We start from the raw sequence: 144,179 nt of genomic DNA, 5'->3' as shown, positions 1-144,179 counted from the left end.
TCTGAATTTGCCTTTTCTAGATACCACATATGTCCTTTGAGTTATCACATCAAAGATAAGATGATGTGATAACCACATGATATCATGTGGTTATCATGATAACCACATGATAAGAGGTTAATTATCCAGAATATATGAAGAACTCTTTTTTTTAATTGAAGTATAGTTGGTTTACAATGTTGTGTTCATTTCTGCTGCACAGTGAAGTGACTCAGTCATACATATATATACGTTCTTTTTTTAATATTCTTTTCCATTATGGTTTATCATAGGATATTGAATATAGTTCCCTGTGCTGTACAGTAGGACCTTGTTGTGTATCCATCCTGTATATAAAAGCTTACATCTGCTAACCCCAACCTCCCACTCCATCCCTTCCCAACCCCCTCCCCCTTGGCAACCACCAGTCTGTTCTCTATGCCTGTGATTCCGTTTCTGTTTCATAGATAGGTTCATTTGTGTCATATTTTAGATTCCACATACAAGTGATATCATGGTATTTGTCTTTCTCCTTCTGACTAACTTCACTTAGTATGATAATCTCTAGTTGCATTCATGTTGCTGCAAATGGCATTATTTCATTCTTTTTTATGGCTGGCTCTATGAAGTAGTATATGAAGTACTCTTATAACTCAACACAAAAAAACAAATTATTGGATTAAAAAAGGATCAAATGACTTGAATGGACATTTCTCTGAAGAATATATACAAATGGCCAGTAAGCATATGGAAAGTTATTCAACACCATTAGCCACTAGGGAAATGCAAATTAAAACCACAATAAGATATTTCTTCACACTCATTAGGATGGCTATTATTAAAAAAACAGAAAATAACAAGTGTTGGCAAGGATGTGGGGAAATTGGAACCCTGGTGCATTGCTAGTGGGAGTATAAAATGATGTAGCCACTGTGCGATATGGACCCCAAAGAACTCAAAACAGAGACTCAAACAGATATGAGTATGCCAGTATTCATAGCAGCACTATTCACAACAGCCAAAGTGTAGAAACAACACAGTGTCCTTAATAGATGACTGGATAATCATAATGTGGTATATCCATACACTAGAATATTATTCAGCTATAAAAAGGAATGAAGTTTTGATATTTGCTAAAACATGAATGGACCTTGGAAACATTATTCTAGGTAAAAAATAGTGTATGATTCCATTTATATGTGGTATCTAGAAAAGGCAAATTCAGAGAGACAGAAAGTTAAGGTTGCCAGGGAACCTGAGGGAAGGAGCTAAAGGGGAGTTATCACTTAATGGATACAGAGTTTCTGTTTGAGATGATGAAAAATTTCTGGGAATAGTGGTGATCATTACTGCACAACATTGTGAATGTTAATGACACTGAATTGTATACTCAAAAATGCTTAAAATAGTAAAATTTCCTGTTTTGTATAATTTAAAATTATAAAAAATAAAGAGGAAATGGTGTAAAGCACTTAGAACTATGCCTGGAACATAGTAAGTGCTCTGTAAATGGTAGCTATTAATATTTTGTGCCAGTCACTGGGGATGCAATTGTAAGAGAGTGAAGAGAAAAGACATACAGAGGAATGAAAATCAGACTGGCAGTGGAGTTTCCAGCAGCAATACTGGAGGCCAAAGACATTGAAATAACATCTTTAATGTGCTGAGAGTAAATTAGCCTTGTGTCACTAGCAAAATGATCTTTCAAGGATGGGGATGAAATAAAGATATTTTAAATGAAAACTGAGAGATTGCACCAACAGACCATGATGAAAGGAATTTCTAAAACTGTGTTTCAAGAAGGAGCAGTATGACCCCAGAGAGATCTGAGATGTGAGAAGGTGTGAAAACAGACAGAGCAGCTGGGAGTGTAGCTGAGGTCCACATGTGCTGCCCGAGTTTAGACTGAGCCTCACGACCTCTCTGGGCCTCATATCTTCATGGACAATGGATTCCTCAGCAAATTCCCTGCCTCTGTGCCTTCCTATCCTGAGGTCAACCTCTTCTGTGGCCCCAAGGTTAGAAACTGATAGGATGGCTTGTCGAATGGATACATGAATATTGGGTAGAAAGATGAGGGCACTCAAGGGAAGGTCTGTGTTATTCATTCCTTTTTTTTTTTATTAGTTATCCATTTTATACATATTAGTGTATATATGTCAATCCCAATCTCCCAATTCATCACACCACCCCCCACCCCGCCACTTTCCCCCATTGGTGTCTATACGTTTGTTCTCTACATCTGTGTCTCTATTTCTGCCCTGCAAACCGCTTCATCTGTACCATTTTTCTAGGTTCCACATATATGCATTAATATACAATATTTGTTTTTCACTTTCTGACTTACTTCACTCTGTATGACAGTCTCTAGATCCATCCACGTCTCTTCAAATGACCCAATTTCATTCCTTTTTATGGCTGAGTAATATTCCATTGTATATATGTACCACATCTGCTTGATCCATTCATCTGTAGATGGGCATTTAGGTTGCTTCCATGTCCTGGCTGTTGTAAATAGTGCTGCAATGAACATTGGGATGCATGTGCCCTTTTGAATTATGGTTTTCTCTGGGTATATGCCCAATAGTGGGATTGCTGGATCATATGGTAATTCTATTTTTAGTTTTTTAAGGAACCTCCATACTGTTCTCCATAGTGGCTGTATCAATTTACATTCCCACCAACAGTGCAAGAGGGTTCCCTTTTCTCCACACCCTCTCCAGCATTTGTTGTTTGTAGATTTTCTGATGATGCCCATTCTAACTGGTGTGAGGTGATACCTCATTGTAGTTTTGATTTGCATTTCTCTAATAATTAGTGATGTTGAGCAGCTTTTCATGTGCTTCTTGGCCATCTGTATGTTTTCTTTGGAGAAAAGTCTATTTAGGTCTTCTGCCCATTTTTGGATTGGGTTGTTTGTTTCTTTAATATTGAGCTGCATGAGCTGTTTATATATTTTGGAGATTAATCCTTTGTCCGTTGATTCATTTGCAAATATTTTCTCTGAGGGTTATCTTTTCATCTTATTTGTAGTTTCCTTTGCTGTGCAAAAACTTTTAAGTTTCATTAGGTCCCATTTGTTTATTTTTGTTTTTATTTCCATTACTCTAGGAGGTGGATCAAAAAAGATCTTGCTGTGATTGATGTCAAAGAGTGTTCTTCCTATGTTTTCCTCTAAGAGTTTTATAGTGTCTGGTCTTACATTTTAGGTCTCGAATCCATTTTGAGTTTATTTTTGTGTATGGTGTTAGGAAGTGTTCTAATTTCATTCTTTTACATGTAGCTGTCCAGTTTTCCCAGCACCACTTATTGAAGAGACTGTCTTTTCTCCATTGTATATCCTTGCCTCCTTTGTCATAGATTAGTTGACCATAGGTGTGTGGGTTTATCTCTGGGCTTTCTATCCTGTTCCATTGATCTATATTTCGGGTTTTCTGCCAGTACCATATTGTCTTGAATACTGTAGCTTTGTAGTATAGTCTGAAGTCAGGGAGTCTGATTCCTCCAGCTCCGTTTTTTTCCCTCAAGACTGCTTTGGCCATTTGGGGTCTTTTGTGTCTCCATACAAATTTTAAGATTTTTTGTTCTAGTTCTGTAAAAAATGCCATGGGTAATTTGATAGGGATTGCATTGAATCTGTAGATTGCTTTGGGTAGTATAGTCATTTTCACAATATTGATTCTTCCAGTCCAAGAACATGGTATATCTTTCCATCTGTTGGTATCATCTTTAATTTCTTTCATTAGTGTCTTATAGCTTTCTGCATACAGGTCTTTTGTCTCCTTAGGTAGGTTTATTCCTAGGTATTTTATTCTTTTTTGTCACAATGGTAAATGGGAGTGTTTCCTTAATTTCTCTTTCAGATTTTTCATCATTAGTGTATAGGAATGCAAGAGATTTCTGTGCATTAATTTTGTATCCTGCAACTTTGCCAAATTCATTGATTAGCTCTAGTAGTTTTCTGGTGGCATTTTTAGGATTCTCTATATATAGTATCATGTCATCTGCAAACAGTGACAGTTTTACTTCTTCTTTTCCAATTTGAATTCCTTTTATTTCTTTTTCTTCTCTGATTGCCATGGCTAGGACTTCCAAAACTATGTTGAATAGTAGTGGCAAGAGTGGACATCCTTGTCTTGTTCCTGATCTTAGGGGAAATGCTTTCACTTTTTCACCATTGAGAATGATGTTTGCTGTGGGTTTGTCATATATGGCCTTTATAATGTTGGGGTAGGTTCCCTCTATGCCCACTTTCTGGAGAGTTTTTATCATAAATGGGTGTTGAATTTTGTCAAAAGCTTTTTCTGCATCTATTGAGGTGATCATATGGTTTTACTTCTTCAGTTTGTTAATGTGATGTATCACATTGATTGATTTGCATATATTGAAGAATCCTTGCATTCCTGGGATAAACCCCACGTGATCATGGTGTATGATCCTTTTAATGTGTTTTTGGATTCTGTTTGCTAGTATTTTGTTGAGGATTTTTCGTCTATATTCATGAGTGATATTGGTCTGTAATTTTCTTTTTCTGTAGTATCTTTGTCTGCTTTTGGTATAAGGGTGATAGTGGCCTCATAGAATGAGTTTGGGAGTGTTCCTTCCTCTGCAATTTTTTGGAAGAGTTTGAGAAGGATAGATGTTAGCTCTTTTCTAAATATTTGATAGAATTCACCTGTGAAGCCATCTGGTCCTGGACTTTTCTTTGTTGGGAGATTTTTAATCACAGTTTCAATTTCATTACTTGTGATTGGTCTGTTCATATTTTCTATTTCTTCCTGGTTCAGTCTTGGAATGTTATACCTTTCTAAGAATTTGTCCATTTCTTCCAGGTTGTCCATTTTACTGGCAAAGAGTTGCTTGTAGTAGTCTCTTAGGATGCTTTGTATTTCTGCGGTGTCTGTTGTAACTGCTTTTTCATTTCTAATTTTATTGATTTGAGTCCTCTCCCTCTTTTTCTTGATGAGTCTGGCTAATGGTTTATCAATTTTGTTTATCTTCTCAAAGAACCAGCTTTTAGTTGTATTGATCTTTGCTATTGTTTTCTTCATTTCTATTTCATTTATTTCTGCTCTGATATTTATGATTTCTTTCCTTCTACTAACTTTGGGTTTTGTTTGTTCTTCTTTCTCTAGTTCCTTTAGGTGTAAGGTTAGATTGTTTATTTGAGATGTTTGTTGTTTCTTGAGGTAGGATTTTATTGCTATAAACTTCCCCCTTCGAACTGCTTTTGCTGTAACCCATAGTTTTTGGATCGTCCTGTTTTCATTGTCATTTGTTTCTAGGTATTTTTTGATTTCCTCAGTGATCACTTGGTTATTTAGTAATGTATTGTTTAGCCTCCATGTGTTTGTGTTTTTTACGGTTTTTTTTCCCTGTAATTGATTTCTAGTCTCATAGTGTTGTGGTCAGAAAAGATGATTTCAATTTTCTTAAATTTACTGAGGCTTGATTTGTGACCTGAGATGTGATCTATCCTGGAGAATGTTCTGTGTGCACTTGAGAAGAAAGTGTAATCTGCTGTTTTTGGATGGAATGTCCTATAAATATCAATTAAATCTATCTGGTCTATTGCATCATTTAAAGCTTGTGTTTCCTTATTTATTTTCATTTTGGATGATCTGTCCATTGGTGTAAGTGAGGTGTTAAAGTCCCCCACTATTATTGTGTTACTGTCGATTTCCTCTTTTATAGCTGTTAGCAGTTGCCTTATGTATTGAGGTGCTCCTATGTTGGGTGCATATATATTTATAATTGTTATATCTTCTTCTTGGATTGATCCCTTGATCAGTATGTAGTGTCCTTCCTTGTCTCTTGTAACATTCTTTATTTTAAAGTCTATTTTATCTGATATGAGTATAGCTACTCCAGCTTTCTTTTGATTTCCATTTTCATGGAATATCCTTTTCCATCCCCTCACTTTCAGTCTGTATGTGTCCCTAGGTCTGAAGTGGGTCTCTTGTAGACAGCATGTATATGGGTCTTGTTTTTGTATCCATTCAGAGAGCCTGTGTCTTTTGGTTGGAGCATTTAATCCATTCACGTTTAAGGTAATTATCAATATGTATGTTCCTATTACCATTTTCTTAATTGTTTTGGGTTTGTATTTATAGGTTCTTTTCTTCTCTTGTGTTTCCCACTTGGAGAAGTTCCTTTAGCATTTGTTGTAGAGCTGGTTTGGTGGTGCTGAATTCTCTTAGCTTTTGCTTGTCTGTAAAGCTTTTGATTTCTCCATCAAATCTGAATGAGATCCTTGCCAGGTAGAGTAATCTTGGTTGTAGCTTCCTCCTTTTCATCACTTTAAATATGTCCTGCCACTCCCTTCTGACTTGTAGAGTTTCTGCTGAGAAATCAGCTGTCCAGTTTATGGGAGTTCCCTTGTATGTTATTTGTCATTTTCCCCTTGCCGCTTTCAATAATTTTTCTTTGTCTTTAATTTTTGCCAGTTTGATTACTATGTGTCTTGGCATGTTTCTCCTTGGGTTTATCCTGTATGGGACTCTCTGCACTTCCTGGACTTGGGTGGCTATTTCCTTTCCCATGTTCGGGAAGTTTTTGACTATAATCTCTTGAAATATTTTCTCGGGTCCTTTCTCTGTCTCTTCTCCTTCTGGGACCCCTATAATGTGAATGTTGTTGCATTTATTGTTGTCCCAGAGGTCTCTTAGGCTGTCTTCATTTCTTTTCAGTCTTTTTTCTTTATTCTGTTCCACAGCAGTGAATTCCACCTTTCTGTCTTCCAGGTCACTTATCCGTTCTTCTGCCTCAGTTATTCTGCTACTGATTCCTTCTAGTGTGTTTTTCATTTCAGTTATTTTATTGTTCATATCTGTTTGTTTGTCCTTTAATTCTTCTAGGTCTTTGTTAAACATTTCTTGCATATTCTCGATCTTTGCCTCCATTCTTTTTCTGAGGTCCTGGATCATCTTCACTATCATTATTCTGAATTCTTTTTCTGGAAGGTTGCCTATCTCCACTTCATTTAGTTGTTTTTCTGGGGTTTTATCTTGTTCCTTCATCTGGTACATAGCCCTCTGCCTTTTCATCTTGTCTATCTTTCTGTGAATGTGGTTTTTGTTCCACAGGCAGCACGATTGTAGTTCTTCTTGCTTCTCGTTTTTCATTCCTTGAAAGAGAAAGGATGGAGCTGGTAAACAGGTCCTTGGACAATTAAGTTAAGAAAGTTCAGAAGCAAGACATCAAATGCTTCCAAGCCCTCAAAAAGAAGTATGTAGGAAAGAGAATATAAAGTAGGAATTCACCTGGGACTTTTAAAAGGGAGAGATCCATTCTCTTCACTCCTCTGGGCTTCCTTCTCAGGAGCAGGTAGATCCTGAGAAGATACATCTTGGGATGCAGAACAGTCGTGGTGGATGTGACACTGATATGATATTTCATGTACAGCCGAATCTCATTCTCCACTCCGAAACACAGAGGGAAAAGGCAGTCTGCTGTAGTCTTCCGAACCCCGCTTCTTAATTCTGTCCCCCACCCCGTAACCCATCCATTGTGCTGTGCTGTACAGTTCAGGGCTGTGGGGTTTTTTGTCTGCAGGTGCAAAGGTGAGCACAATCTCTTCTGTAAGTGGGGAGAGACCAGGGCCACTGCTAGGATATATGGAGCCTTTGTATGTATCGGAAAATGGTGCCCACTGTGCGTGGAAATGTATGCTTTCTCCAGGCTGATGAACCCAAGCCCTTATGTAAGGCTTGACAAGTAATGCTTCTCAAGTAATTCGAGCTTGAGGCCAACCTGCACAATTGTCTGTGGAGGCCCTGGGGAGGATAGACAACACACAAAATAAATAAAGAGACTTTATGATAGTTTGATGTATGGTAAAGAACCCAAGTGGGGTAAGGGTGTGTGTGGGGAGTCAAAGGAGGTCACTTTTAAAATACGGTGGTCCTGGGATGCTAAAAATAGTATTTAGTAAAGAGGTGAAGGAGATGAAGGACCAAGTCATGAAGATATTAGAGCAAGCATGTTCCAGGAAAAGGGAACAGCAAGTGCAAAGGTTCTGAGACAATAACAGGCCTGGAATATTAAAGGAGTGGCAGAGGGGCTGGAGTTGAGTGAGTAGTAGATGAAGTACGAGAGGGAATAAGGACATCCCTATTTGCCTAGGACAGTCCAGATTTACACTGTTGTGGTTCCAGAATAATTATTAGTAGGCTCCCCTTTCATGCTCAAAAGTGTCCTGAATTGGTCAAAGCAGTTACTGGGGTTGGGGGGCGGGGGGGGTCCCAGACCCTGTTCAGTCTACCAGGAAGTCCTTGATGAGTGTACTCTGAATGAGTTGAGGAGCCACTGGAGGGCTGTGAGTGGCTGGATGTGACAATTTTACCAGGACCATTCCAGCTGACTTCTTGGAGGTGAAAGAAGAGCTAGCAGGTGAGGATTTCCCCCAGGAGATCAGGGTTCTGTAGGCGGGGTACCTGGGCAGCCCAGCCTGGTTCTCGGGACTCCCTCCCAGATCTAGCACCTGGAGGCTCGCTCAAAACTCCAGCATGTGTGTGGTTGTTCAACCCACTTCAAAGCTGGTTCACTTCATGACAGCTGAAGCAAAAACAGCTGAAAAGAGTGGGTGTGACTTCAGCCTATTCTGTGTCTTTTAAGCAACCCCACACTGCAGGAGTGGTTGCTATATTTTGGATCATACTAACCCTCTTTTGTGATAAACTTTATGCCTAAGGATCAAAGGCTCACATTCTTGACAAGTTCAGGAAGATTGTAAGTGGCAGGGACCTTGAGCACTTAGCCAGGGTTTGAGTAGCCTCCTTTACTATGGTGGCTGTGACATTGATCAGATGAGTTTCAGGGCTTAGAGTACTGAGAAAGGATGGGTAAGTCCATATCAATAAGCCAGAGATAACCTGGGCTCAGGACAACATGGAGTTCCAAGAGGTCACTTCAGTTCCAGAGAAGAGTTTGGAATTACCACCAAGTTCTTGACTGTATTCCAGGTTACTTAGAAATGTGATGCCGAGGATCCTCGTACCAGCTTTCAGATGGCTATGGCTTGAGTGGGTGGCGAACTGAATACACGCTTAAGGACAGTGATTATACAGACAGACCCTGGGGTCAGACGTCTTGAGTTCAAATCTTGGCTTTGCTGCTTTTTGGCCTGTGACTTTGGGAGATACGTCTCATCTTTCTATGCCTCAGCTTCCTCACCTGCAAGATGGGGAAATAATAGCAGCCACCTCATAAGGTTATTGTGGGAATTAAGTGAGTTCAATGTCAAGTGCCTAGCACTGTGCCTGGCATGCATGCAAAGCCTGCTACATACGTTAGCTTTTACTAACATTTCTTCTGACAAATGCACTTTATATTTGAATCTCTCTTTTTCACGAGGCTGGTCCTTTTTGATCACAGTGATTGGCATGCTGTCATCTTTCTGGTTTCAGAAGCAGGTGAATTATTTCCTCTGAGGTTCTCTCTAAATCCATCAGCAAATGTTGTTGGTTTTAAACAAAGTGAAGCTTAGCATTTATCTCAAGTTGTCATTTTCACTTCAGATATGAAAAAAATCAAGCTAAACTTGGTCAATTTTCAAAGTAACACTGTTTTTTGTGGGTTTTTTTTTTTTTTTTTGGTTTAAATCTGATTAGGCAAGTGAAATTTAGAACTCTGGTAAACAAAAATGATGAAATCCATCATCCTCAGAAAAATAAGGCCAGAATTCTCTAGTAAAGAAGGTGACATCATTACAGCTTATTTTAATCACTTAAAAACTTTATTGAGCATTACGTGTATTTATTTACGAATCCAGTGTTACCTGAGTAGCTTTCATATTCTACTAATGGGTTACTTATAACACAAGAACGAGTACAACTCAAGGAAGAATATATTTGGATTCATTACTCATCATAAGTATAATTATTGTTTAACAATATTATGAAGGGCTGATGATGAGATGCAGGTGTTTAAACATGCAGTGCCAATAGATTTGACACGGTGTTCGGTTCTAGGCTTACACATTTTTAAAGGCTTCTATTCACCAGGGGGGACAACGAAGCCCCACACAATGGTAAGTGTGTTTGCTAAAAACATGAAGTGACTGGTTAATTTTTAGTCTTTAGATTTTAAAATGGATTTTTTGGGGGGCAGTGATAGGTATTTCTTAACTTGCTAGTCTATATGTTATAATACTTCCGAGTAGAAAATACAACAGGGCTATATTGATAAGTCCATGTAACTAGACCTTTCAAACCGTCTCTGGAAGATGATGGAAGACTGGAGGAAACTACATGCAGTTCAAGACTGGGCCAATAAGCTACAAAGTGGTGACCTGAAGCTTTAACAAGTATTTTTACCTAGAATTATTGGTACCTTAGGAAGGATGTAGCGCAACCTTCTAGCTTCCCAGATGAGAAGACTCAGGCTGGAGAAAATCATGATTTGCCCAAGAAAACATGGCTGATGGACCAGAATTTGTAGACTCGAACCCGAGTCTCCTCATGTTTTGTGACTGGACTCCTCCCAGTGTGCTATGTTGCCTCTGGTCAAATGCGGGACTCTCATTATTTCAGTTCTTGATTAATATATCCAGTCAGTGGACACTTTTGGAGTATCTGTTCTGTGCCTGTTCTAGGCCCCAGGATCTCTGAAATTCCCTGACTTGCTTCTGATGTAGCTGTTCTGCTCTTTGTTCTCCTTTGGGTTAACGCTTTCTTCATTACATTCTGTCAGTGTTAATATGTTTGTGGCTTGTCGTGAATCTTCAGCCCTTAGTCAGGAACAAGTGGGAAGAAAACAACGTTTACTAAATACTACTGTGCACTTTACATTTGTTACCTTTATGAAAAGCTTATAAGGTGGCATTGTACCCTAGACAAAGAGAAGCTAAATCATTTGATAAGGTTTCAATATCTCTTAAGTGACAAAGTGGGAGATTTATTCACCCACAGTTTAACACAGTGCTTGGCATTCAAACCACTTAAATTGTGTTGAATGAATGAATGAATGCTGGGCTTTAAACTCAGGGCTATGTGTTTCCAAAGATCTTTCTGCTATATTTAGTTACCCCTTTTAGTATGTCTCAGGGTCAGGAACACACTGGCTTTCTTCGGATCTCACCTAGTGTGTAAGCAATTGTTTAATAAGTACCTTTTGCTTAGGATGGCATATAAAGTCTCTAAGGCTTAGAGGGCTTACGTAGCTGTCATTGTAGGGTTTTTTAGGAACAAGAAAATATGTACCTGCAAAATTAATTAATTGTCATTGGAAGGTCAAGGCAGATAAGGATGCCCACAATGGTGCTATGAATACTATGCGAAATACTGGAGTCGTGAAGACACCCTCCAGGGTTTAAGACCCTCTTCTGCACTGTGGCTCTCAAATACTGCTGATGACTTTCCCTGTCCGCAAAAAGTTCACAGCACCCACGCTCTCCTCATTTAAAAGATTTAACATGCATGTGTGATTTTAGTCCAATAATAGCTTACTTTCCCCCGGGTTAGGCACCTTTTCGATACTATCTCGTCTAATCCTTCAACAGGTTTTTGAAATATTTCCCCATTTTACAGGTGAGGAAAGTTGATTTCAGGAGTGGCTAAGTAGAGGTTAAATCCTGTAACGCAAGCCCAGCTACTACATCATTTACCTTGATTGTGGTTTATTATCACACTCTCAGTTATTTGCTAACTTTTTCTTTCATTCATTCGTTCAGATTTTAAAAATGTGCATTTGTCATTATTATTGTATATTATATAAAGCTAAGCCAGAGAGACACAAATCCATGGTTGTCAAGAGCACATCCACACTTCCTCATGTGAAAGAGATGTGTTTACATGGCTTATTCATTGCAACATTCTTGTGATAGCAAAAAGCCAGAAACAACCTGTATATTTATCAGCAGAGACTGGTTACATGCATTCTTAATACTATAGAATCCTATGTCCTTTTAAAAAGAATGAGTCAGGATACTATATACTGATGAGCAGATATACCCGTGATGAATTTACAAGTAAAAGAAGCATATTGAAGACAGTGAGTATCATATTGTGACAAGGACAAAGTACATGTATGTATGCATAATCTTGACCCATCCACTGGCCTTGGAAGAGAAAAGTTCATTTGTTGCTTGGGTCTGCCTGTCACATCTGACCTTTTGTTGGGCTAAACCAGCAATGAGTATAGAAAAGAATGGAAGAATCCTAGGAAGACGAGTGATGTTAGGATGGACAGAAGCTACTAAGGGATAAAAGAATATACAGGAGAGGCAGGAAGAAGGGCGCAAAGACTAGGGCTAGCTTGGATTGAGTTTTGAGATGTTTTTGATAAGGAGAAGTAAGCAGGTGAGAAAGAGAAGGGAAGAGAGTAAGAGCGTGAGAGAGAGGTTCCCTTGCTGTGCTGTGACTCGGGAGACTGCGGAGAAGGGAAAAGAGGTGAAGAGGAATTTCAAAACATGTTGCCATTTGCCATGCAAGGCAATATTGGTATTTTTTTTTTTTTTTTGATGTAAAGATTTTACTTGCTTTCCAACCAGTTTTTGGATGTAGGGTTTGGGCTTGCTTTCTTGTGGCACCCACGCTGAAGTGGACCATGAGGAAGCAGCTTTATCTGGGTTGCATTGTGATCTCACTTGTGTAAAAAAAAAAAAAAGGGTGTGTGTATAATGGCACTATATATGCATCACAACTTTCTGGAAGCAACCCCAGAACATTTTTGTTATGTTACTTGCCTCTTGAGAGAGGTGAAATCAGCATGCTCTTCTATACTGTTTTAAGATTTTTAGAGTGAGCATTTATTATTTTTATAGTTTTATTAAAAAATAGATATATTTTAGTTATGCAGTTTGTCTTTCTCATAAATTGAATAGCGATATTTTTCTTAAGTGGAAGAACTGTCCCAAACAGCAGTTATGTTTCTTGCCTCAAAAGGCTTTAAAAATGAAAGATTATGGAGAAAACTGCTTTTAATGCCTAACAAGTTTAAATAATTACACTAAGCCCCTTGGAAAGGCAACAGTGCACAGACCAAAGGGCACATCAGAGTTAAGTCACTGCATGGTTTAATTCCTCACAATAAATCTAGGGAGTGTATCAGGGAGGGCCTTTCCTTTTCAAACTTCGTCTGAGTGAGTGTAGCAAGCTGGGTTTGGAAAACAGCAACTAAGGTATCCCCGTAGGTTAAGAGACAAAGACATTTGCCTGATGCCAAGGGTTGGGGAGACACTGGGGGTGTCTGTCTACCCCTTCGATTTCTACTGGGTGCTGCCTCCAAATGGGGAATTTCCTCCCCACAAAGCGAAGAATTGGTTTGATGCTGAATAGACCAGAAAACAAAAATGAAAATAAAACCAGATGAAATAAAACAAATGAGCAAAAATTCCCAAGCCAAACAAAACCCAGAAAAATGTTCCTACTGGGGGGTCTAAGGAATCAATACATATCACTGTTTTTTTTCTTTGCATGAATTTTGAACCAGTGAGAGAGAGAGAGGGATATTTGCTGAAAGAGGTCAAAGCACCAGGTCGGGTAGGAATATGATTTAAGTGTGTGGCAAAAATGGGCTTTCTCTTCTGACCTCCAGAATGACCGGCTTGCCTGAGCCACCGTGGCAGCACTTGGAAATGGCAGAATTTCCCTCTGGGATGGGGGACAGCAGATGTTTCCTGATAAGCTAACCTCATGTCTAAAGGCGCAGGGGAACCACTTGCTTTCTGTAGACCCCAAAGACAAAGGAGGAGAGTTCATTGAGCCAAAGATGCTCAGCTCTTTCCTCTACACTCTCCAGTCAGGCAAGGTGTTCCACCTCCAGAGGATGATGAGAAACCAGGAGTGATTTGCAGGCAGGGTTTTCTCTTCAGGACAAAACAAAATTGGAGAGTAGTTTTTGGAAAGAAGGTGAGGTTTTCTAGGGGAAGGACCGGGACTCTTAGTGTGGGAATTGGTGTCTTAGAATAAAGCCCTCTCGTTCTGACATTTGGAAGAGCTCCAGCTAGCCCACCCACACTGAAAGAGAAGCCAGTCAGTTCACATGCCTTGACCATGTCTACCAAGCTCACGGTTATTGAGGGGAAGCCTGAAACTTCTAATAAGAAAATAACATCTGCACAAAGAGAGAGGAAACCCATCTACTGGACTTTTAGGCATCATATCAAGGACTGCCAGATTTTAAGGAAAACCAGTTGCACAAAAGAACCAAGAAGATCCAACAGAAGAACTGGCATTAGAGGAAACAGGCATAATTCAGAAACCAGAAAAAAAATTTCACTCTAAAAAGATACCTAATTAGTGTCCTCTGGAAAATTCTGAGAAAATCCATAAAGTAAGAACATCTGTGTCCTTGAAAAATCAGCAAACAGAAAGAGTTCGTGGAATCAAATATATGCCTGCTGAAAGTAAATAATTTAATAGAAGATAGCAAGAAAAAGTTGTGGAAAATCTCCTAGAGTTTAAAGCAAAATGATAAAAACAAGAAAAATGCAAGAGGAAAGTTAAAGCATGGGGAATCAATCAAACAGTAATCCAAGCAAACATAAAAGATAATAACTACAGGTTAATTTGCCCTGAAGCACCAGTGCCTCCTTATTGGTACATCAGTGAAGCCTCTAGCAGGAGCCTGAAGGGACTGCCGTGCCTGGGCATTGATCTTGGTCCTCTGCTTCTTCCATCATTGAGTCAGAGTCAGCCTCTCATCTACTTTCCTATCCCATGCACCCATGCATAGCCACAGGATCCATTTTGGACAGCTCAATCCCCTCCCCGCCCCCCCACCCCCACCCCATAGTAGCTTTTATTTATTTACTTTTAATTTATTAGTTGTGGTAAAAATAAGTAACATAAAATTTACCATCCTAACCACTTCGAGTGATACAGTTCAGTAGTGTTACCTGTATTCGCATTGTTGTGTACCAGATCTCCAGGCTCACTCATCTTGCAAAAGTGAAACTCTGTACCCATTAACCAACGACTCCCAATTTCCCCCTCTCCCTGGTTCCTAGTAACCACCTTTCTACTTTTTGTTTCTATGAATTTGACTATTTTATATACCTCTTGTAAGTGGAATCATACAGTATCTGTCTTTTAGTGACTGGTTTATTTCACTTAGCATAATGTCTTCAGGGCTCATCCACATTGTAACATTTGACAGGATTTCCTTCTTTTTCAAGCCCGAATAATATTCCATTGTATGTATATACCACATTTTGTTTATCCATTCATTTGTTGATGGACATTCATGTTGCTCCCACATCTTGGCTATTATGAGTAGTGCTACTATGAACATGGGTGTGCAAATATCTCTTTGAGACCTTGATTTCAATTCTTTTGGATTTATATTCAGTAGTAGGATTGCTAAATCATATGGTAATTCTATTTTTAATTTTTTGAGGAGCTTCCATACTAATAGCAGTTGCATTTTGCAATCTCACCAATAGTTCACAGGGTTCTAATGTCTCCACGTCCTTACCAACACTTGTTATTTTCTGGTTTTTTGATTTGTAGCCATTCTAGTGGGCATGATGTGATATCTCATTGTGGCTTCGATTTGCATTTCTCTAATTATTAGTGATGTTGAGCATCTTTTCCTATGCTTGTTGGACATTTGTATATCATCTTTGGAGAACTATCTATTCAAGTCCCATGCTCAATTAAAAAAATGTTTTATTGTTGTTGAATTGTAAGAGTTCCTTATATATTCTGGATATTAACCTCTTATCAAATATAAGATTTGCAAATATTTTCTCCCATTCCATAGGTTGCCTTTTACTCTGTTGATTATCTCCTTTGATGCACAGAAGTTTTAAGTTTGATGTAGTCTTATTTGCCTATTTTTGCCTGTGCTTTGATGTCATATCCAAGAAATCATTGCCAAATCTAATGCCATGAAGCTTTCCCTCTCTGTTTTCTTCTAGAAGTTTTATAGTTTTGGGTCATATATTTAGTTCTTTAATTCATTTAAAGTGAATTTTGGTCTATGGTACAAGATAAGGATCCAACTTCATTCTATTGCATTCTTCATTCTTTTGTGAATATCCAGTTTTCCAACACCATTTTTTGAAAAGACTGTCCTTTCCCCGTTGAGTGATCTCTGAACCCTTGTTGAAGATCATTTGACTGTATATGTAAAGGTTTATTTCTAGGCTCTGTATTCTATTCCACTGGTCTACATGTCTGTACTTATGCCAGTAACACACTGTTTTGATTATTTATAGCTTTGTACTATGTCTTAAAACGACTAAGTATGAGACTTTGAACTTTATTCTACTTTTTTCAAGGTTATTTTGGCTATTCAAGGTCCCTTGAGACTCCATACAAATTTTAGAATGGATTTTTCTATTTCTGCCATTGGGATATTGATTTGGGATTATATTAAATCTGTAGATCACTTTGGGTAGTATTGACATCTTAACAATATTAAGTCTTCCATTCCATGAACATGGGATGCCATTCCATTTATTTATGTCTTCTTTAATTTCTTTCAGCAGTGTTTTGTGGTTTCCAGTATAAGTCTTTCACCTCTTTGGTTAGGTTTATTCCCAAGTGCTTTTATTCTTTTAGATGCTATTGTAAATGGAATTGCTTTCTTAATATCCTTCTCAGATTGTTGTTAGTATATAAAAATAGAACTGATTTTTGTGTGTTGATTTTGTATTCTGCAACATTGCTGAATTCATTTATGGGTTCTAACAGGATTTTTTTGTGTGGAATCTTTAGGGTTTTGTACACATAAGAAAATGTCATCTGAGGACAGAGATAATTTTCCTTCTTCCTTTTCAATTTGGATGCCTTTTATTTCTTTTTCTTGCCAAATTGCTCAGGCTAGGACTTTTAGTACTTTGCTGAATGGATATGGTGAGAGCAAGCATCCTTGTTTTGTTCCTGCTCTTAGAGAAAAAGCTTCCAGTCTTTCATCCTTGAGCATAATGTTAGCTGTGGTTTTCATATATGACCTTTATTTTGTTGAGACAATTTCTTTCTATTTCTAGTCTGTTGAGTGTTTTTTATCATGAAAGTTGATTGAATCTTGTCAGACATTTTTTCTTCATCAATTGAGATGATCATGTGAATTTTTTCTTTATTTTGTTAATGTGGCATATTACATTGATTTTCATATGTTGAATCATCCTTTCACTGCAGGAATAAATCCCACTTGGTTGTGTTGCATAATCCTTTTAATGTGCTGTTGAATTCTGTTTGCTAGTATTTTTTGAGGCTTTTTGCATCAGTATTTATTAGTGATATTGGTCTGTAATATCTTGTAGTGTCTTTGTCTGGCTTTGTTATCAGGGTAATGTTGATGGCTCACTTTGTTTTAATTGAAGTTGACATTCTGTTAGCAGAAAATATCTAATTTGGGTCTTCAGTTGCTCAATATTCAGTCTTAAAAATATGGGAAAACACTACAAAAAGTGTTAAGGGTTTCTCATCCACTTGCTACTCAACCATTATGTGCAATGCTGAACCACCAGCAGCACGGAACTCTGGGCTCCCTTTTCACATGTAGGTGGTTTCTCCCTGTGCCTCCTCCCTACTCCTTCATAGTTGACTGACCTTTGGCAAATTTAGTCACCTACTCTCAGCCATGATTTCTGCACCTGTAAAATGGGCACAGTGCACTTTATTTCATAGCACTGTAGTGAGGATTCAGTGATTTGGTGTAAACACCTATCTTAGGGCCATGGGGGTTTAGGTCCACTTCTGCTATATTTGTTCTTTTTCCTTAGTATATCTCATTAGGGTCAGAGGAAGGGCAGAGGTGCTATGGCCAGGGATTTGGGGGCAGGAGACCCACTGCTCATCTGTGCCTTTTTTCCTGCTGATTTGTGCCTGCTACTGACTTGATTATTTTGCCTCTGCTACTTCTGCCTTAGCGTCTCTGTAAACACCATAAACGGTCCTCATGAAATCCCAAAGTCTCAATAGTCTTAAGACGATTCTACAGTGCTCAAGAGAACATTTTGTTAACTAAAATGTAAAAACAGAAGTAGATGAAATCAGCCACGTAAATTGTGAAACCCAAGTTCCTGTTCTAGTTCTCTGGCCAAGATGGAAAAAAATCATTAATTTTTCATCAGGATAAAAAGTAGAAACAAAGAAAAGCCATGATTCTATCTTTTAACTTCCTGGTACAATAATCAATGAGTTGATGGCACCTGTCACTGAACAATTAGTTATGTTACTACTCACAACTCTCCAGTGTGTATAGATACATAGTGGTGACTCTCCACCTGGCTGTTCTTAATTCTCTATGAATATTGTCATTGAATTGTCATAAATACCTTATCAGATGGGAACTACTGTTATTCTTATATTACAGGTGAGAAAACCAAGGCAAAGAAAGGGAGTGCAAGTGATAGACCCAGGATCCAGCTTGGGCAGTCTGGCTCCAGGGTCTGTGCTGTGAACCACTGCATGTATTGCTTCTTTATCCCAATGAGCACTTCTCTTTATGATTGTTGTACTGTTGTCATTGTCACCTTTCCCCTTTTTTCCCCCCTCCCTCAAATAAACCTAACTTGCAAGAAAGAGCTTAGGAGCAGAGTCGGGAGTGAGGAGAATGTGCTAGGTTCAGACTCTAAGAGCTTTGCTTTTGACCTTTCACCCTCTGTTTCAAGCCTTTGCCAGTGGCATTGTCCTGTCAGTGTGCTCTTCACACTTCTCAAAGTTCGTTGACTCCCCATCCTCTCTCAAGGGCCATGGGAAATGGCCAAGGAAGGGAACATTGCTCCCATCTGACTTTCTTTCAACAGAGAGGTGGGTGATTTGCCCAAGGTTGGAGAGCTGGTATTGGTGCCTGAGCCAGCAGTGGAACTACTCTGATGGGTCCTGATATGCCATTTCCTTTGGCTTCAGGCTGGTGTCAGAGTGAGTATTGCTGTAAAACAAGCAGCCTGAGTATATATCACACAGAATAGATTCTGGGAACTCGAAGGGGAAAAATTATTTGAACTAGAGTTTAGAAGTTTGATATATGGTAAAACCAAATCTAATTATGAGGATGGATATAACCAACAGAAATTTTGTTTTGTTTTGTTTTTGGCTGCGTTGGGTCTTCGTTGCTGCGCGCGGGCTTTTCTCTAGTTGTGGCGAGCGGGGGCTACTCATCATTGTGGTGCGCGGTCTTCTCACTGAGGTGGCTTCTCTTGTTGCGGAGCGTGGGCTCTAGGTGCATGGGCTTCAGTAGTTGTGGCTCGCAGGCTCAGTAGTTGTGGCACGCGGGCTCAGTAGTTGTGGCTCACGGGCTCTAGAGCACAGGCTCAGTAGTTGTGGCGCGCAGGCTTAGTTGCTCTGCGGCATGTGGGATCTTCCCGGACCAGGGCTTGAACCCGTGTTCCCTGCATTGGCAGGCGGATTCTTAACCACTGCGCCACCAGGGAAGCCCAACAACAGAAAGTTTTATATAAAGTTTAGAGTAGTGGGAGCCAGCTGAGCAAGTTATTTAATCTGTCTGTGACTAATTTCCTTCTCTGTAAAATGAAGAGAATAAAGTAATGATTTCACAGGGTTACTAGGAAGATTTGAGGAGTTAAACATATCTAAATTGTTTAGAACACTGTAGTAGATACTCAGTAAAGTGTTAGTTACTGCTAGCATATAATGAGTAGTAGATAAATAATAAAAGTTATTCCTAAAAAAAAAAACAAACTACAGTTAAGGACAATCATGCTATCTTTCTCTCCCAAAAGCAGTTGCTTCTTTATATTTTGAAAGATCTCAGCATTCTTATTTTGGCAATTTTACAACTTGATTTTTTTTCATCCTCATAATTAGATCTGGTTTTATCAACCTTCTAATCCCTAGTTCCAATAATTTTTTTGCCTCTGGGTTCCCAGAATTTATTCTGTATGATACATAACTCAGGTTGCTTGTATCACAGCAGTACTCACTCTGACACCATCATCTTTTCCAAAAAGTGTTTTTCAACTTTCACCTTTTTTGGTGTTGTTTGGTAGGAAGCATTGCATTTATTATCAACAGCACAGGTTTAAGAAATCACACTTTATGAAAAAGAAATCTCTCTGCAGAAGCTTAACATCGGTTTGTTCAATGACCTCAGTAGGTAACTCTGAATCCCCTTTGGTAAATTTCCTATTAAAATTCTGGCTCTTCTACTTCTAATTTGGTAGAGACAACTTTCACCAGAGGAAATTGGGCAGAAAACCTTGCCAGCATATTTAACTTCTTGTCCTTTAAGAAATTATACTTTGATTTTAGAGGTTCAACTGCTAGAGAATGAAATTATCATGGTGGAACAAGCCATAGAAATAATAAATACAGTAATTCTTCTTTGCCTATTGTGTGCTTTTGCTATTCATAAATTTTAGGGCCTTAGATATTAGATACACTTACGTAAGGCCTCACAAACGGTAATTATCTTTGGCCAAAGAAGAAACCCAAACGAATGCAAAGCTGCAGTATCGCTTGGCTTCTGACATGAGCTGATAATCAGATTTTCTTGCTTAAATCCATGGTGCTCGAACAATGCTACCCACTGTCTGTGCTTCCCGATATTACCCTTAATTAGAAAGAACAGAAACACAAATCTGAATTATTTCAAAATCTGGTTTCCATGGTCAGTGGTTTGAAGGGCTTAATTTTATTATAAATAAACCTGGCTTTATTGGCTAATGAAATCTGAAATGCGAAGCCTGGGATAGAGGGAATGTAATACTCTGATGTTTACACATCAAAATAGTCAGTGTGGGCAAAGTGTTTTGTAATAAATCATCGGATAATTGAATTATGATTCCTTTGTCCAAGTACCATCTAAACTCCAACACTAAGGAGAACCTGGAAGGAACTTTATATTTTCTTGAGAAGCAGCGTTTGTAGGTTTAATAACATATGTTCCCATAGCTGTCAAGAAGGCATTGATCTTTTATTTATTTTCTCCCCTTTTGTAATTTTTTTTCCTTTGACACACTGGGGTACATAGTTACAAGTGTGTAATTGTCGGGCTCTGCACACATATACATCTCTCAATGCATTAATCTTAAATATTCACATTGGGGTTTTTTTGCCACTCAGAATGATGTGTGGGCTGGTGTCTGAGTGAGGCAGATGATAAGATGGGAGATTGGTTGTATTTTTATTTATAGTCTTGTAAAAAGAGGGCTAACAATAGGGGAGGATGCCTGACCTCATTTGAAGGACTAATTAATAAACTAAGTGGAGACAGTAACTTTGTTCCTCTCCTGGAAACAAGCTAATTCCTAGAACCCCTGTCACATATAAGGACGTCAGATGCTATTGACAAGTGTATATATTTATATATTCTGTTTTTTATATATTTTATATGTATTTATACATATATCCTGTTTTACATATTATATAATCTATATCTGTCTATCTATCTACCTATCTATCTGTCTCTTCTGATTTTATGTGGATGGCGGAGCCCTAAGTATCTATGTGTTTGTCAACTGTGGCCCTGATCCCTTTTATTCTCTGTATAACATTTTTTTCTAAGACCCTATCTTTTTTTCTTTGTGAATATTATCTTTTTCATTTTAACCCTTCACCAGTATTTTCTGCACCCATTCCCTCATCACCTTTGTGCTAGGCACTTTGCATTTACTTTCTCACTTAAACATTCATAGCAACAGGAATTATTCTTAAATCCTGTTTTCCAGATGAGGATATTGAAGCTTAGAATAGTTTTCCTAGGATGACAGATGCAGTAAATCGTGGAGGCAGGATTCCAAGTCAGGTATTATGGTCTCGAGTACTGTGTTAAACTGTCCCGCCAAAGGGTACGTCAGCTCCTTTCAGATTACTCCCTCTGTCTTCACAGAGGTTCTGTATCATTGGCTGGGGTAGATGCCCCTCTTTCTTAAGTCACCAGGGACCAGGCTGAATGTGTCTGGGGTTCAGGCTTCTGTGACTTAAGTGACTCATTAAGGAGATAGGTATTTGCCTTGGGTGTATGGTGCTCTTGGTAAGACCCTCAAGAAGATGCCATTTAGAAGAGCTGAATGGGTACTCCAGGACCATGAGATGGATGTCCACGGTGGGGAAAATCATCTAACCTGGACAATACAGACGAGTGAGCAGTGAGGGGTGGCTGGTTAAACATGGTAGACTTGACCGCATTTACCTCCTCTCCCTCTCCCCAGCCCCCTCTCAGCCTCCCAAATGGTATGCTGCAGTTGGGCTGCAGGTAAGCAGAGATATTAATCTATTTAGTTCTCTTGGTGCTGGTGCGGGGGCTGGGAGAGCTGGTAAAGGTCAGATAAGTCGCCCTTGGCCTTGAATAGCCTCATCCATTTACTCCAGTGTTTCCTACACATGCTATATGTTTTTTGTCTCTCGTGATTTTTAAAACAATTGGGAAGCACTGCTTTAAAACAAGTGCAGTCCTCCACAAGGATAAAAAACAAAGACATGGAAGCAACCTAAGTGTCCATCATCAGATGAATGGATAAAGAAGATGTGGCACATATATACAATGGAATATTACTCAGCCATAAAAAGAAACGAAATTGAGTTATTTGTAGTGAGGTGGATGGAGTTAGAGTCTGTCATACAGAGTGAAGTAAGTCAGAAAGAGAAAAACAAATACAGTATGCTAACACATATATATGGAATCTAAGGAAAAAAAAAAAAAAGGTCATGAAGAACCTAGTGGTAAGATGAGAATAAAGACACAGACCTACTAGAGAATGGACTTGAGGATGTGGGGAGGGGGAAGGGTAAGCTGTGACAAAGTGAGAGAGTGGCATGGACATATATACACTACCAAATGTAAAATAGATAGCTAGTGGGAAGCAGCTGCATAGCACAGAGAGATCAGCTTGGTGCTTTGTGACCACCTAGAGGGGTGGGATAGGGAGGGTGGGAGGGAGGGAGATGCAAGAGGGAAGAGATATGGGAACATATGTATATGTATAACTGATTCACTTTGTTATAAAGCAGAAACTAACACACCGTTGTAAAGCAATTATACTCCAAAAAAGATGTTAAAAAAAACCAAAAAAAAAACAAAGGGAAGAGACAATATCAAGCAAGCAATTTCAGCCATTTTTTGAAAGCTGTAAAGTTGTTTAAAAAGTGGTCGCAGAAGGAGTGATTTCCCAATGCAAGTCTACACAAGGGTCCTACAAGGAGAAGTGAGTCAATTCACTCTAACCCCAAGAAACCTGGAATAGAAGGTTTCACATCTCTTCTAAAGCAGGGAACAGGCACAGGGCTAAAACAAGGGGCTGGTGACAGTCTGGACACAGGGCTCCATTTTTCCTTGGCTCACCCTGTAGAGTCAGGACAGGGGTTCATTCTCCAGTAAATTTAAGTTAGGGAGACTCCCACCCAGGGACACTGGGCTCCGAGATGAAGTGGGATCTCCAAACAGGGGTTTCTTGAAATTTTAGGTAGTGCCCCTTTTTCCTGTTCTGTTGCCAGAGTGCCATCAGCCAGGCAGTTATTTCCCAGGCTTGTATTTGGAGGAGTCTTCTCTGGAGAAACCAGAGAAAAACCCTCACGTTCTGACATTGAGGAGCCTCTCATGGGAAGGGCAGGCTCACAGCCTTATGCCACAGTGAAACCCAGTAGTCAACAAGACTTCAAGTGAGTCCAGAGTTTGCAGTCAGCCTTTTAGTGCCTTACTCTTAAATATGAATGGCTAGCCAAGATTGCAAATAATTTTTGATGATGTTTTATTTTCAGGAGAATCTGTCTGCTGACGCAACTGTTGTTAAAACTGTTGAGTATTTTATGGAGGCTGAAATATTGGGATACATTTATGATAAATTATTTCGAAATGGAAATTTTAGTACATCCAGAGTTGATGATTTTTATAGAACAATTTTCCTAAAAATATTTGACTCTACATACAAATCCGTTCTGTGTACATCTGAATTACGTATTAAGTTTAAATGTATACAACGGTATTTTCATGTGCCCTCCGACATTTCTTGTAATTTGTGGAGATTTTACAAGAAACTGAAGGTGGCTTGATGATTTTCATGTAACTCACAACACTTGTAATGCCATGGAGATCATCCTAATCCAGCTCAAAAAAGGGAGGCTGGTTTCAGCTCCTTACTCTGTGACTCACTACATACATTGAGAAGACCAGAATACCTCTTTATTTTAGTTTGTAAGGGTTTGTAATAAGTATCATACCTTTCATTTTTGGAATGAGTAAATTACCTAGGATTTTTTGGCTCAGCTGGTTGGGAAATGGTGCCCACTAAAGGCAAAGTGGGCATCATCCTTATCAGTACCATCCTTATCAGAACTGGTCAGTTTTACCCAAAGCGAAATAAACCATTCCATGACCACAGACTGCAATTTGCATCCTCATATCACAAATACAGCTCTCTGGGAACCAGGCAGAACTGGCACAGTAGTACAGCTCACCCAACTCAAGCTGTCTCACCAGAAAAATAATTCAAAGCCAGCAGGGGCTTGCCTTGTGTTTGTAAGATGGCTGCGGCAGCCCCAGACTCTGCAATCCCTCACTGTCAAACCTTGATCCTGGATGCCCCAACGATATCTCACTATATCCCATTGGTTCTGAACTTCAGTCCCTACAGCCAATAGAATGTTAATGCGCTGATGTGTCAGACCTGAACATTTGCTTTATCCCTGCAGTTTGGGGAAATCACTCACTTATACCATATGGATCAGGATTTTGAGTCATGTGGATTCCCAAATAGTTGTTCCTGAAAGTAGAGTAGAGATACGTAGGGAAGGAAAAGTAGCAAATACCCTCCCCAGCGGTGGTGGTAATAGAGGCTGCAACACTTTGAGAAGTCAGCTTCGAGGAAGAGAAAGGGCTAAAGCTTTACACAGACCATTTGTCCCTACACCCAGTTTGTCATCAGCGCTGACCAGATCACAATTACTGTCCGCAGTTTATTTTGCTCTAATGCTGTATTGACACGTGGCTCAGTGGGGAGTGATTAAGAGCAGTGATTCAGATCACACAGGGCCTCATCCTGCTCCATCAAATGGTGGGTGATACTTCATGTCGAAGAAATAGTAGCTTTATTCAGTATTTATGTTTAGACCCTTGGGGTAATATTCTAAGTGGCCACTTTCAATCGCAATTCGAATTTCTGCTTGCTGAAACCCCATTCTTATTTCTGATTGCAAGTCTTCATGCTCAGTTAAAGAATGGTCTGGATTTCAGCAAAACCAAGTTTAAAACTTTCTGCCAAATACTAAGGCTGTTGAGGAAATCCAAACCTTTCCTTTTGGTCTGCGGTGGTCCATTTCTCATCATCCTAGGAGACAAGTACTCGGATAGTGGAGTTCTAATTTCTGTCCCCCTCTTCCCATGCCGTCTAATAACAGTGGCTGCTAGGTGCCCTAAAGCTGATGCTTCCCCTGCAAATTGCCAAGAGAGAAAGAAAACACACCTTCATTGGCTACTGTACTTAAAATGGTTCCTAAAACCAAGCAAGAAAACCACAGTGATCTTGGCAAGCAAACAATTGAAAGTGCAGGTGCTGGCAGTATGCAGAGCCCCAGAATCAACATGACTTGGGAGGAGAGGGGGTTGGAGAACAAAGAAAGGTGCTTTCATTCAGAGAAATTTATTTCTTTTAAATATTTGCTATCTGCAGTCGCTAGCACAGGAGGCCACTTGGCATTATTTCCCCACAAAGGGGAGGGCTGGGTGGTAACGAGCAGATGCTTGAGTGGCCTGTGGCGTGAGGTGCACCATCCGTCAAGAAGATCAATATTTACTGTTCTTGTATCTTTGTGGTGAAAGTTTGCTCTTCTTAAACAAAAAAAAAAAAAAGGTGGGGATTGTGCTTTAATACATAGAGCACGGGTTTGACTTCAGGCAGTAAATCAACCGAGAGCAGTGAGGACTTCACAGGCAGGACTACTTACCCCGGTTCCCTGCCCCGTCATGCCATGTTCCGTGTTTGAAGGAGTAAGATGCATCTGACTTATGACATTGCCAGCCTTTTCTCCATGCATCCTGTTTCATTCCAGTTAGATGATACCTGGATGAAAGATAGAATGTGAGTGTAATATTGTATTTCAGACACCTGTGTTATAAAAGATACATTGATCCAGTTCAGTTTGACTCAACATGTGTCTTATGTGGTAGGAACTGAGCTAGACTCCGGGGCAACCAAGATGGAGAAGGCAGGGGTTGCCTCTTTAGATTTTGGGTGCCTCAGTGTCCCCAGTTTGTTAAATTTAGATCCCAGAGAGAGCCCTGTGATATCAGGGGTGGCAGAAGGGATGAAGAGATGATGGGTCATGACCAGCCTCCTATACCATGGAAAAGATTTTATATTTTATTCTTTAGATCAACGTGTGTTCTGTGTCTTTAACGTATAAACAAATCCGCTGGGAATTTTGTTAAAATCCAGGTCCTGATTCAGTAGGTCTATCTAGGGCCAGCCAGAGAGTCCCCTTATCTAACAAGCCCCCAGGTGATGTTAATGATACTGGTCCATGGACATGCTTTGTATAACAAGAATCTACTTATTACGGATATCAAGCTCCTGTGAGGCTTCTTAATCATGCACATTCCTTGCCCACCCCACCTCCAGCTCTTTGAATCAAAATCTGCATTTTAACCTGTTGTCCAGGTGATTTTTATGCACAGTAAAGTTTGAGAATCATCGATTAAATGATGGGAAGCCATTGAACACTATTAAGAAAGTGAGTGCCGTGTTGACTAGTGTATTTATTACGTTAGGTTTTATAAAGAGAATGTGAAAAGAGAATTCCATGGAGGTGAACCGCCAGCAGGGGATGGATGGAGAAGCTAAGGCAGAAGGACTCTAGAGGAGGGAACTGGTCTGGAGGACCTGGAGAGGGTGGGGTTGACAGGATTCGGCCATGAGTGAATCTAGGGCCGAAGGGTGTGGGATGAGGCCAGAGTGAGTGACCTTCCAGGTTCTGGTTTGGGTGTCTGGAGTGCGGGTTGTATCAAGACTAAGGCAGGGAAGCATCTGGTGTGGGGTTAGGGATGCAGGCTTTGGAGGGAAGGAGTGCATTGAGACCTGCCTTCAGCACTGACTACTTATACAGTCTTGGTAAGTTAATTTTTCATCAGTAAAACGGGGATACTGGTTGTTGTGAGGTGGCATTAGCCCCATTTCGCAAAGGTGGAAACTGAGGACGAGAGAGGGTAGGTTGTCCTTAGTTCCTACAGATAGAGAGGAGTGGAGATTAGATTTCCACATGGGCCTTCACAAGTCTACAGCCCGTGCTCTGAACCATTACTTCCAAGGTTTGTCCAGGGAGGGGTACACAGTTTCCCCCTCACTTTACTTTCTCTCAGGGTCTCTCCTTCCCACTCCTGCTCCTGAGCTCCCCGTCACCCCTTACAGTTGTAGAAAGCCACTTCCTTTCATTTCTCTGAGCTCTTCAAAGGTGATTATCAAAAAGACGTCTCTTAAGATGAAGCAAATACAGAAAGAAAGAAAGCGCTGTCAGCAGAGAAGATGAAGTACAGGTTTCTGATCCTTTCTCAGCTGATCTCCCACCTGTGTCACTGGTGCAGCGGGCTTGGGTCATTCAGTCCCCAGCTCTCTTCCTGCCTTTTAAGAGATACATGTCCTCTTAAGCCTCAGGAACAGGTGGGGCTGGGTGAATGATAATGTCTGTGGGGAATGACAGGATGGAAACCTCACCCTTTAGGGAAGGTCCTGTCCTGCATGCAGGGGTGCTTTGGTCCCTTGTAGACCGAACAGATGAACACCATACTAAATACGTGATACTATGCGCACCAAACAATACTATACATACAGTAGTATCCAGTAGCTAAACAATAATATCTAAGCAGTAAGGGTTACACACAAAAACTAATGGACAGTTGGTACTGACTACATTTGATGAATTGTTTTTAAATAAAATCGATCAGATTGTCTTTATATATGACCTTATTTCATATTAATTCTTCAGTATCTTTTAATCTCTTTCTCCTCTTTATTTTTGGGTTTGGTTGTTTCAGACTGACAAAGCCCTACTTGAGAGACCCCTTCCCCAATCTTCTCATCCCCTCCCCTTCCCTATGCCCTGGGTCCCACCCTCTGACACACTGGCTGTGCTTGGAATGATCCTCACCCAAGAAATCACATGGCTACACCCGCTCTGCTTTAGAGTCTTTGCTTCAGTGTCACCCTGTTCAAGAAGATAGCTCTTACTTCTGTATATAAATCAGTACAGTATCCTCGACATTTTTCCATTGCCATCACCTTGTCTTATTTTTCTACTGAGCAATAGAAAAATCACCATCTCATATATTATAGATATGTTTATTTTTCTGTCACTGCTACTAGAATGTCAATTTCATGAGGACAGAGACTTCATCTATTGTATCTCCAGTTCCTAGAAGAATGTCCGGCATGTGGTATAATTCAATAAAAATTTGTTGAACAGATAAGTTAATTAGCCACTTTAAATATGGGAATGATGTACATGTATAGGTAACTGGAGTCGATTCAGTTGTCTTCAGGATCATTTCATTTAAAGAATAAAGAAACAAACAAACAAAAAAACCCTTTTAAAATATCACTCATTTAGGGAAGTGAGAATGGCAGGTAGCATGGATTATTTTGGAGCCACAGACCTCATTTTGTGTATTTTCCCCTCTACCTTTTAGCCCAGCCCTCATGGTGAAAGAACTGCCTTGCCCTGCTCCAGATTCACTGCTCACATGAAGAATTTCTCTGAATCTGTTAAACTTAGCAGTCTACATTTTCTGCATTTTCCAGATAAATTAAGAAATAATCCCAAGAAAGATCAGAGTTTCTAGAGAAACTCTGGAATATGTATGGGTAAAAGCATAAAGACTTTTTAAAAGAACACTTAAACTGTGTTTCAAAATAGCAACAAAAGAGAGAATCCATTGGTTTATGAAGTTGATAAATCCAAGGGGTGGACTAGCTCAAAGCATGGCTGGATTCAGGCTTCACCATTATTATGCTCTTCTTTCTTTCTTTTTTTTTTTTTTTCTTGTCTTAAAAAAAAATCTCCATGTTGACTTAATTCTCATTTGGGGCTTATTTTCAGAATGAAGAGCAATCATGGATCCCGGGGGCTATATGATTTTTATTTATTTTATTTTTAAAAATTTTAATTAATTAATTAATTTATTTTTGGCCATGCTGCGTGGCTTGCAGGATCTTAGCTCCCCTGAACCTGGACCCCCTGCAGTGGAAGTGCGGAGTCCTAACCACTGGGCTGCCAGGGCATTCCCTGCTATATGGTTTTTAGACCTTGTAATCTCCAAAGTTAAAAAAACCCTCCCTTGCTCTGCATTTGTAACAGTCTCCGCCTCCTATCCTATTGCTCTGGCCAAACCTGAATCTCATGTTCATTCCTGAAACAATCAGGATATCTGGGAGAACAAAGCATACCAGTCCGCTTTCACTACCCCTGCATTTAACCCTGACAGCTGCATTTAAATTACACAGAATATTTGTTTGTGTGTGTATGTGTGTAACTGTGTGTGTACGTGTATATGTGTGTGTGTGTGCATGTGGTGGTGGAGGATAGGAGGGATGGTTTCCCAAAACAAATTGATATAGAGCAAGCAAAAAGTATCATTTGTGTCAAGCCAAAATGATGTGTGATAGCAATAGTTATATTTTATACAAGGCTGGCACCATAGATTATGATGACAACCTCGGATAATTTCCCTGACCTGAAAGGGTAAATGAATGTCTAATTTTCTACCTAAGAGAAAATAAAGTTTTTAGGATAATTGGTAAAGCAGATAACCACTACCCTTTTGTTTGGATGATGTATTATTTTAGAATGTATTTATTTATTTACTTGTATTTTAATAAAGCTTGTCGCATATGTAGATATCAGAGCCATTGAAAGGTTATGTTGGTTTTATGATAGTTTCAAAGCCCTGGGGTAATGCAATTTTAATGCGGCTTTTTGAGAACCACATTGTGGTACCCACTCAAACTCTTCTTTCTTTACAAAAATTAAGAAATGAAGAGGGGGTAATACATTCACCTGATTCAAACCCCTAAAATATAAAGAGGTATACAGTGGAAAGTCTTGTTCCCACTTCTGCCCCAGTCTGCCTCATTACCCTTCTTCCCACAGGAAAGCACTTTTTCTGGTTTCTTGGGAATGCTTCCACATTTTCTCTGAGCAAATCCAAGTGTATATATGAACGAATATAAGTGTGCAGGTGAGCAGAAGCATTCCACACTTTGCTGTCTTCACTTAGTGCCATGACTTGGAGCTCTGACCATAGCATTAAGTGGAGAGCTTCCTCATTCATTTTTCTTACAAGTTCAGAGTAGTATATTTTATGGATATAGCTTAATTTATTTAGCCAGTTTCCTTTATTTATTTATTTAAAAAATTTTTCTGTGTGTTGAGAACTCTTCTTTTTTTTTTTTTGATGTGGACCATTTTTAAAGTCTTTATTGAATTTGTTACAATATTGCTTCCATTTTATGTTTTTTTTTAAATTAATTTATTTTATTTATTTATTTTTGGCTGCGTTGGGTCTTCATTGCTGCACGTGGGCTTTCTCTAGTTGCAGTGAGCGGGGGCTACTCTTCGTTGCGGTGCGCGGGCTTCTCATTGCTCTGGCTTCTTTTGTTGCAGAGCACGGGCTCTAGGCACGCAGGCTTCAGTAGTTGTGGCTTGCAGGCTCTAGAGTTCAGGCTCAGTAGTTGTGGCGCACAGGCTTAGTTGCTCTGCGGCATGTGGGATCTTCCTGGACCAGGGATCAAACCCGTGTCCCCTGCATTGGCAGGCGGATTCTTAACCACTGCGCCACCAGGGAAGCCCCCCATTTTATGTTTTCATTTTTTGGCCCCGAGGCATGTGGGTTCCTAGCTCCCCCACCAGGAATTGAACCTTCACCCCCTGCTTTGGAAGGCGAAGTCTTAACCACTGGACCGCCAGGGAAGTCCCAGCCAGTTTCCTTTAATGGATACTAGTGACTCCTCAAAAAGAATCAGTGAAGTAAGTAGAATTTCATGGTTTAGAGCTTTGATGGCTCCTACTAAAAATTGTTAAAAATTTTGACCCAGTTCACTTTTGTCAGTTTAATAGAGTAATTTAAGCTTAGTTCCAGTCAACTGATGTAATTCAATAAAAGTAAATGCCAACCTCTTAATTCTTTTCAAAATACAATGGAGGAACAGAGAAAATAATTGCCACTATCAGCATCTGAAAAATGTATGGCTTCAAGATTCAGTATATCAGGACCTTGAGAGGTGAGAGTGCGGGTTTAACTTTGAAAAGTCTCATGGTTTATTAGTACATGGATTGCTCTGATAGCTCTAAATTCCTTGTCATGTGGATATTTATCTTAAATTTGGGAACACAAAGCCCTTAGGCATGCTGGGATTGAGGGGGCGCGGATGTGCGGGGATGTGAAGGCAGCGGGGGCTGTCCAGAGATGAGGGGCTCACTTTCTGTAGGTAGGACAGAGGAGCAGCAGCATTTTGGTTCTGGGAGTCGTGTCTGGACAGGAACGGAGGGAGCCCTGTCAGTAGCAAGAAGTGGGGTGCCTAGGGTTAGACACTGGGAGAAGAGCCGGGCTAGTTTGGTAGTTTGGTTTGGTTGCTAAGCAACAGGAACACTTGCCTCTTTATTTATTTATTTATGGAGTGATGTAATTCACTTGTACCTAGCAGCAGTCAGAGACAGTGACTGAGGGGGCAAGACTGCTAATAGGGAAACCACTTTTGAGGCTATTACATCGAAGTAGAAAACAATTAAGGGCAGAAACATGGCAGGGAAGTTAGAGGAAGGGGGAAAGAGATATTTAAGAGGTGACATCCCTAAGATGTGGTTATGAGTTACAGGTGAGGACTGAGGGAGAGAGCCAAGTTGAAGAGAATTAATGGGTGCACTAAGTCAGGGGTCCCCGGGCTGTGGACTGCTACCAGTCCGCGGCCTGTTAGGAACCAGGCCGCACAGCAGGAGGTGAGTGGCGAGAGGGTGAAGCTTCATCTGCCGCTCCCCATCGCTCACATGACCGCCTGAACCATCCCTCCCCGCCACCACCCAAGTCCGTGGAAAAATTGTCTTCCACGAAACAAGTCCCCGGTTCCAAAAAGGTTGGGGACCGCTGCACTGTCATTCAGCAAAGGATGGTTGAGCACCCATTTAGTGACCGGCACTATGCTAGTCTCTGGAGACACAAAAGTGAACAAGACAGACAGGGTTCCTGCTCTCTTGGGATATCCCTTTTGAGGAAGGCGACAGTTAATAAGTAAAGAAATAAATAAACCAGATTATTATGGATTTTAATAAAACCTATGAAGAAAACATGTGGCTGGATTGCCATGTGCCCCTTCGTAGTCAGCTGCCCCTCTACCCCAGCCCCTGACAATCACTGGCCTGTATAGTTCTGCCTTTTCTAAAATGTCACATACTCAATTGTGATAGTGGTTACAAATCTGTATGTGTTTGAGAAAACTCATATAGCTGGACACTAAAAAGCTTGCATTTTATTCAGTATAAATTATACCTCAATAAACCCGACACTATAAAAGCTTATATCCAAAAATTTTTTAAATAAGAAAAAGACAAGAAAAATAATGGATTAATGAATGAGAGTAATCCCAGGGATGGCAGAGGGTTGGAGGCTATTTGATATGGAGGTTGGGGAAGATGCCTTTGTATATGTGTAGTTTGTGTGTTTAGACAAGAACAACGAGATCAGTGTGGCCAGAATATCATTAATAAATAAGAGAGTGGTGTGAATTGAGATTAAGAGGCAAGCAGGGTCTAGATTATGGAGAGCCTTCTAGGTCACAGCAGAGAGTTTTGGATTTTATTTTAAATGCAGTGGGAGGCCATCAGACGTTTTAGGTGGTGCTATACCATCTTCTGATTTACTTTTATGAAGGACCACTATGTTGTCGTTTGGATACTTAATTGTAGAGGGAACAAGTGAGGAAGCAGGGAGACCAGTTGAGAGACTACAGAAAAAGTCCAAGTGAAAGATGAAGAAGAACCAGATGATAGTAATGACAGTAAAGACGGAAATGAGTGGATGGAAGTTAGAAGTAAACTTTAGATGGATAAAACCAATATGCCTTGCTAATGGTTACTGTATGGGGATAAGGGAAAGATAGGAATCCAGGATAATTCTCGGTTTTTGGCTTGAACCAACTGGATGATGATACTGCCATTGAATGGATTGGGGAATTATTCAGAGAGGACTAGTTTCAGAGAGGAAAGTCAAGAGTAGAATAAGACTCTATTTCCCCAATAGACTCAGTCACAAAGCTTGGGAGCTTTTAAAGATCGCCATCTTGGTCAGGCTAGACCAGTTGCTCTCATCCTTGAAATGGCTTCTCCCAAATGCTGCCTCTTGACCCACTGTTTCTTGAATAAGTCTAGCAATCTCACATCCCTAGGATCTTTCTAGTTTCTATTCTTATGTCTTGACTGAGAAAAATACCACAAAGTTGCAAAAATGGCCACAATAATTCATTGCATCTTTGGAGATAACCCCTTAGAAATGTGTATTTGCAGTCCTCCTATCAAGAAGTAGAGTTTATTTCTCCACTCCTTGAAGCTGTGCTCGGCCACATGACTTGTTTTGGCCACTGGGACATTAGAAAATGTGATGTAAATAGAGAATGAAAAAGTGCTCGTGCATAGGGCTTGCCCTCTCTCACTGCAGGAAACTCTTCATGCTGTGAATGAGCCCAGGCTATCCTACTGGATGATGAGAAACATGAGACTGTCACCCCAGCTGACAGCAGACATGTGAGTGAGACCCCTCTAGACTAACTAGTCTGCCAGTTGTTAGACATGTGAGTGTGGTCATCTTAAAGTATCCAGCTCGAGCTGAGCTGGCTCCGTCCAGAAGAATTGCCCACGTGACCCACAGAACCATGGGAAATAATATATGTTTTTGCAAGCCGGTAAGTTTTGGAATTGTTTATTATACAGCAAAAGCTAACTGATCCATGACCCAAAATTTTAGGGGTGGTTAGCAATCTCAGACTTACTTCTGTCTAAGTTTAATCCATGGATAAGATCACCTGATCTTATCTGCAAATGGATTGTGGAATAAATACAGCACCTAGCCAAACTGGCCAGTGAAAGAGGTTAAAGCTGATTCACAAAAGAAGGAAACTTGCTGGAGTTTTTGGTCATGATTGACTCCATATTGCTCCATTGTCAGTGGAGGATCAGCTTTTGATTTTTCATTTCTGACTATAATCATGCGGTCAGGTGCCAGGCCCAGTATGATGGCAGTGGTCAAAGAAGGAGTTTTTGGAGTCTCGACTGGCCTCCTGAGCAACTGGGATCTTGCCTTCAGCAGACAGGTGGAATGTTCCTCTTGCAACATGCCTAACCCTTCAGTTAAAAGCAACAAATATACCTTTAGTTAAGCTAACAAGGAGGGATTAGTTTGCTATTTTTGCTTTAAATAAACCAAACTCAAGTGGCACGAGGAGAAGAGAAACTGGAATATTATAAAGGTAAACCAAATTTCTCATCAGCTGAGCAGAGGTTAGCAAAGGAGACCATCTGTGCGATGGACCTGAGCAGATACAGACATTGAAGTGGGTGTGTATATAGAGGTTTTATTTGTTTGTGACTTAGAATAGAGGTTTTAGAATAGAGGTTTGAGCTTGAGGAAAAGGTTATGGAGTCATTTGGGGTTGTAAGGAAGTCTTGGGAGTGGATGAGATGATCAAGAGAGGGGAAAAGAAATGAGGGTTGAGACTGGAACTCAAAGGAAAACTGTTTTTTTTAAATGGGTATATATATATATTTTTTTTTTTTTTTTTAAATATTTATTTATTTATTTAGTTGCACCGGGTCTTAGTTGTGACAGGTGGGCTCCTTAGTTGAAGCTCACGGGCTCCTTAGTTGTGGCATGCGAACTCATTGTGATGGCATGCATGTGGGATCTAGTTCAGTGACCAGTGATCGAACCCGGGCCCCCTGCATTGGGAGCGTGGAGTCTTATCCACTGCGCCATAAGGGAAGTCCCAGGAATATTACTTAAGGGGCATGAAAGGGAGGGAAACTGAGAAGGCACGTGAACTAGAAAGGTGATAAAGAGGCAGGAGCTGACAACTGTGGTGAGAAGTGCCCAGTCTGCAGGCAGATTTTTGAGTCTGAATTCCAAGCTAACCATCGACGAGTGGTGTGACCTTAGCCAAGCTACTCATCCTCTCTTCTCTTTCGTTTTCCTTAGTTAAAATGGGGACAATCACATGTCTAACTCCTAGAGTTCATTGTGGGGAATAAGTGTCACAAAATAAAGTTCTTGGAATGGTGCCTGTCCCCCATCGAATGGCCAATAGCCATTAGCATTACTGTTAGCAACATTCAAAGGAGGTCATGGGTTTTAAAAGGAGGGAGAGTCTAGTTGGCATAAAATAGTAAAGAAAGACAAAATAAGAAAGACAAACAAGAATGCTCATTTGATTTAACAACTAGGATGATTTGGTAACATTAGCAAAAGTAGTTTTTCAAGAGTCATGGAGCTCAAACTAGGCTGCTGAGACCCGAGGAGGTAAGAGGACGTGAGGCCCTGGCTCCATCATCTGCTGTGTGACTTCAGACAAGCTGCTTAACCTCTCTGGATCAGTCTCCTGAGCTGTAAAGCAAGAGAAGGAGGTGACTGGATGATCTAGTCTCTATTTTTAAATATCTTTCAATCAACCCATGAGAACCTGGAGGGTCAATCAGCAGAATGTTAGAGAAATGATTTTCTTTTTTTATTTTTTCAGATAGGAGGGTTGATGACCAGCCAAAATTTATGACCTCCCACTTCTCATTTTCCTTGGTGCTGCTCCTTTCAGAGCCAGAGACATATACCAGTACAGATGTAAATGCAGACAAGAATATGTGTATGTACACGTGCACACACACATGCACACGAGCAAACACGAGTCGAGCTGTCCAGAGACCCCTATGCCAAGACTGCACATAAGCAGATTGTGCCACAGACCGCAGATTCAACCACCACTTGCTAAACACCTACCATGTTCTGGGTGTTCTTCTAGGTATTGGGTGGGGGGCACACAGACAAATCTGTCAATGTGATTGTCCTTAAAGATACTGTAAGTTAATAGAGGGATTAGGAATTTATCAAAGGACGAGGTAGCTGGCTGGCAATGAGTTCTATGACACAGTTCAACAAATATTTATTAAATGCCAACTCTGCACCAAGCACTGCACTGAGGACTGGGGACAGCAGTAAGAAAAGTCAGGGGAGTGTACAATTATTTCTAACAGGAAGGCCTCATAAACTTTCAGCTTCTTTATGAACTGCAGTGACTGAGAGCAGCCCGCTGACCTTGGCATTCACCTTGGGAGGTCTCCCCCTGCTGACCTCAGTCTTTGCAGTAGGGTCAGGGATCATGGCCTGGAGAACTATGAGATGGACCTGGAAGGCGAGAGGGAGAGCTGGGATCTTGTTCTCCTGCACTGACCCAACTTCACTGGCAAGCCACAGTTCTCTCTTTCTAGAACTGAGAGTCAGCTGCTTCCCCGGTCCGTGAATGTGCCCTGGGAAGGTTTCCGTGATTGCTGCCCCTCACCACCATCCTGCTGGCACTGAGAGCAGCCTCAGCACAATCCACTGGCTGGAAGAGTCTCACCAAGGTCGCAGGCCCCAGTAGTATAGACCCCAGAGGCTTCCTGGAGAAGACTCACTTCTGCTCCTCCCAAGTACAGTTAGAAGAGATGAAATGGCTTCAAAACGTCTTAGTTTGCTCAGACATACCTCATGTCGGTTTTCACAGTTACCTTACAGCCAGCTGAAGGCGGGTGAAGCCTGATTGGGCCTTGCCTGGATGACTTTCTATTTCCCTGAGGCTTTCTTGCTCTTTTCTTTGCCATTTCCGAAGACTCTCATTCCTTTCACACTAAAACTTGTGAGAAAACTCTTGGATTCTGACAGGACTCTTTCAAGCTACTTACCCTCGTGAAGGAATGGTGGTTCCCATTGGAACCTTAAATGCTTCTGTGCTGTTCTCGCTACTTTCTTGCAAAGAGCTTGGGGTGGGATCTGCCGTCCACCCAGGCCTTGGTGAAAACCACTTTTCATGGGTTGACAGAAATCTGCACTGGGGGGCAGGGGGACAATTTCCAGTTGTTTGGCTTTTGGAGGGAAATGATGCAAACACAAACCCAGGGTTTAGTTCTTGGGAAATTCAGGAAGCGTCTCCCAGAAGCGGAGGGGAAGAAGGACATTTGTCAAAGTGCCTGTGCTCCCCCGTCCTCACATAAATGAACTCTCTCCTTTGTTCCTACTGGACTCTGGAGAATACAACTCTAGCACAAAGCCAAGGAGGCACTGGCAAGTGAAAGCAACAGTGTTTTCTAATCTCCCTGGATCAAAACCACGCAAGTTTGGATTCTGTAAAGAATCTTCCTTAGCGTGCTGGATTAATCAAATGGATTAATACGACACAGTTGTCTTTACTCAGTGTGCCTCCTACCTTTGTACTTGCCACCCTCCCGACCCCCCCTTTTTAAAGTCTCTGGAACTCTGAGGGAACAAAAGGACCAGCATTTTCTATGAGTGCCACGGCCATTGGTCCCTTGGCCTAGCCCCTCTGGAAGGTAGGCTCCCAGAATCTCTCAGTGTGCAAAGCTCTTGTTTGTACCCCTGTGCCTTGGGGAAAACTCATGGTGTCTTTTGGACCCTACATTCTGCATGCTTTGCTGTGAGTGAAAAGTAGCACATTGCTGCCCTTTACCACAGCAAAGACTAAATGAAAGCCAATTAGTACATGTTGAGGGGTATTAGATAAGGGCCTTGGTTAGATAGATACGCGTATGTTGGTCTCAACTCTTTTTGGCCTGTTTAACTTTCATAAGCCCTCACCTCCCTGTTTTCTGGGTTGAGATCAACCTGCCTATGTCTGATTCAACAACAGCCATAACAACAGCTAAGGTTCGTTGAACTTACCTGCCTGACATTGATTTAACACTTCACCTGAAGTATTCATTTCATCCTCATAGAACCCTTCTGGGGGCAGTGGTATTATCATTTCCATTTTCTGACAGAGGCGCTGGCATCAGGGGTGCTTAGTATCTGGACCGGGGCTTATGCCACTGCTAAGTAGAGGAGCTGAGACAGCTTAGTCCTGGCACTCTCCAGAGCCTGGGGTCCTAACCTTTGCTGCTGTTTCTTCTTCCTGGCCTAAAGCCAGCTTGTTTAAGTGTTCTTAACCTTTTTAAACCATGCCTTCAACAATAAGGTAGATACTTCTAGGCTGTGTTTTAAGTTTCTTAATGAACTGTGCCTTCTTCAAAGTGAGGAAATTAAATGGCAGTTTCCTTTCTCAGCCCACAGTGCATAGTTCTTATCATTCATAAGTTGGAAAACCCTGATTGAAACCTTGTAGGACAAAACAACATAGAGGGAGAAATGCATGAAGGACAAGGGAGTGGCTAGTGAGGGGAGAAAAAGCAAAGTCGTGAAATGCGCCAGCATGTACAGACACTTTGGCATCTTGTCCTTATCTGTCTGTCACTGTGATGGGGGGAAGGGACTCAGTTTTGCTTTTCGTCATCTCTCTCCTGCACGGCGTCCTCCTCGCTCACCTTCCCTCCAGGGTGAGCATCTTTTCTTTTGCCTCTGCCCACTTGGTCTCCTCTTCAGACTGACCAGCAAGGAAGATTCTGCCCTCCCTCGTGAGCTCCTTGGCCTTGATATCAGAGAAGGGTAATAGGGGAGCGAAGAACCAGTAAAAAATGAAGAACCCAAAAAGTATGCAGAGCAAGAGTAGAAGAAAAATAATAATGTCAACGGGGGCAAAGGGGAAAGGGTGAGGGAGGCTGTGGTGCCAACCGGGGTGAAGGAGAGCTCTGGGGGGCTTGTTGGGGGGCGGTACATGGGGAGAAATGGGGGACTATTGTTATATAGGAGAGAGTGGGAAGGGGAGAGGAAGAAGGAGAAGAGGGAGGGCGGGGGAGAAAAGGAGGAAGGGAGTTGGAGAAAGAGGCTTTCAAGGAATTTGTTGTGTGTATGAATCTAAACCCCATCACTAAGATATGTGGGACATGCCAGTTGTTTCTCTTTGGACATATATGGGATCTATTTATTCACTTTTTGTCCATAGTGATATTTGCAGAGTACCTACTCTGTGCAAACCTGTAGTGAACAAGACACGGTCCCTGCCCTTTAAAGCTTCCAGGGGAGGAAGCAGAAAAGAAACAAGAAACCACTAAACATATAACCACATCATTACAGATTGTGAAAAGAACTATAAAGGAAGTAAAGTTGGAGCAACTCCCTGCAAAAGCGACAGTTAAATCAGGATTGGAACATAAGAAGGACCTAGTTATACAAAGAGCTCTGGGAAGAAAAGTAGACACTTGCTAAGACACTTCCAAATGAAACTTCTGAAAACTCAAGATATTCTGTTAGTTACCCTTAAGTTGCTGGTGTAAATTTTAAAAAGGGAAGATTTAGTTTTTCCAAGGCAGGGAAAAAATATGATTGGAGAATTACATAGCGATAACTGGTTACATCAGTAGGATCCGGAAGGAAATATTTGGCACACTTACAGGGATCTCACAGAAAATAATTTAGTAAAGGGACAGTACACAGAGAGATGGGCAGGGTTTCGGTTCTGTAAGGTGAGGCACACAGGACTTGCGATAAGCATGATGGGAGGCCGTGAGTATTTCTAGGTGTTGTCACCAGCGCCTGGTGGAAGTCGGAGCTGTCTGCTAACAGGAGTTGCAACACAGAAGAACGTGCTTGAACAGTGGTGAGACAAGGAGGGAGAATTAGACTCCTTTCTCGTTCTCTCTTCCAATGCTTTAGTCTCTCAGTGCCTCCCATGATCCCGACCATCTGGGAGCCAAAGGGAGAGGAAGACCAGGTAACGCATTCAGTGGAGACAAGGCTTCTGGGCACAGATCTTGCCAGAAAAGAGGAGAGAGTAGGAGGGACAGTGGCAAACGGAGAATAACCAGGACCCTGTGTGTTGACTCAGGAGTGAGGCAGTCTGTTTTCACTATTAATCAGCTGTGGGACTTCAGGGAAGTCACCTGTATTCTTTGGGCTAAAATTTACTTCTTTGTTACATAAAGGCATGCAATTAGATACTCTTGAATATTATCTTTCAACTCTATGCAGTGTCCTCTGTAGAAGTTCTGTGTCGATGCTGCTGGTACATGCCATCTGGGTGTCAGTTATTCCAGAACTGAAGTATTTAAGGCTTAAATACTCCCAGACTACAGTAAATATTCTCTTACAACCCCCAAATTAATTGACCCTCTACTTTCTCCAGGTTCACCAATGTTCTCTGTCTCCTTTGTAGAACATTCTGACACCCACAGCATATTGCTCATGTGCTACTCTCCATTTTACCCATCCAATCCTATCACCATCGAGTACTGTTTGCCAAGTTGTCTGTTCTCTAACCTGTTGATGCCAGTTGTACATGTATTATGATTATATAACAATTAAATCTTATTTGAGGGCAAAGAGTTGTTTCTTTAAAAACTAAGTGCTTCAGAAATACAATAGTTTTAAGTTAGGCTTAAAATTATTAATAGTTGTTAAGAATTAGGAGGAAATTACTAAATCTAGAATGAATTTGCATTCAGATCATTTTGGAAGCATCTCACTGTACTTCAGGAGTTGGAAACCAGAAACTGCAGGTAGGTGACTGCAGACATGTATTGTGAATGCAACGTATGCAAGAAAGGGAAGTCGACACTCCATCAGCTCTTAGACCCATGCTCAAAGAAAAGGCCTTGGCCCTACATCAAAAGTTTGGTTAAAAATGTGCAGACGTATGTTTTACATTTTTTTTTTTAAAAAAAACTTAAGATAAAGGAAGAATATTTTGATTCCTTGCTTATTTTTTTTTTTTGATTAACTGACCATTTGTTGGACATAATCAAATTGCGTAAGAAGGCTTATACTATTCTTGATCTTTTGCATGTTTTTCTTCTGCAAGAATTAACGGCTGCTCAGCTTGCTTCATAACCCACTGAAAGCAGCACCTTGTGCGTCAAGACTCCATCGACTGTTAGGTAGTTAATAACTTCTGAGTCTGAGCTTTATCTTGTTACATTAAACCTAAACCATCTTCTTTGACACTAATGCGTTATGTCTTAAGATTGTGAATCTGTGCTTATCCAAGAAATGCTGGGTGGCCTCGAGGTACAAGTTACTTATTCCTCAAAAACTTCTACAAAATGGAATGACATTTGCTATTGAATGACTTGCTGTTATCACCTGAGTTGAAATCCTCTGGCTTCCTTGATGGACATGTGCTTTTAAAAAGAACTCTTTTGAGGAATAGTCCTTAATTTATTTTCAGTGTGTATGAGAACTAAAGTCCTTTGTTTGATACCTGGTAGCTCATTTGGAGACATATCATTGCTTTGTCATGCCATTTGTCACTTCAAATGTCAAATACACTCTGCTATCTCCCTTGGAAGTTAATAGATGTTAGAAGATCTCTAAGACCTGTCTTTCCGCAATGTAGACAATCTGAGACGATTGATGTAAAACTGGGTTTGATAGGGGACTGGAAGGGAGAGGGAGAATGTGAGAGAAGGATAGAGCTGTGGGTAGTTCAGAAATTACAGTTATTGCTATTTATGGTTTTCTAAGAAACCCCATGTTCTGCAAAATCATGTACAAAAATGGGAAAAATAATGTTGGGCTGATCACTCAAAGCATATGCAGCTTTGAAAAGTTACAAAAATAATAACAATCCTAACAAAAATAGTGATGCTGTTAAAAGGATGTGTTGAATTCTTGATAAAGAACTAGAGCAGTAAATACAACTTTTAAAAAACCTTTTAACTTTTGTTTATTGCATTCCCAAAATACAGCAAGTGACTTAAATGGCCAAAGAGTACAAAAAACATTTATTAAAAAAAAGCAAGTCTCCAGACCCACCAGCAAGGTAGTCCCTTTTAACAGCTTTTTGTGTTGTTTTTAACAGTTTATTTGTATGAAAAGCAAGCCTAATTTTTATCTTTTCTGTCCTTTTCTAATGCAAAAGAGAGCATATTGCACAAAGTGTCTGCATCTTGCATTTTTCGATTAATAATCTATCTTGAAGATCTTTCCACATCAGTACATACCCTTTTTATTGCTAAATATAGCTTTTAAAAAAATCTTAAGGTAGTTTAATGTAGAGAAATATAAGGAAGTGTTGAGGCTGCTAAGTTTTGTAGGCAAGGGCAAATGCATAAAGATTTGGGAGATTTGCACAATTAGCTTTGCCGGACCAAGCTGTTGGTCAGACTGAGTAAGAAGTGTGTGATGGTGAATCCTCTGTAACTTGCTGTGTTCAGCTATATCCTAATACAGCTTAAGTTGTATTCAGCTGCTCTTACCGGTGGTTCAAACATTAACACACTGGGAAAATTAGGTATGAAAAAATGTGAGTTTCAAACGACTGCATTATATTGACCTCATCCCTTATTTACCAATGACAAATGAGCTAATTTGCTTTACAGAAACACACATTGTAACAGGCCATATTTGAAGAATTCGAGTGATATTTAAATGTTTACCACAATCCATCTGCTTCATAGATTATGCTTTTCAGGGAGAAATTAATTTCTTATTCTACACGGTATTAATAGCAAAATAGTTATTACATTTTTTGGCCAACCTACATATTTGAGAATTCTTCACATAAAAGCAGGGGCTGTAAGCTACATCTGGTGGGTGGCAATTTATTCCAGTATTGGAAAGATTAGATAGAAGAAATAGTAGGTAACATTTATCGAACATTTAATGGTGTCATTAACTCTGCTCAGCGCTTTGATATGTTATTTCCTTTAAACAACACACATCTAGTCACACAACACACAACTGCAGAGCTAACTTTTCAAACCGGAGTTTGATTTCAAAACCTTCTCTCAACCAAACACTACACTACTACCTTCAGCAAATGTGGCACGTGATGGGCTCGACCATTCTGTACAGCCCCCAAAGACACTTAGCTTTTCAGAAGGATGTGATCAAGAAGACTTTATTCAAAATCCACAGTTTTCACACCTGGCAAGTCTTGCCCATCTTGAGATCAGTGATGAATTTATTTATCTTTTCTTTTAAAGGCAGGTACTAATCTCTTTGTAACTTTTCCTCCCACCATAACATGGGGATAATAATAGGGTCATTATCTTAGGGCTACCTTTAATATTTTCAAAAATATTCTTTGATCTGTATTTGTATGTTCAGAAAATTTATGAAAAAGATGTATTTTGACTCCTTCCTTTAGAAACAAGGAATTTAGCAAGCTATGCTTACTCACAGCGCCCTTAACTTCCCAATCTTTGTTTATGTAATTTAGAATTTGGGATGTAATTTTTAGTAAAAATTTAATTAATCATAAATCAATTGACTTTATTTAGCTCCTTTCATGTATTGGAATCACATTATTTACGACAATCATTTCAGGCCAATCTATGTTTAAATTTTTTCTGTGTTCACCACCAGCCTTTAATCTTTTTTTAAAAAATTAATTAATTAATTTTTGGCTCTGTTGGGTCTTTGTTGGTGTGCGCAGGCTTTCTCTAGTTGCGGCGAGCGGGGGCTACTCTTCGTTGCGGTGTGTGGGCTTCTATTTGCGGTGGCTTCTCTTGTTGCGGAGCACGGGCTCTAGGCACGGCGGGTTTCAGTAGTTGTGGCATGCGGGCTCAGTAGTTGTGGCTCACGGGCTCTAGAGTGCAGGCTCAGTAGTTGTGGCGCGCAGGCTTAGTTGCTCCGTGGCATGTGGGATCTTCCCGGACCAGGGATTGAACCCGTGTCCCCTGCATTGGCAGGCAGATTTTTAACCACTGCACCACCAGGACGTCCCCAGCCTTTAATCCTGATTAATCTTTCAGTTTATTAAGGACATTTTAAAGTAAAATTTTAAAGAAACACGTTCACTTGGTATATTTTCTGATCTCTTGCATATCTTAAGACAGCATTTTTCTATTGTCTTCCCATGTGAATGAAAACATAACTAGAAGTAAAATTATTTGGTGTTTGTAGACATTGGCTCATTGTCGTTGGTATTTAAAATTGTATAAAAAGTAGCAGATGCCAACTTTATTTATATACAGAGGTGGACATCCTTTCTTTTTCTACCTAAATACTTGCATGATTTTTCTTTATCCTTGAAAGGAAATCCAAAATTTGCTATTATAAACCTATGTAGCACCCTTTCAAATTAATTTTACTTAAAATACAGTGAATGCTTTGGTTTGAATTATCAGGATATTTTCATCCCGTATCATTTTTCTTAAATTATATATTTGCTATTGCTTGAATTTCAATTGTTCTCTCTCTGTTTTTATCTGGACACTCCTATATTTCTTAGATTTAATTTGTTTTTACTTGTCCGTATCCTCCCTATTTTCTATTCTCTGTTGGTTTTCGTTTCTTCGTCTATTTTTTTTCTTTTCTTTTCTTGAGAATGGGTGAACTTCTCAGGTTTGCCCAGCATATCAGGATTCTTTCAAATATGACTAAGAGAAGCCATGCCCAGTGTGGGGACCGTGCCTGCAAGTTAGTTTCCTTCATGTGAGCAAAGTAGCCTCACGTTCCAGAAGAAGAGCAGTCTATCTGTGTGTTGTCACCTTCACGAGGAAACTCTTCTCAGAAGTCCCCAGTAGACTTCCCCTCAGGTCTCATTGAGTTTACCTAAGTCACATGCCCTCCCCTAAACCAGTCGTGGTAAAAGGAATGCGGTTCTCATTCACAGGGATTTCCCCCTTAACTGAGAATTGGGCTACTTCTCTGAGCTGTGGATACTTTAACAAATGGTGGCTTCTGTTTGCAGAAAATATAGTTTCTATTTGTACCAACAGTGTCTGCCGCATCTTCCTTACTGTTGATTTGATTTTCTTGCAGTGTTGCTTATTTTGTTTACTCATACAAAGAAGATCTTGATATTGCTATCGGACATTTAATTTCCGTGGTATTGTTCCTTATCTCACCCTGCTCTGTTTCGTCTCTGCTTATTGGTCTTTGCTGGTCATCCTGTTGTTTTTAAATCCTCTAATGCTCTTGTCCTTTCATCTCATCCTGTTCTTTTGCAGGTGCCTTTTCGGTAAGGCTATGTCTTACATCCCGTTAAGGCTGCCAAACTCTGTTTTCTAAAAGTCCCAAAATATTTGTTTGCAGGAGGTTTTTCTGAGCTTTCAGGATGATGCATTCTCTTCCTCATTTTGCTCTCTGTAACTACATATCCATTTATATATAGCATTATATAAGTTCATATTTTTCGCCTTTGAGTGAGCAGTAGTGTCTTTTCCTTGGGGCTTTCTAGAAAACACAGCAGTCATTTGTCTCTCTTCATGATCTACTTGGAAGTTACTTGATCCTTTTCAGGACTGATGCTGGAAAGTAGGTTGATGGGTACAGGGCCAGACCTGCTCCCAGGGAATAACCTACATCCTAATCCCAACCCTAACCCTAACCCTAACCCTAACCCTAACCCTAACCCTACCCCACCTCCATCTGGTGCTGTTCTCCCCTGAGATGGTGCCTCCTCCCTCTCACTGCCTGACTACCTGGTGCTCACGGATCATAAGAGGGGTTAAAACTCCATCAAGCATTGTTACCATGAAGCTTTTCTCTGACCTGACACTGGACATGTAGGGTCTGTATCTTCTGGGATAGACTGTACAACTGCCACCCTCCTCTCTCCCTGTGCGTCCAGGCAGGGATCTAGGGCGGGGAGTGGAGTACATGCCTTGCCTCAAAAATCAGTGTGTGCAATACATAGAGGAGACTCTGCTTTTTAAAATTTTCTGTTTCTATTTTTGGCCACAAACCCTTATTCTCTGGGCCAGGAGATGGACAATTGGGTGGAGCAAAATGTCTACCTCCTATTTTCTGATCAGCTGGGACCCCTTTGTCAATTATCCATAGATTGCTATGGCACTGATGGCTGTTCTCATTCCATCTCATCTGGATATAAATGCCTCTTAGAATCCAGCCTAGGGTGTCTCTCAGGCTTAGAGTTTAACAAAAAGTGAGGAGAGGTCGCACCTGGCATGATGGCTAGACATTCACATTCTTCTTTTTTTTTTAAAAATTAATTAATTAATTAATTTTTTTTTTAAAGTTATACAATTTTTATTTATTTATTTATTTATTTATGGCTGTGTTGGGTCTTCGTTTCTGTGCGAGGGCTTTCTCTAGTTGCGGCAAGCGGGGGCCACTCTTCATCACGGTGCACGGGCCTCTCATTATCGCGGCCTCTCTTGTTGCGGAGCACAGGCTCCAGACGCGCAGGCTCAGTAATTGTGGCTCACGGGCCCAGTTGCTCCGCGGCATGTGGGATCTTCCCAGACCAGGGCTCGAACCCGTGTCCCCTGCATTGGCAGGCAGATTCTCAACCACTGCGCCACCAGGGAAGCCCTAATTAATTTATTTTTGACATTCACATTATTCTCTTAATAATGGATTTTCACATGGTATTATTGAGATTATGGAATTTTTGCCATGTAACTTTATTTATGGTTCACAGCATCCATGAAAGTGGTTAATTACAAAACATGTTGCAGACTGTCAGTGATGCTTGGATGTCAGCTCTGGGAGGGGCTGACTAAACCCTCATGTAACTAAGGAAAGTGATCACGGTCAAACTTTGGAGGATTGTCATGTGCTTCCTCTGTGTTTAAAAACAGCAGGACCTGTTTTCTGTGACTTTTCTTGTCACTTAACATTGGCGTAATCTAATTAATGGGGTATGATTCAGTTATTATGAAAAATTCATTACAGAAGCTATGGCCAGTGGCGTGAGAGTCCTCAGATCCTCATAGCTTGACAAAACTTATCACTGCTTCAAAGAGTTATCTAGACTTTCCCCACGTACATAGGTATTATCACAGAGTTTCAATCATGGAATAGGTACAATTTTATAATCTGCTTTAACTTACCACTGCATCATTCTCTGTATTGCTTCATGGTTCAGTTAAGCAAGGCTCAACAGTATTATACCCAGCTGACTTACTTGGATCGAATTAGTCATTTCTCCCTTGTGAGACATTTAGGTTGCTTTTGCTTATTTTTTTCCCAGTCACGAATAACTTTGAAATGCTTGCCTAGATAAAATTCAAGAACCACATTATAACGAACTATCATCACTCTTGCTGCGTATTTAATAGGGGTGGTGCCAGCAAAAATAGCCCTAATAAAGCATCCAAGATTTACCAAGTTGTGCACAGAGGCAAACATAATTCTGTAATTTTCTGATTAGCTAGCTTAATCTGCAAAGGTGATGATGTTAAAAGCGCTGCCAGGTCCTGCAGGGCACTGGGATGATAATCATAATAATCGTAATAACATCATCATCATATCAACAGTGATAATAGAGATAATAATAGCAACCGAAATTTACTGAGCCCTTACTATGTACCAGGCACTTTTCTAAATGCTTTATGTGTATTAACTCATTTAATTCTCACAGCAACTCTATGAGTAAGATACTATTATTATCTCCATTTTATAGAAGAGGAAACATTCCTAGAAAGGTTAATAATTCTTTGTTATTACAGAGCTGATATTTCTTGGATGCCTTATGCTCTACATGCATCCTTTATTTTATTCTCCCACAATCCTTATGAGGGGGTATAATTATTACTCTGATTTTACATGTGATGTATTTGAAGCCAAAGAGGACAAGGCAGGTGACTAAGGTCACAGGGCTTGCAAAGATCAGAGCACAGACTCAGACCCAACTCTGCCTGACCCCAAAGTGGCTAAAGTCTTAATATGAGCTATACAGTCATCATGGAACCAAAACTGAGTGAAGTTAAAGATTTACCTAGAGCTACCTTAAGAGCAGTAGCCAATCCTAGACTGGAATCCATTTCCTTTCTCCTAGCCCAGTGCCCTTTCCAATGCGCTGTTGTGGCTTTCTCTTTCTCTCTCTCTTTTTCTCTCTCTCCCTCTGGGTACCTGGTCCCCTTCTTACTCTACTATGTGCATCTCCCTCGCTCTTCTTTTTCTGTAAACCAGCTTCCTCTCTCTATTTGCCCTTGGACTATCATGGACCTCCCCAAATGTGCCCTCATCCCCTAGGCCCACCAGACTTTTCCAGCCATTTGATTTACTCCCTGTGTCTGGATTTCAGATTTCGGAGAATGGAGTGTCTGATTAGTACAGTTTGGCCCCAGGGTTTATCCAGTCACCTGTGTTGGGTGTGTGTGTGTGTGTGTGTGTGTGTGTGTGTGTGTGAGAGAGAGACATGGTACCAGGCTGTGGGTGGTTCCCTTTCTCTCTAAGTAGGGGATATAGACAGTAATGCAGGGGTTGTCATATTTATTATTGATTGGAATGAGATAGGCAAAAACCTGAGCTTTCCCAGTAGAGGAAAGGAACAGTGTGGTCCTTGCCACCTTCTAAAGCCTTGGATGATCAGCCCATGCACAGAATTCTTCAGAATTCTCAAGTAGAATTCTGCATGGAGAGATTCAGTGTCCATTGGCTACCCTTCTGGCATCATCATGGCCATTTCAGCAGCTGCTCCCTTTGTGCCATGAAAACACAGCTTCAAGAAGTTTGAATTAGATTAACTTTCATGTTTGTGGATGAGTGAGGAGGACTTCTTTATCTTGCTCCAAGATCCAGCTGCCCTCCCACTTTATTGTATAACAAAGATGAAAATGGCTGAAAACAACTTAATTTTACACAAATATAGGAAGGCTTTCAGATGCATGGCTTTTCCCTGTTTTGATCACATCAGCTGACATCTGGTAACATGCCTGAGCTTGGCTACTGCTGCTTGTCTGGGTTCAAAGATGACAAAGATAAAAATCTTTCCTTCTGGATATGTACATTTAGGACACATGGATACACTAATTGGTAGTGCTTATTATGGTGCCGATTCAGTAAATTTGTACCATTAAAACTAGCAGCCCTGGAGAAAAACATTGGACTTTCTCCTCATGTTGCAATTCAAGCATTACTAAAAATTCTGGCTTTTGAAATGCCATTAAAAGGCATGTCAGGAGGTATCCCTCGGCTGACTTTATTGCTTCTTTTAAGATTATTCAACTACGTAATTCCTTTTATAAATATTCTTTAGGAAATGGAGAACTGTGTCTACAGTCTAATTTTTTAAAAAATCTTTGATTTCAGCATGTTTCTCTTTTTAAAGCAATGCTTTAATTTCGCTGCCTTGAATTATGTTTTTCTCAGGGTAAAAAGAAGTCAAACTGAATTGATTTTTGTGATTCAAATGCCTATGTAGAAATAAATTAAAAGAAGATATTAAATATCTCAATTTTTGTGGGAAGACATGTAGGGGAATCACTTTGTGTGTGCTTGGGTATAGAAGAGTTTTGCTTTCATTTGTGAACATTAGAATTTAAAAATTTTGTTAAATCATACTGGCAGCAAACACTGATATTTTGAAAATGGATCATTCCATTTGGATTTGTACTAAAACTCTAATATGCGCATAGTTTCTTTTTATTTTTTTCGATGTCACAACATCTCTGACAGGTCCTTACAACCCTCTGTGTCCTGGATGCAGAGTGTTAAGTTGTAAACAGGGTAAACAGGCAAAGGGTTCTTAAACAGTACCCTTGGATTTGCCCCCTGAACTTGTCTGGTTATTTTCTTTCTGACATCTGGGAGGGTAGCAGAGACCTGGTGATAGGACAATGCGGTTTTCCTGTCAATGCTGATCCTCAGAAACCGACGTCATCTCTCTAATTTAATTCAGTCCAGTCGTCTGTGCGTGTTGTAGCTCCTGTCAAGGAGTTTTGTTTAAGAGTAGACTTGTTTTCATAGAAAGAGAGGGGGAAAATGCATATGTAATCTTTAAATTTGGATTTTTTTTTTTTACCTTAAAAGAGCAGGATGTTTTCTCCTTTACAAGCTCTCTGATTAACTTTGCTTAAAATTCTTAAGGAGTCCATATTATAAGGTCATTAAACTACACTTGGACAGATTTGAGGACTAGAGATTGTGTCTATAGAATACCTAGTACAGTGCCTGGCACACCATAGGAACTCAGTGCATATTCATTTTTCCCTGCCACCTCTCTTTATGTGAACATCTTTGTAATGGGATCCAATAAGGCATCATTCCTTGCCTAGATCTCTATTAGAGTAGAATAACATGTCACAGACTTAATGGGATGAGAGATAAAGTCTGTCACTGTCACTTGATATCTTTACAACACTTTTGGTCTTAGAAAGTTGGTTCTTCTGTTAAAAGGAAAAGGTTGAGGAGGCCCATCAAGTATTTTGAGTATCTGCTGAGTCTTTGAGGCTCATCATGTGCCAGAAGTATCCAACCCAGTACCTCTCTACCTTGGAGATCTGTAGAAATGCAGACATGCCTGCAAATTGATCAGCTTGGTGTAAATATTCCATCCAACCATCCATCCATCCATCCATCCATCCATCTATCCCTATCTTTCTTCTCCTTCTTCATCAACATCATCATCACCTATTTATTTATTTATTTGAAATATTGATTATACAGCATACCCAATGGATGCATTGTAGGTAGAGAATATTATAGAACAGGAAAAAACTGAGAGATGATGGGCCTATAACATCAAAGTACTTTCCCCCTAGTCTAAGGGATCTTTCTTTCATTTTAAAATGTAAAATAGACTTTAGCTAGGCAACTCTTTAATCAAGGCATAATGGGCATAAAATAAACTGCTCATATTTAAGGGCACAAATATAAGTTTTGGCATATACATACACACCTATGAAACCTTCACCACATTCACGATATTGAACATATCCATCACCTCCCAAAGTTTCCTCGTTTACCTTTGTAATCCCTCCATCCTGTCTCTCCATGCCTCCCATCCCTAGGCAACCACTCACTGGTTGGCTTTCTGTCACTGTAGGTTAGTTTGCATTTTCTAGAGTTTTATGAACATGGAATTATGCAGTATGCACTCTTTTTGGTGGGGAGGGTCTGGCTTCTTTCAGAATAATCCTTGTGAGATTCATCTATGCTGTTGCATATACCAATAGTTTGTTCCTTATCACTGCTCAGTAGTATTCCATTGTATGGATACATCACAGTTTGTTTATTCATTCACTTGTTGGGGGGCATCTGGGTTGTTCCCAGTTTGGGGCTATTATAAATAAAGTTGGTACAGACATTTGTGTACAAGTCTTCATATGGTCATATGTTTTCATTTCTCTTGGATAAATACCTAAGATGGAAATGGTTAGATCACCCCATAGTTTAGTTTTCTTCTTAACAACTTTAACTGTTTAAGAACCTGCCAAATTGTTTCCATTGTGGTGGGTCTGTTTAAGTTCCCATCGGCAGTGTCTGAGAGTTCCAGTTGCTCCACCATCTCGCCAACAGTTCAGTTGTTTTAATTAGCCATTCTGATAGGTGTGTAATGGTTTTAATTTGCATGTTAATGACTAATGTTGAGAATCTTTTTACATTCCAATTTGCTGTTGACATATCTTCTTTGGTGAAATGTCTGTTCACATCTTTTGCCAGGGTTCCACTTCCCTGTGCTGTGGCCAGGAAGCTCTTGGAAGGTGGTAAGCTAGACAATCTTAGTGATCACCTCATTCTCGCATCTCTCTAGGTTGACTGTCCTTTTTGATTTCCGTGTTACTTTTTTCCTAGCAAATTTTAAGGAGTCTTCCCCTCTTTCCAAGAAACACTGTTAAATGCATTTCATAATAGTCTTTATTTAAATTCTAAGTGAATTATTTGAGTGCAGATGATCTGTATATCACTAGAAGTTCTGAAATACTATGACCTTACTAGAGTATAAGTGGCACATAAATGAAATATAAATTCAAATTTATATTTGAATTTACCCATAATATATGTATTAAGATACATATGTCATCCTGCCTTAGAGACCCCAAATGCAAATACAGCTGACCCTTGAACTATTCAGGGTAAAGGGTGCCAACCCTTCCTCACAGTCTAAAATCCACGAATGACTTAGAGTCAGCCCTCTGTATCCATGGTTCCTTCATATCCGCAGTTCCTAATCCACAGATTCAACCAACCAAGAACCGTGTAGTACTGTAGTATTTACTCTAGAAAAAATATCTGTGTGTAAGCGGACCCATGCAGTCCAAACCTGTGCTGTTCAAGGGTCAGCTGTAACGTTTATGTCTTGAATTGTTTTTATCGTGAAGGTTAAGAAAAGAGAAGTCTTCTAAATCTAATCTATTTGTAGTTTAAAAATCAGTCAAATGATGAAACATGGGCATGTTTATGTTGAATATGAATGAATATCCCAATTGTTTTTATAAAAATGTGCTTTTCTATCTATCTTTCCCACAAAAGAGAGGTAGGCTTATCCCTTGAGGCTAGGTGGCTCTGTCTTGACAGACTTGGATTTAGCTAGTACATTGGAAGAAGTGCTGAAATCAGTCAGAATGCCCCCTGCCCTCCTCCTGTTGCACTGCCTCCCATTCCTACCCCTTTCTGCCAGTGCACACATTGCCAGCATTTGGGAAGCAAGAATCAGCTAGAGACGCCACAGAGCATCTCTCTTATTTGACAGATGTTGGGGATCCGGGAACTGTAGGCAACAGGATGAAGCTGTGGTCTGAAAATGGAAAAGGATAAAAGTGTTGGGGAAAAATCAAAACACTTTTGGAAGCCTGTACCTTGAGAAGGGGCTTTACAGAGAAATCTAGTCTGGGAGGAGAAGATTGTAAAGATTGAATACAACAGAGCCATTGCAAGGGACCAGGAAACACTTCTTCGGGCCTCCTTTGAAAAGCTTGCTGTACAGAAGCCAGATGCTGCTCTGAGCTTTCCCGGGATGACTTCTGTTTCAAGTGCATCAGTACAGCAGTAAAATGCAGACTCCAAAATGTCGAGTTCCAGGTGTTGGAGAAAGAACTGGTATAGATTTTCAAAAGGAACCTGGAAACATGGGTCTGTTTCTTTGCCCTGTGAGAGAGCTTTGGTTATTCTCTGCATAGACAAGATAGGGAGAGCTCTGGGAGAGAGTGAGTTCCCTGAGAGAGGATACACACAAGAAGAGACAGAACTTTATGCCTGCACTGCTTAATATGCTAGCCACCAGTCCCATGCAGCAACGCAAATGTAAATTAACTAAAATAAAATAAAATATTAAATTTAGTTCTTCAGTTGCACTAGCCACATTTCAAATATTTACTAGCTACATCTGGCTGGTGGCCACTGCCACAACACAAATATAGAACATTTCCATCTGTGCCCGAAAGCTCTTGTTCAGTGCTGTTTACGGGAATGCTTACATTTTAGAGAGGTGGATGGTTAGGGATGGAAGGAGAACCAGTAGGCAGAAAATCAGAAGATCAGAAATCTGGATGGAGAGCCAGAGAGGGCAACGTCTAAAGAGACAAGAAGAGTTATGAAAGTAGGGAATATACCAAGTAGGGAAATGCTGCCTAGTGGACAAGGTGGAAGAGGACACAGAGGTGGTCACTGGATTCGGTGATTAAGGTTGGGTGATGACCATCTGGAGAGCATTTTCAGTAGTGGAGGCAGAATTCGAATAGGAGGATTAAGGAGTAAGTTGGGGGTGAGAAAATGAAGGCAATCAGAGTAAACCATACCCTGTTTTTCCAAAAGTTTGGTTGTAAAGGGAAAGAGAAAGATAAGATAGCAATATTAGAGCTAAAAGATCTGAGTCATTTACAGGTATAGAAGAAGAGATAGAAATTCCCTTTAGAAACATGGACGATTAACACAATACGGTGTAGGGAGAAGTGACAGGGGACAAAATGAAGAGGCCAGGTCGAGGCTTGACTGAGACTTAACACAGAAAAGAGGACAGGAAAGGGTTGGGTGGGTGGAGACAGAGAGAAGAGGCACAGGAAGGGGTTCATGGTGGATGGCTTTGTCTTCTCAGTGGTGTCAGGGTCATGCTGGGAAGGGGTTCTGGGCTTGAGGAGATTGGAGAAGGTTCATATGTCTACCATGGCAAGTCCACAGAGGTGAAGACGTGAATGCTAGGGAATTAATGTGGTATCCCCTTCCAAATACAACGTAGGGTTTTAAATGGAGAACTTCTGGAGACAACATCTTAACCCCAAACCATGACTTCATGAAAGGATAAGAATTTCAGGGTAACCTAGTAAAGTCATAAACTGGGAAAGGAAGGGAGACTCTGTAGCACATCTCAGCTCACCTCCCATGGGTAGGGGTCTACGCCACCCTCCATAGACTTAACCCTGATTGTCACTTCCTGTTTGCCCAACCAGCTCATTTGAAGCAGGGCAGCTTTTTTCAGGGGGATATTTAGAGAATCGTTTTAACAAAGCAGTCACTTAACCATTGATTAGGGAGGCTGGGTAAGGTGAACATGGAAAGGAGGAGGAGAGCACTGGCTTAGATTGGTACCAGGGTGCCAGGGTGTGTGTGGCGTATGAGAGGTTACCCAGCAGGAGGGATATGGTCCCAAGTGATAAGCCATGTCTTATATTCAAGCTCCCTGCCCCTCCTAGTTTACTGTGGGCTCCTCCTCACAGTCTCAGACCCTTGTCCCCAGCCCTACAGCTGGGACTTATAAGCTGCCGGATGGGAGCAAACTTTTCAGTGGTGTACAGAGGGGCCAATGGCACTGGGACAGACCGTTCCTGCAAGCAGTTACTTCTTCATTTACAACAGTTGACTTTTCACTTTTGGCCTCTCGTTGAATATATGTCTTGACTATAGACCAGTCAGAACAGCAACTCTGCTTTAATATTGAAGTTTCCAGCTCATTTAACTGTAACTTTATAGGAAATCATTTTTGGTTATGCAGCAGAAGTACTTCCCTTAAGAACAATTTCTTGGTGAAGCACCCCCATCCTTCCCTCAAGGGCTATACCTTGGATCAGTTTTGATGCCCACCAGCAAGATGAAGGTAGGATGCCAGAGACTTGAGAATCCTTTGTTTGAGCAAGTTATTGTTATTCCCTTCAGAACAGGGAGCAAAAGGAAACTTGTTTCTAATACATTGTTTAAGCCAAGAAGAGAGTCACTTTAAGCTGTTTATTTTTCCCAGTGATGCATTTTTAGTGTTTTATTTTGAGCGGAAAAAGATTTCGCTCAGAATAAGACGGTAGATCCATAATCAACTCCTCCCATGTTTCAGGTTAGTGTTTATTAATGGTTCCTTCAAGTATGAAGCCCCAGGATTAAGTAGATTTGATACTTTGAGGATTTAGTCATTGATTGTAACTAAGAATAACCACATTTCATAGATGATAAATTATGCGTTAAGCACCATATTAGGCAGTTTGCACGACTTACTTTTTAATCCACAAAATGATGCAGAGGAAGTATTATCTTCTCCCTTTCTCTTCACCATTTATAAACACCTGAGGAAACTGAGGCTTAAAGGAACTAAGCGGGAACTAGTCAGTGGTGAAAGCTGGCACGAAGCTCGCGATGTATGGCTTCCAAACTGTACTGTTGCCCCTACATTTTCTGACCAAAAGTACACAGAAAACACCATAGCAGGTGCTCTTTGACCAAAAATGGAACATGTTTTTCCTACAATTGGAATTTTAGAGTAGAAAGACGAAAGACTATAATTATAGGCCAGTGGTAGTCAGAGGGATAATGCTAGTTAGATGAAATGGAACATGCCCCTAGGTGCTACGTTCAATATCAACTTCCAGTGCCTGCTGGCAGGGATTCTCAAACTATGATCTACCAAATGCTCGTGGTTCCTAGACTGCTTTTGTGTAATATTCAAGATGATTTAAAGTATTTACTCAACAAATTCATGTTGAGAATTGACACCCTGTAGCTCGAACCATCTAGTTGGTGCTGAGCTCTAGGTACTGAGGATATAGTGAAGAGCAAATAGAAGCCATCCACATCCTCAATGAGTTTATAGTCTAGAGGGTGACGTAGGTTATTATCCTAATTGACTACAAATATAAAAAGAAAATGACAGTTGTCATTTTATGGCACTGATTCACATTTTGCTTGTGAGATTTCTCTTGACTGTCTCATTAAATTATCACCGCTCTGCTGATTTATTCTGATGGAGCATTTCTTTATCAGCCACAAATAGGAGGGAGGATCTTGGGGGGACTTCTGCCATGGTATGGTGGTCTGCAAACTAAAGGTATTTGGGAACCACTGACCTATAGCAAGGCTCTGAGAATTGTATTAGAGAACATTTCAATTCCCCGTCTCTCTTCCTCAGGGTTCATATGTTTGTATGCAGAGAACATGGAGGCCAAGGTCAGAAAGCAGTTTGATTTAAAACCTATCAGGAGCACATCAGTGTTGCCTTACCCTAGAAATGCAAAAATGGATGCAAACTTAGGTATTTTTATCTCGTGCTGTATATGTGGAATAAATGTTTATTTTCTGACTCCACAAAGATCTTTCCCTCTTTTGAGAGAAATTATCTGCTGATTAAGGCTTCTACTTTGGGGATAGTGAACTTGAAATCTCAACTGGGTTCTTAAATCTTCATGCTAAGAGCATCAAGTGTATTTTCTGTTGGAATGAGGAAATAAGTGTTTATTTAAAGAGTCCAAAAAGTGCATCCTGCTTGAGACAGCACTAATGATACTCACTATAAATTTAAGCTCACCTCTTACTCATCAAGGGCAGAGAGCGTCCTGGTATTCGGCTTTGACGTACCATCTTCACATGGACTAAATTCATCATTGTGAGAAAAAGAAGATTAAAGCCATTTCATTAAAAGAAAGACATTTGATTGTGAAAACTGGGCATCTCCCATTGGGTTGCAGCCTTTCATAAAGAGAAAAAAAAAATTTACAGTTTTCTTTAAAATGCTCTGGACTCCCAGTCGTCACCTATTTGAAAGGAGGCAAAGCAAAAGGGACAGAGCTGGAAGCTGGAAAAGAAAAAAAAAAAAAACAACTCAACTTTTGTTAATGTATAGGCATTCAACTCCCACTGTTCATTAACACACATATTGCTAACGTTTGGCAATGAAGCGGACATTTTTCTTGAGTGGGGTCGAAAAACTAATTATTCACCATATGGTGGTTAGCGCAGCAACAATCGCTGAAGTCGTGGAAGCAAAGGGAGGTTGGCTGAGCGATTTCTTTGGGCAGTTTGCACAGCTCTGACTCTCTTGACATATGCCATTCATGTGGCCTCTGGAGAACAGATGGGCCAGGGCTGGGAACCGGGGAGAAATAGTGGCTGGGATCTGGTGGCAGCCCCTGTCTCTTTATCCTTCAGAATGACTTGGAGTCACATGGCATGCGAAAATAACAAGTAGGGGATTGTACTCGGAGGATTTCCCTGCCTTCTTTTATAAAGCCACAGCGTAATTTTGACTGCCTTTTCGTATTTTGTTTATTAAAGGGATCAGGGTTTTAGATGAAAGGGATTCCTTGGTTGTGGGTAGGGTCTGGCCTATGCCAATGACACTTGCTCATTGTCAGCAGGAAAAATGCTGGCAGTTTGATAAGGGATAAGAAAATAGAGGGTTTTTTAAATTAAAATTTAAATTACTCCTTATTTGTTCTCATCCCATTTGTAAATCTCACATAAGCAGGTTAAGATAAGAACTGGTTCAGATTCAGGATACTCAAACCTCCTGAAACGAGTTAGTGTGGGTTATTTTTTTCCCCCTTCAGAAGAGCCGATGCAGCAATGCTTGAGAGTAAGATGGACGCTGAATAGGCACAACTTGGGTGCTTTCTGGATCTTACATTGTCCGAAAGAAACAAGATAGAAGAAGGAGGAAAAAGTTACCAATTAGACATAAGCTGGGCATTAATATGCATAAAAACAGATTAAGCTGAAATTGTTCACTTAGCAACTTCAATTTTAATTAAGAAGCACTTGCAGTTAGGGCCTACAAGTTACAGCCCTGGGAAGGTACTTAGCTGCCATTCTTGCTTTGCAATTATAGCCCTGGAACTCGTACTAAATATGGGGCATTGTTCTTGGTCTTAATTCTGGAGATTGATTTCCAAAGCTGACTCCTCACAGGGAGAGACATCCTGAATGACAACTGCAGTGCTTTACATTTCGGAGCTTTTGAAAGCAAAATTGCTTGGTGATTTGAAATTAAAAGAATTACAGGACTTTTCTTCTTGTCTTTGTATATTTTGAAATTTTATCATTGAAAATTTGATCCTAGTACACCAAGACGATATTGAAAGAGGACCCTGAGAGTTTTTCATCTCATCTCAGATATGATGTTCTGAGTTTTTTAGAGCCAGACCACAGTTTACCTGCTAGTGCTGAAAACGGAAAAATGGTTTTAATTCTTCTTTAGGTTTCTTTTTTTGTTCCTGAAATTTATTTTTAACTTTTGGTAAGGTATTAGGCAGAAACCCATCACTCTGTTCTCAGATTTGTGTAGTTTTCCTTTATTCCCTATGTGGCAAGCATGATCGACATTTTATATTTTTATTCTTTCCCTCTGCAGTTCCTCTCTTTGTGTACTGAGTCTTTGGCCTATGTGTTAGGTAGTTTGGAGTGGCTTCCTAAATATTTGTTTGATTCTCAAAACAGAGAGGCAGACCTGTTAATCCAGAGTCAGCAGACTTTTTCTGTAAAGGTCAAGATAGTAAATATTTTAGGTTTTGCAGGGTATAGGTGGGCCAGATATGGTCTGGGACAGTAGATTGCTGACTTATGCAGTGTTGCTGAACAAGTGTTCTATTTATCTCAAGACAAGTGTTAACATATTTCTAGTCAGGTCATTTTTCATCTTAGCCTCTTTTGGTTCTGTTGAATCTGTCCTTCAGCTTCTCTGAAAAGCCAATGTTCTCTTGCCCCTTGCTGCTCAAAGTGGTCTGAGGACCAGCAGCCTGTGTATCACTCAGGAGCTTGTTAGAAATGCAGAATCACAGGCCCCACCCCAGACCTCCTAAAACAGAATCTGCATTTTAAAGAGGAAACACTGGGCTAAACTACAGAGCTTGCTCAGAGCTCAGAGATGTCAAATAACCACACAAGGTCACACAGCCAGTAAGAAACCAAGCCCATATTCCCCACCCCCCCCCCCACCTACTCCAGGTCTGTCTCATTCAGTGCTGAACTTATCTTTTAACCATGCTGGTATACTGCCAATAGGTCTAGAGCTCTAGAGCTTGACAATCTGCAGCAAGGATGTTGCCAAGTGAGAGTGAATTCTTCCAAGAAAGACCTTTTCAGCTGACCAAATGGAAACTCAGACTGGGTCATTCCTGACATCGAGTCCTATTGATGCTTCCCCATGAACCACAATCCTATTCTTTCCATCCATTTCCACTTTCAACTCTTACTGATTTAAACTTGTATCACCTCACACTTTATTCATTTAAAGGATATTCATTGGTGCAGCCACTATGGAAAACAGTATGGAGGTTCCTTAAAAAAACTAAAAATAGAGTTGTCATATGATCCAGCAATCCCACTCCTGGGCATATATTCAGACAAAACTATAATTTAAAAAGATACATGCACCCCTATGTTCATAGCAGCACTATTCATAATAGTCAAGACATGGAAACAACCTAAATGTCCATCCACAGATGAATGGATAAAGAAGATGTGGTACACATATACAATGGAATACTACTCAGCCATAAAAAAGAATGAAATAATGCCATTTGCAGCAATATGGATGGAACTAGAGATTATCATACTAAGTGAAGTAAGTCAGAAAGAGAAAGACAAATACCATATGATATCACTTATATGTGGAATCTAAAATATGACACAAGTGAATATGTTTACGGAACAGAAATAGACTGACAGACATAGAAGACAAACTTATGGTTACCAAAGAGGAAAGGGGGTGGGGGAGGAATAAATGAGGAGTTTGTGATTAGCAGATACAAACTGCTATATATAAAATAGATAAACAGCAAGGTCCTACTCAATAGCACAGGGAACTGTATTCAATATCCTGTAATAAATCCTAATGGAATATATATGTGTATAACTGAATCACTTTGCTGCACACCAGAAACTAACACATTTTAAATCAACTATATTTCAATAAATAAATAAATAAATAGATAGATATTTGTTGAGGACTGTATTTGTTTCCTAGGGCTGCCATAAAAAAATATCACAAACCAGTGGCTTAAGCAACAGAAATTTATTTTCTCACAGTTCTGGAAGCTAGAAGTCTGAAATCAGGCTGTCGGCAGGGCCACATTCTCTAAGGGAGGGTTCTCCCTTGCCCCTTCTGGTGTTTTTGGTGTTTGTCAGCAATTCTTGGTGTTCTTAGTTTGCATCTGCATCTTCCTAATCTCTGCTTCTGTCATCAAATGACCTCGCTATGTGTCGCTGGGTCTCTTCTCCCTTTCTTATAAGGACATTGGTCATAGTAAATTAAGGGCCCACCCAACTCCAATATGACCTCATCTTAATTTACATCTAAATTACATCCCTAAAGACTCTTTTCAAATAGGTTACATTTACAGGTACCAGCAGTTAGGACTTTAACATATCTTTTTCTGGGGACAAAATTCAACCTACAACAGGTGCCTAGCATGGGACGGACATTGCTGAGGAGACAGTGATAACCAGCTAGACACAGTCCTGCCTCTAAGGAGTCTCCATGGAATAGACAGAAAGGCAAGCACATACAGTATTTTCAGGTAGGGATGAGTGCTATTTAGAAAATCAAAGAGGATAATGATATGAAAACTCAGATGGCTTTATTTAGCTGGGGAAGTCTGTTAAGGACTTCTTTTTTCCCTCAGATTTATTGAGATATGATTTAATATATAAAAACTGTATATACTTATGAGGTACAAGATGATGTTTTGATACATGTATACATTGTGAAATGATTCCCAAATTCAAGCTAATTAACATATTCATCACTTCACATAGTTACCACACGTTTATTTATTTTTTTGTAGTGAGGACGCTTAAGACCTACTCCTGTAGCAAATTTCAGGTATACAATGCAATATTGTTAACTATAGTCACCATTAAGTCTCCATAATTTATTTATCTTATAACTAAAAGTCTGTACCCTTGGACCAACATCACCCCATTTCTCCCACCCCCCAGCCCCTGAAACCACTTTTCTACTCTCTGTTTCTGTGAGTTCAACTTTTTAGATTCCACATGTAAGTGAGATCACGCAGTATTTGTCTTTCTGTATCCGGCTTATTTCACTCAGTATAATGTTCTCCAGGCTTCCAGGTTCATCTATCTTGCTGCAAATGGCAGATTTCCTTCTTTTTTAAGGCTGAATAGTATTTATATCATTCATCTGTTGATGAACACTTAAGTTGTTTCCATATTTTAGCTATTGTGAACAATGCTGCACTAAACCTGGGTGTTAAGAAATAAAACCATGCACATCTACTAATGTAATCACATTACATTAGTGATTTCATCTTCTTTGGATATATACCCAGAAGTGGGATTGCTGGATCACATGGTAGTTCCATTTTTAATTTTTTGAGCATCATCCATATTGTTTTCCATAACAGCTATATCAATTTACATTACCACCAGCAATGTTTAAGGGTTCCCTTTTCTCTACATCGTTGCCAACACTTGTTATCTTTTGACTTTTTGATAATAGCCATACTACCAGGTGTGGGGTGATATCTCATTGTGGTTTTGATTTGCATTTTCCTGATGATTAGTGATATTGAGCACCTTTTCATATACCTGTTGGCCATTTATATGTCTTCTTTAGAAAAATGTCTATTCAGGTCCTCTACCCAGTTTTTTTTTTTTCTTAACCATATTTGCTTATTTATTTATTTATTTTATTATTTATTTTTATTTTATGGCTGTGTTGGGTCTTCGTTTCTGTGCGAGGGCTTTCTCTAGTTGCAGCAAGTGGGGGCCACTCTTCATCGCGGTGTGCGGGTCTCTCACTATCATGGCCTCTCTTGTTGCGGAGCACAGGCTCCAGATGCGCAGGCTCAGTAATTGTGGCTCACGGGCCTAGTTGCTCCGCGGCATGTGGGATCCTCCCAGACCAGGGCTTGAACCCGTGTCCCCTGCATTGGCAGGCAGATTCTCAACCACTACGCCACCAGGGAAGGCCCTCTACCCAGTTTTTAATCAGATTTTTTTTTTTTTTTTTTTGCTGTTGAGTCATATGAGTTCCTTATATATATTAGATATTAGCCACTTTTCAGATATATGGTTTGCAAATACATTTTATCATTCTGTAGGTTACATTTTCATTTTGTTGATTGTTTCCTTTGCTGTGCAGAGGTTTTTTGTTTGACGTAGTCCAACTTGTTTATTTTTGCTTCTGTTGCCTGTGCTTCTGATGTCATATCCAAAAAATAATTGCCAAGGCCAATGTCAAGGAGCTTTTCCTGTTTTCTTCTAGGAGTTTTATTGCTTCAGATCTTAACATTTAAGTCTAATCAATGTTGAGTTGGTTTTTGTATATGGTGTAAAATATGGGTTCAATTTCATTCTTTTGCATTTGGGAATCCAGTTTTCCCAACACTAGTTGTTGGAGAGACTTTCCTATCTCCATTGTGTATCCTGGTGCCTTTGTTGAAGGTAACTTGATTAGATGTGCATGGTTTTATTTCTTTCTGTGCTCTCAATTCTGTTTCATTGGCCTATATGTCTGTTTTATGCCAATACCATACTGTTTTGATTACTATAGCATTGTAATATAATTTGAAATTAGGAAATGTGATGCCTGCAGCTCTGTTCTTCTTGCTCAAGGTCACTTTAGCTATGCAGGGTCTTTGGTAGTTCCATACAAATTTTAGGATTTTTTTTCTATTTCTGTAAAAATTGCCATTGAACTTTTGATAGGGATTGCAGTGAATCTGAAGATCACTTTGGGTAATAAGGACATTTTGACAATATTAATTCTAAGTGATGAACATGGATATATCTTTTCATTTATTTGTGTCTTCTTTATTTTCTTTCATCAGTGTTTTAGTGTACAGATCTTTAACCTCCTTCGTTAAATTTATTCATAAGTATTTAATTTTTTAAATGCTTTTGTAAATGGGATTGTTTTCTTAATTTTTTTTTGGATAGTTCATTGTTAGTAAATAAGAACACAGTGGAATTTTGTATTTTGATCTTCTATCCTATAACTTTACTGAACTCATCTATTAGTTCTACCAGTTTTTTGGTGGAGCCTTTAGGATTGTTTATATAAGATCATATAATCTGCAAATGGAGACAATTTTACTTCTTTTCTGATTTGGATTCCTTTTATTTCTTTTTCTTGCCTAATTGTTGTGGCTAAAACTTCCAGTATATACTCTTGTCTTGTTCCTCATCTTAGAGGAAAAGCTGAAAGCCATTGTGTATGATGTTAGCTGTGGGTTTGTCATATATGGCCCCTGTTATATTGAGGTACATTCCTTCTATACCTAATTTATTGAAAATTTTTATCATGAAAGAATGTTGAAGTTTGTCAGATCTTTTTTTCTGCATCTACTGAGATGATCATATGATTTTTATCCCTCATTATGTTAATGTGGAATATCACATTTACTGATTTGTGCATGTTGAGCCATCCTTGCATCCCAGGGCTACATCCCATTTGATTATGGTTTATGATCCATTTAATGTGCTGTTGAATTCAGTTTGCTAGTATTTTTTGAGGATTTTTGCATCTGTGTTCATCAGGGATCTTGGCCTGTGATTTTCTTTTCCTGTAGTATCCTTGTCTGGTTTTGGTAACAGAGTAATGCTGGCTTCGTAAAATGAGTTTAGAAGTGTTTCCTCCTCCTCAATTTTTGGGAAGAGTTTGAGGAGGATTGGTATTAATTCTTCTTTAAATTTTTGGTAGAATTCGCCATCTAGTCTGGGGCTTTTCTTCGCTGGGAGATTTTTGATAGTTAAGGACTTTTAAATGGCTATGTCAGCAACCTCCCAGCGCTATTCTTAGTCTTCCATTTCATTGTCTAAGGAATTTTCTCCAAACACTGTTTTCACCACTCTGACTTACTGCCTCTGGAATACATTGGTATAGTGGGTGAGCCACAGAGGCCACCACTTACTTTACAACCTCGATGAAAGTCACTTTAGAAGAAAACTTCAGTGTTGTTATCAGTGAAATGGGATTATTGTGAGAGTTAATTGAGCTAGTTTTGTGGAAGGTACTAAGCTCAGAGCCCAGCACACAGGTCCTTGATAAGCAATTGCTCCAATGTGTGGGGTTTTTCATTTTCTTCTTTTACTCCTCCTTTCTTTATACTTCTTTTGCACAAATTGCTTTCATCATCATTCTCTTCATTTCTACATCTATGTATTTGCTAGAACTCCCCCCTCCCAATTTCTGTTAATTGAAATCCTCACCATTTTCCAGAGCCCATTTAAAAGACTATGCATCTCCCCACTGCACAGAGTGGGAAGGTTAGAACCCATCCCCATTCAAACTCTCTGTAGGCCTTCACCCCTCGAAGCCTACACTGCTATGCTATGTCCTAACCTGCCTCCCCTGGTTGGCAAGGACTATTTCTGCGTCCAACTCATTTATTTAATTCCATGTGTTGAAGCTGCTGACACATTCGCCACAGCCCCGGATAATTTAAACCTGCTTCCCCCCCGACCAGCATCCTTGTTTTCCAAGTCTCACTCCCATGCTGTGCTCCCCTCACAATCCCACATCATCTCTCTTGTTTCAGTCTTTCACAGTGCAGTTTCTTCTGTAATTTGACTGTTTCCTCTTCTTTACACCCATGAACTGAGCCACAGGCTCCTCCTATGTTCCCTTTTATCTCCCTGGACTTACCTTATCCTCACGCTTTCCGTGAGAGTGGCTGTCTTTCCGCCATACTGTAAACAAGAGCAGAGACTTGGCACAGTTCCTGCCACATAACAGTCACTCAAACATTTGATGAGAGAATGAAGAAATGATTGAATTTTTCCTTGCAGTTAAGGTAGCTGATGATTTTATCAGGGTTGGACGTGAAGTATTATATCTTTTACATTGAGAATTTGCTTGTTTTATTAAAAAAGAGCCACCAGTTAGCAGGTGTGAGCCTTAAATATCATTCTAGTTTCTTTATGTTTGGCTGTTCATACTTTTTTTCTAAGATAAATATTTATTTGATAATGGACTTGAATTTTATTAACCTCATCTCAGTTTTGCTGAGGGTTAGAACTGTATTTGAAACTGTGGGTTGGACATATGCTTATTCTGTTTTCCTAAGGAAGGCACAGTCTATGGCAGTGTTTTTACAGGCCAAATCTAGCCTTCAGGTATGCATGGTTTTCTCTGGAAAGTAGATTAAAAATAAATAAATAAATAAAAACAACCCCCCCCCCAAAAAAAAACACCAGAAAAAAATGTAAGTAGGTGGGTATTAAGGTTTTTTGTTTTTTCTTTCAGAACAAGAAACTTACATGTTTATGTTTGTGTTATCTACTTGGCTCTGTAGATATTTGAATTTGCAACACCTGGTCTACAGGTAGGGACATGATATTTGAACATGAATCGACATGTGAGAGCAAGAGCAATGTGTTCCATGATTTATAAGGAACTTTCTTACACATTGTACTTGAATCTCATGTCAAGTTCCTGAAATAGAGGGAAATAGTTATCCTTGTTTTATGGGTGATATTACTAAGGTTCAAAGCATTTGATTTCCATTCACCTGTCGTGAATGAGCTAGTATTCATCCCCAAATCTTCTGTCTCTACATTTAGTTGCACCTCTATAGTCATGGAAAGAGACAGTGGGTTATTGTTCAAAACATTTGCTGCCCTGGATTATGGGAGGATTTTACTTCTCTGCCGCATTGACATGAGGGTTGGCCATGTGACTTGTTTTGGCCAGTAAGGTATGAACAGAATTTTGTCACTTCTGAGCAGAAGCTTTGAGAGCCATGTCCTCTTTTCTTCTGCTATGATACAAGCAGTGTCCCACATATAGACTGCTCCTCTGCCTGAGGTCCAGGATGAAGATGATGTGGAGCAGAGCTAATGCCAACTTGCAGATGAACAGGGATTGAGAATGAGAATGATTCTTTGTTTTTGTTAACCACTAAGATTAGGGGGTTGTTTGTTATTGCAGTGTAAGCTAGTTTTAAACTGACTCATAAATATAGCTTGAAATCAGGTGCTAGATGATTTCCCATCAGCAGTATGGCCTAGAAGAGTGGTTCATATAATCATAATATCTACATGGGCTGGAGCAATCAGTCGTAAACCTAAGACAATAATGGATGACTTCTTTAATCATCTTAGCTTCCCTCCCCTTCTAGAATAAATGAGGTTCTATGATTCTACAGAGGTGCCATGCTGTAGCAGAAATGCAATGGACCAGAGACTTTTCTGGCTGTAACTATCTTGTGCCATTTTAACCTTCAGTAACCTGGTGTTTCTGAGCCAGATATCTCATCTGTAAAATGGGAATATTAATGTCTGCTGACTCTGCATCCCAGGACTACTGTGAGAGGCTCCTGTCTCATCAGTGCAGGCTTCCATGACAGCTGTTGTTACACTGTGCGGTGACAGTCTGTTTGCTTATCTTGCTTCTTCTGGACTGGAGCCTCTAGAAGGTAGAGGCTGTATTTATTGCTGTAAGACCAGTGTTTAGCATGATGCCTTGCACAGAGCAGATGGTAACAGGTGAGTTGTTCGGTGGAAATTGTAAGTCCTCTTTGAGAGTGAGTGATGCATGGGGGAAAGGCCTTTCCAGGAGGTGGTGGGTGTGTCTTGTTGCACTTTCACTGAAGCACACCCAGCCATGTCTGCCTTTGTGCACTTCATAGGAATGAGAGTGCTGGAGGTTTGGAGGGAGGTAGCTGCTAACCCTTCCCCATCCAACTGAGAGTAGGCACAAGAAGGCAGAATAGAATCAAACCTCAATTTCACCAACTAATGGTAAAGCTGGATGGGAGGGTGTGGCAGTTTTGCTTGGTGTGCTTACAGAATGAGCTTTGGAAGCACTAGGTGAGTCTGTCCTGCACAAGAGCAGGCATGTAAGAAAACAGGAGCATGACAGAATGCATACATTCTGTTTTCCTGCTTTGGGGAACAGTGATTCCTATAACTGATAATCTGGCCAGTCCTATCCCGGGGAGAGGAGTAAGCTTGGGGGTGGGAGAAAGGACTGATGAGACTGGACATTGAGTTCCTCCTACACTTAAATATAGACACATGGAAGCAAATAGATGAGGAATACATAGGCAGTCCTTGCAAACAAAGGAGTCCGGTAAGGAACACAGATAACTATAATTCAAGGTGATACAGGTGGTGAGAAATAAAGCCCAAGGGGGGTTAGAACAGAGAAAAAATGATGAAAAAGGATACAATTGGAAACAGAAGATGAGGATTTAGGAACAGTAGTGATAGTGGACAAATGACCGTCATCCTTCCCACCAAGTCATGCTTGTCCTGGCCAACTATCTGAAATAAATTCAGACCCATATTGTGCCTCTATTCTGTGGGCCTGAGCAGCCAACCACTTCAGGTTAAAGTTAATGGTTACAGATTATCCAGACTTTGACACCAAGGAATTTATTGACACTAATGGGTCTAATCCTATTAGAACTCCCTGTGCGTTCCTTGCAGCAATTCCTTTACCTCCAGTGGAACTACCTCCTCATCCTTGAATTTACAAAATAAGATAAGACCATCTGAAAACCATTAGTGACATTTAACACAGAGGCAGGGCTGTAAAATCAGGAGCCACATCCTCTGTATATAGCTCCATCTGCAATAGGATTGACTCATTAAATTCTTTTAAATGGAGTATTAAAAGTAACTGATATTCATCCCAATCCAACACTATAAATAAAATAGAGAATGCTTTGATATTGGTCTGAATGTGAAGGAAGATATTATAAAATCACATGAGAGTTATTTGTTATATTTCATAATTGCTTCCATAATTCGAAAGGTAGTACAACAACATTTTACCTCCCTTAAAGTTTATGGCATTTCAATTTTCTTAAACTTTTGGAGTTGTAAATCTCAGTCTGTTTTGAAGTTTGACATCTTTGCCTGCCAAAATGAGTCATTTCACTTGTCAGTTTCTTTTTATTGCCTCTGTCAAAAAAGCTGTCCAAAAGGAACAGGGATATTCTCATACAGCAATATTATAGAGTCATAAAAAAGTCTTCAAAGAATATTAATTGGCACAGGAAATGTCTAACAGTGGGGGGTTAGGTTAAAAACACAATATAAAATTATCTGTATTGCTATAGGTGTTATATATATATATATATATATATATAAATCTCCATGGATACACATATACATTACACATTTTACATATGTTACTACATATATATTACAATTATCTATTTGTCCCTTTGTAGAGAGAGAAAGGAGAAAGACCAGAATAAAAACAGCACAAAAATGCTAATAGTGGTTATATATTTTTTCCTTTTTTATGTCTTGCCAGATTCTATACAATGAATACGTATGCTCTTATGATTAGTAAACTGAAAGTCTTTGTGTTTTGTAGAGAGCAGTGGCATTATTTAGTTTCGTCTCTTTTGGAGTATCTTCATAACCGCTGAGAAAGCAAGGTGACAAACTAAAAGATGTTAAAAATTCTTACAAAGAAACCTATGGCCCCTGTATTGTGAAAGGGTGGTCACAAGAGCCCTCCACGTGTCCCCGCTGCGTTAAGTGCCACCTCCTGTGCTGCCTTAGCCCTGAATGCTTCTCTGCCTCACTGTACTCATCACATCATTTCACGGTCTCCTCTGCATATTTTTTCCTTCCTCACTAGGTCAGGATATTCTGAAGGGCACGGACCATGCTTTAGCTATCTTTGTATTCCTAGTTTGGGGCATGGTAGCTAGAGCATACTAAGTGCTCAGTAACTCTTTTCAATTCAGAAATGGTCAAGAAATACTGAGGAGGCCCATCTCCCCTCCTTCCAAGGTCCTGAAGTCCTAGCGTTGGAAGAGTCTTTGGCATTGACCTCCCCTCACCCAGAACAGGCTGCCTCTCTACGTTCTCTCAGTTCCGTCAGCGCCATGGCTTGCGGACTCCGGGGATGGGAAACCAGTGCTGTAGAGGGAACCCATTCCACCATGGTCCGTCTGTATTTATTGAAAAGCTGGTCTTTCTAAAGAATTGAAATATTTTCATCTCAAGAAATGTTTTCACTCAATGGAACTGAATAGTGGGGAAAGGATTGGGTTTGGGGGAGGGGGAGAGATGCAGCCTGCTATTGCTGAAGAAATAATGAAAGCATAGTTAGAAGAAGATGACTTTAATAAAAGCACATTGGCGTGTATGATGCTATCTATACAGCTGGCATAGATTGAATTTGGAATATAGCACTCTCTGGTATTTTTATCTGCTCAGCATCTGATATCCCTTTTTCTCTGGGGATATCACCCTCCTCCCCTACTTGCAGTTCCAATAACTTGGGTGGGGCTGACCCTACTCCCAATTTCCAGGAATGAATGAGTCCGTGATCTAAATGAGTCTCATCAGAGCATTTAGTTCTCCTGGGGACTGTGATACTGGTTTGGGGATTGGCATCTGACCCAAGGAGAGGCCATGACGTTGTATCCTTGTGATTTTGATAAAACTGTTGAGAAAGAGGACTGCTTGCCCCCTGATGAGATTGCTAACCCATTAGGATGTCGGCCTGGAGCACAGGTGACCGCTTTATCACCTTGAAAGAGGAGGCTGCCGGAGAATGGAGCCAATGCTGGAAAAGTAGTGGCAAGAGATGAATCTGAATCCTGAGGACATCATTTCTACACACCTGAATTCAGTCATTCCTGAGTCAAGATCCTTCTGGGTATTTTCTTTCAGTGCAAAGTAATAAGTTCATTTTTTTTTTTTTTTTTGCTTAAGCCCATTTGATTTGGATTCTTGTTATGTGCAATGAATGGAGTCCCATCTAATACAGAGGTCTGTTCTCATGCCTTCTGTGGGACTGAAGTCCTAGCGTTGGAAGAGTCTTTGGAATTGATCTACCCTCACCCAGAACAGACCACCTTTCTCAACATTCATTCAATTCTTTCAACAATGTGGCTTACATATTCCTGGGGATGGAAAACCAGTGCTGGGAGAGGTAAGCCATTCCACTATTGCCCACCTGTATTTATTGGAAAGGTGACTTCAACATCTGGTCTTCATCTGTCCTCTAGAGTAACAGATGCTAGAGGTCCTTTCCCTTCGGCTATTTGAATATCACTGCGAATCAGGTCCCTTTCTCAATCTAACTTATTTTCTCCAGACTAAATATCATCTCTCCCTTTAATACAGGGTTTTGCTCTAAGTGTGGTCTGCAGTGTTTTCAGATAGAGTGTAGGACCCTCAGTTTACCCTTCAGATCGTTTTTAGTAGCATAAGCACATCCCATGCAATATATTTGTTGTTTATCTGAAATTCAGGCTTAACTAGACATCCTAGAGTTTTATTTGCTAAATGGGACAACCTTATCCACAGAGCATCTGGATCAGAATCACCTGGGAGCTCCCCACCCCAGAGGTCCTGACATAAAAGGTGTATACTTGTTCACTGAAGCTTGAGAACCACTTCTTTAACTATTTCTCACACTCCTACTTGTCCTACTCCAGGCCTGCTCTTCTTGGATTATGTTCCACATTTTTGAAATGTTCAACAGTAAAGCAATCTTTTTTTTTTTTTTTTAATAGACTCCTCAATCCCAGCACTTTAATTTTTATTTATTTATTTATTTATTTATTTTTGGCTGTGTTGGGTCTTCGTTTCTGTGCGAGGGCTTTCTCTAGTTGCGGCAAGGGGGGGCCACTCTTCATCGCGGTGCGCGGGCCTCTCACTGTCGCGGCCTCTCTTGTTGCGGAGCACAGGCTCCAGATGCGCAGGCTCAGTAGTTGTGGCTCACGGGCCTAGTTGCTCCGCGGCATGTGGGATCCTCCCAGACCAGGGCTCGAACCCGTGTCCCCTGCATTGGCAGGCAGATTCTCAACCACTGCGCCACCAGGGAAGCCCCAGTAAAGCAATCTTAAGCAACATCAAGGCTCTGGGATATTTTGTGAAATGTATTGAGTGCTTTTTATATGCCAGACACTGGTCTAGGCAGTGAACAAGAATATGTAGGGCCCTGCCTTATGGGATATACATTCCAGTGGGAGAGCCAGGTAGTAAACAAGTAAACAAACAGATATGTCATTATTTCATTTCAGGCAGTGTAAATCCTGTGACGTTTTCTTCACGTCATATTTCTTCAAGTCAGGGTAGGGAAAGAGCAGTGAGATGGAGAGGTGCTATTTTAGATAAGGTGATCAAGGAAGGCCTCTCTGAGGAGGTGAGATTTGTGCAGAGTCTGAAGGAGGCAAGAGGTTGAGCCAATTCCAACATCTAGGGGAAATAACATTCTAAGCAGAGGTAAGAGCAAAGGCATGGAACCTGGGTGGGAACAAGCTCGGGGAGGTCAAGAGGCTGGAATGGAGTGAAAAAGGTGGCGTGTAGTAAGGTGGTAGGTAGGTATGGAGGTAGGAAGGGGGTAGACCATGTCAGGCCTTGTGACCGTGATAAGAGGTTTTAATTTTTCTGTAAGTGCAATGGGAAATCATTGGAAGAGTTTGAACGAGGAAGCCGCAGAATCTGACTTAATCTTTAAAAGGATCCGTCTAGTGGCTCCACGGAGAATAGACTGAAGAGCACAAGGATAGACACTGGACCCTGATGGTGAGGCTTTTGCAAAGTCTTTGTTCCTGCCTTTGACAATGTGTTCTTGTCTTGCTGATTTCCTCCCAGTCCTTTCAAGAGCACCGTAGTATAATGGTGGAAGAATATGAGCTCTGAAGCCCAACGGCCTTGGCCAACTCTGCCAATTACTATCTGTGGGATATTGGCCAAGATTCTTTTTTTTTTTTTTTTTAAATTAATTAATTAATTTAGTTTTGGCTTGTTGGGTCTTTGTTTCTGTGCGAGGGCTTTCTTTAGTTGTGGCAAGCGAGGGCCACTCTTCATCGCGGTGCGCAGGCCTCTCACTATCGCGGTCTCTCTTGTTGCGGAGCACAGGCTCCAGACGCGCAGGCTCAGTAATTGTGGCTCACGGGCCTAGTTGCTCCGCGGCATGTGGGATCTTCCCAGACCAGGGCTCGAACCCATGTCCCCTGCATTGGCAGGCAGATTCTCAACTGCTGCGCCACCAGGGAAGCCCATTGGCCAAGATTCTTAACTACCCAGGGCCTTGTTTTCTTAATTTGAAGAAAATGAGGGTAATAATTACACCTACTTCATCAGGTTGTTGAGGGAAATTAAATTAGTAAATACAAGCGAAATGCTTTGAACAGTTCCTGGCATATCACGAGTGCCCAATAAATGTTAGATACTATTATTATTCAGCAGAGCATGCTCTTTCTTGCCTTAGGACAATATTGTCCATTTCCCCTTATTCATTAGGCTAATTTCTGCTCATCCTTCATGCTTTAAGTTGTCACAGGAAACCTCCCCTATCACCTCTGCCCCACTTTATTGGACAAAACAAGTCACAAGGCGAGCCCCGATTAATGTAGGGAAACGCTCTATCTTGTGATGGGGCAAAGTTGCATTGCAAAAGAAGGGTGGAGAATTAGGGCCATTTTTGGAAGCTACCACCACAGATGCCAAGAGAACCATTGGCAAATGCTGCTAAAACACACCCTTTGGGTCATTTAAGTACCCCAAGGACGCTGTTCCAAGGCAGTTTCAGCATCATGTTGTGATCTTCGCCGGTGGTATTACAAGAACCAGCTTCCCTGCCGTCCAGAGCGCTGGCTGTTCTCTTGGCTGTATTTACTACCTTCTAAAGGAAGAGTGTTGCAAAAAGCAGTCTGGGCGGCTGAGAGTGTGGTGAGGAATGTGGGGGAGGACCTGTGCTCCAGCACACACTTTGAGCCACTTAATGATTTCTTAGTGGAGACAACCGCAGTTGGATGCCAACGCTTAGGGCCACGGGGCTTGAGGTCTGTGAACATCAGATGCTTTTAATGCCGCCCTTCTTGCTCTGCCACAGAGTATTGCTCAAAAAGGGAGTTCCCCACTCTGCCCATGAATAAGGCCTGCCTGCCAACACCAGTTCCAGCTGTGAACATGTAATCAGCTCTTCTATGGCCCCAAAAGGGGAGTCCCAGAGTCCTAAATTTAATTTTCATGCATATTTGTCATCTCCCTCTACTTTATGCAAACACAGTTTTGTCGCCAACACAGGCGCCAACTGTTTTGTTTGGATAATTGCTCCAAGTCAACCCCAAACTACAGGGAGTTTTCTTTTTCAGAAAACACGTTTTGGTTAATTTTCCGTTAACCAAATTATATCTTCCTTCAGCACCTCCTTCAGGGTCTCAGCGACGATTTTTGTAAACATTTTCTTCCTTTGGAGCAGTTCACCACCAGTGTCAGGTTTATTATCCTGCACGCTGGGTCGGTTGGAAGGAGCAAAGCAAACAGGAGCTCTGCAGCTCCACAGATCATCTGCGGCTGCTGTTTTTCTTCCAAATAATTCTCTATTCATCTTTTCACAATTGGCTGGTCCTGGAGTGGCTGCAATAACCCGAGTAGAGGTTTGTGACCATAATAGAGATGAGGGGAGAGAGGAAAATGAACTCTCGGAAAACAAAGGTCTTATTTTTATGGAAATGAATAGAAACTCTGAAATAAGGATGAGACATATGGAAAAGCATAAGATATGAACAGAACGTTTTAAAATAGAAGGTCCTCAGAAATGCTCCATATGTCCCAGCGGTATTTAAGGTAACAGAAAACAGTTCATGGTGCAGCTGCAAACGTTCGTTCCTGGGGTTCAGGACTCAGTTCACGAAACTGTACTTTCCACTTTGTCTTGAAGAAGGCTTCCTTTGTCTCACTCCTGGGGCTGATTCTTTTAGGGTTAGGGGGAGAGTTACATTAATAAGTTATTAATTAAGATCTTCAATTTTAATTAATTGTATTTCACTCATAATGAAGTGATACATTACTCATAAGTCATCATCATTTCTCCTCCTTCCCTACTTAAAAGTCAATAGCTAATGAAATAGTTATGAGTCAATAGTTATGAAAACTTCATGCAGTTTTAGAGCCTGTTTAGAGCTTATGGACTCTAAATATTACAGCATAGTAATATTGCAGGGCTTGTAATTGAAACATCAATCTAAAAATGATACAGGACATTAAAATGACATCTCCTAAAAGCACAGTTGACATACACCATTAATGCTAGTCAACAACTACTATCTAAAGAGTCAACCAGAAACATTACACAACTTATAGGGGATGTTCAGATTTTTGCCATAGTGTTATAAATGACTTGGGGAAATCAGTGAACATCAAAGAAATTTTGTTATTTAGAATTCTCCATAGATAGTATGCATCTCAATATGCTTTTTGCCCTGTAGAAAATGAAGATAATATTTGATTTACCAAATATGAAACTAAGCCACATTGAATGATCACATCAAAATCTGTCATATGCCAGACTTAGCAAAGGAGAGTGCTTCTTTTTAATATCCTGAGCCAGGGTATAACTCAGATCTTTGGATACCTGCTTTGTTTTTTCTAGATTTACATCTTAAACTTGAATTCTGAAAATGAAATAGAATCAAGAGGAAAGAGAGAGAGAGAAACATATAACCCCACACAAAATTAATGAATCTGTTTTAGTATGTTCAATAGCACCTCTGTATTTCTGACAGTAAGCATCAAAAATCTCCTTACTTATTCTCCCTTTTAAGTCTGTAATCTCCATCAGGACCTTTACCGTGCTATTGTATTGACCTTCGTTTCTTCATTTTATTTTGTCTGCACAGTCCCGATAACTAATTTCATTTTTCCTGTTGCTAAACTGTATTTTTTTTTTTTTGGCTGAATTGACTGGATGTTTGGCTTTGTGTAGACACAGCCTCACTGTAAGTTGGCCCCCTAATTCAATAATTCACCATGAAGACTGGTTTTCATCCTCAGTGTGTTGAACAGGCATCTAATCAACCATTAATTTCCTTTTTGTTGGATGAACATAATAACTATTTCTGTCTTTCTTTCTGATGGGAAACAGAGGCAGAGAGGCTTAGGGGCTGCCCTAAGTCAGAAAGGGAGGTTGTAGAATTCTGCTTCAGGAATCCCTATAGTATTCAGGATTGATGTGGTGAGATGAACCTAATTCTTATGAGTTTAGACATTTGTGGTGGAGAGACAAGTTTAAACTTGTAAAGAAGTGCAGTTTCAGTTAATATAATACAATAATAGTGGCTAGTTTTGACATCATGGAGATCAATCGGAATTACATTGGTCAGAAAGAGAGGCGTCTTATATATCTGAAATAAATGGAATTTGCAGTGAGTCAGGCCTCAGGGAAGTTCTGAACCAGGGAATATGAGCATCCTTAAGACCCTCCATCTTGTGCCTCTCCTTCTCTCTGCAGTGTCACCTTTATTTTCTCAGAGCGGATTCTTCAATGAAAACTAAAAACATGGCCTCCAATAACTTTCAGTTCATATGTCACAGCATCCCCTCCGGAAAGGAACTGAGATGTAGTTTCTTAGGTCCTAAGAACAAAAATCCATTGAAAGAGTCTGATTGTCCAAGCTTGGGTCAATTGCAGGAACCTGGACCCATCAATTGTGAACAGGAAGTAGGGTATCATCTTGAGCGATTTTCCCATTGTAGCTGAAGAAGGAAGAATCTAATAATCAGGAGGCTCTCATTCAAACCACTTAGAGTCATAGGACCATTGACTCCTGTGGTTGTCTAAGCAGACAGACTAAAACACAATTACTCTATATGTTTAATAAAGCATTGCCAACAGAGATTTTTCTTTTTGGAATTCGCTTAAGTACTTAAATGATTATTTTTATATGTTAATGCATTTATTTCGAAAATAGTCATTGAACACTCACAGAGTGCAACATGCTAGGCACTGGGTTGGATTCAGCAAAGTACAAATATACAGATTCTTCCCTCAGATAATTTACAAATTCTTTTGTTAAAAAATGCACACTCATCTAAGACTTTCAATTGCAATGTGGCTCGTGTCCAGTGGGAATGCAGGAAGAGCTAGAGGCTTTCAGGATTCAGGGAGAGGGCTGTGAGCGCGAGTAGCAGGAGAAGGCTTCATAAAAGGAGCGGTTCTTCCCCTGGGCCTTGAAGGCTAATACGCTGTAGACAGGTGGACAGCGTTCCAAGTGGAGGACATTCTAAGTGGAGTCAGCGTACAGAGGGGGAAGAAGGACTCAATGCCAAGACAAGTGGCTGAGTTGTCCCTGGTATGTTATGTATGCAGTTATCTTGCCTAGCAAACACCCTTGTCAAAGGTGGTTGAAAACTGACTTCCTCCTATCCCTTATCTGGTCATGGCTTGCTCTGAAATAATAGAATATGAATTGGTGGAGCTGCATGGTAGTTGCTTGGTGCCTTCTCTGTAGTACAATAAAGGCAAGTTGCTCCAGTGCTGAAGCCTTCCTTCATGTGCACAAGAATTTCTTTTCTTTAACAGAAACTTGTTATAAGTCAAGAGGTGATGAGTTCAGACCTTGATCCAGTTTTGTTTTGTTTTTTTAACATCTTTATTGGAGTATAATTGCTTTACAATGGTGTGTTAGTTTCTACTTTATAACAAAGTGAATCAGTTATACATATACATATGTTCCCATATCTCTTCCCTCTTGCATTATTGAAAGCTACTGTTTATGTACAGAGGTTTATGGAGCACCTACAAGGATGAAATTGACATATCCCACCTCTCTCCTCACGGAGTTTGGAGTAATTTAGAAGACAAGATGATTCAATAAGCAATTTCAAGTGTTGAGTGTTATGATAAAGCAAGTCCAAAAAACAGAAGGATCTAAGTAGTTCAGGGGTTTGGGAAAAAGAATGGAAGGAGTAGAAACTGGTCAGAGGCACAGGGGCTGTGGGAAATATGCCAGATAGAAAGAAATTGTCTAAATGTCAAGAGAGAGTTTGAGAGTATGAGGTATCCAAGGAACTAAACAGCGTTCTCTCTCTACTTTCTCGTTCCCTCTTTTATTCCCTTCCCAACCCCCTCCAGAACTACGACAGTAAGGTCAGAGTGAGGGAGCTGAGATACATGCTCATTCACTAATCATTCCATTGATTGTATTCTTTCTGATCTCTTAAATAAAAATAAATGTCAACTTTTACTTTAAAATGCTGTTGAATAACAAGACCCCCATATTTCTAATACTGAACACAGAACTGCTTCTGATCAAGATCATCAAGTAAGAAAGCTTGCTACCTGCTCTTAGGTTTAGTATTAAATGCATGTGCTACCATCTAGCTTCATTCAATTCTGCCATCATACTTTACTTTATGTAGCCTTTAGCCAAGATACAGTGTGGTCTACAGACCCAGGCCTTTGGGTTCTTTTACACCAATTGTATTAAACCTTATTGATAGAATTTTCATGAACTTGTTGGTCTTTACCATTAAGAAGACCATTCAAGACTCTGAGCTGTTAAAATATGATTTCTCTTTTCAGTGTGGAAAGTTACGCCTATTAGGAGGAGATGCCATTTGGTCTAATGATTACATGTTACTAAATTAATATTTTAATTGGGTTGCCTGGTTATTCTCACCCACCGTGGCCTCGAGGTATATTCCTTAAACATGATCTCTAGCCATAATGTCTGCTCCTGCTTCAAAGAAGTGAAAGGATATTTGTTAAAAGAGGAGATCATCACTCAAGATCATTGCCTCGTTGGTGTCAGCTGTCAGGCTAATACATTTATTTGGACAACAGTAGGTTCTGACAGAACTTATAAAGTTCTCTTTCTCGGTTGTGAAATATGATGGATGTGCCATACCGGTGACCTTTACACAAGGCCACATGTTAATATTCAGGACCTCCCTTTTGTTGGCCTCAAACAATGGCTGTCATTAAGAAAGCTTGGTTTGCCAATATGCCCTCTGTTAGGATGCTGGACCACTCCTGATTGGTCACTAGGAAGTATCATGTGCCTTTGATGGAAATGACATGGAAGATGTATGGTTGAAGTGCTGTGCTTAGCACCACTGCTGTGCAGGGGAGAAAACCACTATGACCCAAATAGCCCTGCACTCAAACAATGTCGCACCAACCAAAGACAACATATTGGGAAGAAAAATGCTTGTAAACTGCATGTGTTAGAAGATGTATTGGCCAGACGGCCATAGGGCAATCTTTGAACTATTGAAATCTTTAGAAATATTGTTTGGTTCTGAAACAATACTTACAAACCTAATTAATCAAGCATAGATGGTTTATTTTCAGGCTTTCCACAGTGTGTTGCTTTAAGGCAAGAATAGGGTCCGTTGGGTTCTTTTTGCTGTTTCACAGAGGCATGCAAAAAACTCAGCATGGGCATTCATGTTCATACAAGTTGAAGCTCTAAATTTCAAAATAATATCTACACAGATCTCTGGTGATCCCTTCAACAAAGGCCGGGGTTGGGGGTAGCCTGGATTCCTTTTTCAATTGTTTCCGATTCTGTGTGTGACTTTTTTTTCCACCCTTCTCCTAAATTTTATTCATCAGCATCATTTAAGAAAGATCATCATTCCTGTTGCATTCTCTAGCTTGAGGGGAAAACACTTTTGACTTTTTTCTTATAGAATAAATATAATGAAGTGTTGCTTTCCTGAATATGTACACTTGAATGATGTGATTTAAAATGTTTTCCAGTCTTAGTATCACATTTTAAAAGGGTGACTGAGAAACTACACATCCTCAAGGCAGAAAGGTGAGCAACTTGGAAACCATTTTGTGTAAGAAGGCTAAGTAAGGGGCCATCTGGAGTGATACTACAGGCAGGTAGTGGAAGCCCTTTGTGTCTCAAGCAAGCTGTGGTTGAAATAAGCTCATCATTCAGATGAAAGAATTGTCCAAGTACTTGGTTGCATGCAAAACAGTGCCTGGCCAGAGTTTTAGCAAGACATGAAATATTGCACTGGGTCATGGCAGTTGAATTGCGTGAGTACAATCCCCAAGGGTCAACTCCTGGTTATCTATTTAGAGGCAGATTATGGACTTTGTGGATTATCTAAGTGTTCCCCACTGTGTCCTCCAGGGCTGTGCCACTATTTACCAGCTGGTTAGAATATGAAGGACAGAAGAAAGGAAAGGGGTGGAAACTCAACCCATAATCACATAGCTTGTAAGCAATTCAGATTAAAGATGTGGTGGGAGGAGGGATGTTAAGCTCATTATTTATTGGGAAAATGAAAAAATTAAAACCACAATGGAGTACTATTTTACACCCACCAGAATGACAAAAATTGAAAAACTCAGTCAAGTAATAGTAAGTGTTGGCAAGGATGTGGAATAACAGGAAGCCTTATACACTGCTGGTGGGAGTGTCAGTTGGTAAAAACACTCTGGAAGACAATGGATATGTATAATATTGAAGACATGGATACCCTAGGACTTGGCTATTCCACTCCTAGAGAAACTAGAGTACATGCAACAGAGGATGTGTACAAGAATGTTCATAGCACCTTGTTTGTAATATTAAAAAACAAAACAAAAACGGATTTCATGCATACTCCCATCAATAAGAGAATGGATGAATAATTTATAGATATTCATGTAATGAAATTAGGTTGGTCTGTGGCTATTTGTTTCCTTTAAACAATGTGTATATGTCATCTATACTCTTAAAAGCATTGTATTAAGTTGTAACGTGTGAAATTGCCTACATTTGACAGTTTTTGTCCTACAAAACAGCAATTTCATATGGTAACATTAATGCTTCCAAAAATAAATAAGATAATTAAATAAAAAATGTTTTGCGCAATTAAAAAAAATAAATCTCAGAGACTCACAGGATTATTAGGGCTGGGGAATATTTTAGAGATCATTTAAATTCTTCCACAGATGAAGAAATCAAGGCCTTCAGATTCATTCAGTGAATCCACCAGAAACCAAATACAGTGGCTCTCAAATTATAGCTCATGTTTACAACAATTCACAGTCTAGTCCGGAAATTTAAAAACAAAACATGTCAATACACATCCATGTCCCTGGGCTGGAGACTTTCTGTGATTCAAATGCAACTGAGTAAGGCGGATGGTGTCATGGGGAAGAGGTGGTGTCATGGAAGGAGGGCGAAGTGCATCTGAACGCACTTGGGTTACCTTCTGGTGCCTGGTGAGACACCAACTCCATGTGTCCTTTTACTAGAAGAAGGGAGGTGGTTGAGTGATGTTGGAAGAAGGAACATCCCTCCCCCAGAGGCAGGGAAGAAGTCACCCTCATACTTAGCAGAGTACCTGAGCTGGGACAAGTTCCTGCCCCTCTTGTGACCACTTCATTCTCCCACATCCATGGCAGATATCAGTCATTTCCCCATGAACTGAGACACAGCCCTGGAACTCTTAAAAATTGATGTCCCAATGGGTACCGGTGTTCAAGAAGAAAGCTGTTTGCCATCCTTAGTAGGAGACAAGACATTAGAGCTGGAATGACTGATTATGGTGAACTGAGCAACGTGGACTAATCCCTGAGGAAAGAGAAGTGGTTATCCCCAGGCAAGTCTGCAAGTCTGGAGGGAGGGTGATGAGGTGGACATGGAGAAGGGTAAGCTATAATGCTGAAGAGCAGTCCTCTTGAATTCTTCTTCTTATTAAACTTATTAGACACTTATTAAAAAGTGTTCCCTGCTTGTTTCTCAGCCCCCCAGGTTCTTTCAAGATTTTCTTTTTGTGTTTTGTTTTCTGTAATTTTAATATGCTGTGCCTATATGTAGTAGGTCTTTTGTTTTTGTTTTTGTTTTGTTTGTTTTTGCACTTATCTTGCTGAATGTTCTCTGAGCTGCCTGAATTTGTGGTTTGGAAAGTTCTCAGCCATTGTTACTTCAAACATTTCTTCTGCCCATTTTCTCTTTTTTCTTCTACTGGTATTCCAATTATGATACGTATGTTATATCTTATAAAATTGTCCCAGAGTTCTTGTATGTTTTGTTCTTTTTTTCGCCATTTCTTTCTCTCTTTGCATTTCAGTTTAGGAGTTTTTATCGACCTGTCTTCATGCTTGCTGATTCTTTCCTTGGCCATGTTCAGTTTACTGATGAGCCCATCAAGGACATTCTTCATTTCTGTTACAGCGTTTTGTATTTCTAGCATTTTTGGATTGTATTTTACTTTTAGTAAAAATTGTATATATTTGAAGTGTACAACATGATGATTTGATACACATATACATAGTGAAATGATTACTATAGTCAAGCTGATTAACCTGTTATCTCCTCATGTAGTTTTTAACCATTTTTTGTGTGATGAGAGAACCTGAAATCTACTCTCTAGCAAATTTCCAGTGTTCAGTACAGTATTATTTACTGCAGTCTTCATGCTGGAAATTAGATCTCTAGATTTATTCATCTTCCATAACTGCAACTTTGTACCCTTTGACTTAACACCTTCCCATTTCCCCCACCTCCCTGTCCCTGGTAACTCCTATTCTACTCTCTGCTCCTATGTATTCAGCTTTTTTAGATTCCACATATAAGTGAAATTGTGGAGCATTTCTCTTTGATTCTTAGAGTTTCCATCTCTCTGCTTACCTTACTCAGCTGTTCTTTCATGTTGTCTACTTTCTCCATTAACGCTCTTAGCATATTAATCACAGTATTTGAAATTCCTTCTCTGATAATTCTGATGCCTGTGCCATAGCTGAGTTCTTATGCTTGCTTTGTCTCTTCAGATTGTGTTTTTTTTTGCCTTTTGACATGCCTCATAACTTTTTGTTGAAAGCCAAGCATGATACATCAGGTAATAGGAACTGAAGTAACCAGATCTTTGCTGTGGGTTTTTGTGTCAACCCGACTCGGTACTGAGATATGTTTAATGTTTGTTGTAGCTGTAAGTACGAGAGGCTTCAGGTTTCTCCAGTGTTCGCACTTTCGTCCCCTTTCCAGACTTTGGGCTTCCCTGACTGCTCCTCCTGAGAGAGAGTCTGTATCTTGCAGCTCTCTCAGCTGGAATCCACTGTTATTATACTGGACACCTGTTGGTGTACTGATAAGGTGTGGGGGAGGGGAAACAGTCTATAATCTTATGATTAATCTCAGTCTTTTAGTGGGTCTGTGTCTCTGGCTGTGACCTTAACAAGTGTTTTTTAACTTTTTTTTTTTTTTTTTTTTTTTTTACTGCTCCTTAGGTGAGATGAGAAGGCTAAAGGAACTGGAGTGGGAAAAATGCCCTTCCCTCAGCTGGGATAAGGATCTGATATGCTTTTGTTATGGAGGATGCTTTGGGCATATTTTACTATGATTGTTTTTCCCATGCCTGTATCAGAGCTTTGAAGGGGTCTTTTTCAGACTTTCACCTTGAGAAACTAGTGGAGTTCTTATAGACAAAATCCACTGAAGTGCAGGGACCACCTAAACCTGCTGTCCTCAGGAGTTTCTAACTCTCAAGCTAGTCTACACCCAGCCTCCAGCAATTCATCAAAATGATCATTTAAATGTTCCTACCAGTGTAGGAACCAGTGTATTGTTCCAAAGGGAAACATATCTTGGTTTGACTCTTTGGATTCATCTGTCTCTCCAGATTTTGGGGTGGCCTTTTGCCCTGCAAACTCAGTTCTCTGATGGGTCCAGGAAAAGTTGTTGTTTTTCACTTTGTTAAACTCTTTCTTGTTGTAAGGATAGGACTGTCAGTTTCCAAGCTGTTTCCATGCTGGAGCTAAAACTGGAAGTCCATTACATGTATTTCTGCCAACACCTTCCCCCAAAATGGGGATTATCATTATCTATCCATTTTACAGATGAAGAAAATCAAGCCCAGGCAGTCTGTGTCTCAACCACTATACAGAACTCCCAGGCACATCCAAGTTGCCATCGCTGTTCACTTAGCTGACTGCTAACTGCCTTCTAACTGGCTTCTGCTCTCATCCTCTTCTGCCCAATTTTCCTTAGAGAACTTTTTCAAGGGTAAGTCCCGCTGTCGCGACTCATCTGTGGGAAAATTTTAGTAGCTTTCCATCATACATTGTGCAACTTCTAGACCTCACCTGTCCCTTCTTTTTTGCTCACTTCCATTTAGCCATTGGGTGTAGCAATCTTAGGAATATATCTCAGTCCTTGTGAGGCTGGAATGCTATTCCCCCCTCCTGCATGACTGACCTTTTCAACCTTCGGGTCAGTCTCAAATTAAATATTACCTTCCTAGGTCTCCACCCATGTTTCTCTGTCTCGGTCCCTTGTTTTTTCCTTGATGTCACTCACTACAATTTGTAATCACTTAGTTGTGACTTGCTGTTGTCATCTTCTCCAGTTGATTGTAAGCTCTATGAGGGCAGGGACCACATTTGCCTTATTCTGTTGTATCCCCAGGGCCAAATACAGAGCAAGGCACATACTAGGCATTTGATAAATATGTTTTTGAATGAAGGAATGAATAAAATGAGGCAAACTCTGGATGGATGGAAAAGGTATTATTTTCCACTTGAGTCCTTATTGCCAAAAGAGGCCATTCAGGAGCTATAGAGGGAGAGAGAACAATAACAACAGCTAAGGCTAACTGAGTGCTTCCTGTGTGTCACATACTGCTCTAAACTCTTTGTTTATTAACAACTCATTTAATCTGCACCTCAGCCCTGGGTGGTAGTGGCAATCATTATTGCCATTTTGTGAATGGGGAAATTGAGGCACAGAGCACTTAAGTAGCTTGACTTAGGTAACACAGCCAGGAAGAGGTGAACCAGATTTGATCCAAGACGTCTGGGCTCAGGGCTTCATGCTTTCCAGACCCCCTCCCATGGACTCAGCCCCATTAGCTGAAAAACTCTCACTCCCCCACTAGGAGAAGTGGTGAGGCTGAGGTGGCAGACTCCAACTCTACTATGTGATCTAAGAATCCTTTAAAAGTGTGTCATTGGAGTTTTCAGTACTAATTGAAGACCTATTTAAAGTTTAAGTTTGATTTTGGATATGCAGGAGATGATATTAATTAGCTTTAGCCTCTATTTATGCCTACAGTTAAGGGCAAGATGAGCTCTGGGGAATTAATTGTCTCTGGGTTTCATTTCTCCTTCTAGGACAGGTGCCTCTAGTTTTTTTGTAACATGAACATGCTGGAGATAGAAGCCCAAGGGAGCAGAAGAGATAGGGCGGGGATACGAACACATAGAAGTTATATATTGAGAGAGCGCTGCCAGGAGCAGGTGTGATGGGGTGCGCCATCCTGCCCCCTGGTAGCCCAGAGGGGCTGAATATGCAGGGGTTACCATATTTGTCTTTTCCTAATGAATAGAAAATGAATAAATCTGCATCTGCCATGATTTATCATGAGCTATTTTGCAGCTCAAGAGAAAGATACATTGTTTTTGTGAAGTACATTCAGCTCTGGGGGTTATCTTATTGTGCCTTGAAATCTCCTGTCTGCCACAATATTATTTCAAAAGAAATTTGCAACAGATGGAAGACCTGTGCTGCAAAATAATAGGCAGAGTCGTCTACACATTGAAAGAACCTGCAAAACTTGAACGTCAGGAAGAATTTCTTAAGACGAGAAACACCCAAAAACAGGTAGTTGAGAAAAGTTGGCCTGTTGCCTCAGTAAGTGAGCACTGGGAGAGGTTGTCTGGAGGAGGGGTTAGAATGTGGGCTTTCCTGGGAGCTGATTTCAGTCACTGGGCCTCAGGCAGAGTACTCAGGCTAAGGTGCCCTGTCTTCTTCTGCACAGTAGAAGTCATGCTGGAAGCACTGATGGCGGGCTAAGGCAAGGCAAGGAGGGTGGTCAGCGCCCCCTACTTGCTAGCTGTTGTTGTGGACATTTGCACCCCTCCCTTCATCAAGCCCAGTTCGTGGTAATCACACGTTTCTTCTGGCACCGCTGGCATTAACTGGGCAGTAGAAAAACCAGACTCCTTCGAAATCTAAGACCTGAGTCCCAACCCCAGCTTCTCTGGTGCTTGACTCGTGGTGTGGACACATGCTTACTCTCTGACCTCAGGTCCCTCCTGAGTGAATAAGCTGAGGGGTCGTGGTCTGGCTCAAGCGGGTTTACTGGTGTGAAAGCAAATAAAATAAGGAATAGACCAGTTGTAAAGTGGCAGATATTGCTGGTATCTGAAATGAAGACTGTTCACAGAGAGAGAATGCTTGGAGGAGAAAGACATACCTGAGGTCATGGCTCTAGATTGTTCTTGAGTGTTTGGACTACGTACAATTTCTAACAGTACCTGACATCTCTGATGAGTGAGTTAGACCAGTGTCTCCCTAATTACACATCGTAATACCCGAGGGGCTTACAAACTACAGAGACTGGGGCCCCGGGACCACGTGCCTATATTTTTTCAAAGCCTGCCAGACATTGGTGAATGCGCAGTCAAGATTGGGAAACACTGAAGTAGACTCAAGAGCCTGGTAATGTAACAAAGAACACTGGACTTTCAATCATGAGCAATGGATTTGGGCTCAAGTTCTGCCACTGTCTTGGTGGGGAGATTGGAAAATTTGAAAAAAAAAAAAAGGCTGAAAGCCATTGGAGATTGGAAACAGCCCTTGCATTTCTAACAACAGTCTCAGTTTGATGCCCAAACTACTGGTTGTTCTATTCAATTCAGGCAACCTCGCAGCTGTATCATAGAGGAAACCTGAAATTCATGCAGGGGTCTGTGAAACTGGGAGGCTCTTGGGTTGCTGTGCTGAATTCCATTTTGCCAAAAATCAGCTGGTCAATTTAGCCTCAAGATGATGGGTTCTGTTGATCTGAGTAAGATTTTGTCATTGTTGCAGTACCTAGTATATGGTAGGAGCTTAAGGAATATTGGTTGAATAACTAAATAAACAAACATAGTCACCAGCTGTCTCAACATCATATAAGGTGACCTTGATAATTATTATCTATATAAAGTATTACCTTTCTTTCTATCTTTCTATCTAAATGTGCCTTTTATATGGCAATTACAAAGTTACTTATTTGCCTTTCTGATAAGCAATGAAATCTCTGATGCAGAGGTAGTGAGATTCAGGGCCTTGGAAGTATTTAAACAGAGATGGATGAAGAAGGTGGTGAGGGTCAGCCTCAGATGACCTTTAAGGTCTCTTTCAACCCATAACTTGTGGAATGTGAAGGTGTGTAAAGTGGCTTCAGCCCTTCCATCCTGTTCTTGATATCTGAACAACAGAATGAAGGCAGGTCAAATGCCATTGGTTCTAAGGTTGTAGATTTTCCTTTGGGATCAAGAGTCCCAGAGCTACTGTTTTGAAAGATTCTAGGAGTTTCTCTGCATTTGGGAAAGACTGATACATTTGTCTACCATTTCAGATTCTGGGATTTATGATGAAAAGCGGCAGGCAGTTAAGATTAAAATGAAAACCTCAGTCTTCCTAAAGTGCAGGAGGAAGACGAGACTTCTAGAACTCTGTAACCTGCTTATGCACAGAGCTTGCAAATACATCCCCATGACTCCAAGCAGAATACTTAGAAAATCATCTTCTGAGATGAAGATGGCATGAAAGGAGGTAAATGATAGTGTAACTTTTGTAGGGCTGGCCATAGGCCAGAGATGCAAACTGGTGGCCCATGGTGATTCAGAGAACAGATGTGTTTTGTGGCATCCATACCATATATTTTTTTAAATCGAGCGAGTTACCAACATTTAAAAATCAGAAGTTTTTACATATATTGAAAAAACATATGTCTGCTTCTCCTGAAAATCCAGAAAAATCTGTCTTCATGGGGCCCACATCCCCTCAGGGCAATAAAAGAACTGAGAAGTGGCTGGCCCCTTCTGATGGCTGCTCCTTCTTGGCCTCTTCTCTCATTTCTATTATCTGTGGGGTCCCTGGAGGCGTTTCTTTCGATTTCCCCTTCTGCAGGCAAAGCTGCGACTTAGGAGTAGTGCGTCCTGTTACCTAACATGGCCAGCATCTTTGCCACTTGACTGAATCTTGAACACAGGGAATATGAGTCTTGCTAAGAGTTGGTGCGTCCTGGCACGGTTTCTGCCACATAGTAGAACTCATAGTAGAAATCCACTTCGTTCCTCCCCCCGTTCCACACCTCCCCACCTCCTGGTTTTTCTTCTTTTCTATCCCCCAAGTCTGAACAATTTTTTTTTTAGTGAAAAAGGCTACTGTTAATAATTATTCTGGGATAACATGTGTGAGTTTGAACCATTGTGCGTATATTAGTTTCCGAGGACTGTCATAACAAAGAACCCCAAACTGGATGCTTAAAGCAAAATTATTATCTCACGGTTCTGGAGGCAGAAGTTGGAAATCCAAGTATCAGCAGGATACCAAGTATCAGCCAAGTATCAGCAGGCTTGGCACCTTCTGGAGGTTCTAAGGGAGAGTTCATGCCTTTCTCTTAGCTTCTGGCGGGTGCTGCAGTCCGTGAGGTACCTTGGTTTGTAGATACATCACTCCACTCTCTGCCTCTGTCATCACATGGCGTTCTTCCTGTGTGTCTGTGTCTGTTTTTTCTTCTTATAAGGACACTAGTCATATTGGACTAAGGCCTTACCCTAACAACCTCATCCTGACTTGACTGCAGTTACAAAGACCCTATTAGCAAATAAGGTCACATTCACAGCTACGGAAGGTTAGGGCTTCAACATATCTTCTTGGGGGACACAACTCAACCCATAAACTTCAAACTAGCTTTCTGACCTGAAAAGATGGAGATAATAATTCTATTTGTTAGATGAGGTTCCTGTGAGGACTAAATGACCAACGTGTCTGGGCCCTCACACAGCGCCTGCAATATAGCTTGAACTCAACAAAAGCATTTCCAGCCTTTTACCTCCCCTTCCACACCTTTTCCCTCCTCTTCTTCTCCTACTTGGGCACCTGGGTCCTTGGCTTCTCTGTCATTTTGTTTGCTCAGGATAGAAACATGAAACAAACAGAAAATCCATCCATTGCCTGATGTTATCCTTCCTGCCATTAATTCCATAGGTGATATTTAAGTGCCTTCCTTCAAAATAATGCATTTACCTTTTACAGTATTTCCAGAAAAGATTCAGACTCCAATGGCATATAGAAGACTGCTCTGTGCTTGCCAGTACAGCATCCCCAGGCCTCCTGCTGTAAGTATAGCTTCTTTCGACCAAGAAAGCCACGGAGAAGCAAGTCCCTCTCCAACATTGTCCAGTGAATGGGAAGGGACCCCACTGATCTTCACGGTCAGACAAGAAATGAATAGGGGAGCCAGAGAAGCACCCAGACAGGCCTGGGGCAGTTCATTTCTGGAACAGTGAATGACAAAAATGCCTATTCAGGTCCACTCAGTAAATCCTATGCACCTGGAGGCCACAGGCACACATATCAACAGGCACGTGAGATTTCAGAACCAGCCCCCTTGTAATTCCAAGGGAGATTCTGTCCCATCTGGTGAGTATCACTTTGTGGTTCCTAACTCTTTCTTCCTCTTTTCAATTGGCCACATTTTGTTTTTAACTTCAATAGAAACAGCAAAATTATTTGACTCAACGGTAAGTCCTATTCTAGAACGTTCTATAAGAACTGTAGTTGTCAGTCTTTAATGGAAGTCTGCTTGTTGCTTTGTATTGTATTGGAGGAGAGCACAGGTGTGAGCTGATGACAAGAGTTTAATGATTCAGGTACTGTACCTGATAATAATAATAATGACAAGTATTATCATCAGCATCCCAACCCCCATTTATGAAGCTCTCAGATACTGTGCTGAGCATTTTACATTATTTTATGAAATCCTCATATAACCCTCTTAGGCAGATAATGTTATTATCCCCATTTTACAAATAAGGAAGGTGTGAATTCATAGCACAGAATAATGTGTATAAAAATGAAGTATCTCAAAACTGCATAACAGGAGGAATGATTTAAAGGTAAGAAGATGGACCAGAAGAAATGAGCTTTGACATCAGGGAAACCTGAGCCCAGAACCAGAAATACTTGGGCTCAAATTTCTGCTTTCTACTGTTTCATTCAGTTCTGTCGCCATGATCAAGTCCCATAGATGTTCTTTGCGCCCGGTATTTTCTGTATACTGACAATTACTACCTTGAAGAGATGTTGTTGATATAAAATTCCCTGAACACAGCAGGGCTGACTAAATGGCAGCTGTGATGATGGTGGTGGTGTTTATGGTGCTGATATTCTGACTGCAGGAGAGGAAATGTCAGGAGACAATGCATACCTCCAAATATTCTAGGAAGTGTCCTGTAGAAGAAGAATTAGACTGATTTATGCAGCTTTTTTTTTTTTTTAGGTACCTTTTTGCGTAGATTTTGTTGCACATATTTATACACTTTGTTGGAATTGACCAATAGAAGAAAGAGAAATTTTGACACAGTCAAAAGGAGAACCTTCTTTGAACTAGAGGATAATGTCCTGCCTGGGCTGTAAATGGTAAAGTCGAGGCTGGGAGACTTTCTACCAAAGATGCTGAGTAAGAGATTCTTCTTTTCTGGAAGGATGGGCTTGATGATGGCATGTTGAGGATGCTGGCAGGTTAACACATTTTGAGTCTTATGTATAAGGCAATGTGCTAAAATCTGAACATACATCTTCAGTTATGGTCCACACGGCTACCTTCTGAGACAAGAACTGTTATCTTCCCATGGTTTAGATGAGGAATTGGAGGCCCATAGAGATTCTGTAACTTTAGGGATGGAGTCAGGATTCAAGCCTCCATTCTGACTCCAGGTCAGAGCATTCCTATATTAAGATTCCAAATATGACAATAATAGCTCATGGGTGCTGAGCACTTACTATGTACTAGATGCTTTACATTTTATTATGTTCTTCCGTCAGATACTTGCTTAGTTTGCTTTTACACTTCCTTCAGGTCTTTACTGAAATGTCACCTACATGGGTGGGCTTTCCTAACCTTTCTCACTTTATTTTCCTCCTTAAGATTTATTACCAGCTGACACTTATACGTTTCTTTGTTTGCTTATCTATTAGTCTGCTTTCTCTTCCACTCCCTCTCTTCCCAACTCGTATGCATGCTCCATAAGTGCAGGGATATTGCAGCTTTATACCTTTCTGTATTCCCAATGTCTAGAATACTGCCAGACACATAACAGGCACTCAGATATTAATGAATGAAAAAAACGAATGGACAAATTTAATCCCACTAGCAACCCTGTGAAGTAGGTAATACAATCCTCATGTTTCAGGTAAGGACAAAGAGGCTTAGGCCAGGTGATATGCTGGGATATAAATCTATGATGGTCTGCCCCCAAAGCCTGTTTATTCCCTTACACCAAAGTGTCCCTCTAAGACAGTTTGTTACAAAATGCATCATTACTGAATTACATTCAGGGAAGGAATTCCTATTCTTTGTCTCAAGACAGAGGACAGCATATTCTGTCTAGGTTGTATTCTGTTTCTCCAAATTCCAGAGTCACATCTATGATCTTAGGTGGAATTGTCTTGCAATGAATGGGTCATATGCCAGGGCTGTAAATCCAAATCACCAAACAGTTATTAAGCATCTAGTTTTCACAAAGCAATGTGTTTGGCTCTCTGAAAGCTTTTATTTACCTGGCCATATTGAAATGCCATTCTACCTCTATTTCCAGGAAATAATTCTCACGTTGGAGAAATCAGGCTCACTAAAAATTTTTCACAGTTTGACTTGGTTATGTTAAGTGTGTAGTGGGAGCTGCCCAGTACATACCAAACATAGAACAGTGTGCGATGAACTAAATTGAACCTAGTGTTATACCATTTGACACCCACTGTTTGGAAGGCAATGTGCATTTGAAATCTTCTACATATTTTTTGAGTTTGCCAGTGATCCCTTGGTTTGCTCCAAATATTTTAGACATCTGCATGCTATTCAAAGCCCTTTAAAAGTTTACAGAAAGTGATTTAAATCATCTAAGTTATCTTAATACACTACTGAAGAATTAGACTTTAATTTGCGTAGGTCAGTGGGCAGGATTTCTTACGTAAAAACGATTTTTTTTTTTGGGGGCCACACGGCGCGGGGCATGCAGGATCTTAATTCCTTGACCAAGGATCGAACCCGTGTCCCCTGCAGTGGAAGTGCAGAGTCTTAACCACTGGATTGCCAGGGAAGTACCCCCAAAACAATTTTATACATATGATATATATCAAGATTTTATTATATATATAAATACATACTTATATATAAATGCATGTGGAATATATATATATATATCTTTTGTATATATATCTCTTACATGAAACAATGATTTCATGATCGGGCAAAGAAAGAAAAAAAATCAAATCTATTATTAGAGTGTATGTATGTGTTGTGTAGAGCCAACATCAGATTAAAACACTGATTGTTTTAATTTTCACCCAGTTTGACATTTCTAATAAAACTCATGAAATAATTGCCTCTTGGATTTTTAAATTGTCAGTAGTATGTCTAAATGGGCCGCGGATCTGTTTGTTTTTCCATGATAGCTGAATAATTTCCATTCACAAATTTTCCCCAAATTTCAAATTTGAGGCTTTATTTTAGTCACCCATTCTTCTGTTTCCCTCTCTTTAGAAGTTTTGAACTGTTTGTCTTGAAATTAAAAGTTTTATGAGGATTCTGTAAAAGTTATTTTGGGGGGAGGAGGTGCTTTCAAACAATAGGAAAAGAATCGATAGCATTTTATTTTCTTAAAGAAATATGGGAAGCACGTGAGGATAATGTCAGGGGATTTAAAATGTTTTCTCAGCACGTTACAAACATCAATTTCTCAAACATCCAGTTATCAGGAGATTTTTTTTTTGAAGTCCCAGTGGGGCAGGTAAATTCCACACACTTGAGCACCACCCTGGCTTTTCCTTGCCTTCCATGTCTTACTCTGAGGCCGTACACTGCCGTCGGCCTCAACGGGAGAAGCCAGAACCCCTTTGCCTTGTCCAGGGTCTCCTGGAGTTTGTCAGAGCTTGAGCTGGAAGAGAGGATGGCACCCGCAGTAGGCGCACCGGCAAACCCAGATTCCCAAAGCTGGCTCCTGGGCGCGCCCGGGAATTCAGTGGGAAGGGGCACAGTTGCCATGGCACCAGAGATACTCCCCAAGCATCTTCATCCCCCCGAGAACAGGGGGCCCGGGGCAGACGCCTCTCTCCCCGGCAGTCTGGCAGGAGCGCCCCTTCCTGTGTTTGCCGGTGCTCCCACCCATCTCCCCTCCAAGAGGTTAATCAAGGTTTGCTCCTCTCCTCACTCCCGCCTACCCCCGCGTTTCCATACGGTTTGTTCACAGGCCCCTCCTAGGCCGGGGGTGAATGCTCACTTACACTGACCGCTGCGAGGGAATTGTTCGGTGAGTGCTGCCCATCTTCAAATCAATGCCTGCCCTGAACAACAGAAAGGGCCTCAGATGTACTGGTTTCCACAGAACCATTGTTAGGCTTCACAGAAGCAGTTTTGAACCTAATAAATAATGTCAAAAGTCTCTATCGCAGCCAAAACTGTTCCTTTTGAAGGATTTCTAATAGTATTTTTGTTCTGCGGTGTCTCCCAGTGTCACAAAGAATTTGTGCCTCACAATGGGGATGGGGTACATCGTGTGCCACTTTGCAATGTGCCGCCGTCAGGGATGGCCAGGACCCCACTTTGTTTTGCTCTCTCAGGTAAACGGTTTCACTTGCCAACTTGGGCTTTAGTTTAAGGATGTTTTCTAAGGGCCTTTTGAATCTCTAAACAGAGGTTTTGAAAACATAATTGAATGTCTGTAATTTAATAGTTAACATGAAATTTGATTACTCCCAATGTGCCTAGGGGAATTTTCTTCAGGCTGTATTAAGGTTTTTATGGCAGAAACCTGAAGCTGGATCCTCTTTGGAGGCCCTGAAACACATGGAACTAAGTTTAATGCAAAAGAGATGCTTAGGGAATGTTGTATCAAACTGGTGGCTTTAGGCAGTATTTTTGATTTTGGTTAACGTCAGTTAAACATGGCAGCTTTTCACTGTGAGGCGATGCAGAGACTGATATATCAAATGATTTTATGGGTTTAGTTATTTTTTTCTTTAATTAATTAATTAATTTATTTATGGCTGTGTTGGGTCTTCGTTTCTGTGCAAGGGCTTTCTCTAGTTGCGGCAAGCGGGGGCCACTCTTCATCGCGGTGCGCGGGCCTCTCACTATCGCGGCCTCTCTTGTTGCGGAGCACAGGCTCCAGACGCGCAGGCTCAGTAGCTGTGGCTCACGGGCCTAGTTGCTCCGCGGCATGTGGGATCCTCCCAGACCAGGGCTCGAACCCGTGTCCCCTGCATTGGCAGGCAGACTCTCAACCACTGCGCCACCAGGGAAGCCCTATTTTTTTCTTTTTAATATGCTATTTTTTTCAACATTCAGAGAGAAACACAAATCAATGTGACCAAGTCATTCATGTGCAGTTTTGCACTCAAGTTTCTTGCAATTTTCCCATAGGCTTGGATTCATAGAATTTGATACATGTAAAATCCCACTGCACTTTACCCTTCAGTTCGAGATTTATATATATATATATAATGCCTATATACTACTATGTGTATACTATATGTATACTATATGTAGTATGTCTATATTTAAGATGTTCTCCTGTCTAAAGTCCAAATGTTAAGTTTCAAAGTTTCAATCAAAACGAAATGTTATAACCGATAGTTGCTTAACATTTAGAAATCTGTTTAATCCTTTGAGGACGATTTGATTTTTTTTGAATATTATTCCCTAGGAGTAATGCACTTAAAAAATGTATCCCCAAACTTTAGCGCTTTTCTTGTTCCAGATTAATATGATTTTATAATAAATACGCTTTTATTTTTATTAATTTTTATTATTTATTAGCCTGATTTTAGATAAAAGAACGTACAGGTTATCAATGGTGGTTGCTATGGTTTCCTGAGGATATAATGGCATCTACTCACCAGAGTTCTTGTGACAACCATAAGTTCAACTTCATGTCATTTGGTTAGGGAGAAGTGGGTGGGCACACTCGTGGGTTTTATGTAAAATTTTGATTCTGGGATATGTTAATTATGAGTTAGCACAATTGATTTTATTTTTTTTTCAGGTCAAGAGATCATTGCTGTAAGTGATTATAAAACAACCAAAATTTTATAATGGTCAAATGCAGGAATAGAAAATGTTTTTGATATATAGTAAATGGATTTCCTCACCTGTGGAAATACAAAATAGTGAATTTACTAAAAAAATACAGTACAGAAGAAGCAATTCTGCTCAGATTTGAGAAAAGGGATACAAGCAAAAGATATAAAATATGTGATACATGATATTCTAAAGCAATTTCCCAAAGTGTGTTCCATGGAACACTAGAATTAGAAAGATGCTTTGTGAGATGGAGAAGCTGTAGATGAGTATATCTGGGAGATGTGGCCACAATGCTCCCACTTAGAAAGTCATGGTAATATGTTAAGGATCCCCAAAAATCCCATGGCAAAAAATCTGATAAACTCTGTTTAACCCAGTGTTTCCCAGTTTTATGTGATCAGGGAACACTGGTGTGTGTGTGTGTGTGTGTGTGTACACATATATGTATTTTAAAAATATAACGCCTATCAATACCTTGCAGTGCTAGTGTCCTGTGGAACACAGTTGAGAAAACATTGCTCAAAACTCTATTCTAAATATACTAGAATCCATGTAAACTGGTAGGGTTCAAGGTAAGGATTTCTTTTCAAAAAAGTGAAGTAAGAATCAGAGCTCAAGAAAGCAGCCCTTCATAAATACCTCCAGGAGCCCATTCTTCCTTGGAGGAATGTAATGAGCTATCTTAATTTTCCTCATTTTGGGTGCACATGGCTGGGAGTTTAGTTGGTCTAACCATGACCATAGCTTAGATAGTGATGGATGAAGAGCTTTTTTGGCTTTGACTGCCATAGTTATGGGCTACAGGTGTCCAAGTCTTTCTGAATGACACTAGAACTTAGACACAAATGCACCAAGGTAAACATAGTTAAATCTTTGCCAATGTCATTATTTCTGAAAATAGTGCTGATTTAAGCAGTTATAATTGGGTACGAATCAATTTTAGGAAATAAATAATACGTGTGTGTGCTTAAGGACTAGAACGAGGTCTTACGGTATAAAATAATTGTTGCTAAGGTTCTGAATTACAGTTTGCTTTTATTTCTTCAGGGATATGTGGTTTGACTTAAGGGAAATTTATTACCACGTACTACAACAGTTTTCTAAGGAAGATAATGTGTCATTTTAGGGAAGAAAATGTTTTTCTGAAAGTTGCACTGGAAAGTAGTGATAAATTTTAAAAATTAGTGCATTGAAGAAACGAAATATTTAAGAGAGTCTCTAGTGAATAATGTTTACAAGTGAGGAACTCTTTTATGATATGTAAAATAAGTAATAATTATGGCAGATAACATTTACTGAGTGTGTATTTTATGTTAGGGACTGTTCTAAACATTTAGAATATATTAATTCATTTAGTCCTCACAACGGCTTCATGAAGTAGTTACTGATATCATTATCGCTACTTCACAGATGAGAAAGCTTTTTTTTTAACAATTATATATACATATGTATATATTGAAGCTTATAATTATATGTACATAATTTACAAACTATATTGTTATATATTATACAATATTGTTTGTGTATAAAGCTGTGTTATTACGTGCTGTATCATTAGAGCTAATATATGTACATATGAATATGTGTGTATTCCACCTATACAGATATCATATATAAATCAGTTTTTATTCCATGCTATTGGTGCCTAAGTGAGGTCAGTATAGAAACTCTGCTTATGTCCCTCTCCTCCTTATAACAAAGTGGAGAGTAGGAGGTGATAACTGGGAGGTGATGACATATGATATGTGTGAACGCTTTGAAGAGCAGCATGGGATCGGAGATGATCATCACATCGTTCTTTTTGTTTGAAGCAACATCATCGCTGTCGATGAAGTCTCAGAAACTCAAGAAAGGGAAGGTGGTTTTGAGGTTTTACTAAAGACAGCAGCACTTTCCAAGGTTATTGGAGCTGACCCACATCAGCCTTGCGGAAGGGATGGAAGGTTGTGGAGGGAGAGCTAAGGTGCTGGGGCTGACCTGGACCTGAAGAGCCAAGAATTTGTTCCTGTAAACATGACCTGAACTTAGTGTCACTCCATCCTTTGGCTGCAGTTTCTTCACTGTTAAATTGGGATAACGGGTTTTGTTTACTGCAAAGGATACTTGGGGAACAAGTCTGCTATCAAATCAAAGCATTTGAAAAGCAAGATCACTATGCAAATGCAAATAATTATTTTGATATTAATATCAACAACAATTAGCATAAATATTACCATCAGTTATGCAGGGCTAATTTCAGGCTTTTAGATCCAGCTGCCTTACACTGACAGTGAATATTATTTCTGGTAACCAGGTGATCATGTCTCTCTGAGAAGGTTTTTTTTTTTTTTTTTTAATTAATTAATTTATTTATTTATTTTTGGCTGTGTTGGGTCTTCATTTCTGTGCGAGGGCTTTCTCTAGTTGCGGCAAGTGGGGGCCACTCTTCATCGCGGTGCGCGGGCCTCTCACTGTCACAGCCTCTCTTGTTGCGGAGCACAGGCTCCAGACGCGTAGGCTCAGTAGTTGTGGCTCACGGGCCTAGTTGCTCCGTGGCATGTGGGATCTTCCCAGACCAGGGCTCGAACCCGTGTCCCCTGCATTGGCAGGCGGATTCTCAACCACTGCGCCACCAGGGAAGCCCTCTGAGAAGTTTTATATACCATATTCTTTACCTTCATCACAGCATTATGAGGCAAGTAGTACAGCAGTATCCCATTTACTGACAAGGAAACAAACACAGAGAGACAAAGCAATTTGTTCAATGATTACCCCCAGCACACATGCTCACAGCCATTCTCTATTGAAAACAATGTAAACAGTTGATAACTCAACAAAATATTCCATTTGGAACCTCCAGTTTAGAAGAGTTCAGTTTAGAGTATAGAATGAGAGTTGGCAGTGTCTATCACATGTAATCTTTTATCCCAACTATCTATAAAAGTCTGAAACTACCCAGACAAGGTGGGGTGGGGGGGAGGAATAAAGCAATGTTGTAAATACCATTGTGATGTTGAGGATTCTAAGTCATGTAGAGACCCAGGAAAGAAATTGTTTTCAGGAGACTACTTTTCCTTAAGAAAAATGCTCCAGAATTCTTAAGGTGTATGGCCTCCCTATCGCACAGTCCAAGGTCTTTTCACCTGCATCAATACTTTCCCACAACAAATTTTTGCCATGTCTAGGCTCCTTCTCCGACTGTTCCCTCCGTATCCTGCAACTGGTGTTTTCCCTCCACTATGGGAATCAATCTGATTTTGTAAGTCAGTGATATTGGGATCAATATCCGAGGTAGTCATTGTGGGAGATTTGAGAAGTGTGATTCAACTCAACCAGCATGCACTGAGTATTCACCATGTGCCAGACACTGTGGGCACCAGCATGCATTGCGAATGTCAACTGAAAAGGACACAATCCTTCTCCTGGACAAGCTCAACCTAGTATAAAACTTAGTTCTTTCATTCATTCATTCATTCTATCAAATGTATTAAACACCCACTTATATGCCAGACACCTTCCACTGGGGATATAATGGTGAAGAGCCATTTTGGTCAAGTAAAACCTAACTTATGAGACATGAAATAATAACACAATAATGTTCAAGTCTATAATCCTTCCGCCATAATTCCAAAATCCAAAATCTCTGAAAACTGAAAGTTCTTTTCTAACTCATTTGGTGTTAGTATCACCCAAACTGAAGTGAGGCTATTTATAGCCTTTATTTAACTCAGTGTGAATATTCATGTATTTTGACGAAGATGTGTTAATATAATTGATTATGGGGTGTTACTTGGGATCCTGATGGGACAGTGTTATGTAATACATGATTTATGCACCATTACATAATATATAGCTTGTGCACAATAATATACAAAAAAAAATTAAGTTCCAAAACTTAATTGACCTGGAGAGTTTTGGCAAAAGGATTTTGAAGTTGTCTAGTGAATAAGTGCAGCAAAAACTTAGAGAAAGAAGTCAGTTTGGGTTGGAGTAATCATAGAAGGCCTCCCATAGCGGGATTTAAACTTGATTTTGGAGAGGTAGGATTTGAAAGGACAAAGTAATGGGTAGTGCAGGAAGTAGCAACCGGGGACAGATCAAACTTTGTGGAGCCTGAGCTTATATATTTTGAGGGGGCCTCTTTAAGGAAAAGAATACAAAATTATGAACATAGTTAGGTAGAGGGCCTTGGAAGGGTCTTTGCAAATAGGAACCCTGAAGCTTAAATTTCATTAGTTTCTTAGTAAATTCATCTTTGAGCAAGGCCAAAGGCATGGATAATTTATAAAGTGAAACATACCTGTAGATCTATAAATAGACACATATGTTGACACATGGAAGAAGAGAAGAGTTGGGTTCTTGTGGAGGATAGGAGTGAATCTACCATTTTTATCTTTTTGAATTGTTTGAGATTTTGAAAATTGACAACAGTTATCTTTTTTATCTAGGCATAATATGTGTGGCCTTTGGAAAATAGTCCAAAGATTTTTTTTAAAGAATGATTTCAATTGGAAGTGTATTTCACAATGAATGAACGTTCTCACTTTTCTCATGTTTGACTCTGTAGCTAGTCAGTTTCTAAAGCTTAAAGAAGATCTGACAATCATAAATAATTTAATGTACTTAAATATCAAACTCTTTAAGGAAGAGAAAAAGCTGCATTGTATTTTGAAATTTACCTTTTGAATAGACTACTGAGGAATAGATTGTCTTTAGATTTCAGGGAATAAGGTTGAATTTTGAAAAAATTTTAAAGATGAATATTTTAAGATTAAAATGGAAATTTCAGTCTTACTATTAGTCACACTACGTAACAGTACTCTTTTCCAAAGCTTTCCCAAAACTCTTCACAATGATTTATACTTACTCTCAAAAATAAATACTGATACTCAGTGTTTATTGAGTACTTACTCTGTGCCAAGCACTGTTCTGATTGCTTTATTGTAGTAGCTCTCCACCATCCTTTAAAAAAAGTATTTTGTTTTATTTTTTGCCACAAAGATTTGTCCATCATTCTTGATTGGTTTGTTTTATTTATTTTTAGCAACCTTATTGAGATATAATTTACATACTATACAAGTCATCCATTTAAAGTATACAATATACTGGGTTTTAGCATATTCACAGATACGTACAGCCATCACCACCGTAAATTTTACATTTCACCCACTCAGATAGAAACTCTATACCCTTTAGCTATCACCTTTCTATCCTCTCCTTCTTCTCCACCCCCAGCCCATTCGAACAATCACTAATTTACTTTCTGTCTCCATGGATTTCCCTATTCTGGGCATTTAATATGAATGGAATTATATAATATGTGGTCTTTTGTGACTGGATTCCTCCACTTAACATAATTTTTCAAGATTCATCCATGTTGTAGTATGTCAGTGTTTTATTCCTTTTTATGGCAGAATAATATTCCATTGCGTGGCTAGACCAGATTTTGTTTATCCATTGGGGTTGTTTCCACTATTTGGCTATCATGAATAATGCCGTGATAATCTTTCGTGTACAAGTTTTCGTGTAGACATGCATTTTCATTTCTCCTGGATGCAGTCTCTCCTTTAATCCTCCCAATACTCCTGCTGGCCTGTTGTTGTTATCCCCTTTTACACAGGTGGTGACCGACAAGAGTGAGGTTGAGGTACTTGTCCAGAGTCACGTGGCCTGAATAAGGCAGACCCAGACTGTAAACCTAGGCATCTAGGTGGGCTGACACAGATTTGCCTGGTTGCTTCTCTCTAGATCAGCTTTTCTCAGAGGGATGTTGAGACTTTCCTTTTAAAGATATCTAAGAAATTGCACAAAAGAAATAACTACTGTTTAAATATACCCACCCACCCAGCCACTTACCTGTCATCTGACTAAATGCCACACATAGTTCCCGAAGCACATCCAGAAAATAAAACTCTTAAGAAATGTAATAGCCAGCATAGAATTAATACCACTTGCATTTACATCATTTTTAGAAAAGTCACGTTTTTCTCACTTTGCCTTAAATTACACTTATCTTTCTAATACACAGTGTGGGTGCAGTGTTTGGAATGGCAAAGACCATCCCCAAACTGTCTATTAATTAATCCTCTTGTGGTAGATCCCCTCCCCTCCTAATTCTTCTTTGGGATGAAATCAGTATTGCCTGTTACTTCCTTCCTTCCCACACCTCCTCTAGATTAAAGTTAAATTCTTTGAGATCGAGATTTTTTTTATTTGTGACTTTAACAATGTCCTCTTCACATGTCCTTGCTTAGGCCCAACAATTGCTTGTTGACCCATTTTAACCTCTTTTGAGCATCATCTTCAAAGTGTAACTGTCCTTGACAATGAAAGAGACCTTCCTATTGTCTGGTCCTTCCAGGCAAGCTTTAGCATGGAGCTAAATGGCTTTCAGATGGAGGAGTTGGCCAGAGGAAGGAGACAAAGTAAGCTGTTGTTCCTGAGTGACTTTGCGAAAGTTTCCCTTTTCTCTCTTAGAATGGTGAATTTCTATAGAAGATGACAGACGTTTTGACAGGTGCAATATGCTTTGAACTGTTGTGTCCGATAATTCTTTTGTCTTGGGTTTTCCCAGTAGAGTGGTATATCTTGGGATGCTGATATGCATATTGTTTGCCTTTCATTTAGTGTGGCGAAGGCTTCCTTCTCACTTTCCCTCCGCCTCTCTTTTTAGCCCTTTACATGCATGTCACTAACCCAGATGGGAAGGCAGGCATTGGTGCAGGAACCTCTCACTAACCGTCCCCCCCAGCCTTTTTTTTCCTCAAAATGGAAATCACTTCTTGTATAGTTTTCTCATGATTGTTAAAAGAAAAAGAAATTACTTAGAAGGGGACAAAGCACATCAGAGGCAATGGCTGATAAAGTTAAAACCCTAATATGAATAATACCTAATATATATGGACCATGTGTCAGATATTATGCTAAAACCTTGACGTGAATTGTCTATTGTGGAAAAAGTGAAAATTGTCTATGGCCTAATAAACCCAAAGACAACCATTGTTTACATTTTGGAGCACATCTTTAAATACTTTTTTCTTAGCATATTACATCTTTGCACTTTGTGCAAAAATGAGCTCGTACTGCATACATTGTTCTATAAGCTGATTTTCCCCCCATCACACTGAACTGTGGACATCTTTGTAATACCAATAAATAGTGATCTTCATTACCATTCAAATACCTACAGAGAATTTCATTGCAGCATCATCATGCAATTCGCCAATCCATTATTTTGGGACATTTTAGTGACTTGCAAATTTCACTCTTAGCGAGTATTTTTGTAATGAATATGATGAATATATTTTACATGTTCTTATTTGTACTCTTTTGATTATTTTTATAATATAAATTCCTAAACGTGGAAGGCTGGTCAAAATGCATGTAAGATTTAACTTTTGCTTCTCTTTTGCCCTTGTCAGAAAGATTCCTAAATGTTTCATTGGAATGCTCTCTGACTTCCAGAACTTAAAGAATTGGTGATATTAGAAAAGATTTAGCATAAACTAAAAATACACACCAGAGATCCTAAACAAATTCATTTTGCTTCTTCATCTTTTGTCATGGTAAATTAGATCTGCACAGATTTTTCTGCTTGGGTACAAATGTGGGTAAGTTTTTATTTGACAAATTAGAGGACTTCTCTTACTTCAGGAACTAAAAGAGGGCGGCTTCCGAGCACTAACTGTTCCATATCTAAATGGATATGGAAAGAGAACCTTAACACAACCCAGTTTGTTTCTCTGGATCGCCTTTTGTGTATTTCTATTAAATGTGGTTTATGCCCAGCGTCTTGTCCCAAGTATGACTAAAAAGAACAGGCTGAACCAAGATAGGAGAGAATTGTTTATAAAATAAAATTGTCCTGCTCTCTGTAATAAGTGATTTTACTTTTTGTTTTAATTTATATTTTTCCTTATTACCAAGAAAGTTCTAGAATCAGAGGAAGAATGAACTAACAGAGAGGGAGTTTTGGATTTTGGATTTTGCTAAGAAATAGTTAAAGACGATGTTGAGATGTTTGTTTATCTACCTTTCAAAACCATCTAAAGATACTCTTACAAAGAGTTAGCATATAAGCAGTAACAAACAGAAGTCAAAGAAGGGCAAGATCTGTCACAAGTCTGACATAATGGCAGCTGGTTTACAGAGCATCTGAAAAATCAAAATAACGTGTTCTGTGTTTTAGATCAAAAAAAGGACAAGATTAAATTTCAATGCATATTGAAAATAATGAGTAACAGTACTTGCAATTTTCAAATAAGGACACATTAAGTTAAACTGGATAATGTGCTAAATGTGATTTTTATTTCCAATTTGTTTTTCCTGTAAACTATATGGCCAACTTATCTTGTTTACTTGGTGACACCGCCCCTCTCAACACACACACACACACACACACACACACACACACACACACACACACACACTACCACCCACCTCTGGGTTTTCGACTTTATTTTATTCAGTGCCTCTCCACAGTCTGAACTGAACCCTGGCTATGAAAAATCAGCATAGGTTGTGAATTCGGCTAAGTGGGAATAGTTACAAAGTCACTTCTGCTTTTGTTTAAGCAGCAGGACACTGGCGGTTTGGCCGGCTGTGGGTCATGTGATCCATTGACCTCTATCTGGGTTCCATGACTCTGCCTAGTAACAATTGATTAATGGTGTATGGTAACTTTGAGAGCAGATCTCATCAGTTCCCCTGAGTTTGAAGACTTCCTCATTATCTTAGACCTTTCACTACTGCCCTTAGGAAATTTTACTCACAAATTAGGTGGAACAAAATCTTCTCAAAGAAAATTATTTTCGGTGTTTGGTCATCGGGAAGCAGAAGGCTTGATGGTCATTTACTGCACTGAAAAGGGGGGGCGTGGGAGGCAAGTGGTGGTTATAGAACCCGGACAGCATTCAGGCTTCCTTCCTCTATGCTCCAGGACTGGCTTTTTAGAAGAAGCCAACTAAAAAAACTATCACTTGAGTGACAAGTTGGCCTTAAACATTTTTTTGGCGGGGGAAGGGGGGGGATGGGGTAGAATATCTGATGTTCATGCTGGCATAGAGGTTATGAGCACATTTATTTCTTGAGCTTTAACATCCAATAGCCATCTGGATTTGTGACGGGCACTGCTGGTTGTCTACCCAATATCCATTCTCTGCTTCTCAGTAACAGAACCCCAGTTTTATTTAGGGTAACAATATGCTAGGTTAAAAATATTCACATGTCCATACTTCCTTGTAGCTAGAGTGGCTGTGTTACCCTGTCCTGGTCAACTAGTTATAAATGGAGTTCTACTGGAAAAGCTATCATTTTCTTGATAAAAGGAACAGATTCGGCTAGCATGTCCTTTGTCCCTTGCTTTTCTGCTTCTTTCTGCTTCACTACAGATGCAGTGCCTGGAGTGGGGCAGCCCTCTCCTGACCATAAGGGCAGCAGCTGCAAGCTAAGGGTGGTGCCTGTGGAAGTGAGAAGGGAACTGGGTCTTTGAGTCTTTGAAGACTTCCTGAGCTGATGTATGAGCCCTCAGTTCTCTATGCTTGGATTTCTTGGTATGTAAGAAAAATTAAACCCTTATTTGGTTAAGCCACTGAAGTCTGGTTCCTATTACATACAATTGAATACAGCTCTGATCAATGCTGTTCACATCCTGGCTCCATCATTTTCCACTTGGGTGATGCTCTCTGAACCTGTTTCTTCATCTACCAAGTGGGAGTTGACAATAGCTGTCCCTACCTCAGAGGGTTCTTGTGAGTATTAAATGCAACAGGCGATGCATGTCGAAGTCTTAGCGTAACACCTGACATGTGGAAGGTGTCGATATAAATTAGGTATATGTTAGTAAGGATTTAGCTCTGACTGCCATCGCCTCTGATGTGCCACTGTGTTTTGTCTCTCTGATGTTTGTGTTAATCCCATCTTTTTAAGGTCCAAAAGATGATCAGATATCTATGTATTAATGTTGGGATAGCATTTGACATATACTTATTTACCATCTGTTGCATGTGTACCCAGTCCATAGACAAATTGCTAAATCAAGAAACAAAGTAAAATATAAACTGTTCAGTATCATAGGATTATGACTGGAGTGGCTGTTTCTATTTCCAGAGGGACAAAGAAACTGGACTTTTTTTTTAATTGAAGTATAGTTGATTTACAGTGTTGTGTTAGTTTTGGGTATATAGCAAAGTATATATTTATATATACATATATACATATACTTATATGTATGTATTCTTTTCCAGATTATTTTCCATTATAGGTTATTACAAGATATTGAATATAGTTCCCTGTGCTATACAGTAGGTCATTGTTGTTTATTTTATATATAGTAGTTTGTATTTGTTAATCCCAAACTCCTAATTTATCCCTCCCTCCCCCCTTTCCCCTTTGTTAACCATAAGTTTGTTTTCTATGTCTGTGAGTCTATTTCTGAGAAACTGAACTTTTTCAAGGGGACACAAGCCATGATTTGAACCCAGATCACTTGTTTGATTACTGAAATAGAGATATCTCTTTGTTTCCAGGGGCAAGGAATCAAAAGTTCAGCTTGTAACTAAGCACACACTATAGATTATGAAACCTTTTGAAAGCAAGGTTTGACCATCAGGCTTTTGTGCCATTCAACTAACCAAGGAATCTTTGGAATTCTCTGTTGTTTATAACCAGAAAACTCTTATTTATTAACTCTTTTTATGCCAGGATGGAAGGGTAAAATTATAGCAGATGGACAGCAATTGATTCCACAAATAATTAGAGTCTATTTTAGGCATTTCTTTCTGTTACCCTTAGAGTGTGTTTTTGTAACAAAAATTTTTTAAAAATCATAGGCTTTAGGAGTTCTAACTGAATTTCTATATTGCCTTGAATAAATAATTTAACTTCTCTGGGCCCTGGTTTCCTCATTTGGGGGATGAGAAGGACTTTCAGAGCTCATGCTTTATGATTCCATGCTTTCTCCAACTTTACCAACCTCCCTAGTATAAACACCACATCCTATTTTATATACTTCCGTTTATCTGTGACCATCCTTCCTTTTTGCTGTCCCAAACAGTAACTTAACTTAGTCCAATTCGCTTCTGTATTCTGTGATCCGTTTCTTTCTTTATGTCAGACCTTAGAAAAGAGGGACACATGGATCCAGAAGTTGAGAGATGTCTTGATTATAAGGAGAAAGTACATATGTTTTGCCTCTCTATTGCATCATCACTACTGTCATCACCATAACCACCATCATCATCACCGTCACCACCACCATCACCATCATCATCATCATTATCATCACCACCATCATTATCACCATCATCATCATCATGATATTGGTCATCTAATGGCTAAATTGTACTGACTAGTTAGTATGTACCAGGCCCTGTGCTAAGCACTTTATACATATTATACTTCTGGCCAGTGGAGTATAAAAGAAAGTCTGTTGGGCTTCTTAGGAAAGATGTACCTACTGCTGTCAAGAGAGAGGCACTTGAGAAGTCCCTGATCAGAGCAGTGGCAGCCGTTTTTACACTGTGAAGGCAGGTCAAGAGAATTCCAGAGATGCTGGACCAGATCCCCATCATTGCTAAACAGTTCAGTGGATAGCCCACCCCCAGGCTGCTTGTTAACAGAACAATAAATCCATGAGTTAAGTCACTACTGGTCAGGTTTCCTGTCCCTTGTAAGCAAAAACATTCCAACTGGTATAAATGATCATGTGCCAGGCACTGAGTTAAGCCCTTTACGGTCATTATCCCATTTAATCGCACAGCAATTCTAAGAGGTAAGTACTGTCATTTTCCTAATTTTAGAGATGAGGAAACAGGTTGAAAGAGCTCATGTACCATGCCCAAATCACAGACTGTTAGTAACTCTCTGATGATGGCCCATCTTCCCTAGGAGGCCTTGAGCTACCTGTAGTTGGGGAGCGTCAGTCTTGTATCCTAGTAGCTCTAAGCGGCAGGCGGATCTTCATAAAGTTGGTGGAATGATTATTGAGCGAATGCTCTGCTTTTCACTGCCAGTTTATTCTACCCTCTTTTTCATGTTGGCCTCAAGCCAGTACAAGAATCATCATCAAGGGATGGTGCTTGTTAACAAAACATTCTGTTTTTTTATGTTTCCCAATAGGCATGATGAATAACAAATAAAAAACTCCAAATAATTATTTATATCGATAGCAGTTTTGAAATTTCAAAAATGTAAGAAGCCCTTGCCATTTCATTTAATGTTCTTAGGGCACCAATCTGATTAGGAGCACTCAGGTGTCAAGACTCCAGAGAGATTCATAAATTCTGTCTCAAGTCTTTGGCGAGATTCTGTCACTCAAAAGTTCTTTCTCATCCCCAGAGTTACCTAAGTGGTGTCTTAGGCGAAGCTGGCACAAAGCTTTCAGTCTAACTTTTTTTGCCTCCTGATAACTAGAATGGACTTTTAACAAAGTGTGTATTGTATTAGAAAATTCTTTAAGTTACTCATTCACTCTCAGCCTTAGTTTTCTGGACTTGAAAGAAGCTGAACTTTTCACTAGCTCATTCTTGTGTCATTTACAAAACATTTATTGAGCAGCTACTATGTGTTCAGGGAAGGTGTTAGGCATCAGGAACAGACAGAAAGAAGACATTACCTTCCTCCTTAAGAAGCTTAGTGCCAGTGGATTAGAGAAATATGATGCTGTCAGAATGTCGTATAGGAGAAAATTGACTTATTAGGGGGTCTAAACAAAAATAAGGGTAAAAGGAAGAATGTTTAAGTAGGAGAATCGGTTGCTCTAAGTCTATGGAGAGGAAACAGACTAGCAGGCTTGAGGCCATGTGTCTGGAGCACAGAGAGTGAGAAGACTGTGGTCAGAGAGGAGGTTGCATGAACTGGTGGAGGTCAGACCACAAGGGCCAGGAGGCCTTGCTAAAGATTTTGATTTTCTGCTGATAGCGATGAAAAGTCATGGAAGGGTTTTCAGTAGTGGGATACACTCTGAACACAGAGTGACGAGTAGATCAGAGTGGAAATAGGCAGTCCAGCTTGGAGGCCGTAAAACTGTGGTCCAGGAAAAGGATGGTGGTAACTTGGACTAAGATAGCAGTTGTGGAAATGGAAAAGTGGACAGATTCCGCTAGTATCAGACACCAGCTCTCGTATTCTTTGTCAGCACCTCACTCCGTGCCCACGTGGTATGCTGATTGCAGGTCAAGGCACAGGCTAAAATGCTAGGGGACTTTTTCAATTCCAGATGGCAATTTAAAGCATTATTTTATGTTAAATAAAAGAGAATATGAAATAAAATGAAATAGTCACATGACATTTTAAAACCCGATCAGGAGACTTGGAAGACATTTTCTACTTAGGCCAGGATCCTTTGGGCTCTACCTCCTGGTTTCCCTGGGTATATGTGTGTGCACTTGTCATTTGTCTCTGAGAAAAGAGGTACTTCTATGGAATAACTTGAAAAATATGGTCTTAAGGTGTTACTAAGCCCTCCCCCAGGGTGGTTTCCCCATGTAGAGCCTCTGTGACATGTCCACATTGCTACAGTTAACAGGCAAAGAAGGACATGTCCTGTTTTTTCATCAGTAAGGACACCTAGTATGCCTGCTCTTTCATGTGACAGGTGAGATAGGGCAGCTCACCCATATGCTGACTGACAGATGCAGGGTGCCAGTCAGAGCCCAGCATGTGGACAGAGGTTAGCCATCCACATCTGATCCCAGCATCACTCATCAAAACTGTCCCTTCCTTCCATATGACTTCCTTCCATATGTGATTTGTCAAGGTCTGAAGATAGAGCTCATCTTGACAAATCACATAATGCTTGGTCTGTAATATTATGTTCGTGGGCTTTTTTGTTTCTCTTTTTTCTGAGTGGAGAAAAAAGATGATTTTTGAAAAGCATATTTTTATCTAGTGGAGGAAAAAATGATTTCTAGAAACATATTTTGAAGTGAGCTAGTTTCATTTTCCTTTACCATAGAAAAAGACCCAATCAATAATCAAAAATGCTTCTGAGGCTTACCATAGAAAGTTTTCCCATTTTTGTTCTTTTGTAAACAAATGTATCATCTAGCCAAGAGTGCATTCCAGTGAAAGGAATGAGAGAGACCTGAGAAGCTGACCTAAACCTAAGGTGTATCCTGGGTACCTACTAGAGTCAAGTCCAGCTGAACTCAGCCACGCGCAGCAGACCCACAACCCAATCTATAAGCTGGAGAGTGAAAAATAAATACTTATTGTTGTAAAACATTGTGAGCGGGGTTGTTTGTTACCCAGAATTGTCACAGTAAACCTGACTAATACATGGGCTGAAGTGAGGGTTATTTTTGATGACTTTGACCAACTTGAGGAATATTGGTCAGGCTTTTTGTAGAATGTCCCCCCGTTAGGGTTTGTGTGATGTTTTTGCTCATGATTAGACTGGGGTTGTGGGTTTTGAGGAGGAAGATCACAGAGGTAAAGTCCCTTTCTCATCACATCATGTCACGAATAGATGCTGTCGACATGACTTATCAATGTGGAGGTTGACCTTGATCACTCAGCTGAGGTAGTGTTTGTCAGGGGTCTCCACTGTGAAGTTATTCTTTTCATCCCCCTTTTTGTACTGTACCCTTTGGAAAGAAGTCACTATGGGCAGCCCACACATAAGAGATGGAAATTTATGGTCCACTGTTTTGGGATGATTGCCATTTTTATGTTTTTACTAGTATAAGTTACTGATGTTTTAATTGATTTTATATGCAACAACCTGCTTGAAATTTATGAGTTCTAGTAGTTTTTTGAATTTATTGGGTTTTTATCATAAATCATATCATCTAATTATGAATTTTTTGCCTTTTCTCTTACAGCCCTTATATCTAATTTTTAAAAAATGTTCATGTTGGATAAGACCTTCAGGAGTGTATTGGTCAGCTCTCATTAGGTTATGATATGATAAGAAACACTCTCAAATCTCAGAGGTTTCCAAAATCAAGTCTTAACTTCTTAATCGCATCTACCCATTGGTAACAGTTGGCTATGGTTGGCTGCAGTCCTATCTCCTTTCTTCTACGATCCAGTGGAAGAAGCAGCTCCTGTCTGAGAAATGGCCTTCTGATGGCAGAAGGAAAAGAGCAATTGCAGAACCACATGGTAACTCTTAGAGCTTCTGTTGGACGTGGTGTGGCCAAACTTGATAGCCATGACCTGGGAAGTCCACTCTGCTAAGGGGAGGGTCCCAGGGGAGAGCTGTCTAGAGATGGACTTAGTACAGAGGACAGGGGATTATTAGGAAAGGTATTATAAACTTCCACAAACACTAGGGAGAATGATGAGAGTAGTCACCCTTGTCTTTTTCCAACATTTAAGAAAATGACTGAAATTTTTTTTCATTAAATGTAATGCTTGCTATAGGTTTTTGGTAGGTAGCTTGTTACCATGTTATAGAAGTTCTCTACTATTTGTAGTTTTAACTTTTTAAAAATATTGGCTTGGTATTGAAATTCATTAAATTTTTTTACAGTATATACTGAGGTGAACATGTAATTTTTCTCCTTTAGTCCATTAACATGAATGGAATGGATTTTTTAAATGTCTATTTATCTTCACTTTTGGGAAAAAAAAACTACTTGATCATGATACATTTTTTATTTTTAAAAATTTTTATTTTTGGGGATTTTTGCATCTATTTTATTAAATAAAATTAATTTTTTTCTTCTTATATGTCTTTACCTAAATTTTGGTATAAACTCATAGCCTCACGAAACAAATTGGGCTCCTTTCCGTATTGTTTTGTGCTTTGGAACAGTTTATTTAAGATCAGGATTATTGATTCTCTTGAAGTTTGGCATAAAACTATCTGAGCTTAGGGCTGTTTTGTAGGGGAGGGAAAGTATCTTAGGCATATAATTTCAATATCTTTAACATGTTGATGCATTAGTTTTCTTTTTCTTCTTGCATCAGTATTGGCTCTTTACATTATTTTCCAAAAAACTTAATGTGTTTAATATAGGTTTCAAAATTATTGGTATATGGTTATTCATGATATTCTTGTATAGTTTAAAAGATATGTCTTCTTTTCTAATTCTGTTAACTTGTTTTCTTTCTTTTTTGTCAAACTTTCCAATACAATAATTATTCCTGAAGCTTTTAGATGAAATAACTGTAGAAACAAGTTTCTTCTTTTTGGATTATCAGCCACAGGAAAATGGAAATGTAGAAGATGCTGATAAAAATATAGAGTTGGAATTTAAGGATTGAAATCCAAATGAACTTAGGTAAGGCATCTACTTTAAATTTAAAAAAATAAACTATAGATGGGAAAAAAGTGATTATTTTTTCTCCAGAGATCATCTCTTTTCTCATGAAAGAAAACTCTAAAATATGCTAAATGGAATGGAGCAGTTAATTTAGAACCGAGCAGTTAAGATATCAGGAGGAAAGAGAGTTCAATCTTGGTGTATCAATTAGGAGCTTGGAAACTAAAGGAGACCAATTTCAAACTGAGCATAAAGTGTTTGGCTAGATCGAAAGAATAGCAGCTGGAAACTTCCGTTTATCAGATTTGAAAAGGCTCTAATTCTGTTTTTTCAGACAGCAAATGCTAAACCTTGAGAAGGATTCATTTACTCCATCCAAATGAAAATATGGTTTGAAACAAGCTCGTGCACACACACACACACGCCAGGAAAACAAACATCTTTTTCTATGCCCAGAAGAACGAATATATGAAAAATCAGGTTCCAAATCAGCCACAATGAGAAAGGGTAGCAAATGGCACACAAGAAGAATGATAGCTCTGTAAGCTGAGAAATGGAGAGCCTTAACTTGAGCATCTTGGGGGAAAGAGAACAAAATATTGAGCCCTTCATATATACCGGTGTTAAACAAATTTAATACTCACTACAACCCAGGGAGGTAGGATTTTTTTGTCCTCAGTTTAAAGATAAGACTCAATCTAAATGAATCCGAGATTAACTATCTCATATGTAAAGGACACAAGAGCATCTCATTGGAGATGAGCACAGACATTAACAGCACAGACATTGCAACTACTCTAAGCTAGAATCCTGCTCTGCTGTTTGACAGCTGTGTGGCCATGGGTATATTACTTAATATCTCTGTGTCTCAAATTATGTTCCTATAAAATAGGACTACTAACAGTACCTACCTCCTAGGATCCTTGTGAGCATTAAATAATTGAATACATGATAAAGCACATAGAGTGTTTTCTGGCCCTGAGTAAGCTGTGAGGAATATCTTATCCTGAGTCTGGAAAGGAGAGTTGAACTGGGATAGCAGGCGGGGGCGGGGAGAAGAGGGGTCCTCTCGGGAGGATTTTTCTTGACCCTGGACAGCATATTGAATACTCACCATGAGGGTGTAAAAAATATCATTTCTTTCTGCTTTCCAGACTTTAACTTTCCTAGTTCAAATAGCCAGTATCCAGAGGAATTCTGCAAGTGTGTTAGTCTGAAACTGCACGTATATTAATGCTGCTTCAGACCCATGAAATTATCATGTAAGACACAAGGGCTTCTCTTCCCCTTCGCCTTCCCCCTCCCCTCCTCCTCTGCCTCCTCCCCCCTCGTCCTCCTCATTTTCTTTCTTCTTCTTTTCCCTAATTTCTGGTTTCTTAAAGTAATTTAATTATCCTATTCCCATACCACCTCCTTATTCTTAGTCTTAGACCTTTAGACACAGCATCCTGTATATTAATAAACTAGACAGATTTTTAGTCACGACATTAGGTATTAAGGAATCCAGACTTTTCATTTCATAGAGGAGAAAATATGCCCGGAGAGTTAAATGATGTGCTCAAGATTACAGGGTTGGTGATGGAGTTAAAGTTACAGTTAGGATGTGTCCTCTAGCAGAGCGGCACACTCTCCATTACAGTAGAGTACGCCCAATATTGTAATGCTGTGTTTATTTTTAAACTAACTATTAAAAGCAATCATTGATGTCCATTAAATATTTATAGTTTTAGTTAGATAGTATATTATGTACACAGAACACATTCTTATTCTTCTGTTATTACCTTTTTTTTACACCTTAGTGACCCTAAGTGGAAGAGGAGAGTCATACTCTTTCTCTTATCAAACTGAACCTGGGCAAGGCTTCCCAGTGGTCACCCAATGGGTCGCTGGTGGATCTAAGCTGGAAACATGAATTCCAGCTCCCAGATGGTCAGAGACTGAGTCCCACCAGCACAGAAGGAATGACTAATGTCCTAACAGCTAAACATCATCAGGTGTTGGAGGTGGAGCAAAACAACCTGTGTTAAAAATATTCCTCTGCTTCGTGTCTGCTGGGAACACGCAGGTAGCATAAAAATAAACTGGAACGAATGAGCAAACGAGGCTTTACGTGTGCATATAATGAACTTGTGATTTATTGGAAGCGGAGAGCCTGGAAAAGTACTTAAGGAGAAGGCACGCTTGGGTGACAGTCAAGAGACAGAGAAGGCGGGTCACACGCTAAGCTGGTCAGGAGGCCTGCACTGTCCTTCTCACTGTGGCCTCTCATGAGCTGTGTCCGGGGAACTAAGTTACTTACCTCCCTGGGCTTTACTTTTCTCCTGTGTATAAGGAGGAGTTCAGACTCACGGGTCTCTAAATTCTCTTTAGAGAGAGAGACTTTCAGTGATTCAAGGTCTGCAGTTCTATCTAGTCTTGACCTTACACTATTTCCTATGAGTCGATTTGCTGTAGGAAAATGAACCCCACTGCATGCCGTCTCTGTATCGGGTGTCAGAGGCAGTGCGTTAGAATATAAGGGTGCTTTTTACTGAAAATGCATTAAATGAGATCAAGTTTTCAGAACAGTTTCTCACGAGGGGCAGTTCAACCTAATGGCTGGCTGCACAGACCTCAGAGGCAGACGCCTGGGATCGTTGCTGACGAGCTGCGTGATCTTTATGAACGTGAGAGATCGCTCCTGGGCCTCAGTTTGTCCAGCGGGCTGCCGTGGGGACGCAGTGGTTCAGCACCGCCCTCGGCACGTAGTAAGCACTCTGTTCTTGGCATCTCCTTCCTTGGTTTAAACACGGTTAAACTGAGCAGACTGGCTGTGTCTCTTTTAAGGTCAACACAGTTACGAGGCTCGGAAACTAGGTATACCACAGTCACGGTCAATGTTTTGTCCCAGCAGAGTGTGTTCCTCTTCTTACCTGTGTTTGTTCCACGGCACTGCCTAAAGCCATGCTCAAATGAGTCGTCCTATTCCCATACCACCTCCTATTCTCACCTCTTAGATCTCTAGACACTGCCTGCTGAAGATTAATAAGTTCGACAGAGGTACAATCATGAAATTGGAGAGTCCACACCTTTCACTTCATAGGTGGGAGAACGTGCCAGGACAGTTAAGTGACGAGCCCAGCACAACACAGAGTTGCTGGTGGAGCTGAAATTATGTTGTTAAGACATGCCCTCCAGCATTAGGGTGGCAGGTAGAGCACCGTGTGGCCAGTATTCAGTGCTGTGTTTATTTTTGAAAGAATTATTTTGAAAAAGTTATCAAAAGGTATTGGCATGGTGGAAACAAATCAGACCATTGTAATGCACGTCCTGGTGATAAGTGTCAGGCACAGAATTTGAGTGGGGATCCACAGGCCCACATCCTCCAGTGTCCTTTCTCTTCATCGTGGTCAGAGCAATCCAGCCTTGTGGTCATTCTACTAGAGCTTCCGTTTACTTAACCCTTTCTAAGCACTAGTCACAGTTCTAAGTGCTTTACTTACTCTATCTCCTTTTCTCTCATAAAAATCCAGTGAAATAAGCATTATTGTCTCCATTTTACAGATGAGTAAACCAAGGCTCAGAGACAGTGTCTTGCTGGAGTCATCCAAGTGGTAAGGGGCAGACCCAGCTGCCCAGCAGATGGGTCTCTTTTCTCTCTGTTGCACTTTTCTGTTCTCACTCTGATTCAAAGCCACAGTCTAGGGCTGACACAAGGGAAATGTAAAGAGTGGATTTGGTCTCACCTCTGTGGGAAATTGCATCTAAACATTGTATCTTCCGGAGAATGACTATTTCAATGTGGCTTGTTTGTCTGGTTGTTGTCGTTAATCTATGGTTGTACTTAAAGTGTGGCAACAACTGATTATCAATTTAGAGTGCAAATGACAGGTGTAGGTGCTGAACCCCAAATGGAGAGGAGCCCACCCAGCACCCAGCTTTTCAGGGCAGGCCACTGTGGCTTGCATAAAGTTACATAGCTCTTCTGTGACACGTAATAAGGTGCCGTCCTGCTGTTTAGAGCTGAGAAAAAAAAAAAATATACAGATAAATATTTCCAGAATTACTGCTTTGTCCCTGGCCAAGCAAATAATACAAATCATATTTCTGGGTCCTTGTTTTTGTCTTCTGTTTCATAATTCTTTGCTACCTTGTTCTGGGAAACTGTCAAAACTATCTCACTCAGATATTGCCATAACTGAAGAATGGTAACAAGTTTAGTTTTGATAAAGTGAGAAATGGTTACAACTCCTTTTATTTATCATCTGACATGTTTTGGATTTCTTTTCATTGGTAAGATCTAGATGTTGCTAAATGATTATTGACAGAAAACCGATAATCAAAATCTAATCTGAGGTTCTCTTTAGTTTTTCAAAACTCTGTTGAAATTTTTTCTTTTTCTCTCTCTTTTATTTTTCTTGTTCTTTCTCTCCTTTTCTCTTTCTTTTTCTCTCTCTTTTATTTTTCTTGTTCTTTCTCTCCTTTTCTCTTTTTCTCTTTCTTTCCTTCTCTCTCTCTCAATCTCTCCCCCCACCACTCTCATCTAGTAGAGATGCTATCTGTTCCCTTTGTGTATGGTGAACTCCTACTGATCCTCTAAAACCCATCTTGGACATACCCCAATCCATACCCACAGTAAAGAGCTGCTTTTCTGTGTTCGCATAGTACTTAGATCACGTTTCTGTCAGGGTGCCCACCACATCGTATTGTAAATATTTGTTGCCAAATGCTAATGGGTCACACGGCTCCCCTGCTGAAAGTCCTTTAGGGACATCTCATTAATTTCAGAATAAATTCCAAACTCCTTAATCTGAAATCCAGAATCCTTTGTGGAGAGCCTCTCCTGACAACCTCTAGTTTCACATCTTGCCATCCCCACTTTCAGAAAGCTGGAGTGTTGAAAAGCGCTATGTTGCTCACCTCTACACCTCTAGCTCATTCTTTCCCCAGTACCTCGAGTAACTACCCACCCCCGACCCTTTCCCAGTTCAGATGTCACCACCCCTGGAAGCCCTTTCCTGAGCCTTCCTGGCTCCCCAGGGGCCCTCCCATTACGCTCCCTGTATCATTACCATATTGCAGAGCACACTGCCCTGGATTTGTTTCTCCCCAGCTAGACCATGACTTCAGAGGGGCTGGGTCTTCGATCTGTATATCCCTAACACCCAGCTGAGTGCCAGGGACTTTTTAGGTGCTCAGTAAATCCTGGTTGAATTTAATAAATTAAGAACAGCCATGGCCAATGGTGATCCCAATTGTCATTGCATGAATATTAAACACGGAATTATAAACGTGGATAGCAGAAAAGATAACCTGTAGGCAGGAGATGTTCACGGAACAGACTTATTCCAAAAACCGTGATTATGATCATTACTATTGTTATTTTTTAATTCTTCAGAGTTTTGGGGGGTGAAACACAACCCGAGCGCACCTGTGTTCAGTTTGGCTTGGGGCAGAATGCTTCCCGGGAGTTCAGCCCAAACAAAGTTACGCTACAGAGTGCAGGTCCCTCCCAAACAAAGCTGCAGCCACACTGCACCTTTGCTTTACCATGTCATTTGTCTACTTAGGCCATTTATTTGCTTCCACTGATCAGTTCTCTCTCAACTATGACTTAGTATTTGACCTCAGCAGGTGTAATATCATATTTTGAGGTTGTGTACGGTTGTTTTAAAACAGCACTTCATTTTGCAGGTTACAAAACTAACAGAGACCCTTAAAATACCGCAAAGATAATGAGGACAAAAAGCAAACACCTCTAAAGTTGTAGTCAGAAGTCATTTCCCTCCTCATTTCTGGTTACTCTCCCTCTTAATTCCTGGCAGCCCTGCAATCGTAGAGCTCTGGTCGCCAGCACCAAATGGTAATTTATCATCTTTCTTGGCAGGCTTCCTGCTTCATCCTGCACCTGCCTTCTTGAAAGAAAACAAGACATCAGATACTTATTCAAATAATGGAATAGCTGATCAACTAGGCCTCCGCACAATAGTGAGTTATCCATGATAAAGGAACAACTTTTTCATGCATTATATGTGACATATGCATCCTTTCTCTTAAGATTTATGAACCCATGACTATTAGTATTGTTAATATAATCAAACCTTTTACAACCTCACTCTGAAGCTTAAACTTATTATCAATTGGCTGCTAGAGGGGAGTCAATCAATTTCATAAGTGCTTAAACACCTGCACTCTCTTTGGATCAAGGCGGAAAAAAATCAATACCAAGTCCTCATTTTTCTCCAAGTATAATGCAACCAAATCTTGCTTACAAGTTCAGGAGGACTTGTAATTCAGACAGCCACACTTAAAAGACATTGTGACTTGATCCTGAGTGGTGGTGTTTCTTTTAAAAATTATTTCTTTTTTTAAATTACTGAATCCTAATGAAAGAGCAGGGCACTAAAAAATAAATGAAACAGGTACTGCTACTACCATTTAGAATTAAGTCCCCTGTGTGTGTGTGTGTGTGTGTGTGTGTGTGTGTGTGTGTTCTGTAGCAAACATTTATTATGTACCTGTTAACTAGATGTGATGTCAGTCCCTGAAATACGCAAGGGTGACTGAGACAAAGGCCCTGCCTTCAGGACACTCTAATCTATGAATGGATGAAGACATTTAAACAACTTGCTCTAACTGTTATATAAAATAACAGAATAATTTAATTGCTGAGTATAGGGGAAAAGAAAAGAAAGAAAAAAAGCAAAGAAAAAGAACGAAAAAGAAAATAAAAGGAATGGATAGTTTATACATGCTTGTTGCTATTACTAGGCTAGAATCTCCACTTCTGTGATCACATTTGATTTTTGTAATATGTGATGAAAACAGAGGGGAGTATAAATATTCTTAAAGGCTATTAGTTCCTTTTTTGTTGCATATTCCTCCTTCTTTGTTTTTTTGAAAAGATATTTCAAAATGCAGAAAAGCAGAGTCTAATAGAGGAAAAACTCTTTATTCATCAGAAAGAATTAAAGTTCACCTTTTGCCCCTTCTGCTTTGTATTTTATTTAAATAACATACATAGAATGTTGCAGATAAACTTAAAGTCACCTCAGTTCCCTTTTCCCATCCTACTCCTTACCCTTCCTGGATCTCTAAAGGTAACCGCTTCCTGAATTTAGTGTTTCTAGTTCAGTTCGCGTGTTTCTAAGTATACCCCACCTGCTTACTCCTTGTGCTTTTGTCACCTGTAAAATAACGTCATTAAAACTAGCTGTCCGGGCTTCCCTGGTGGCGCAGTGGTTGGCAGTCTGCCTGCCAATGCAGGGGACACGGGTTCGGGCCCCGGTCTGGGAGGATCCCACGTGCCGCGGAGCAGCTGGGCCCGTGAGCCACAGCTGCTGGGCCTGCGTGTCTGGAGCTTGTGCTCCGCGACAACAGGGGCCGCGGTGGTGAGGGGCCCGCGCACCGCGATGAGGAGTGGCCCCGCTCTCCGCAACTGGAGAGGGCCCTTGCGCAGAAGTGAAGACCCAACACAGCAAAAATAAATAAATAAATAAATTTAAAAAAAAAAAAAAAAAAAAAAAAACTAGCTGTCCTCCCTACCCCATGGGGCTTTTGTGAGCATTGAATAAGATCCTGATGTGAAAGTGCTTTGTAAGCTGTAAATTACTATAGAAACAGTATTTATTGTTATTTTTAGAAATAATTCTAATTCTTTTTATAAATAACTGCAATACCGCTTGCGTGCTTATGGCCGCATAAATTCATACAGGTACACATATTACAACTGTCTTTTGTTCCTTAGGACTGGGCCTTGATAGCTACCCATGTGAATGTGGGTTGCTAGAATAGTGCCTGGCCCACGCTGGGTATTCCATCAATTTGTTGTTCATTGAATGCATGGCATCTCTGTTTCCATGAGATGCCCAGCATTTTGAGGCCAGTATCTATCTTCATTGCTACTGACCCCTCACTAGCTGGCACAGTGTTGGTGAATTGACTGGAACCAGATGTCCTTCCTTCCTGGAATGGATGATGTCCTATCTGAGGCTGGAAGGCTATGCAGGATTTCCACCAGCTAGTGAAGGACGGATGAACACGGCAGCTGGAGAATAACGAGAGAAAAAGCCGATGATGCTGAAAGCAGGTACTCCTGGCTTCTCCTCTGCTCTCTGTCGGCTTCCTCCTGGATTTGAATTTGAAAGTGTCCCTCATTAGCACATCTCTTTTTAATAGTCATATTTTCTTTGTAGTCAAGTTGCAAAGCAAAATGGCTGCCAGGGGTTAGGATAATCACTGTCTAGCCTTTCTTGGAATTTTCCCCAGATACCCTAGAATGTTATTTTTCCACTTTTTACACCTGGTGTGCTGTTTGATAGTGTGACACCTGGTGACTGGAATTTTCTAGCTCTCCACCTGCTCACAAAATATGGTATTTCTTTAATCTAAAAATATTCTACTCTTCTTTTAAGATGTAGAAGAGAAAAAAAAAAAACAAATTAAAAAGTTTAAATAGTCAAATTAAGCAAGAAACATTCAAGATTAACTTGGGCTCCATCTGACGGCTGCTTTTGTTCACCCCCAGATCTAGAGAGGAAATGGAAGCGACAGCCCCTGCTTTTGCACATGCTTATCTTGACCAAGTTGACACTCCCTTGCTTTGGTGTTTTTTTTGTTTTTCTGTTATTTCTTTGGATTTCTTCAGAATTTAAAACCCACAAAGGGATACAAATATCACTCCTTTAACCGAAGAGAAAAAAAAGTCTTGCATAAGGGGCTGACCAGACTAGATAACCTAGTAGAAATCTCCCACTCTGACTCATTGGGGAGCAGAGTGCCTACACGTCCTCTTGAATGGTAGCCCTCGGCTGGACAGTCCAGGGCTGGACCAGCTGCCTAATAACATAAAGATACAGACATAAATACAATCGGTTCTGAGGATTTTGTTTCATGGGATTTCCTCCTTCTATTTTGGGTATCTAGTGTTCAGGACTTTGGTATCCTTTCCAAATGAAAATATATTCTTCTGTGTAATTATCGTGACTTGATCTTAAAGAGACCTCTTCAATAATGCACTTGTTTAATGCTTTTAGAAGCTTTTCATAGAAGTTCATAAAAGGAAGCCACAGTGTCTGTCTTCAAGGGGTGTAAACACTACTGCAGGTGATGTTGGTAAATTTGTCTGGGCAAAGATCATGTCCTTTGCTTGCGAGGCTGGTAAGTTACCTGGTGAGAGGGGTGTTCCCACCAAATGCCAGTGAGGAGGATATCTGTTTAAGATGACCATGGTAGCCTTGGTCAACAGACCTCCCAAGGCAAGAGGTTCAGGCATGGTGATAAATAGAACTGTTGCAGCAGCATGTGTCCTGTAAAAGTCAAAAATGAACAAATAAACCAGCCTAAGAGATTGCCAAACAGTGATGGTGGGTAGTGTGTATGGACTCCCTTTTCCCCACTGGGTGCTAGCTTGTGCCCTTGCCCCTGCCTTGTCCCAGGTCCCCCACCCCATGTGAGTCTCAGTCCCTTAGGAACAATGTCCACTAATGTCATTACGTTCAGTGTCTTGACGGTGTCATCTGTAAAATAACATCAGTAAGACTAGTCCCCTTTTCCTACCCCATAGAGCTTTTTTTTTTTAAATTTGAAGTATAGTTGATTTACAATGTTGTGTTAATTTCTGCTGTACAGCAAATTGATTCAGTTATACATACATATACAGTCTTTTTTAAAAATATTCTTTTCTATTATGGTTTATCACAGAATATAGTTCCCTGTGCTATACAGTAGAACCTTATTGTTATCCATTCTATATGTAATAGTTTGCCTCCATTAACCCCAAACTCCCACTCCATCCCTCCCCCGTGGCAACCACAAGTCTGTTCTCTATGTCTGCGAATCTGTTTCTGTTTCATAGGTAAGTTCATTTGTGTCATATTTTAGATTCCACATATAAGTGATATCATATGGTATTTGTCTTTCTCTTTCTGGCTTACTTCGCTTAGTGTGATAATCTCTAGTTCCATCCATATTGCTGCAAATGGCATTATTTCATTCTTTTTTTATGGCTGAGTAGCATTCCATTGCATATGTGTACCACATCTTCTTTATCCATTCATCTGTGGATGGACATTTAGATTGTTTCCATGTCTTGACTATTATGAATAGTGCTGCTATGAACATAGGGGTGCATGTATCTTTTTGAATTATAGTTTTTTCTGGATATATGCCCAGGAGTGGTATTGCTGGGTCATATGGTAGTCCTATTTTTAGTTTTCATAAGGAACCGCCATACTGTTCTCCATAGTGGCTGCACCAACTTACATTCCCACCAACAGTGCAGGAGGATTCCCTTTTCTCCACACCCTCCCACGGAGCTTTTTCTGAGCATCAAATAAGATACTGGTTGTAAAAAAAAAAGATACTGGTTGTGAAAATACTTTGTTAATTAAAAATTGCTACTGAAATAATATTTGTTATTATTTTATTATGTAAGTCTAAGTCTGTTAGAATAGAATAGAATGAAATAGAATCAAAATATATAAGGCACTTACCTGCCACTTTGGTAGAAGGCATACAGGGCAGGGACATTATCAGTCTTGTTTGTGCTAGTCTAGCACCTAGCATCGTGCCCAGCACGTAGTAGGCACTAGATAAATATTTGCTGAAGGAAAACAAGTGTTTCAAAGAATGAGTGACAATGTTGCTTGGGGCCATTTGCATAGGTAACCCCATAAATAAGAGGGGGGAGGAGAAACCATAGGAGCTGAAACTAATCATCCAATCAAATAAAAGCCTCATATTATCAGAGCGTGCTTTAGCTTCAGACTTTAATTTTGGAGTTATAAATAAACATTTTTTTTTTGCTCTTAAGTCCACTTGTTTTCTATTTTTCTATGGGTCAGGTCCTACAAATTCCAGTCTTTAAGTAAACCAGTCAAATCAAAAGATCAGATAACATGATAAGTTGTGGATTGTTGAATGGGAAATGTCAGGCTACAGGAATTTATAGGCTAAACTAGTTTGGAATATGTGGAATGGCATTAAAACCAATTAGTCAGTCAGCTAATAAATACATACAGAGGGCCTACTGTGTGCCTGGACGGTGCTGGGGACTGCGGCTGCCACAGTCCATAGGGCTTTTCCTCTCTCCTAACTGGATGGTGGCTCATTTCCTTCCTTAACCCTCTAGGGCACAGTAGTCAAATGGGCAGTGCACTCTGAATTAAACCTCTCTTCTGACCATTTCAGCATCATCTACGGAGAACATTTGGTTCATTTTACAATGGATACCAATGACAATTCATTTTACAGCTGCGGTGCTGCAGCACATTGTGACTTAAAGCCAGGTGAACCTTTTAAGTGTGGGTTTACTCTAAGTATATGTTTTAGAAGCATCGTCAGTCTCAGGTTTGAAGCTAACAATGCAGAACATTAAATAAATATATTTCCAAGATAAGGTATGTTCTGGTGGTATGAGCTTCACAAAAACTGGTTTTTATGGAGAAGGAGAGGACACATGTTTTGCAAGTGAAAAACACAGAGGACACGTAACCCACTTCACGCCAGGTGGTAGAGGATGGGAGAGAAATTCCCATTCCTCCCTAGCAAGGAATGGCCCCAGGAGACAGGTTTCAGTTAAAGGACAAAGTGAAGGAGACGCTCGAAGAAGAGGTTGGCAACGTAGAATATTTTGCTGCTGACCAAGCAGCCTCCCCACCAGGCTGTAATGGAAGGGTTTGGAGCCATGAAGGGGTGCGAGAGATTGGGTCAGACTAGGGGGTGTGCAGAGACATATAGGGAGCAGAGTCTGGATTATATGGGATGACCTGGGATTACAAATCGTTATGTAGGGGCGTGATGGGGTTCACCTTATGATCTCAAATGCAGGTTAGGGTGGTAAGGCTGAGAGTGTGTGGCAGGGGACTCCTTGCTAGGAATATGTGACCAGACTACCAAGGGTCTTCAAGTTCAGTCCAGAAAGGAATGATAACTGTGGCAAGCCAGAAGTGAAGAGATCATTAAAAAGTTTAAAATAGAGAGGTATTATGGCTTCACTTAAATCAACTTTTTTTTTTTTACCCTGTCGGTGTCTGTTCAGTTTGGCCACCTGCTGGGCCTACCTTGACTAGAGGTATTCTTTTTATGACAGTACTCCTTTTCACTCTCCTTAGTGTACATGCATACAAATTTGTTTTATAAAATTGGATATGCAGAAAAAGTAACAAAAGAAAATTAAGATCCCTGATAATCTTATTACTCCAAAATAACCACAGTTATGAGTTTAAGTCTATTTTCTTCAGACTAGAATGCACTACCGCACACATCTAATTTCATTTTACTAGACTGAAATTAGACTGTGTGAAATTTTACCTTTTTAAAACTTAACATTATACTAAGTTTTGTGGCATGACTACACATCCTTTGAAACTGTATAATATTCTGCCATGAGGTGTCACGTAATTTATGGTTAGACTTTTGATAAAAAGCCTGAAGTAGAGTCTTGTACCTGAATCTTTGTTTGTATCTCTGAGGATTTCCCCAGGATAAATCCTTAAAAGTAGAATTATTGAATCAAAGGGTACAAATACTTTTATGTTTCTTGACTGTGATTATAAACATTCTTAATATAGGCTTATTTCTCTTCTATTACAGTAGAGTCACTGTGACAAGCAGCAACCAGTAACCATTTTCAGGTACAATAAATGGCATATTATGATGAATTTCTCATCTAAAACATACTAGAAAATTTAAAAAGTAACTTCTGATAAGGGAAAGTCCTGGCACCAAAGTCAAGAGACCTGGGTGTTACTTCCCACTGAGGTACCAACCAGCTATTTTCCTTAGGCCTGACACTACTTTTGCAAACTCTCGAAAAATTCCCTCATCGTCTCTAAAATCAGTGTGTTGAATTAGTAACCCTCAAGGCTCCTTCTGGCTGTCAAATTCTATGATCTTATTCTGTGGAAAAAATTGTTTTAAGAGAAATATAATAATAATGTGTTTCTGGCACATAGTACAAACTCAATACATATTTGTTGAGTGAGGGGAAAAATTAAAGTTACAAAATATGGTATATAAAGTAGAGTAAAATCTTTAAAATTTTTAATTAAACAAATTTAATTTCACTCAAAGAATAAATTACTGCCTGTCTCCTCTGGGTAATAATCCATGTTAAATTTTATGGAAGACAAGAAATACAAACAAAAGCTTTGTAGAACTTTTACATGAAGAATCATTTATAAATTTTGATGGGAGAATTTAAAAATAAATAGGAATTACTATAGCACTTACTCTTAAGGTGATTGTAATCTCATAGAGATAGTTTGTGGACCCAGGTGACATAGCTCAAATAAAATGGTTAAGAAAAATTTAAAGGTGTAAATGATACAGCTAAGAAATTGTGTAAGAAAGTGTTATGCTTATCCCAAGTGCAATTCTTAAATTTCTTGAAGGCAAATATCAGAAGAAATAATATTCTATTTTTAGGAAAACTACCCACAGTTTTGTTAAGGTAAGAGAGTTCAGGGGACCACTAAGACAAATACAAAACATACCTGAATTTGGCAGTGTTACTAAGACCAAAGACATGCCTTCAAATTTACCACTCTAGTAAGGTGGCAAAACTCACCTTAACTTCTTGGAAATGGTTTCTGAAAAAGCCATGCAAAAGCAGATACGCGTTTGGATAGTTTGCCTAATCGCTATCTTCATATTTTGGCAAGGCTCTGAAGATCTCTTTGTTCACATTTAGTGAGAACCACATGATATTCAGCAAATTAATCTCCTGGATCTTGTTATTTGGGCTCTTGTCGCTTAATATTATTAAGTTTTAATTTGCTCGGTCACCTTGTACTCTCCGCCACTGGTTAGCATATCCTCATTTTCCCAAAGAACACTGGCGTAAAAAAAACACTTACTTAAGACAGCCTTAATGCCCATGACTTAGAAGGTTCATTCAAAAGCCAAAAGAGCAGAACTAATATACAAAGCTTGGTGTATCTGGTTGCCTGGGCAAGTCGACTTGCCTTGCATATGTGAAGATATTAAATTCCTAACCAGTTAATTAAAAGAGCTTCTTCATGTGTCAGTGTAAGACCTGGTCCATAAACGGGGCATTAGGAGTTGACTCTTGTTTCAGGAAACAGCATCCTCTCCAAGTTTCTCACACTTTTAAAATTTTGTTTGTTTTTTAACAGTGCCTACTAGTCACTTGTGCATTTCTTGTCAGAAGACTAAAAATTATATTAGAAAATAAAGTTGACTTAGTTCTATAAAGATGTTTTGGGGAGAGATGATTGGTTAGTTTTAATTAATTCAGATTATGCAGTTTTCCCTTTACTCTGATTTTAAGACTGAAAATGTACCAGTTCAGTTTCAAACAAGGCGATGACAATATTTTACAGAAAGACTGTGGAGGAGTAACTAAGAGACCAGGTGCTGTTGTTCAACAGACATAGATATAAGTCCCAGCTCCATTACTTCCCAGCTAATTGACCTTGATCTTGGGTAAATTATTTAATTCCTCCTACCCTCAATGTGCCAACCATAAAATGAGGATGATAACTGCACTTTCTTCATAAGGTTGTTTCCAGGATTAACTACTATAATTCATATAACATGTTCATTAGAGTGTCTGGATCATGATAAAGCCTCCAACAGCTATTACTGTTACATTTGGCCCTGAGACAGAGGGATACCTGAGAATTTTTGAAGTGCTTTTGTGAATATTATTGCATTTTATCCTCAAGTGAGAAAAGAAAGGTGGAGTCACTAACAATGAGCCACTGACAAAAGACAACACTGCAATTAACATCTGCCTTCTGTGCCAAAATTTTTCCACTCTACCTTAATGGATAGTCTTAAAAAAGCCTATATGGAAACTGAACAGTCTGAAATTTAAATTTATTTTATGTGTAACAAGGTTATGATTCCAGGAGAATAGATCCAATTCCAGTTCAAGATCTTAGAATAGTGAAATCTGAGTCCTGACAAAATACTTGATTCCAGACTCTAGAACAGAGTCGACTAAAACAGTTATGACTCAGGGTTCAAATTCTCATCTACATGTTTCTGTTTCTGGATTCTTTGACCTATTCAATTGGTCTCTTGGTCTATCCTGCTACCAAAACCTACACTATCCTAATTGCTACAACTTTCTTAGGGATCTTGATGTCTGGTAGGGTGAGGATACTATCTTGTTTTTCAAAATTGCTTGGCCATTTGATCTCTCATGTGAATTTTAGAATCAGCTTTTTGTCAGGTTTGAATTGAAATTATGTCAAATTTATAGATTAATTTCAGGAGATGATATTTTTATGATGTTGAATCTTCTCATCCATGAACATAGTATATCTCTTCTTTTATATCAGTCACTTTTTGGGTCTTTGAACAAAGTTTTATGATTTTTTTCTTCATTAAAGTCTTGCATATTTTCACTTATATTTGTTCCTAGGTATCATATAGGTTTCAATGCTATCTTCAAAGGTATCTTGAAAAAATTATATATTCTGATTGTTGATATATGGAAACACAAATTTTTTGAACATTGATTTTTATATCCATAACTTTCTGCATCCTTATTAGTTCTAATAGTTTATATCACCTCTTAGACTATTGTGTCTGAATTATAACATTTTTCTTACTTTTCAGTTAGTATATTTTTTTCCCTTGCACTTTGTACTGGCTTGGAACACTGATATAATGTTGAATAGAAGTGGTGATGGGACATCTTTGACTTGTTCATAATTTTAAATTGAATGCTTGATCATGAAATATACATTTGCTCTAGGTTTTTGATCCATAACGTATCTCAATCTGAATCCATATTATATTTTAAAAGTAGTTTACGATGTTTATGTTATCAGAACATTTATCTACTACACGTTGTACTCTTTCCTTCAAGCTTTTATTTAATGTAAGTCATTTATTCATTTCAGTTGCTTGAAACTTACTCTGTAGTAAGTTCCTCAGGAGAGGCCCTGTATGATGTTTCAATACGTAGTTTCAAATTTTCTTCTTCTACTTTTTTTTTTTTTTTAATTTTAAGAAAGTTTTCTGTTCTGTTTCTTTGCTTTGGTTTTATTCTTCAGGGACTCCTAGTATCTGTATGTTAGATTATCTTTGCCCATCTTTGTATTTGTCACTTTCTCTTGAAACTTTAAAAAAGCCCGTATTTCCTTTGATTTAAAAAAATTCCTGATGGAGGAACCAAGATAACAGAGTAGAAGGACGTGCTCTCACTCCCTCTTGTGAGGACACCAGAATCACAGCTAGCTGCTGGACAGTCATCAACAGGAAGACACGGGAACTCACCAAAAAAGATACCCCACATCCAAAGACAAAGGAGAAACCACAATGAGATGGTAGGAGGGGAACAATCACAGTAAAATCAAATCCCGTAACTGCTGGTTGGGTGACTCACAGACTGGAGAACACTTATACCACAGAAGTCCACCCACTGGAGTGAAGGTTCTGAGCCCCACATCAGGCTTCCCAACCTGGGGGTCTGGCAACGGGAGGAGGAATTCCTAGAGATTCAGACTTTGAAGGCTAGTGGGATTTGATTGCAGGACTTTGACAGGACTGGGGGAAACAGAGACTCCACTCTTGGAGGGCACACACAAAGTAGTGTGTGCATTGGGACCCAGGGGAAGGAGCAGTGACCCCAGAGGAGACTGAACCAGACCTACCTGCTAGTGTTGGAGGGTCTCCTGCAGATGCATGGCTGTGGCTCACCATGGGGACAAGGACACTGGCAGCAGAAGTTCTGGGAAGTACTCCTTGGCATGAGCCCTCCCAGAGTCTGTCATTAGCACCACCAAAGAGCCCAGGTAGGCTCCAGTGTTGGGTCGCCTCAGGCCAAACAACCAACAGGGAGGGAACCCAGCCCCACCAATCAGCAGTCAAGCAGATTAAAGTTTTACTGAGCTCTGCCCACCAGAGCAACAGTTAGCTCTACCTACCACCAGTCCCTCCCATCAGGAAACTTACACAAGCCTCTTAGATAGCCTCATCCACCAGAGGGCAGACAGCAGAAGCAAGAAGAACTACAATCCTGCAGCCTGTGGAACAAAAACCACATTTACAGAAAGACAAGATGAAAAGGCAGAGGGCTATGTACCAGATGAAGGAACAAGATAAAACCCCAGAAAAACAACTAAATGAAGTGGAGATAGGCAACCTTCCAGAAAAAGAATTCAGAATAATGATAGTGAAGATGATCCAGGACCTCGGAAAAAGAATGGAGGCAAAGATCGAGAAGATGCAAGAAATGTTTAACAAAGACCTAGAAGAATTAAAGAACAAACAGAGATGAACAATACAATAACTGAAATGAAAACTACACTACAAGGAATCAATAGCAGAATAACTGAGGCAGAAGAACGGATAAGTGACCTGGAAGACAGAATGGTGGAATTCAGTGCTGCGGAACAGAATAAAGAAAAAAGACTGAAAAGAAATGAAGACAGCCTAAGAGGCCTCTGGGACAACATTAAACGCAACAACATTCGCATTATAAGGGTCCCAGAAGGAGAAGACAGAGAGAAAGGACCCGAGAAAATATTTGAAGAGATTATAGTCGAAAACTTCCCTAACATGGGAAAGGAAATAGCCACCCAAGTCCAGGAAGCACAGTGAGTCCCATACAGGATAAACCAAAGGAGAAACACGCTGAGACACATAGTAATCAAATTGGCAAAAATTAAAGACAAAGAAAAATTATTGAAAGCAGCAGGGAAAAACGACAAATAACATACAAGGGAACTCCCATAAGGTTAACAGCTGATTTCTCAGCAGAAACTCTACAAGCCAGAAGGGAGTGACATGATATACTTAAAGTGATGAAAGGGAAGAACCTACAACCAAGATTACTCTACCCAGCAAGCATCTCATTCAGATTCGATGGAGAAATCAAAAGCTTTACAGACAAGCAAAAGCTAAGAGACTTCAACACCACCAAACCAGCTCTACAACAAATGCTAAAGGAATTTCTCTAAGTGGGAAACACAAGAGAAGAAAAGGACCTACAAAAACAAACCCAAAACAATTAAGAAAATGGTCATAGGAACATACATCTCAATAATTACCTTAAATGTGAATGGATTAAATGCTCCAACCAAAAGACACAGGCTTGCTGAATGGATAGAAAAACAAGACCCATATATATGCTGTCTACAAGAGACGCACAGTAAACCTAGGGATACATACAGACTGAAAGTGAGGGGATGGAAAAAGGTATTCCATGCAAATGGAAATCAGAAGAGAGCTGGAGTAGCAATACTCATATCAGATAAAAGAGAATGTTACAAGAGACAAGGAAGGGCACTACATAATGATCAAGGGATCAATCCAAGAAGATACAACAATTATAAATATATATGCACTCAATATAGGAGCACCTCAATACATAAGGCAACTGCTAACACCTATAAAAGAGGAAATCGACAGTAACACAATAATAGTGGGGGACTTTAACACCTCACTTACACCAATGGACAGATCATCCAAAATGAAAATAAATAAGGAAACAGAAGCTTTAAATAACACAATAGACCAGATAGGTTTAATTGATATTTATAGGACATTCCATCCAAAAACAGCAGATTACGCTTTCTTCTCAAGTGCGCACAGAACATTCTCCAGGATAGATCACATCTTGGGTCACAGATCAAGCCTCAATAAATTTAAGAAAATTGAAATCATACCAAGCATCTTTTCTGACCACAATGCTATGAGATTAGAAATCAATTACAGGGAAAAAAACGTAAAAAACACAAACACATGGAGGCTAAACAGTACGTTACTAAATAACCAAGAGATCACTCAAGAAATCAAAGAGGAAATCAAAAAATACCTAGAGGCAAATGGCAACGAAAACACGACGATCCAAAACCTATGGGATGCAGCAAAAGCAGTTCTAAGAGGGAAGTTTATAGCTATACAGGCCTACCTCAAGAAACAAGAAAAATCTCAAATAAACAATCTAACCTTACACCTAAAGGAACTAGAGAAAGAAGAACAAACAAAACCCAAAGTTAGCAGAAGGAAAGAAATCATAAAGATCAGAGCAGAAATAAATGAAAGAGAAACGAAGAAAAAAGTAGCAAAGATCAATAAAACTAAAAGCTGGTTCTTTGAGAAGATAAACAAAATTGATAAACCATTAGCCAGACTCATCAAGAAAAAGAGGGAGAGGACTCAAATCAATAAAATTAGAATGAAAAAGGAGAAGTTACAACAGACACCACAGAAATACAAAGCATCCTAAGAGACTACTACAAGCAACTCTATGCCAATAAAACGGACAACCTGGAAGAAATAGACAAATTCTTAGAAAGGTATAACCTTCCAAGAGTGAACCAGGAAGAAATAGAAAATATGAACAGACCAATCAGAAGTAATGAAATTGAAACTGTGATTAAAAATCTGCCAACAAACAAAAGTCCAGGACCAGATGGCTTCACAGGTGAATTCTGTCAAACATGTAGAGAAGAGCTAACACCCATCCTTCTCAAACTCTTCCAAAAAATTGCAGAGGAAGGAACACTCCCAAACTCATTCTATGAGGCCACCATCACCCTGATACCAAAACCAGACAAAGATACTACAAAAAAAGAGAATTACAGACCAATACCACTGATGAATATAGATGCAAAAATCCTCAACAAAATACTAGCAAACAGAATCCAACAGCACATTAAAAAGATCATACTCCTTGATTAAGTGGGATTTATCCCAGGGATGCAAGGATTCTTCAATATACGCAAATCAATCAATGTGATACACCATATTAACAAACTGAAGAATAAAAACCATATGATCATCTCAATAGATGCAGAAAAAGCTTTTGACAAAATTCAACACCCAGTTATGATAAAAACTCTTCCGAAAGTGGGCATAGAGGGAACCTACCTCAACATAATAAAGGTCATATACGACAAACCCACAGCAAACATCATTCTCAATGGTGAGAAACTGACAGCATTTCCTCTAAGATCAGGAACAAGACAAGGATGTCCACTCTCACCACTATTATTCAACATAGTTTTGGAAGTCCTAGCCACCTCAATCAGAGAAGAAAAAGAAATAAAAGGAATTCAAATTGGAAAAGAAGAAGTAAAACTGTCACTGTTTGCAGATGACATGATACTATACACAGAGAATCCTAAAAATGCCACTAGAAAACTACTAGAGCTATTCAATGAATTTGGTAAAGTTGCAGGATACAAAATTAATGCACAGAAATCTCTTGCATTCCTATACACTAATGATGAAAAATCTGAAAGAGAAATTAAGGAAACACTCCCATTTACCATTGCAACAAAAAGAATAAAATACCTAGGAATAAACCTACCTAGGGAGAAAAAAGACCTGTATGCAGAAAACTAAAAGACACTGATGAAAGAAATTAAAGATGATACCAACAGATGGAGAGATATGCCATGTTCTTGGATTGGAACAATCAATATTGTGAAAATGACTATACTACAGAAAGCAATCTACAGATTCAATGCAATCCCTATCAAATTACCAATGGCATTTTTTATGGAACTAGAACAAAAAATCCTCAAATTAGTGTGGAGACACAAAAGACCCTGAATAGCCAAAGCAGTCTTGAGGGAAAAAAATGGAGCTGGAGGAATCAGACTCCCTGACTTCAGACTATACTACAAAGCTACAGTAATCAAGACCATATGGTACTGGCACAAAAAACAGAAACATAGATCAATGGAACAGGATAGAAAGCCCATAGATAAACCCACGCACCTATGGTCAACTAATCTATGACAAAGGAGGCAAGTATATATAATGGAGAAAAGACAGTCTGTTCAGTAAGTGGTGCTGGGAAAACTGGACAGCTACCTGTAAAAGAATGAAATTAGAACACTTCCTAACACCATACACAAAAATAAACTCAAAATGGATTTGAGACCTAAATGTAAGACTGGACATTATAAAACTCTTAGAGGAAAACATACGAAGAACACTCTTTGACATAAATCACAGCAAGATCTTTTTTGATCCACCTCTTAGAGTAATGGAAATAAAAACAAAAATAAACAAATGGGACCTAATGAAACTTAAAAGCTTTTGCACAGCAAAGGAAACCATAAACAGGACGAAAAGACAACCCTCAGAATGGGAGAAAATATTTGCAAACAAATCAATGGACAAAGGATTAATCTCCAAAATATATAAACAGCTCATGCAGCTCAATATTAAAGAAACAAACATCCCAATACAAAAATGGGCAGAAGACCTAAATAGACATTTCTCCAAAGAAGACATACAGATGGCCAAGAAGCACATGAAAAGCTGCTCAACATCACTAATTATTAGAGAAATGCAAATCAAAACTACAATGAGGTATCACCTCACACCAGTTAGAATGGGCATCATCAGAAAATCTACAAACAACAAATGCTGGAGAGGGTGTGGAGAAAAGGGAACCCTCTTGCACTGTTGGTGGGAATGTAAATTGATACAGCCACTATGGAGAACAGTATGGAGGTTCCTTAAAAAACTAAAAATAAAATTACCATATGATCCAGCAATCCCACTACTGGGCATATACACAGAGAAAACCATAATTCAAAAAGACACATGCACCCCAATGTTCTTTGCAGCACTATTTACAATAGCCAGGTCATGGAAGCAACCTAAATGCCCATCAACAGACGAATGGATAAAGAAGATGTGATACATATATACAGTGGAATATTACTCGGCCATAAAAAGGAATGAAATTGGGTCATTTGTTGAGACGTGGATGGATCTAGAGACTGTCATACAGAGTGAAGTAAGTCAGAAAGAGAAAAACAAATATCGTATATTAACGCATGTATGTGGAATCTAGAAAAATGGTACAGATGAACCGGTTTGCAGGGCAAAAGTTGAGACACAGATGTAGAGAAGAAACATATGGACACCAAGGGGGGAAAGCCGCGGGGAGGTGGGGATGGTGGTGTGATGAATTGGGCGATTGGGATTGACATGTCTACACTGATGTGTATAAAATTGATGACTAATAAGAGCCTGCTGTATAAAAAAATAAATAAAATAAAATTCAAAAATTCAAAAAAGGACCCAAACGTATACTAAACTTTCTTTGGGTTATTTGTATGGAAATATGTTAATATAAATGTTTCAGACATTACATGAAATTCCTAAAAATCTTATATGTTCTGGTATAATGTTATAAGTCATAATTCTAGTTATTATTTTAAAATGTATATCTCAGAAATAACTAAATTTCCTTGTCAATTTCATTATTATGAACTTTCATCAAATCTTTAACCATGGTCATTTTCAAGTCTTTTGTCATTTACAGACAGTTCTGGGTGTACTCTGATGCTTTCGCAAAAATGTTCCTATAAAAGGGTTTCATCTTCAAGGAAGTCATGGAAAAGACTCTGACAAGTACAGGTTTCTGGTAACTGACTATACTGCTGAACTTTATGAATAAGCATTTTCAGAACTTTAATGGAAAACTGATGAATTCATAAAAGTGCTAACAAAAGATCAACATACAAAAAAATTAATTACATGGGACTGAGTGAACTGATGAGGATGATTATAATTTTTGTGACTTTCTGTTTGGATAAAAAAAAAAAATCCCTTTTCCACCTTCTATCCTTTAGCTCGTTAGCTGAGTGTTTTTTCCACACTGTATCCTTCTGTTTTTGTCTTGATTTCTTAAAGGATATTTTATTTCTAATTCTTTTCTGAGTTCTAGGATTTAAGTTCCCAGCTTTAAAAATTTTGATATATGTTATTTTTTTCATATTCTGTGTAACTTTCTTAATGTCTTTTAACTAGTTTTTATTTTTTAATTTTTTAATTTTTTAATTTTTTTTTGACATGAAACATTTTTCTTTTTAATTTGGAAAGGAGTCAATAAGTGATGTGGATTAGTTTTGATTATAAGGCATTAAGCCCTGCAAACTTGATGGGCACTGAAAGACCAGACATGAATTTTGAGGTCTGCATCTGGCTCCACTAGTTCTTTAATATTCAAAATAGGCTACCTGCTACACTCCTCAGCTCATGTCCTCTTCTTTACAGGCAGGATGATAACAGGTATCACTGCAGCATGATGCATGTCTGATGCTAAGTGCAAGCTCCCTTCTTCTAAATTGTGTCCAGTACAGGTATCCTGGTATCCTGTAGGGTGTCATGACTAATTTTTAAATAGTAAGTTGCAGTTTGGTCTGTTTGTGGACATACTTTTCTGGGATGCTTTCATCATCTCTAAAAATATTATCGTGCTCCCTGTTACCTCATTTCTTATTATAACTTCAAATGGGATTTGAACTTGATGCTTCTCTGTTGCTCATTTTTATGTGAAATTAGTTTTCCTGACCTTTTAGATTGAGGCAGGATTTAGTAAAGCTTTTCTAATGTCACAAAGCTCCTTTGTCTGTTATTTTTATGTAATGTTTAAAAATATGGCCACTTGCTTCCCAAGATTTCCTGACTGTCTTCCTTTCTCCACTTGGGTGGAAATCTTCTCTTTTTTAATCTTACTTTTCCCTAATTGATCAATTTTATTCTACTTCTAGTAGTTTCTTCACAGTATGGTTCCTTAATTGGAAGAAAATCCATTTAAGTTTTGAGAGTTCATAAGGATTAAACTGCTTCAACCCTTTCAGTCCTTACTTCGTGCTCCTTGAACTCACTTGGTATTAGAGAGAGAATTCATTCTCAGTTTCATCTGATGTACTCACATTGACCCACTGTGCTCCCCAGTAAATAACTATTGGCTCTTTTGGGGTTCTGTTCACCAGTTGACACAACCCTGTGTACTTCCCTCTACTTTCTCCTGCACAGATGCCAATACCATGTGAGTCTCATGGCTGTTGTTGGTTTGTCCCCATGTGCTTATACTAGGGGAGATACCTTGTTGCCTAGTTTTGTGGTAAATGTTGTCCATGGATCTTTGGTTTTGCTATTTAATTGCTGTGTTTGCTTTAATGTGGGGATTCGCTAAGATTGAAAGCTACAATGTCACTGTCACTGCTATCTTCCTAGAATCTCTAGATTGGACTTTAAAAGCAAAAATGACAACTACAACAACAAATTCAGTAATATGTTTCTTTTATAATAGGTATACCTAAGACATATTTATAAGGATTTTTTTTAACATAAAAGGATAGAAAAAGATATACCATGCAGTTATAAATCAAAATATAACTGATATAATGATATTACTTTAAATTAAATAACCCTTAAGACAAAAAGCATTATTAGCAAAAAAACCAAAAAAACAAAACAGTATCATTACATAGAAAATATTCACCAGGAATATATAATCAGAAACCTGTATTCTTTTAAGAAAATAATTCTCAAAAATACAGAGAGTAAAAACTGAATGAATTACAAGGAGAAATTGACCAATATGTAATTTAAATGGGAATTTGTAACATATTACTCCCATATACAAAGCAATGATGAAACTTGATCTGATGAAAATATTGATATATTTAGAATCATGCATAAAACAATTACGAAATACATTTTTTTCCAAAGATACATGGAAATTTACAAAATCAGAGTCTGTTGAAGGTCACAAATGAAAACTCAGTAATTACCAGAACTGAAATTACACAGACCACATTCTTCAACCACAAAGCAAAATAAGTAGATAAAAAGAGTATCCCTCTCCCCAAATCTGCATGCTTGGAAATTTTAAAAACACCCATAGTGTGTTATGAAACAAGGAAGAAATCTAATGAAAGTTTAAAATATTTAGAACTTGAGAAGGAAAACACTTATTGCAAAACTTAGAGGATGCAGCTAAAACTGTAATCTTAAATGCATATATCCAAAAGAAAGAGAAAATTAGTGAACTAAGTGTTCAACTCAGGAAGTTAAAAAAGAGAACCACAGAGTGATCTCAAGAAGGAAAAAGATAATATTTTGACAATAATGCATATTCACAAAATAGAAAAAAAAAAGTGGGTTTTAAAAAGATAAAATATATTTCTTTGAGGAGAATTATCAAGTGGCCAAAACCTAGCAAGACCATAATTCTTGTAGAGTTCACACAGCTCTACTGCACCTTTTAAAGATTTTATTTTGTACCTACTATACAACAATGTAGAAAAATCCATGGCAGTTCTTTGAGACCTTTTGATGCTTTACTTCCCTCAAGACTGCATTTCTCTTGAACAAAGATTTCCTTACATGAATTGACTTCTTCTGCTATCAGGAAAACAAATATTACATGCATAACACATGACAATTTTTAGAAAGAAAGTGCAGCCAAACACAACATGGGACAATCCAGTTTCTGATTAATAATAAGTTATTCTCTAAATGATTCTTGGTTCTACAAATGCATTCACAAGTTAATTCCCTTAAGTAGCAAGTTCCCCTAGTATTTTTAAGCTATAATTCAATTTTTAAAACTTTTGAGGAATACAACTTGTCTAGAAAATAAACCACTCTTCTATAAACTGTACGCCCAGCGGTAATTCAAATGCTGAAATCCTATCCCTGCAGCTTTTCTTCTTAAAGCCATGGACAGATGCACTTGCATGATCCTCCGCCTGAGTGCCCTCTTCAGTTTTGAGCTCTATGGACCTCGCTCTTTTCATCTTAGTCCTGGTTTGGGACACATCTTCCTCTTTTCTGAAGCCGCTCTTAACCTGTGGTATAGTCAGCCAGGGAACAGGGGGAGTAATTGCATCTGCTGAGTACAGGCTAGAAGGTGGTAACTTTCAACCATTTTTCATGGCCGTACATGAGTCTGATGAATGTGGTGTGGAGACTTGGAGGAAGCAGTGTGAAGGCAGGAGCATCCTGCAGCGTGTGATGCGACATCAGTGCCAGGCTGTGATGCTTGCTTTGATATTTGCTAACACAGATACACCACTCTTAAGTGTTTAAACATATTGACTCATTTAATCCTCACAATATCACAAGAGTGATTCTCTTATTATCCCATCTTACAACTTGCTCAAGGTCACAAAGCTACTAAGCATCAGAGCCAGGATTGGCACACAAGCAGTCTGTGTTCTCAAACCCACTGGCCAAAAGGTAGAGTCTATTCTGTGCTCCACTAACCAAAGTTGCAGGTACTACAGCCAAGCTGGGTGTTAGAACCTGGTTACCCTTGACTAGAAATCTAAGGTCCATCTTGAGCTCCATTGTCTAGAGCTGAGTCGAACTTCTTTCCAGGGTTTCTCAGGGTCCAACCCCATGACATCTCCCAGTGGGAGGTTGTGTGTCCTCTTATTTATCCATGTATGCCCTCCCCTCTCAGGTCAGCCCAGGAACATGATTATTCTGTCTTTCCAGTGCTGGGGAAAGTCAACTCACTCCTGTGCACCTTGCCATGCTCTGTATCACCAGGGACCAATACTGTGCTGACACCCAGCAGGGCCCAGTAAAGATCTACTGATGAATGAATGAATGAATGAGTTGACAGGGTTCCAGTGTGCTAGGCACTGTGCTTTGGGGAGTGATAAAGATTGTAAAGATTAGTAAGACCCCACCCGTCTCCTTCAAGGGCTCATATTCTAGTGAGGAGCTTTTGAAAGTTCATCATCCTCTCAAAATAGTTCAGGACATGGATTTTGAAATCAGATAGATCTGATTCACCTGACTGACTGTGTGGCCTTTGACAAGTTATTTTACTCCTTTTATTCTCCATTTATTCATCTGTAGAATCGGTATGATACTGTGACCTGCCTCATAGATGTGTTATGAGGATTAAATGAGATAATGCTTGAAAGATTGCTGTGTCCCCAAAGGGAGCTGCCTCTGGTTTTATTCATTGCTGAGGACCTGCAGGGACACCATGGGAACTCTCTTTGGCTGGATGGACCCCTGAAGTCAGCAGGCAGTGCGTCCCACTCAAGAGTCTGGCATGTCCACCATCCCCTGTTGTGTGAACCTGAATGCTTGGGGAATGAAACACCCATAATTAAGAGTAGAAGTTACCTGTGTTGGGTAACTTTGGGGACATTGTCGTCTGCAAATATTCCTATAGGCTGAAGTTTCTCTGCGTCTCTCCTCTAGGAATTCCTTTGGCTGAAAAAGGCAGTGAGCCCATGACCTGTTTCTTTCCAGCGATTGCCAGGACCTTTGCCCCACCTCTTACATTCTGGAAATATTTCTCAGACACCCCTCTCTCCCCAACCTCCAGACACCACTCTTTAGCTTGGGAGCGGGGAAGGTCAGGCGTTGCTGTCGTCAATTGCTGAGACTCCTTCAGTGCGAAGCTCACCTGTGGAATGTACAGGGCCGTCTCCCTGCTCCTGGCTCTGCTTTGACACAGGGAAAAGGTTTGCTAACCCTTCTTTGGCTCCGGAGAGTTCTCCCCGTCCTCAGAGGCTGCAAGCGGTCTAGCCAAAAGAGGGGATGTGGAGTCAAGTGTGTCTGGGGTGGACCATAAGCCTGTGACCTCAGACCCATCTCAGAAGCTCAAGTAAGATAAACTTGTATCTGACTGTATGATCTCAAATTGCCCCTCTTTTTAGCCTCAATTTTCCTACCTCTCTATAAATACTAGTATGACAGCTAGAGAGTCTCTGTTCATTGAACTACAAATAAAATTAACTCAAATATAAAAGTTCCAGATCCTCCCCTGGCTTTCTGAGAATCCCTTAAGATGCTTATTTCTCGTGATCTCATCAGTGAGGTTTCCCTGAATGCCCTTTCTACATTTAAACTTCACCCCCCCTGCCCATTTTCTCCCATTTTCTTGACCATCTCTCTCTGTTTTCCTTGGGTTCCTGCTGATAGCCAAGCTTCTAGGATTCCAACTTCTATTCCCAGTTGTTTATCAAGATATTCCCCTTTTCCTCCCAAGACAATTTTTGTCCTAAAAGGCATTTTGATGGCCACTGTTTTAAAAATGTACATTTAAATTTCATCACAAGAGAAAACTTTTTTCATTGCATTGTGAGGATCGGATAGGCTAATAAAGGTCCAGTGCAGTGCTGTGTACCCAGTAGGGAGCAAATAAACATCAGCAGTGGAAATTATGAAGATTAATTGATATATATAAAAGCACTTTAAAAACTGTAACACACTGTACATGTGAAGGATTCTCATTATCAATGCTAGTACTTTAAGTCCTAGTAGATGTTATACTATTCAGACCATGTTCAAAAGTAGTTGAGACAGTACATGGTCAAGCTCCTATTTCTTTGTTTGAGAAACCTTTCCTTTTTAAAGAAGGTAGAGTAGGAGGTATAACACAAACTAAAGTAAAATCCTTGGGCTCAGCACAAAGACTGCACATATCAGCACAGGAAGAAAATACAGGTTTCACACAAGACGTCATTATGAAACTTTTAGAGGAAAAAAGTGTAGAAGTTAACTTCACTAGTCCCTCCTTCGAATGGCAGCTGCTGATGTGGAAGAGTATGTGATTAAACAACCAGAGCCAGAATTCCAGGACCTAAATGAAAAGGCAGGAGCACCTAAACAAAGTCCCAGTAAGATCACAGCTGAGATCAATACCAGAGTGAGATTTCTGCAGGCAATCAAGGATATACCTAGTACAATTAAAGAACTCTTTGATGCAGTGAGTAATATCTTCAAGAAATACTAATACCAGAACCACATAGCACTTGAATGCCAAAAATAAAGAATTTTTAAAGTATTCCAAAAGTTTCAGACATACTCTGAAAATCTGTTGTGAAATGACAGGGCAATAAATGTATTCATAAGTGCCAAACCGACTAAATCATCAAGCCAACTTGGTATTTCAGACCTTCAAAACTGTGCCCTCGAGGCTGTACACGTTAAGGGATGTGCTTCTCAGTGGCAGTGTTGAACTACCTTTATCTGTAAATTTTAAGGTTTGACTGTATAAATTATGAGTCTCTCCTGAAGGGATCTAACCCAGGATGTTGAATGGTATTATTGCCACTTTGTGTTTTTGTAAAATGTCTCAATCACAGTCTCGCACTGAAGATTTTATTTTCTATTATCATTTATTTAAGAATTATAAGCCAAAAAATTTACAGTCTAATGTCTCATATAACATTCCTTAAAAGAATTGTAAATATTGGTATTTGTTTCTGACATTTTAACTTGGAAGCGATATGCTGCCAGATGATGTATTTAACAATATTTGGTGGCAAATATTCAATAAATAGTTTACATCTGTTTTAAAAAAGCAGAGCACTATATGAATAATATGGATTAAGGAATATGTTATAAGCATGGACTACGCAGTGTGGAAAGAGCTGGGACTTGAAGGTCTATAAAGGGGAATTGGAGGCTTGGAGCAGAGACACTAATCAGCCATCATAAAGCACAGGTGCCGATGGACAAATCAAAGCTTGCAGAGAACCCTGGAAGCTCAGTATGCCCAGCTCGGTGAGTTTGAAGCCAGGTGTCTGGTGATGGGCTTAGGTTTGCCTTTGGTCAGCAAACCAAGCTGTCTGAAAGAAAAGAACACAGACTGGTTAAGAGGTGAACAAACTGGAATTTGCTGATACCTGTGTAACTGTGTTTCACCACCTCTAACCACAATGACCTTCAAGAATATAGTGGTTACTGCCTCATTTCTGCCCACAAGTTTCTTTTTGACCAACTCTAACCTAGAACCATATAGAAAAGGTATCCTGAGAAATGTAATTCTGGCTTTGCCAAGTTGATGCAATACAAAACCACCATACTGCATAGTAGACATGCGGTCTTACCTGATGTGAAGTGCTTACCAAAAATACTATTTTAATCCAGTGGAGGTCATGGTAGGGCAGATATCTTTATTTATGTATTCATTCATTTATTCATTTTGTATTTAATGATAATCCGCTGTGTTCCAAGCACTGTTTTTTTGGCTAGGGAATAGAGAAAACTATGACCCATGATATTGAGTAAAGTCCTGTTTCTACAAAAGTGGGTTAATGGGTACATGCAAAGGGTCTTGGAGGGAGAAAGGGAGAAAGGCAGAATGAATTGTGAAGATGACTGCAGGCATTAGGAATAGCATGTGAGAGAGTGTATTAAATTCAAGGAGCCTAAAGTTCACTGAAGTGTATAGCACATAGAGAGCAATAATGGCAGGAGATATTCAGGAAATGAAAACCAATAAGATTTAGTGATCGGAAGGAGAAGAGGAGAGGCAAGATACGAAGCTGCCAGTGTGAAAGATTACGTGGTTGGTGATTTCACTAATGTGACATGGAATACAGAACATGATTTGGGGAGAATATGTTGAATTAGAATCTGTAGATATTGAGGTACTGCAAATCATGGAGGTGGAGGCATCCGGTAAGCAGTTCACAGTGTGGGTCCAGAGACCACCAGTCTGTCCTGTTCTTCTCTTTTCTTAGCATTAATTACATTTGCAATCACTCATTTTAGCGCCTACCTTCCATGCCAGAATGACTACTCTTTGAGGGCTGGAACCACGTCTTGCTTTTTGCTTTGTTGTTACCCTAGCATATCAAGTAGTGAATGGCATGTTGCAGGTGCTTGATAAATATTAGGTTAATGCAACTTGAGAGACCAAGAAAGGGGTGCTTTTGGGAGCACCAAAGAGGGGTCAGAACTTGAGATATGAATCTGAATAGTGCTTGAAGCCATGAAGTGGATGGACTTATTCAGGGATATATACACAGTGATAAAAGAATCCCCAGGGCAGGCCCTGAAAGGACACTCACACTCGAAGGAATGGCAGAGAAGAAAAAGCTGGTGAAGGATTCTGAGAAGAAGTGATTAGAGGAAAAGATAACCAAGAAAAAGTTTGAGGTAAAAAGGGAGGAAGGCAGGATGAATTGTGAAGATGATTCTGGGCATTAGGAATACATGTGAGCATGGGAGAAAACAGGAAAGACAGCATTTTAAAATATAGCTTGCTGGGACTTCCCTGGCAGAACAGTGGTTAAGACTCTGTGCTCCCAATGCAGGGGGCACGGGTTCGATCCTGGTCGGGGAACTAAGATCCCACATGCTGCGTGGCCTAAAAAATGTAAAATAAATAAATATAGTTTGTTATTGAAGTAGTGTGATTACTGCTATAAATCAACATCTACAGGGATGGTGACCCTCTCACCTAACATCCCTTGAAGACCAGCTTGATTTGCTCTTAGTCTCCCCCTTTTCTCCTTTGGAAAACTCTTCAGCCATATTTCATGAAGAGGAACACTATTTATTATTGGCCTCTCGCTTCCCTGAATTATCAACATGTTGCATTTCTGTGGCCGTGATGATTGGTTTCTTCCGGGATGGGTACAGTCCAAAGCTATACCAATTGGATCGTATCTCAGAACCTTAGGTAGGTGCTCTTGGGAAAAAGGCTTGCCTTTCCTACTGCATGTGAAGGTGAGATGTGTGGAAAAGAGAAGAAAGGAGAGACAGGAAAACCAGGGCCTGGTGACCTTTGGGCCCCTAACTGTGGTGTGTCTAAAGCAAGCCCTGTTTCTTTTCTGTGAGCTGGTAAACCTCTTTGCATCTTTATCTCAAAGACTCTTAAACTGACATTCTAAGAAGTAAAATATGAGTCCTTTATAAAATTAAGCACACATACATTTAGATATATTTGATTTTTGTAAAAGTAGGGAAAATTTTGCATTTACCTCAACCCCAGATTATGACCCTAACTATGCAGGAGCTGATGTTCTATAGGGAATATTGTCACAGCTTGAACAAAAACCTTGGTGTAACACGACTTTCTTTCTAAATAGCAACCAGCCCCGCTGAGTCAATGTTGACATATGTAACTCTTTCCTGGAAGGCAAGAAAATCTGAAGGTTGACTGGTTTGCTCACTCACCCTGCCTTTTGTTTCCTAACGAACAGGTAATATTAGTCTTTCAGTATGATAACATAACGCCGACCGATTTGCATCACTGGGTATTGTCCGCCCTGTGTGTTTCAGTTTGTTCTCTTATTTAATAGGAGCTGTACTGAAACTGGGCAGTCTCTATTTGTTCAGCAGCCTCTTATGAGTGCCTGCCTTCTCTCCTGGATTGAGTTGGACCAGGGAAAAGATAGACGTAGGATAACGTGAATAGGTTTTCTTAGCAAAATGGACATTCCCAAACTTTTCACCACTCCAAGGACTTCCAGTAGGACCTTTGATACCTTTAGAAATCTAGTCACTCCAGCCTGGAATAGAGTTGATGTTTGTCTCTTGCTTCACTTATGTTGAGATTCTGGCCCAGCTGGTCTTAGTCAGCGACCCTCTTTTGCTGTGTCTTTGAATCATGGTACCATATGATTGTCATCCTTATTTATTCTCTGGTATTCCTACTCATAAACATTGATAAGCACTCTCTAGGCTCTGCTATTTCATCACCTGAAAAATGGGAATATTCATACGTAACTTGCAGGTTTGTTGTGAGGTTGAAATCAGAAAAAAATGATAGAACCTCACTGTCAATCTCCATGAGTATTTACAAGACTGTATCACACTCCCACAAAGGGCTCCCTTAAGCCCATCCCCCCATCAGCCCCCACCCCAACCTGGGCCTCCCTCCAGTCTGTGCTTATTTTGGTTCAGCAAAAGGTATGTTGTGTTTATTTGTAGGTTTTCTTTTTTTTTTTTTTAAATAAATTTATTTATTTTTGGCTGCGCTGGGTCTTTGTTGCTGCGCGCGGGCTTTCTCTAGTTGTTGTGAGCAGGGGCTACTCTTCGTTGCGGTGCACGGGCTTCTCTTGCTGTGGAGCACGGGCTCTAGGCGTGCGGGCCTCAGCAGTTGTGGCTCGTGGGCTCAGTAGTTGTGGCTCGCGGGCTCTAGAGCGCAGGCTCAGTAGTTGTGGCGCACGGGCCCAGCTGCTCTGCGGCATGTGGGATCTTCCCAGACCAGGGCTCGAACCCGTGTCCCCCGCATTGACAGGCGGATTCCCAACCACTGTGCCACCAGGGAAGCCCCAAGGTTTTCTGATCATTTTTATCCACTGAACTGTGGACTGTTTTGGAGGCTCAATTGTCTTCCACCTCTGTATTCCCCAGGGACGAACCATGTCTAGAACATTAGTAGGGGTTCAGTAAGTGCATGTAAAAATGTTAAAGAGAAAAGGGACTAACATTTTTTTTTAAGTCAGCTATGTACTGAACACTGTTAAAGACACTTTCACACACATAATTACATTTAATTCTTTCAATACATCATTTTCACAGATGGAGATATTAAGAGATAAAGAAGTTAAGTGGTTTGTGTAAGATCCCACAACTAGAGGGTGTCAGACCAGAATCCCATTCCATTTATATTTGCCTCCAAAGAGGTTGCCTCAAAGCAGTTGAAAATTCGCCTCCTTCATGACTTCCTTAATCTTTGAAATTTTCTAGATCACTCTTACATACTTCTGTTTCTCAAAGGGATGAGGAGACCCCTTACATATATCAAAATATGTATATATATATATACATCTGAAACATTTATATATCTTTATATAAACATTTGAAAGACAATTTGATTTTCAACTTAAAAATGTTTTGTTCATAGAGAACCCTTAAATGAATAATTGCCTTGCCTTGACTTGAATTATCATTTAGCTATGAAGACTCTGCCAGAAAGAGTTTAAATCTAATTGTTTTGGGTACCTTATTGTTTACTTACTGTAATATCAGGTCATGATGTTTGAACAGTGAGTGTAAAACATCATCTTGTTGATTTGCATAGATGTAAATGAACAGTGGTAGTGTATGCTGAAAATTCATTATATAATGGTTAAACATTTGATAAGAAAAACCAATTCATTGTTTTAAAATGACAGCGAGGTTGTTTTCTTCTCATAAATACTTCTTCTTATAAATTCTGAATTTACATCTCAAAGGAGTTTTAGGTGTTAAACATAGGATAAAATCCTAAGGAAAGGATGTACACCACAGCAATTAAGAGAACAGATTTTGAAGTCAGAAAGACCTGGGTTGAAGTGCTCTCTCACCACAAATTACTTGCAGCATGGCCTTGGGAATATTACTTAAATTTTTTCAAGCCTCAGTCACCTTATCTATAAGATGGGGCTATAATAGTGCATGCCAGATAGAATTGTTGGGAGACTGGAATGATGATAACACATAAAAGGGCTGAACACAGAGCCTGGAGCCCAATGAACACTTAAGAGCGATTAGCTATTTTTCCTCTTAAGAGCGATTAGCTATTTTTCCTCTTAAGAGCGATTAGCTATTTTTCCTCCTTTAAGCTAAGTCTTGTTTAGTTCAGTTATAGCTACATGATCATTTTAACACAAGCTTTACATTTCCAACTGGTATAGTCAAATCCAACTGCTAGAGAGAGATATATACAGGTGGTCAAGAAGCTTGGCCCAGCTGACTAGAGGCAATCAGGGGAGGTCCCATAGAGAAAGTGATGGGTTAGATTAATCTTAAAGTGGGGGAAACTCATGGGAAAGGAGAAAAGGATTGGGGTGGGTGTCAGGAGGACAAACTGGCCTGGGACTATTCATAGGAAGTGGAGGGTCAGAGTTTCACTTCTGCTTTTCTCATTTCAAAGTCATAGCATTCAAACATTTTATCCCTGAATGGAATAATGAATAGTTAATTTTTGGAATTGTACAA

The 144,179-nt window shown here is 39.8% G+C and overlaps 1 protein-coding gene and 1 pseudogene across 1 annotated transcript; both read left to right on the top strand.

The window, feature by feature from the left end:
- Positions 1–28,527: 28,527 nt before the first annotated feature.
- Positions 28,528–91,783, top strand: C10H12orf42 (chromosome 10 C12orf42 homolog). The gene is given in 3 exon segments (XM_059937388.1): positions 28,528–28,615; positions 87,528–87,917; positions 91,272–91,783. Coding segments are annotated over 3 exon segments (957 nt in total). The 5' UTR covers positions 28,528–28,560.
- Positions 91,784–121,298: 29,515 nt separating this feature from the next.
- On the top strand, positions 121,299–138,508 carry LOC132373785 (programmed cell death protein 10-like; annotated as a pseudogene).
- Positions 138,509–144,179: the final 5,671 nt, after the last annotated feature.

This window comes from Balaenoptera ricei, chromosome 10, assembly GCF_028023285.1.
Source record: "Balaenoptera ricei isolate mBalRic1 chromosome 10, mBalRic1.hap2, whole genome shotgun sequence".
NCBI classification, from domain to species: domain Eukaryota; kingdom Metazoa; phylum Chordata; class Mammalia; order Artiodactyla; family Balaenopteridae; genus Balaenoptera; species Balaenoptera ricei.
The sequence above is the reverse complement of the archived record's forward strand: the minus strand, read 5'-3'. Positions and strand labels throughout refer to the sequence as shown.